The sequence below is a fragment of the Rattus norvegicus genome, chromosome 19 (genome assembly GCF_021556685.1).
Source record: "Rattus norvegicus strain SHRSP/BbbUtx chromosome 19, alternate assembly SHRSP_T2T, whole genome shotgun sequence".
NCBI classification, from domain to species: domain Eukaryota; kingdom Metazoa; phylum Chordata; class Mammalia; order Rodentia; family Muridae; genus Rattus; species Rattus norvegicus.
The window spans coordinates 18,899,418-19,016,118 of NC_141552.1; the positions used below are offsets into that span (position 1 = coordinate 18,899,418).

Consider the following 116,701-nt stretch of genomic DNA (forward strand, 5'->3'; position numbering starts at 1 on the left):
CTATGGGAGATGAGGTTTAGAACAAGGTCGTTTGTTTGGAGCAATGCACACCTCTTGCTCATGGATCCACCTGTCACATAAAGGAGGCGATCTGTCAGCTCATTTCTCTCCTTGGTAGTTAGCTCCAGTTCTCTATTCAGCCTCTCCTCTTCCTCGTTGACCTGCACCTTGTTTAGGACATTTTCAGGGGATGACGTCTGTCTGCAGGCCTCTGTAGGTAGAAGAACACAAGTGAACCCGCATGGGGCGAATGCATAGAGCATACACAGAACACAGAGAGGTCCAAACAGGAGAACATGCTTGGAAGCCAGTGTCACTGCAAGGAGTTTGGTCTGTGTAAGAGGCATCCTAAGTGGATCACAGTTCCCCCACTACTATATAGAGACCAAGAGATGTAAGCAGCCAGGTGTTCCCTATACCCGCCCACACAGGCTTACAAGTACCAGAGAGATGACTTCTCCAGGATTATTATCAGGTACGCAGGCTACAACCTGGTTTCAGGACCCTCACCCCTCTGGTTTCAGAAGTCAGATCATCAATTCAGCATCCACAATGACTTGATTGATCAGGGATACTCAGATATCCTACACTGTTACTCTATCCAATAACTTTGCATTAAAAAGACATGTCGGGGGAGGACATGGTCAACAGACTTATTAATTACCCCTACTGAAATGACAAATGCCCCAGAAGTGCCAGTAGGTTACAGGCTCTTTCTCTACCTGCCCCATATAGTTTGGCTACTGTAGAAAAATATCTGCCACACAGAACCTCTAATGTATGAAGGTAAGATTGGCCCCGTCAGCCAGAGGTAGTCAGAGGAGTACTAAGAATATAAGGTCATGGCCAGGAGCACAATTCTCTCCCTCTTACTACTGTCAGATAGTCACTGAATTTACAGAAGCAATGAAAGTGAAGTACATTGATGCCCTGTTTAATTCAGAAAAGTTATACCCTCCATGACTACTTATGGTGTTATTATATCAATTTAACATACCGAATGCACTGTAAAAGTAAAGACTAGAAGTTCCCCCAATAATAGCATAGGCATTGCCATATCCTCCATGTGGTTATGGAGAAACTAATGATGTGAAAACCTTGACTTTCAGGAATTGTTTTAATCATGGAATTCAATATCTGTGGAGATGTTCCAGTGGTTGTGGCCCATTACTAAAAAGGCCAGCGGAAGACCTCCACACACACCCCTGACAGGAAGCTCAACATACACTGCCCAGAACTTACTCCACATTCCCCATGTCCTGTGTCCATCATTACCTTTAGGTTTCGTTTGCTTCACTCTAGACTCTTCTCTATCAACATCAACTCTCCCAAAGCGCCTACAAAGACGGGCAAACATGTCTGTGGTTATATCCTTTGGACACTAAGAGAAAAAGTAGGGAATTGGTTGTCACAACGATACTGGTGACATCACAGGGATTCCAAGGTCTCTCTAGGAGACAATAGAATGTCCAGGAAGGGACTGCTGATGTCATGGATAACAGACTTTGCCTCCCTGCTAATGTTCTCCCTGTACTGAGCAAAAGCTGATGGACCCTTTTCAGGGGACTTCCCTGTGGCATAGCCACTGAGCACCACATGCTTCCAAAGTCAAATTTGGCTCTAGGCTTGATTGGAAAAACCTAAATCATTGCTATGTATCTAAATGTGTGCTTCCTCTCCAATCCCTGCACAGAAATGTTTCATCCTACCTCAAATTCTCCTCAGTCAGCAATATTACCCATTAAAGATTACTGAGAAATCACACCAGTTCCTATAAGTAGCCAAAGAGGTCTCCTGTCTCATCATGTGCAGGTGCATGAAATCACACCCAGAAATAGCCTGTAGGGTAGGTTGCAATGTGGGTGTGTGTTATAGGTACAACCTGAAGCTTTGTGCTTAACATTTGACAGTTGCCACCAGATTCCTTAGGAGAAAGAATTGCATTCATTATGGTCCTGGCAACAAAGTGGTGATCTGTTAGCAGAGGAAACTGAAATATTGGTCCACCAGTGAATGCACCCTCAGGCTGAGTGTGGGGCTCTCCTCTTTGCACTTAAGTTACCAAAGCAGGATTGCTTACAGGCCTCTCTAAGCTATAACGTGTGATTTCATCTGAAAAATAAAATAGTCAGCAGATGTGGGGGGGGGGGATGCAGCCAAAGGAGTAGGACAAGCCTAGAGACATAACTCAGTGGACAGAGTAAGAAACAAGCATCTTCACTCCTGTTTCATGGATCACCCCACAAAACACAAAAGCATCTATCGTACTAAAAATAAACCAGTTATTTTATTGAATGCATACACTAATACTGTTTACAGTATTAGTGGCAAAGCTCAGATTTTGGGGGCAGATCCATGACTTGAACTATCTTCCTGACAACATATAAAGCAATAAATAAATAAATAAATAAATAAATAAATAAGAAAAAAAACACAAAAATAAAAAACACAAAAAGCACAAGCCTCTCATGTGAAGTTACAGAAGAGTGGTCCAGTGGTCACTTCTGACCAAGCCATTTTAGCTATGACAGTGCATAGTGACCCTTAATTTGATGGGTCCTATATAAAGCTTTGTGCAATATTGTCATTTTAACAAACCTCTTCCAGAACATACATAACGACACAGGATATGATTGCCATGTCCTTGCTGTGTATCAAGTTATTTTTCTGTGTCCTTGATTGTCAGGCATATTACACCAACAATCTGAGATGGCTGGTAGACTTGGAAGAAAGTGGATATGAAAGATCCCCGTTTGATATCAGTACTGCCATTTCTTAAGCATGAGAATCTTTTAAGCTGGCCCTCGCTTAGCCCCTAGACGTTAGACAATAGACCAGAAAGTACAGAAAGCACATTCCCACCCACTCTCTAGGAAGCTGCCCGACCATAAGAACAGAGGGTATAGAACATATTTACTGCAGGGCAATTACAAGACAGGAAACATCTCTGGGAAGCTGACTGACCACTATAGAAATGAGATGTCCTGGGTAGTGAATGCAGCTGTGCTATAGGCTGACATCGCTATAGCCTTGTCCTGAGAACTCCAGAAGAGAAACACCTGCCAAGACAGATATCCTTGGTCCTTGTCCTGGGAACTCCAGGATAAGAAAACATATATCAAGTCAGACGTCCTTGGTACTGAAATAGCTGCATTGATGTGGTTATGGCCTTATCCCAGGAATCCAGGCCGAGAAACATCTGCCTAGTTATCCTTGGCACCGAAATAGCTGAGCTAATTAAACTGTGTGATCGTAAATGACTGTTTAAGCTGTACATTTCTGTTGTTCGAGGCTCCTCACATCCCTCCTGCGTGTGGACCATGTCGAGCCCCAGTGCATTGGTGTCCCAAAGTAAACCTCTTGTTTTTACATCAAGACTGAGTCCTGTGTGTTCATGGGGTGGTGATTGTCCTCAGGACTGGAGCGAGAGTCTCCTCTGTCTGAGGGTCTTTCAGATAAAGCTATAGTTGTGGGTTACACACCTCAATTCTCATTGGCTAATGCTGTCCTCACAGTCCTTGGAGGCTCCTTTGTAAGACTACCTGTTGGAAAGTAGAAGCAGCTTTATTTGAGCTCAAAGTGAACCTGACAAGCAACGTAGAGAACAAGATGGGGTAAGTGAGAACCTGTCTAAAACCAGCACAAAAACCCACCCTTCATTCAAAGCATCATCTACCAATTCTTGAATTTTTACCATTCTCTGCCATCCAGTCTTTCATTCAGGAAAGGTAGAAAAAAACTGGAAATGATCTTTGTATTCTAAGGACCTTGATCTGTCTTTCCTTAGGTTCACGTTAAGAACAAATGAAATGGGTATCACCATCTGAACAACTTAGTATCACCTACTCAGCATTTCTAGCCTAATACTGTGCCTATGGCAATCTCAAGCTTCCCTGAGTGTTGCTGCACCGGCAAGAAGAATGCAGAACTGAGGTCAAACCCCAGTGAACCTTTCAAGGGGTTAGAAGAAAGCCATCAGAGATACTGCACTTCTTTGTCCTTAGATTAAATCAAGATGATACAACGTGAATCTATTGGGCTATTCAACCATACATCTTCCTCACAACCCCACCTATCTGAGTTCATTGCTTGGCAGAATTCATGCCCCACCATCCTAGATATTTCTTGATTCATTGCTGCCAAGGGCCAGGTTTCCTGAGTTTTTTTTTTTTTTTTTTGGTTCTATTTTTCGGAGCTGGGGATCGAACCCAGGGCCTTGCGCATCCTAGGTAGCGCTCTACCACTGAGCTAAATCCCCAACCCCGTGTTTTGTTTTTTATAGAATTGGGTGTAGTCAATCATAGTTGCCCTCTGTAAGAAATGACAAATATCTATAATAACTGACCACACTGTACTTGTGTATACAAGTACAGTAGTGGAAAATTCAGCATAACTGAGGAGTGGGAAATCACCACTGTGTCCTGGCCTTTCTCTGCCCATATCACAGCTCACAGGCGGCTGGGTCAAACCTTGAGTTCTTCTGTAGAAACAGAGTGATGTTGAATGGACACTGAGCAGGCAGAGCAACACAGCTGAGGCAACTCAATTCCAGCAAGAAATGCATTATGTGTTTCCCATCTTAACAGCTCCTTTTGAGGACTTGTCCCCACACCTAGCTTAAACACAGCAATTTTCATACATGCCAGCCTGCTATTTCATATTGTTGCTGTAATACGCCTCCACATCATAGATTTCAAAAAAGAAAGAAAATAAACCTGACACTGAGAAGGGTGATGCTTGTCAACATCTAGTGCGTTGGCGGCCCAGGTAAGGTCACAAATAACCACTACACAGGGGATGCAGAGCAAAGGCAGATGCAACTGCATGCAGCTGCAAGCTTATTAACCCTTATATAGGCATGAATATGCATTACCTCACTTTCCCTTTCGGCAAGATATAATAAGATCGTTATTCCCATGATACCAGGAACGACTGAGGCAAGACTAGGCAAAGAAGTGAGAGTAAGCAAAGGCTTCTCCTTAAAATATCTGTATAGCAAATCACCCCTCTTCCTAGTATCACAATATACTTGTCATAACCCAGAGAGCATGAGAGCCGCTTCCACAAAAAATGGACACAGTACAGCATAGTGTAAGGTAAAGTGAGAAAAACATTTTCTACTCAAGGGCAGCATTGCAGCCCCTGCTTGCATCCCTCAGCCGTCTTTCCTTGATCCTGTCTGGGAAGTGTCTCTCAGTGACTCCTCAATTTCTCTCTTTGTCCTTTTGTTTTAAAAGTAACACTTTCTATAACATAGCTAAATGTCCTTGAAGGGGTTTAATCATGCAAAAAGAAAGCAATATAATATATAATGTATGCAACCTTTAATGAGTGTATCTATTTTCTTAGGGGTATTATTCAGATACCTTCCCAGATCTGGATTTAACTTTGGTAATTGTTATCTGTCTACAAAATCAACAATATCGAATGAATATTCCAGTTTTCTGGCATAAAGTCCTCGGGAGTAAGAACTAATGATTTTGGAATTTGCTCGGTGTCTATTGTTATGTCCCTCATTTCATTTCTGATTTGTAATTCATTACTGTCTCTCTTGTGCATTGTTAGTTTGAGGAAGGGTTGTCTCTCTTGTGGATCTTCTCAAAAAAAAAAAAAAAGAGGAAGAAAAGACAGCTCTTGCTTTCCTTGACTTTGTGTTTTTCTCTTTGTTTCTAAAGGCTTGATTTCAACCCTGAGTTTATTGCCCTTCATCAGATCCTACTAGACTCTCTATGGGATGAGGCTTTGCCTCACTTGGTAACAGCAGCATGGAATAAACGAAGCTTCTGCTGATCTCTGTTGTGGTGTTGCACATCACAATCTCACCGAAAACCATGCATAGCCTGGTTTTAGACTCTATTAAAGCAGCCCAGTATTTCAGTGTTACCTGCAAGGTGCCATGGAACAGTAGTAACATAATTCTGCATGCACATCGACAGGTTTCTCCACGGTCTTCTGGGTCATTTGATAATAATTTATAGTGAGTTCATGGATGAACACACACACACACACACACACACACACACACACTTTACTGACATGGTGCATATTCTTTGCACACCAAAAATAAAGTGAGCATTACTGAAAATGCACCAATAATGGAATCGATGGAGGGAGGTGTAGGGAAGCTGGGGATTAGAGTTACTTAAAAGACCGGATGCAGATTCTCCTTCTATTGGAGGAGAAACTTGATAGACAATGTGGTTCTGTATTGTCTTTCTCTAGAGCACACAGGACTAGGGTGGCAGCTAGGGCTTTGAGCATGTTTGGCAAGTACTGTAGCACTGAATTAAATCCTAGGGCTGGAACCCTATTAATCATCTACAACAATTACAGGGCAGGCTGGATGACGACACTCAGCTGACAATGTGGACATCTCAAGACAGTCACTGGACAATGGCTGACACACTTGTCTGAAGACTGGAAATGTTTCTCTATCTTGGAGAGGAAAGAAGTACCCTCCAACTACATTGTCCTCTAAGGAAGTTTATTCAGGTGAGGGATGACAGGGACTGTTTTGTCTCACGTCACACATGTCAGTAGTAAATATCCTAGGTATTGGATGGCGCTGCTAGCATTTACAGAACAAAGCACATAGTGTTGGGAAGGATAATAAATTATGAGTAGGATTAGAAAACCCCAAGCCTCTTCCAGGTTCTAGGAGAGCAAAAAAAAAAAAAAAATTACCACGAAATACAGCATTAATGTGATAGTTTGGTTAAATCTAGTTACTAGTTTCTATTGTGATACCTATTGTCAGTGCCTGTGCCGACAGTGTGTGAATATCAGGTGTAGGTTTGTGGGGTTGAAAGAAAACATGTACACGGGTCACCCCTTTTTAGCGAGTGCCACCAAGGCTTTACTGAGATCTCCTTATATACCAGAGGCAAAAGCAGTGGAAAAACAACAAGGCAGGTGAAAATCCCCAACCAGGAAAATAGGACAAGTCTGTGTGGTGAAAGTTCCAGCCCAATCAGGGGCATAAACAGCTTCTTCAAAACAAGAAGCAGGAAAGCTCAGTGGGGAGGAAGGGTGCCATGGAAAATCCCAGCCCCAAATCAGGGGCTAAGAGCAGCTGGCAAAGGTGTAAACAATTTCTTGCTATAGCAGGCTGAAAGGCTCAGCGAGGGGGGAGGGAAACACCAAGGTAGGGCCCAACAGGAGCCTTCACTGGTGGCTCTAATGTTTCACTTTCCTCTGCCAACTGGCCTCCACACTGTTTCTAGCACCATAATGATTTCAAGTCTTCCTCCTAAGGAATTTTGTGGCAACCCTTGAATGCTAAGCACAAGGCTTCATGAGTGTTCCCCTAACACACACCCACATTGCAACCTTCCATGCAGGCTATTTCTTGATGTGATTTCAAGCACCTGTACATAATAAGACAGGAGAACATTTTGACTGCATATTCAAACTGGTATTATTTCTCAGGAATTTTTAATGGCTAATATTGGTGAAGGAGGATAATTTGAGTTAGGATGAGACATTTTTCGGCAGGATTTGGAAGGAAACATTCATTTAGATGCATAGGAATTACTAAGGTTTTTATAATCAAGCCTTGAGGAATATTTGGTTTTGGAAGCAGGAGGTGCTCAGTGGCTCTGCCCTGGGAAAGTCTCCTGGAAAGGACACCTCAGCTTATGCTCAGTACAGGGAGAACATTAGCAGGGAGGCAAAGTCTGCTCCCCATGACATCTGCTGTCCCTTCTTGGACATTGTACTGTCTCCTAGAGAGTTCTTGGCGTCCTCTGCTATGTCACCAGTGTTGTAGTGACAACCAGTGCCCTAGTTTCTCTCAGTCCGAGTCTGGCAGATACATCCTAAGACATGTTTTCCAGTCTTAGAAGTGTTTTGGGAGGGGGGATGTCGATTGTGGAGAGACTAGGGTGAAGGAGTCTGACCTTTCGTCTCAAAGAAATGATTGACCAAGAAAGTGGTTCTGGGGAATGTGGAGTAAGTTCTGGGCAGTGTCTTTTGAGCTTTCTGTGGAGGCGGGGGGGGGGATGGTGGGGGTCCCGCAAGCTTAAGCTGACCTTTCTGGACAACTGACAACTGACAACTGGAGCATCTGCAAAGGAATTGAATTTCCATGAATATCACAGTTCCTGAAGGTCATGGATTTCAGAACATTAATTTTCCCATCCCCAAAGAAAGGATATGGTAAGGCCAATGCTACTATTCTGTGAACTTCTGGCCTTTACTTTTAAAGTTTATTTGTGGCTTGTTTTTTCTTTGTTTATTTATTTATTTAGTGGGTAATATTATTTATTGCCAAAGTCAAACATCTGGGTTACATCCTGGGACCCACATGACAGAAGGAGAGAAATGGCTCCTGAAAGTTGTTTGGTCATGTGCTGCACACACACACACACACACACACACACACACACACACACACACACACACACACACAGAGACACTCATACTCATACTCTCACTCATACACACACAAACTTTAAAGCAATAGTAATTTTTCTTAGAGTCTGATATAATTGGTTCTAATACAAAGACAGCCTGAGTGTAGTTACTATATAATTAAATAGTACTCATGCTCTCAGGCAAAGAGTTTAAAGTTTATAGGTACCTAATAAACTCGCACTGGGACATATAAAGAACATTTAAATGTTCAGCAGAAATACAAAGAACAACTAATTTAATTTGTTAAAAGTGAAAGCTTATACAATTCTGAAGGTTTTTATGCTGGTTTTATTATACATGTAATTATGAAAAGAAAACATACATACTTGATCAATGAAATGAGGAAGAGTGATTTAATGAACAGAAAAATGGATGGTACTTCAAAACTTCCATGATTACATATTATCTATTTAATTCCCTCCACAATAGCAAGAAACGGACATTATTATTTATGCGACATTACAGATACATAAACCGAGAAAATATTGTTTGGCCTGATTTTCTGAGCTTTTTAAAGGTTTAGTTAATTGACAGAGCTGTGGTTTAAAATTAGGGCCCATATTCTTCTGTTTTAAATGTGTGACACTTTTCTCTTTTTTTCTCCATCTTTATTAAATTGGGTATTTCTTATTTACTTTTCAATTGTTATTACCTTTCCAGGTTTCCAGGCAAACATCCCCCTAGCCCCTCCCCCTCCCCTTCTCTATGGTTGTTCCCCTCCCCATCCTCCTCCCATTACCACCCTCCCCCCAACAAGCCCCTTCACTGGTGTTCATTCTTGGCAGGACCAAGGGCTTCCCTTTTATTTCTAGTGGGTGCTGCTCTCCCTGCTCCATGGGAAGTGGATGGGGGGAAGGCCCGGGCCTGAGGTGAGTTGGAACTGGGGTAGAAAGGAATAGGGCCTCCTAGGTGAGAATGCCAAACCACCACTGCTGCTGCAGCCACCATGGAGAAGCCCTTGTTCCTGCCGCAGGGAGGAGAGTCTTGTGCCCACAAGATGGCTGAAGGGGAGCTGAGAGTGGACAGCTTCATCACCCGCCTGCTGGAGGTATGAGGATATCGTCCGGGAAAATTTGTGCAGATGACTGAAGCAGAAGTCCGAGTGCTGTGTATCACGTCTCGTGAAATCTTTCTTAGCCAGCCAACAGCTGTGAACACAGGTTTCTTTTGGAGAGCAGGCCTGTGCAGGCCCAGAACCTAGGTGGGACAGTTCAAGCTACCCTTTTTCCATGGCCAATCTCAGATCATATTCAGAAAGTATTTCTTGGGCTAAAGAGATGGCTTAGTGGTTAAGAGCACTGACAGCTCTTCCAGAGGTCCTGAGTTCAAATCCCAGCAACCACATGGTAGCTCACAACCATCTGTAATGAGATATGATGCCCTCTTCTGGTGTGTCTGACGACAGTCACGGTGTACTTGTATATAATAAATAAATAAATAAATCTTTAAAAAAAAAGAGTATTTCTTCCAGGTGATGGATTTCCAATTTATGGAATTGAACTAACTTAGTGATGGTGGAAGTGACACAGAGAGTTAAAGTACAGAAGGAATAATCCAGAATATCCACCAACAGTTGCTGTCACACCAGGACTTTTAAAAGCTCAGCTGCTACAGAAACAATGTAGTCTTTGGTTATTCTCAAGCTTAGGTCTTCTAGTCATTATAAGCTGACCATGACACAAAAAGAGTCATCTATATCAAAATAGAGAATAGTAACTAGATTCACACCACACTATCACATCACTACCGTATTTGAGGTTCTCAGTTAATATCTAAGAACCTGGAAGAGGCCTGCGTCTTGCTACACAAACTCATAATTTATGTCCCCATTGTCAGCTGAGATTCTTCATGCAGCCTGGGGTCAAGGAGGTCATCCCACAAAGCACAGAACACCCATCTCAGATAAACATGTATGGTTTATTGAATCCAAAACATCCATGAATTTCAGGACACAATTAAATGTTGAAACCTAAGGATAATAGATATAGAAGAGAATTAAGATTTCTAGTTCATAGATCCAGTAAACACCTTCAACAAATCATAGCAGCAAACTTCCATAAGGTAAAGAAAGAAAAGGCCATAAAGGTACAACAAGCCTACAGAACATCAAACTAATTGTACCAGAAAAATTCCTTCATTCACATAATAATTAAAACGCTAAATGCACAGATCAAGAAAGAACATTAAAAGGGGTAAGGTATAAATATCTAGTAACAAATAAATTCAGACGTATCTGAATTACACCAGACTTCTCAACAGAGATTCTAAAAGTCAGAAAATCTTGGGCAGACACAGGCTCCTATATCCAGCAAAATCCTCAATCACCATAAAAGGAGGAACCAGGATATTTCATGACAAAACCAAATTTAAACAATTCTTTTCTGTAAGAAAGCACAACAGAGGCTAATTGGAGGAAAACTCCAAGATAATGAACTAAACTATACCCAAGAAAAACCAAGAAATTAATCTTCTCTCAATAATTTAAAAAAAGAGAAGCACACAAACATAATTTCACCTATAACCAGAAAAAGAAGAGAATGCAGCAATCATTGGCTTTCATATCTGACCAGATCCTCTTTCCCTAATCCCCAAGCTCCCAGGGGCCAAACTGCCAGCCAAAGTGTATGCAAGGATGCTCTATGGTTCAAGGTGAGGTCTGTAGCCCCACCAAAGGGAGATCCTAGAGGTGTGAGATGGGGATGGATATGTGTGGGTGCAGGAGCACTGTCACATAGGCAAAGCTGAGCAGAAATGGGATGTAAATTTGATGAGGGGAGTCTGGAAAGCAGGACAACAGTTGAAATGTAAATAAATAAAATAACCGATTAATAAAAAATAGCCAAAAATAAAATAACAAGTAAAAAGGTAAATGAAAATTAAACCAAATAAACCAACCAAACAAACAAAAACCCCTGTGGTGGATTGGCCTAATGCTGCTTGTATTTTAATGCTAATTTGTAGAACTCAAGACTGGTTAACCCCAAATAACTGACCCTGCTCCCAGTTAACTGTGATTATAAAGAAGCCAACAGCCAACAGCTGCACAGCAGAGAAATGGGGGAGGTGAACATTCAGGGCTTTGCTAGAGAGGATCATGAGGAGGGAAGAAGGAGGAAGAAGCTGCCAGAGAATAAAGGAAGAACGTGTGTGATGGAGAGGAGAGAGGAAGAGGACAGCAGCCATGGTTAAGGGAGAGGAGAGCCTGGTCCTGAGGGCTGTCCAAGGGGAACAAAGAGCAGCCAAGATGCTACACAGCCTGTAAGAGTTAGCATTATTGTTTGGAATGTAGATCTGGTACCATGGAGGGCAGGCAGCTGCACAGCTACAGTGCTGACTAATGCACACTAAAAATAAATTTAACAAAATATGTATAACCAGTAAGACTGCTCTGTAGAGGATCCTAAAAGGAATACTTTAGTTTGAAGGGAAGGACAAAATACCAGAGAACACAGGGGATAAATTAATAAAACTAGGAAAGTTAATCAAAGAAGACTGTGAAAACCACAAAAATTAAGAAAATGACAAAATTTAATACATAGGTTTAAATAATAATTACATATCACTAAACTCAATATCTAGGGTGGTGGGGCATGAATTCTGCCATGGTCTGAACTCAGAAAGGTGGGGTTGGGAGAAACATGTCTGGTTAAATAGTCCACCCACATTGTGTCAATGTGATTTAATCTAAGGACAAAGAAGTGGAGCATCTCTCATGGCTTTCTTCTAACCCCTTGAAAGGATCACTGGGGTGTGTCCTCAGTACTTCATACTTCTTGCTAGGTCAGCGAAACTCAGGGAAGCTTGAGATTGTCATAGCACAGTATTAGGCTAGATATACTGAGTAGATGATACTAAGTTGTTCAGATGGTGATACCCATTTGCATGTGTTCTTAATGTGGACCTAAGGAAAGAGAGATCAAGGTCCTTAGAATAGAAGGAACATTCCCAGTCCTTTTCTACCATTCCAGACTGAAAGGCTGGTAGGGAGAAAGTGGTAAATAATAAAGAATTAATAGATGATGCTTTGAATGAAGGGTTGGTTTTTGTGCTGGTTTTAGACAGGGTCTCACGTATCCATGTTGCCCTCTCCCTGGCTGGCCCGGTTCACTTTGAAGTCAGTGCTTCCATTTCCAATAGACAGTCTTACAAGAGGGGCCTCCGAGGTCTCTAGGACAGCATTAGCCATTGACAGTTGAGGTGTGCAACCCACAACTATAGTTTTAGCCACTTTGTTCCATGTCTACCAGCTATTTCAGATTGTTGCTGTCTATGCCTGACAATCAAGGACACAGAAAAATAACCTGATAGAGAGCAAGGACATGGTGATCACATCCTTGCCTCTGCTGTATGTTCTGGATGAGGTTTGTTAAAATTCCAATATTGCAAAAAGCTTTATATAGGGCCCATCACATTAAGGGTCACTGTGCACTGTTTCATCTAAAATGGCCTAATCAGAACTGACCGCCAGACAACACTTCCTGCGAAGTTCCTATGAGAAGCTTAAGTTTTTTGTGTTTTTTTCTTCTTCCTTCCTTCCTTCCTTCCTTCCTTCCTTCCTTCCTTTCTTTCTTTCTTTCCTTCTTTCTTTCTTTCCTTCTTTCTTTCTTTCTTTCTTTCTTTCTTTCTTTCTTTCTTTCTTTCTTTCTTTCTTTCTTTCTTTATAGGTTTAGAGGAATGTATTTTGGGCCACGGATCTGCCCCTAGTATCTTAGCTATGGATGTGATCAATCAGTGTTAGTGTGTGCATTCAATAAAATGTCCATTTTTGACTAAGGTAGATGCTTCTGTGTTTTGTGGGGTGACCCATTGTCAATGTCTAGTGAGTTGGGGCCCTGGGTATGGTCGCATACCCCAGGACACAGGGGGTGCAGAGCAAAGGCAAAAGAAACTGTACGCAGTTGCAAGCTTTATTAATCTTTATTAAGCTAAGAATATGCATTACTACAATTTTCATTGTGTCAAGATACCATAAGATCATTATTCCCAGGATACCAGGAACAATGAGGGAAGATTAAACAAAGAAAGACTAATAAACAAAAGCTTCTTCTAAAAATATTCATATAACAAATCACCTCTCTTATTATAATCAAAATATACTCACCATTACCAAGAGAGCGTTAGAACCACTTCCACAAAACGGGACACAGCAGAACATAATTTAAGGCCAAGTGAGAAAAACATTTTCTTCTCCAGGGCGGCATTCCAGCCCCTACTTGAATCTGTCACCAGGCCTTTCTTGACCCTGCCTGGGACCTGCATCTCTATGTCTTAACAATTCCTTCTTTTTTCTTTTGTTTTAAAGTAACACTTTACATAACATAGCTAAAGGTCCTTGTAGGGGTTTAGTCATGTAAAAATAAAGCAACATAATACATAATGTACATAAGATTATGGCAAAACTAGCTCCTCCCATGCTATGGAAAATCCTTTGAAGCCAAGCCTTGGGATCTAATCCTGTCAATTGATCAGCCAATAATTTAGCTATTTCCATAGGGGTAGTATCTTCTAGCTGTTTACCAAAAGACATTCGAACATCATATTTCAAGGCATTAATTACTTTTGAAGCACTTTCATTGCCCTCTAAATAGGCTTGAATTAACCCCAGTCATGTTCTGTGTCATTATCCATATATTTACTAACAGAAAAGTAGTAGGATTTCATCATGATAAGCAATATAAGCCCAACAACTGGCATTGGCTGCAGCAGAAGAAACCATGAGTAAAACACACATTGCTAAGAATAAGTGCTCAGTAGTAAAGGACTTTCCTGAAGGGGACAAAATTATTCCTTTCAGTGCTTAATTGCTTCACCTGACCCCACATAGGTAATAGGGTTGTCACTACACGGATCCTTATCCATTGTTGTTTGTGGACACTAAGAGAAGCCAGGGCCTCAGTAATGGAGGACACCTCCTCATCTCCTGAGAACATCCATCAGGAGAAAATGTAGCTGGTTTAACTGGATTCCTTTGAGGGTAGGGAGCAGTTCTTATTATTCTGTGCTTGGATCCATCTCCCGGATAACCAGAATAGTCTCCCATCCTGTAATGAGACAAAACCCTCTCCCCTATATACAATGATGTCCCTTCCTGCCATTCAGCATCCCGGGCAATTTTTATCCATACTGTCTGTTCCATGCCTTCTGGGGGGAAGTTCAACAAAGTGTCTATCTGCTCTTGATATAACTTCACCTTGTGGTAAATTAAGAAAATTAATAACGTATAATGCTTGTGCCATATAGCTCTGGGACTGGTCTGCAAACTGCATTCAGGTTGCATGAGGCCATCTCTTTTCCCCCTTTTTAATTTTATAATTTGTCATTTCAGGGTATGGTGAATTCTTTCAACAAAAGCTTGTCCTTGTGTATTGTGTTCTGTACCAGTAATATGTACAATATGATATCGTTGACAAAATTGTTTATATTGATAAGAAATATATGTTGGTCCATTATCAATTTTAATTTTAGAAGGCAGTCCCATAACAGCAAAAGTTTCCAATAGATGCTGTATAACATGAGCAGTGCGTACTCCTGGCAATGGTGTAGCCCACACAAATTTTGAAAAATTATCTATGCTTACATCTATATGTGAAAGGCGACCAAACTCAGAAATATGGGTTATATCGATCTGACACGATGTATTAAGTTGCATCCTTCTGGGATTAATTTGAGATGGAACACATTTTATACGTGAAGACTGACACATAGGACAATTAGCAATAATTTGTTTGGCTTGAGAATAGGGAAGCTTATATTTAATATGTAAATATCCTGTATTGGCATGATTATGACTGTGTTCTTCTGGGGTAGCAAATGCCACTAATTGATCTACCATAGGATTGCCAAGTGTTAAAGATTCTGGAAATTTTGAATGTGATCTAGTATGTGTAATGAATATTCTAGAGTTTCATAATAACAATAGTCCTTTAATATGTGAGAATAACATTTAATATAGGCTTAGATGTAGAAACAACAGCAGTCACAATATTCTGTACTACTCCTACAACATAAGCGGACTCAGCTATAATATTTTTACATCATGAGTAAAATCCTGGAATACATTAATTACCGCTAATAATTCATTTTGTTGTACTGACCCAAAAGAAGATTCTTGTCCCCAAAATTAATCTTCGGTCCAATAAGCCATCTTGGTGTTAGAGCCATCTGTAAACACAGTAAAGGCTGATGGTAATGGATCAACAGAAATTAGTGTATTGATCAAATTTTTTTTTTGTTTTTTAAAGCAATCCCACAATTTACTATGGGGAGGATGAAATTCAATATTTCCAGTGTAAGAAATCATGGCTAATTGAAAAACCTCAGACATCTGCATTAAATATTCCACTTTATCTTTGCTTAATGGGAAAACAATAGCAGCACAATCATATCCCCACAGAGTAACAGGTCTTTGTATGCCTTGCTGAATAATTAAAGTAATTTGTTCCTCATAATTTGTTAATGTTTGGTTAAAGTTTTATTTAATATATATCCATTCTAAAGGCAACTCATCCTGAGTGAAAGTGCCTGTAGGATATTCAAGAGTATTTAAACATATAATTTAATAACTCTATCTGGATCAATACATGAAATATGCATCTTTCCATTTTCAGAAAAGATACCCTTGCATGCCTTCATATAAGCATTAATATCCCCAGGCTCCTTTATAGGTAATAATACTCTCCTGTACTCTTCATTAGCATTTTCAAAAGCAAGCATTTGCAGCAGTTGTCCTCCAGCTTCCTCTCCTACCATTGTTCTTTCCAATGTTAATTTTAATATACATAAAAACTTAATACATGGTTCATAGAAAGCTACTATCTTTTTCAACCAACCAGTATCATCCTTTATAATAAGTCGGTTGGGCCACACCTTGAATCGATGCTGGCCTAATTATAGGAAAAGAAAAAGCAGGTGAATTTGTCATCATCATCGTGTGAATCTAATGGTCAACATGCCATCCTCGGGAAACGACTTAGAAAAACCTGCTTCAGGCAGTGGTGCAGAGGGCAAAACTTTTACTTTCGTTTTGTCTTAATGAAGCTCTAGCTTCTTGTTCTGTATTCGTTATTACCCTGTCTGCATTCATGGCCTTGAACACAGTAAAAATTACAGCCCAAAGAGACCAGAAATTGGAATCTTTTTGCCCTGCCTAACAGCCTTTTTCACCTTAACTTTCACTTTGACCCAGATATCAGAATCCCTGGAACCCTCGTCAGGGCACCATGGAGTTTACTCTTGCCGTCTCTAAACACTTTTCTAAACCAGACTGATAGACATGAATTCCCTGCACTCTTAAAGATGCTTAAGCATAGCGAGATGAAGAGAAGATTTATCTTGTCCCATTTCCTTGTAATAAAATGTACTTATCTTATCTGACTGTCCAGACTTACCTTCAGGGACCCTGTTCCAGTGCCATAGGTCGACGTCTAGGGTGTTGGGAACCCTGTGTCCGGTCGCATTCCTTTCTGTGTTTCCCGATGCTCAGTGGCCATGCCACTCCAGCATGCTTTGAAATGAACCAGTCCGCAACCACCACCACCACCACCACCACCACCACCACCACCAGCACCACCACCACCACCACCACCACCACCACCACCACCACCACCAGCACCACCACCAATTTGGTTTTGTAAATAAAGTTTTATTGACATCGCCATCCTCAGCATTTACATCCTGTTCAGTGCTGCTTCTGGCTGCAGCTGCAGGGCTTAGGAGCCACAGAGCCCTTTAGGCTCCCAGCGCTGAGAGCATTGACCTTTTGCCTTGTTTGTGAAAGAGGTGACTGACCCCTGTGCTCGAGGTGGCCTTTCCGTACCCCTTAACCCATAGCATAGGTCTCTGTGCCATCCTCTCCCTTTGCTGTGGTGTGCACTTCCTGGTACATTTCCGTTAGCTGTTGACATTTCCAGAGCATTGGGTCTTGCAAATTGAATTTGCATGGCACCAGGAATAGACCTGATAGCAGGGTGTGGGACACTCCCTATGGGGACCCTGCCCAGGGGCATAAGCTTACTTTTCCATTCAACTCCCTGAACAGTGAGCCTTTGTGGGACAAGGTACTTCACGACATGACTTGACCTCTCTGCAGTGCACCCAATCCCTGCTTGGCTCAGATGTCCCCCAGAGAGGTTGTGTGAGTGTCCCCAGTAGAGGCAGCACTCTGTGTGGTGGCATTGACATGGCATCCAGGAAAGTCAAAACCAGAGAGACATGTCGGGCAGTTGGAAGCAGATGTCTGTGTCCATGGGGAGAAGGATGGACTAGACATTCCTGCAGGGGGTGAGCTGAGAAGCACTTCCTTGGCTTTTTCACAACCATACATCCTGCATGCCATGCTGTGTACCCATGCTGAGCTGAAGCCCCAGGCTTTGAGTCTCCCACAGCTACTGTGTCCTGGGGCCAGAGTAGGATTAAGCAGACTTCAGCAGGAGAAAGGTGAAAACCCTGGTTGCGGGGTGGGGATGGCACAGTCATAACACACCTGCACATGAGGCCCCTGACTTAGAGCCGTATAGCACCTGTGACAAGCCAGCTCTGGTGACACTCATCTGCAATCTCAGCCCATGGGGGGTAGAGGCAGTAGGATCAGTTGTTTAATTATCCTTGGCTACACGGCAAGTTCGAGGCCAGCCTGGGCAACTATGTCTATGAAAATAAGACAAAATGAGGTCTTGACTCTGAGCATCACAGTCTGTACCTGGCACAGTTGCCCCACCCCAGGTAAGAAACCCCTCTGTCCAGAGGCCATAACTGCAGGAGACCCCTGGCCAAGTGTCTATACAGCGCCCTGTTTGACTGGATTGTGCTGAGGACCAACCACGATCTCCTCAACAGGAAGGACATGGGAGAGGCTGTTTCTGTGAGGTCCCGGGCCCTGAGACGGCCAAGAATAAACCCTGTCCTTGGGAAAGCCATGGAGACTAGGAACCCAGGGGATCTCTGCAAACACCAGGGCTGGCAGAGGACTCTGATCCTCTACAGCAGCTGCTCTCAATCTGTGGGTTCTACATCAGCGCTCCTGCACACCAGACATTTACAGTACAGTTACTCACAGTAACAAAGTGACACTTATGAAGTAGCTCTCCAATAAGTTTATGTTGGGATGACAACGACATGAGGAACTGAAATAAAGAGTCACAATTTTAGGAACGGTAAGAACCGCCATTATATAGGAACCCAGGCATCTGCACTCATTGCTGGAAGTGTGATAGGCTAGGCTTCACCCTCAGCGATGCCAGCATGTGGGCACCAAGCCTAGGTTCCACCCCAATGCTTCCTGGATATGTGCAGGCCTGGTTCCATCAAGAAGTAATAAAGGAACCCTTGGCAAAGAACACTGGGTACCAAACAGGTCAGGAAAACACACCCCCTCTGCTGCAACTCCTCTCAGGAGGGCTAGTCTTCCCAGGAGACCCCGGCTATAACCACACCTTGTCTCCCAGTGCTTGCCCATTGGTGCCTTGGCCATATTCAGATTTGAGGACTTTGAACAGAATAGCTTCCAGCAGATTTGCATCAATGAATCCAACAAGTAGTTGCAGTTCTACTTCATCCAGAGCACCTTCAAGCTGGAGCAGGTGAGAGTGGACACCTATTCCCCAGCCCAGCCCAGCCATCACCCTGAATGTCAGCGGTGTCCCTCAGTATCAGCAGGATGGGGCCTGGGCACCGTAGGTTCCCCAGGACCTAAAGCTATGTCCTTGAACTCAGTGCCATGCTCAGCCCTTCCAGCCTCTTTCAACCCTTCTGGATGCTCAACTGCTCCTGCAGCAAGGCAGCAGTGTGCACATTCTGTCACGTCATTTGTGTGTGTCTACAGGAGGTCAGAGCCTGTCCCCTCTGGTCCTTTCTTTTGGTGTATTTGCCTTTCTGAGGAGGCAGGACCCACAGGTATGGGAGGAGCCACATGCATATTCTGCAGCCATGTCTGACTCCTCTGAGCCTCAGTCCCACTTACATACCTACCCTCCAACCTCCCCACTCCATGTCACCCCTGGGGCTCTGTAAACCTTCCTGCTTTCTGTGTTTATATATTTGGTGACACTCCAGCCCTCAGTGGTGTCATACAGTGTTAGTTTGTCTTTGCACTGCCTGGAGGTCTGACTTAGGAGAATGGCTACCATTCTCATTCCTGTTCAAGGGTCAGAATCTGAATCCTATGTAAGGCTGAATAATACTCCAGCACATGGCTGTGCCATGTTGAATTTACACAGTCACCTATGGATCTTATTTTTTGGCTTATAAACACACACATATAAGACTCAAGTGACACCCAATTGGAGAATTGCTGGAGTCCTCCATGGCTTTCTGAACTGTCTGAGAGACCATCCTGTCCACAGTGTATAGGGCAACGTCTACTCATAGCTCACACAGCATGAGAAGATTAGGGAGGGTTAACCTGGCTTCTCTGTCTCCTACTTTCTCCCACACTAGCCCTAGCATCTTTCTGTATTGCAGTGAATGTTTAGAACCCAGGAGGATGGCAGCTTCCTTGCTCAAATATAGCAAGTTCCTCCTTGCCTGCTTTGAGACTGAGTCTCATGCAGCCCAGGCTGGCTTTGATCTCACCATTAGTTAAGATGGCCATGAACTCCTGGTTCTCATGCCTCAGACGTCTCTGAGTGCTGGGTGACAGGTATGCACCACTCTTAAGTCCTGCCACTGGGACAAGAGTGAGCAGAGCCAGCTCGGAAGCACACACTTTGCTGGTGTCAGTGATGACTGACTTATGATCCTGTCTTCCTTGCCCATGGCCCTTCTCCTTGGTGCATGCCATCCTTCCTCCCTGTGACTCATGGGGGACACCAAGCCTGAGGATGTCAGGAAGAAGTTTACTTACTTCACTGGGTTGGAGGCTGTTAGGTTCCTGCGTCAGTAGGTGAGATTCAAGCTAGAAGGTTTGTGGCATGAGAAACTGGAACAGAACTTGAATGGCAGGAACAATTGTCGCCTGGCTCTGAGAAGACCAGGTGGGCAGAAACTCATCGTTGGGCAGGTAGTGAGCTCAAGACCAGGCTGGGCATTGCTCAGCACATGTGAACAGGTGTGCTTACATGGACATGTGTTTCCCCCACATGGTCACCACTTATCCAGGCACGGTGAATACTCCAAGGAGCTTTTTATGTTTTAACATTGTGTGTGTTTGTGTGTCCATACATACATATACACACATACATTCATACATATACACGAATACACGTACCTGAAAACACATGCATATACATGACTATACACATTCATGCTCACACACACATATATACACACCTACATGCATACACACATGCACACACACATACACACACATACAATACATATACACACATACAAATACACCTATACACACATATAGACAGACATATACACACATATACATATAAACGTATACACATACATGCATACACACATTCATATCCACACGTACATACAGACATATACATATATACTCAAATACATGTAAGCACATGAGTGGAAGCTAGAGGACAGCTTGGCCCTTGTTTCTCTCCTTTTTACCACGTGGGTCCTGGGGATTGAGTCAAGCTCATCAGACTTGACAGCAAGCCCCTTTAACTGTAGAGCCCTCTCATTGGCTGCCAGTTGCCTCTTTCCACAAATTCTATCCATGATGGGATGTTTAGAGTTGTTATTCTCATGATTCCTTCAGCAATAGCACAGACATCATTTACACTGCATTAGGAGTTATAATTCATGTAGATGTCAGGAGAGCTGGAGGCGTGGATCAAGAAGAGAGCCCACTTTCAATGTCATTATGAGGTATTGCCTTAGGCCCTTTTATACACTTCCCTGGCTTTGTCTGAGTATATGCTTGAGGTCTCTCTATGACTGTGCAAAGATGTAAGAGATAGGGCTGGGCCACAAAATAGGAAAGTACTTGTTCATCCAAAAACAAAATCAAAAACAAACAAACAAACAAACAAAAATAGCTCTAGGGTTAAATATTGGTGCTAGTACTGAACTACACAGCCAGAAGGTATTTTTCTAAGTAAATAACACAATATTGGGGATGACAATATGATCAAATATCCTACAACATAAGTTTGCAATGTTACCTACATTTTATAAATCAAGTCTGACCACCGTTTTGGTTGTTTCCAATCATGTCTGAGTGCATCATCACGGGAATCCCAAGGAAAATCAGAAATGGGTTCTTGAAGCTGTTGCACAGGGCCAGTATAGACCTAAATACCACAGAGGAAACCTTGATTCTTATCACAAGGGATCATTCACCATCCCTCTTGTCACATAACTTATGACAAGACGTCACCTTTCCTAAACTTAGCCTTTTTCCCAAGTGCTGCAGAAGGGAATACCTGGTGTCAAGGGGTCTGGATTCAAACCACAGGACACTGAATTCATTTAAATAGGTGTAGTTTATTAATGCACACACCAATACAGTTCAACCAGAGCAACAGCTCACAACTGTGTACTGGACATTGCTAGGCCCTGCTCATTGCAAAATCCACATGGGCTCATGCACAAGTGCTGGAAATGCTTCGGGCTATGGGCCCTGACTCAGGCCATTTTACACATAATTGTTCCAATTTTCCTTGAATCTATTGGGTCCTATGTGAAGAATACACTTGGGGAACTTGTTAAGATTAACAAACCTCATAACATACAGAACATAACAGGGTATGTGACCAGCACCACACAGTTCAACGTCAGAGTTTTTTGTTCTTTGTTAGTGTTTTTCTTGGCATCCATGATGTGGAGGCGTATTACAGAACAATAGGAAAGAGCTGGCTGCTGTGTAACAAATTCTCTGCTATTAAGGTAGGTACGGGGGCAAGACCTCAGCAGTAGCCCTTAAGATGGGAAGGAGATGATGTGTTTGATAACTGAAAGGAGCTGCCTCAGCTGTGTTTCTCTGCCTGCTCAGTGCCCATTCACCATCACTCTGTCCCTGAAGAGGAACTCAAGGTCTGCCCCCTGCTGCCTGTGAGCCAGGAAGAGGCACAGAAAGGCAAGGCCACAGCACTGGTTTCCAAACCCTCAGTAATGCTGGATTTCCAATAATGTACTTGTATACACAAATACAGTGTGGTAAGTTGCAATAGATACTAATCATTTCTCACATAGGGCAGCAGTTGATTGACTACAACTAATTCTATTAAAAAAAAAGGAACCTGGCTCTTGTAGAAATATACAAAGAAATATCTAGGATGGTGGGGGATGAATTCTGCCATGGACTGAACTCGTGGAAGTGGGGTTGGGAGAAAGATGCATGGTTAAATAGCCCACCAGGTTCACATTGTGTCAACTTGATTTAATCTAAGGACAAAGAAGTGGAGTATCTCTGATCGCTTTCTTTTAGTACCTTTAAAGCATCACTGGGGTTTGAACTCAGAACTTCACACTTCTTGATGGGGCAACTACACTCAAGGAAGCTTAAGATTTTCATAGGCACAGTATTATGCTATATATACAGAGTAGATAATACTAAGATGTTCAGATGGTAATGTCCATTTGTATGCACTCTTAATGTGGACCTAAAAAAAGAGAGATCAAGGTCCTTAAAATAGAAAGATCAGTTCCAGTTGTTTTCTACCATTCCAAACAGAACGACTGGTAGGGAGAGAATGGTAAATAATCGAGAATTCGTAGATGATGCTTTGAATGAAGTGTGGATTTCTGTGCTGGTTTAAAACAGGGTCTCAAGTATCACATGTTGCCCTCTACCTGGCTGGCCAGGATCACTTTGAGCTCAGATAAACCTCCTTTCACTTTGCAATAAATAGGCTTATAAGAGTGGCCTCCAAGGACTGTGCAGACAGCATTAGCCTTTCACACTTGAGGTGTGTAACCCACAACTATAGTTTTAGCCATGTTTTTCCATGTCTATCAGCTATTTCAGATTGTTGCTGTTATATGCCTGACAATCAAGGATGCAGAAAAATAACCTGATACAGAGTAAGGACATGGTGATCACATGTTGATCATATGGTGCCTCTTCCGTACGTTCTGGATGAGGTTTGTTAAAATTCCAATATTGCAAAAAGCTTTATATAGGGCCCATCACATTACGGGTCACTATGCACTGGTCTATCTAAAATGGCCTAATCAGAACTGACTCCCATATAACACTTCCTGCAATCCTCATATGAGAAGCTTGAGCTTTTAGTTTTGACTTTTTCTTTTCTCGTTCTTTCTTATTTTTTGCTATATAAGTTGAGACAAAGATAGTTAAGGCCATGAATTTGCCCCCAAAATTTGAACTACGGATGTGATCAATCAGTGTTAGTGGGTGCATTCTATAAAGTATTCATTTTTTACTATGATAAATGTGTTTTACTATGATAAATGTGTTACTAATTTTGGGTTTGGTGGGGTGGCCATTTCCCAGTGTACAGGTGCAAGGGACCTTGCTCTATCCACTTAATGATGTTTATAGCCTCATTTTAGACGTTTCTGTGCACCCTGTATATCTCTTGTGTATTTTATTTTCTGATAGAAGCTCATGGTACATCTTACTCACGCCTGTGAGCAGTGCTCCTTTAGCAACATTGGTGCAGAGAGCAGAACCCCACAAGCAGCATGAGGTTCCCTTCACTGGTGGCTCTAATATTGCATTTTCCTCTGCCAAGTGGTCTCCACACTTTTCCTAGCACCTTAAAGACTTGAACTCTTTCTCCTAAGGAATTTTCTGGCAATTGTTGATTGCTAAGCACATGACTTCATGAGTGTTCCCCTAATACACACGCATGTTGTAACCTACCATGCAGACTATTTCTTGATGTGATATAAAGCACCTGTACATAATGAGACAGGAGAACTTTTGACTGCATATTCAAGCTGGTGTGAAATCTCAGGACGTTTTAATGGCTAACATTGGTGAATGAGGACAATTTGAGTTAGTGAGACATTTTTTGGGAAAGATTTGAAAGGAAACATTCATTTAGATGCATAGGAATTACTAAGGTTTTTTATAATCAAGCCTTGAGGAAAATTTGGCTTTGGAAGCAGGAGATGCTCAGTGACTCTGCCCCAGGAAAGTCTCCTGGAAAGGGCACCTCAGCTTATGCTCAGTACAGGGAGAACATTAGCAGGGAGGCAAAGTCTGCTCCCCATGACATCTGCTGTCCCTTCTTGGACATTCTATTGTCTCCTAGAGAGTTCTGGCATCCTCTGTGATGTCACCAGTGTTGTAGTGACAACCAGTGCCCTAGTTTCTCTCAGTCTGAGTCTGGCGGTTACAAGCTAAGACATGTTTTCCCATCTTCGCAAGCGTTTTGGGAGGGGGAATGTCGATTCTGGAGAGACTAAAGTGAAGGAGTCTGGCCTTTCGTCTCAAAGTAATGATGGACAAAGACAGCACTTCTGGGGAATGTGGAGTAAGTTCTGGGCAGTATATTTTGAGCTTCCTGTCAGTGGTCTGCAGGCTTAAGCTGACCTTTCTAGCAATGGGCCACAACAACTGGAGCATCTGAAAAGGAATTGAATTTCCACGAATATCACAATTCCTTAAAGTCAAGGATTTCAGAACTTTAGTTTCCCCATCCCCACTGGGAGGATATGGTAAGGCCAATGCTATTATACTGTGAACTTCTGGTCTTTACTTTTCAGTTCATTTGTTCTGTTACATTGATATAATAACACCATCAGTAGTCATGGAGGGTCCACCTTTTCTGAGTTTAGACAGGGCAGCAATGTATTTCACTATCATTGCTTCTTTAAATACAGTGGGTATCTGACAGTAGGAACAGGGAGAGATTGTGCTCCAGGCAATAACCTTATGTTCTTAGACTTTCTCTGATTTCTTCTAACTGGCAGGGTCATTGTTTGCTTTATATATTAGAGGTTGTATGTTACAAAAATTTTCTACAATACCAAAACTATTTGGAACGTGTAGACCAAGATTCAGCCTGTAACCTATTCGCACTTCTGGGGCATTTGGTATTTCACATAGGGACACTGATAAGTCTGTTGAACATATCCTCCCTGGAAATGCGTTTTAAATCCAAAGTTGTTTACTTAGAGTATCAGGGTAGGACATCTGAATGTCTCCAATCACTCAAGTTTTGTGGATGGTGAATTTATCATCTGAGTTCTGAAGCCACAGGAGTGAGGGTCCTGAAACCAAGCTGTACCCTGTTCAGCTGATAATAATCCTGGAGAAGCCATCTCTGTGGTACATGTAAGCACGTGACGTCCGGCATAGGGAACACCTGGCTGCTTACGTCTCTTGGTCTCTATAGAGTAGTGGTAGAACTGAAATCCCCTGAGGAGGTCTCTTAAGCATAGACCAAACGCCTAGCAGTGACACTGGGTTCCTGGCTTGTTCTCCTGTTTAGGCCTCACTGAGGTCTATGAACACTCTATGCATTCTCCCCATGCAGGTTCACTTGTGTTCTTCTACCTACAGACGCTGGGAGAGAAACATCATCCCCTGGCACTGACCTAAGCAAGAATCAGGCCATGAAGGAAAAGGAGAGGCTGATTAAAGAGCTGCAGCTCATTACCGAGGAGAGAAATGACCTGAGAGATCGCCTGAGGTTTCTGACAGAGAGATCCATGAAGAACAGGTATGAATTGCTCCAAATGCTCTTGTTTCATTCCTGGGTCTGCAAGGTCACCTTCTCCTTTTTCCTATTAAGGTTTTGGGTTCTAGAAAGCTGTGCCTCCCTCACCACCCTGTGCTAAACCTCACCTCCCATATAGTGGAGATTCAGAACCTGACCCTTCCTGAGGAGTGAGATTGAAAATGGACTCATCTGCTTCCACTTATTGAAAAGCAGAACTTGTGGTCTGAATGAAGATTTCAGGGATAAAGTCAGGGAGAGTGAGTTCCCAGTGTGCATTTGCAAATCCCTTGACAGCTGGTGGCTTTGCAAGATTGTAATTGCAGTGAGTTTCTGGTGAGTCTCTGTACTTGCTAGGCAGGGGACTGAGTGCTGGAAGATCCAGGCAGCAGCCTGGCGTAATGTAGGACCCACCCTGAGTTCATATATTCCTAAATGCCGATGTTAATTGTATTCTATCATTTGGGACCAGGCCACACTTCAGGCCAAATCCATATTATGAAGACCTGGAGAGAATGGAGGAGGCGGTCATGTCAATTCTGCACAACTTAGAGATGGAGAACACTGAATTCCATGAGAACAACCATAAGCTGAAGAAGGAGATTACCTTCTCTAGGTAAGTCCTGGTCAGAAAGGCTATCACTTGTGGAATGGCCATTTCTGACTTTCTTTGTTCTGGATTGGACAGTCTTCAGCTATGATTCTATCTCTTGTGCTGTTTACACATCAGTGTTCCAGGGTCATTAGGACTCAGTTTTCAGTTCCATAAAAGACTGTTCCTCATCCCAGGATTGTCTAGGCATCTTCAGAAGGCTCTAGATAGAACAGTACTGATTGAAGTCAGCAGAAGGTTATTAGGCTGCCCTGGACCTATGGTGTCACACCAGGTTTTACAAAATTCAGTGCGTGGACCACATGGTTAGCATGACCTTCTCTTGGTTCTACTCACCTCCTTTGAGGGTGTTGGCCCACTACTAATTGATGTTGGCCCCATGCATTGGGCTTTCATGGGTAGTTGTAGATCCATGTTCTTTCTCAGAGGTGTGGACACTAATTGGTGTCAGGCCAAGCAAACAATTTATTCTTCCCCGATTAACTCTTAATTGTTTGTGCAGCAGCCTTATATGTATCAAGATGCATTTTATTAAGTCTTCATGGGTATCTGGGACCTGGTAGAGTTAGTGGGACTTGGGAGTAGGAATGGGAGAAAGGAGCAGCATGATCTTACTATGCAGACTGTATTTCCAGAAACCTGCTCAGCCAGCTCCTGATGGAGAACACATGTAGGAAGAAGTTGGTCCCACTGAAGCAGGAGAGCAAGGAGGTACATCTTGACTGTGCACTGAACCAGAAATATTTGGTTGACTTCAACAAGAAAGATAAAGACCATCAATGGCCAGAACCAGCATTATCAGGTAGGGACGAGCAGATGTGTTAGCTTAACAATATCTGATAAAATTTGCCAATTTGATACATCTTTGCTTCTCTTACCACCTTTCTAATTTACACTCACAACCAGCCAAGCACCTCATGTAATGGAATTGTTCATTGCTCTGCCTATGCACAAGTATTCTGGGAAGTTAACCACTTTTCAGAAACTGAATTATTGTGCAAGCATATTTTGCTGCTCTTTTTGAAGCTGCAGTCTAGAAATGGTGACAGATGAATAACATACCTCATTATTGCATATCCATGTGATACATTGGATCCTATGTAGAGTTTTGAACAATTTCTTGGTTCTTTGACAAATGACACTCTGTGGTCATGTGACCTCTTGTGTAGGAAGCACCTTTGGGATAAGAACCAAGTGCAAATGCCAAATTAGCACTTGTCATTGGCTTTATCCTTGGTGACACATGGACATCTCCTTTCTTCCTGCAACCCGATGAGGTCTCTTGCCATTGCCCTGTTCTTGGTTTGCACTGGTATAAGACTGGGTCCAATATTGGCAGCCCACATTACTGTGAGGTTCTCTGGAGATTTTGCCCTGCCCACAGAGTTAGCAATAATGATATCACTTAAAATGTCCATGTTGACTGTCCAATAGAACTGAGGTGGTAGAAGGCAGCATTCTGACAGCTGGCTTGCATTTCCCCACCAAATCAGTGTCTGAAAAACTGCCTTCCTCTCCCAGGTCTCAGAAAGTGCAAGAGAGCTGGAATTGGACACACCCCAGTAAGAGAGCTTCCTGAAGAATAAGTTGCTTTCTCAGGAGTCCCTGATGACAAACATCCTGAATGGTAACAACATTTTTTGGATGAGTATTCATCCTCAGAGTTAATTTGTCATTTCTTAGAGACCCTAAGTTTATATACCACTAAGCCAGCCTGACTGATTGAGGTCTTACTTTCTTCTCAGAAAACAGCACTTGAGAGACAACTTGGGGGACCGCCTTTCATTATGTGTGCTAGAGGAGAAACAGCAATACGTCTGTGCTTCTAAATGTTCGTTAAGAATATGCTTTTAGAAATATTTTTGTTATGATTTTAATTGAAGTTTTCTTTTTGTTGTTTCATATTTATATGTTCTTGTTACTATTTTTACTTTCAAATATTTTTAAATATTTTTATTCATTTTAATCCTGTTTTGTTGTAAAAATGTATTTGTTATGAATAAAAATTGAATTCTATCTCTTGACTCTTAAGACCATCATTCTTACTCAAGTGTCTGTCCCTTCCTGTGGACCTTGAACTGACAGCTAGAGATGGATCTCTGCCTGTTCCATGGAGACTGGGCTAATAAGTGAATTCAAAGTCACCAAGGGGTACCCAGTGTGACAGTGTCTTTTGTGTGGATAATGTGGCTGTTTCTCCGACACACACTTTATGATGTAATCACTGACATGCTTTACCCAATTGTTAGGGTCCATGTGGTTCTTCTGAGAGAGCAGCAGATGCTCTACCCTGTGAGTCATCACCACAGCTCCTGCAGGTGGCTTTTGTTATTCCACATGAGGTGCTGTATTAGGTGGACTGGATCTCCTCCAATTAAATAGAGAGATCTCAGGAGATGTGTACTCACAGGTAACTTACTGAGCTGTGCGTGCTCAACGTGTTAGGTTGTCAGGCATCCCTACAGGGCTCTGGTGTCCCCACTGCTCATTGTGGGTCAGGATCATCCTCCAGCATCACTTAGTTTCCATATTAGAGCAGAACTTTCACCTATTATCAGTGATGACCATTTGTATTCTGCACATCTGATAAAATACAGAATAGAAACTAGCTTCTTGTAGGCCAGATTGGCATAATCAGTTTTTTGATTGTTAGCAAGAAAATTATTTTAATCTAAGCAGTTTAGGGAGGAACCTCAAAAGCATCCATAGTGAATGTAGCCTGCAGCTGTGAACACAGGTTTCTTTTAGAGAGCAGGCCTGTGCAGGCCCAGAACCTAGGTGGGACAGTTCAAGCTACCCTTTTTCCATGGCCAATCTGGGATCGTATTGAGAATGTATTTTTTCCAGGTGACTGATTTCCAATTTGTGGAATTGATCTAACTTGCTGAGAGTGGAGGTGACTCAGAGAATTAAAGTACAGAAGAACCAATCCAGAATGTCCACAAAAGCTTGCTGTCACCCCAGGGCTTTTAAAAGCTCAGCAGCTAGAGAAGCAATGTAGTATTTGGTTACTCTCATGCTTAGGTCTAGTCATTCATTATAAGCTGACCATGACACAAAAAGAGTCATCTGTGTCAAAATAGAAGCTAGTTGTAACTAGATTCACCCCAAACTATCACATCACTACCATATTTGAGGTTCTCAGTTACTATCTAAGACCCTGGAAGAGGCCTGGGTCTTGCTACACAAACTCATAATTTATGTCTTCATGACACTGTGTGCTTTGTTCTGTTGATGCTACCATTGGCATACAATACCTTGGATACTTTGTGCTGACATCTGTGACATGAGACAATAGTTCATGTCATCCTATCCTGAATAAAATGTCCTTAGAGTACAGTGTAGTGGGAGGGGCCTTCTTTTCCTGTGACATAGAAAAACATTTCCAGTCTTCAGTCAAGTCTGACAGCCATTGTCCAGTACCTGTCTTGAGATGTCCACCTTTTCAGCTGAGAGTCTTCATCCAGGCTGCTCTATAATTCTGTAGAAGATTAATAGGGTTCCTGTCCTAGGATTTAATTCTGCATGACTGTACTTGCCAAACATGCTCAAAGCCCTGTGATCCACCCTAGCCCTCTGTGCTTTAGAGAAAGAAAATAAAGAACCACATTGCACTTGAACTTTCTCCTCCAACAAAAGGGAGCCTGTATAGGGCCTTTAAGTAACTCTAAACCCCAGCTTCCCCACAGCTCCCTCCATCAATTCCATGATTGGTGTGTTTTCACTACTACTCACTTTCTTCTCTGTGCAAAGAATGTGCACCATGTCAGTAAAGTGTGTGTGTGTGTGTGTGTGTGTGTATGTGTGTGTGTGTGTGTAGTCCCTAGTGAAATGTGTCGAGGTGCATGCAGACTCATGCTACTACTGTCCCATGGTACCTTGCAGGGAACCCTGAAATGGTGGCTACTTTAATACAGTCTAACCTGGGTGTGCATGGTTTCTGTAAGATGACGTCATCACCACTACAGAGAGCAGGAAAAGCTTCAGTAGTCACATGGATGTGATCAATCAGTGTTAGCCATGCCCTTCCAGCATGGTAGATTGCAGGTTGTCTGTCCCCATCACTTTGCTCTCTTGTGCCCAAACAATGCTAAGGTCGGGGCCGTTGAGCCGTGAGGCAGAGGCTCACCACCCTCAGTGCTGCCTAAGCCCCCTAAGACTGTCTCTTTCGGGTGTGTGCGTGCTGGACACTCATGGATCCTGAGATCTCCGCAGCTGAGGTGAAACAGTACCGGAGCCATTGCAATGTGGGCACACATTTGGTTGTGGAGCTGGGCCACTCTTTGACTTTTGGTGAGTGGAGAGACAACTGTTGGCTGAGCCTTTGGTGAACCGGATGGCCCCTGGCCATGTCAGCAGTCAGCAGTATCAAAGCTGAGCAACCAGTGTTTTATGTTCCATTTTGTCATCGCTGGTCAGTGTTCTGATGCCACAGCACATGGCTGGTCTCACTATCGCCATGTGGCCACAATCCCTAATTGATATGGCCTCCACTTCCCAAGTGCCACTGGGATTTCTGTAGAACCCCTAAGGCGGCAGCAAGGAGGAGCTCCTGGCTATTCCCTCCCTGCTCTCTGGATCTGCAAGTCGTTCTGTGTACATATGGCTATGTCCTCATATACTCTTGATGCCATGATACCTTAATAAACACTTGAATCATGCCCTGATGGCCAGTTTTCAACTGCTACCTGACACCATCTATAATCACCTGGGAAATGAGGGACAGTCTGGATCAGACTGGCCTTTGAGCATGACTATGCGTGGCTGTCTTCGTTGCTGTGGGAGATGCCAGACAGCCTCTTTTCTGATCCTAGAGTCCCTATACCCAGCCACTTGTCCCCTCTACAGCCAGACCCTACTTCTGCTCCTAGGCACTGTCTTGGACTTCCTTCCCTCAGGTGGCTTCTCTCCTTTGGTTGCTACAGAAACCTGTTATGAGGACAGGAACAGGGAGTTAAGAGTTCAAAGCCATCTTCCCAGTGATGTTCTTTCTCAGAGGTGAGTGGGACACTTAAAGAGTTTTGTGTATACATTTTATTAAGCAAGGGACAATCATGCATCAGACACAGGAGACTAACAGCACATCTACCGGACCTCCTTCAACACCTGGGCATCTCTTCTGGCCTGTGCTTCTGTGTGCTGAAACCTGGGGACCAACTTCCTGTGGTGTTCCCAGGATGACTATGCACATTACTACACTGGCGTAAATCCTCAAAACTCACAAACAGCAACGGGACCGCCACAGGAACGGTTCTCCATCAACAGATACCACAGACCAGCAAGCAGAAGCATGGGAGGGTGGTGCTGTGGTTCACACACTTCTCTTTCATCACTAGGGCAGGTGACCCGCTGAAGAAAACAAGGAGGCAGCAGGATGGAAGAGGAAAACTACAACCCAGTTCTTGCATTAAACACCCAAGCACATTCAGACTAGAAGAGAGAAGTTTGCCAAGAATGAGGGCCACTTTGGGCATCCATCATCAATAGCCCTGGCTGTCTAGGCCAGCATCAGATCCAGCCGTCTCCAGGCAGGTGTCAGCCAGGCCCTCAAGGGCACTAAGAGCATTAACCATGAAGAATAGAACAAGATCTCTGCCTCTTGCCTGCCTGACAGCCAAGCATGTGTATGCCCTGGCTATGCTCATGCTGGGACCCCTGCGAGATATTAAGATATAGAGACCTGATAGTTGATTAAGACCCTGTTCGAAAAGGAAGACACCGGATATTTCCCTCTGGCCTCCATATGTGCATGCATGGTTGTACAAGCTGGTAGAATCTCTCTCTCTCTCTCTCTCTCTCTCTCTCTCTCTCTCTCTCTCTCTCTCACACACACACACACACATACACACACACACACACACACACACACACACACACACACACACACACACATATATTCAAAGTTTTGAAGCACAGCAGAAGAATCTCTGGGACTCTAAGCCTGACCAGCCTCATCTGTGAGCCACAGCTTCTGTGTGAGAGCTCCTTTGTGTGAGATGCATAGGGTGACTGAGGAAGGTTGCTGGTGTCCATTCCTGGCCTGCATGTGCATGCATACAGAGACATGGACACATGCACATGCTGAGTACCCCTCATCCAATCCTGAAATCTGAAAACACTGAATTTCAAATCCAGGCGTTCTCCTAACCTACACCTTCCCTCAGGAATTGGAGATGAGGCCTTGCAAGAATCCTCAACCAGTGAGACTGGCCCAGACCTTCTGAGATCCATTCTGCCCCAGGAGAACACAGCAGGTGGTATCAGGACAACACAGAAACTCAAAACTCCAGCCTGATGCAGGGACCGCCTGCTGGGTTAGGAGAAGACTCAGCATCAGGTTCCTGAAGGAAAACATCACGTGTGAACACACGGGGTCGCTGTGCCTATGCCTTCAAGGCATCTTCAGCAGCAGCTTAAATGGACTAGGGATGACTATGGGAATCTGCCTGCAGGGTGGTGTGAGAATCCTTTTGCTAAGGCTTGATCGCTAGATGTTGCCACAGAAACCCTTGAACTCTTCTTGGAGTACAGTCCAGGCAGAGGCTGAACACAAAACATTCTGATTATGAACTGAGTTTAACAGATAATCCGGAACCTGAAGGCCACAGGCCCAAAGGTCTGCACTGCAGGGGTGAGGCATCACTGCAGGGATGACCACACAGTGCAGGGGTGAGGTGTCACTGCAGGGATGACCACACACTGCAGGGGTGAGGTGTCACTGCAGGGATGACCAGGAAGTTGATTGAGCTCCTCAGGGCACTCCCTGTCCTGAATGTGCTTCCCTTCTAGGTGAGCACTGCAGCTTTCAGGGAGCTGGAGGCCTGTGTGGGCAGCAGTAGAAATTGCTAGCCTTGTTATTCACAGCTGAAATTATCACACAGGGCATTCCAGAAGTGAACACCACCAAAGTGGGGCCTTTCACAGCATTCTGGGTAGGATGGCACAAAGCCCCATGACAATTTCGCCTGTGATCCATACCAAATGTCTGCTGTCAGTGTCTGTCTCTTAGGAGCCACCTGGATGATTCAGGGGATGGTCCTGAAGAAAAGGCTTGGCAAAATTGAGGTCTCCAAAGCCAGAGGAGCAGTGAGGAGGTGCAGGGGCCATAGACCATGGAGACTGATATATGCTGATGTTAGATACCCAGACTCATCCCTGTGTCCAAGTCTGGATGTCACAGAGGCACCTGGCAAAGGTCCCAACAGTGTCCTTCAGGATTCAGCTGTCTCCCTACCTGCCCTCCACCTCACCCACTTCCTGTGGTTCTGGGAGTCAAGGACTTCATCACCTTTTTCGTTTTCTTGTCATATTGCAGGTACTGTGACTCGACCACTCTTCCTCCTGCAGGAGACACATCGTTTGTCACAGAACAGGACTGCTGCACCAGGAAGACCCATAGCATAACCAGGACCCTGCAGTGAAAAGCAGGACTGGCCCTTCATGCTGAATGACAGGAAAAGCACCCGGCCTTCTCTTTGTTGCAGACTGGATTCCTCAGCCTTCCTGTTATATACAGGGCACTAGTACCCTTCACAGGATACTTACTGTTTATAAGACATTTATAGAATTCATCTTGTATATAGGCCATTGGGCTAGGAGCCAGCATCAAGGCATCAAGTAGGAGGAAATACAGAAACATTCTAGGAAGGGAAAGCCAGGGGCCAGTGGGATGGCTCAGTGATTGAGGACCAGAGTTCAGTTTCCAGCACATGGATGTTCACAGTCATCTGCAGAATCAGATCTAGGGGGTCCCATGACCTTCCCAGCTCCCAAGCAGCTACATGTGTGCGTCTTAGACACTTCTCACTCACCATGAAACAACCTAAGCCACAAAACATCCCACACCTTCTTGGATGGGCCCATCCCTGGGGGAGTCTTGTGTGTTCTGGGCTTCAACTCTAGGAAAGCTTGGCCTTGTTTTATAGGATGTCTTATTACTTGTATCAGCAGAGAGAGAAAAAAAAAAGATCCAGTCCTGGAACCCTAGAGGACACTGCCATGATGTCACTGCTGTGCTGGCATAGGCTTAGAGATATCTCCATGATCCATCCGAGTCACCTAGAGCTCAGGGAATGATGGAAAAGTCCATGTGAGTTCGCCCAGCGCTTGCAACCATGAGAAAGCTTGGAAAACACAGGGCACATGTGGTGTTTGATCCTGGGTCAATTCAACCCTCTTGAGCCTGCAGCTAAGACAAACAGTTACACTGGCCTGAGTGCACAGGCCAGATTTCAGAACCTGTTTGCCAACCATGGAACACTCTGGATTCTTCCTCTCAGCTGGACCTTGATCTGCTACACCTCATCCACCCAAGCTTCTCAAGAAATGAAGCTACCAGGTTAATACAACAACAAACTAAAGGCAACAAGAGCCTTCAGCTGCCCTGTGGCAGTAAGGTCAGTCCATAGGTCTCCTGTCCCTGCACCCTCAGTACCTGTGAGAGCCATGGCCACCTATTCCCTTCCAAGGTGAGAACAATTATACCCACAACCTTGCTTTCAACAAATCCTGCCTTGGCCATTGGTGGGACCCTCATGAGACTCAATCTGATGCAGGCCTCCTCAGACACTTTGGCTTCCTTTCTGGTTGCTGGAGCTTCGGCCCTCTGGCCTGGCCTAATGTAGGATCAGCAACATCCAACTCTGTAGGGCCTCAGGCATCCCACATTGGGGGCCCTGCTTCACTCCTAGGTGCATTCTTTTCCCACATCTCTTCAGTCTCTCCCTCATCCCTAATTCCCCTCGCCTCTCAGGCCCAGCCCTTCAGTCTCTGATGGAGACTGTCCTGGAAGGACAGGAGCCCCTCCCCTGAGATACTCTCCCACCCCATGCTGCTGGGCTCTGACAACTCTGCCCTTGGGCTGACTCATCTCTACAGGCACAGCCTGCTGCTCCCCTGCCCCTGCAACCCACTTCCTAGCTCTGCTTCACACAAACACTCTGAGATCTCTATACTGGCTTCCCATTCTATTTTGCTCCCTCTCTGTCCTCCAGAAGTTCTGCTGCTCTCTCTCACCACAGCAGGACCCACCAAGACACTGCTCCTGACCCCAGCAGCCACCAGCAGCCCAGGTCATGGGGCTACTAACAGCTTTGGCCCAGGACTCAGGGCTCCTTCCTTCTTCAGTATCGAGTCCAGGCTGAGACCATCTGGCCTGCTGCTGGGTCCTTGAAACCCTCAGTCTCACAGCCTCTGGGCACTCTGAGCCCTAGTCCTTATGGCTAACAAGTAGCTGCCCAGTCAAGCAACATGGGCCTCACTGGCTTCCTGGTGTGCCATGATGCTTTCCCTGCATGGCCGGGGATGACTGCATGCTAGGATTATGTCTGGAACTAGACCTGCAGGTAACACCTGATGGGTTGGCCAGGCTGTCCCCCTACTCCTTTTTTTTTTTTTTCTTTTTTTCGGAGCTGGGGACCGAACTCAGGGCCTTGCGCTTGCTAGGCAAACGCTCTACCACTGAGCTAAATCCCCAACCTCCCTCCTACTCCTGTTCTCAGGAGATTCTCCTGACTAAGCCTCCCAAGTGCTGGGATGAGAAGTATGTGCCACCATGCCAGCTAGGGGTCTTCAAGTGTGATGAAAGACTGGGATCTGTGGTCCTGGTTACTTCCAACAGAGGGGACACCAGTGTTCTGAGCATTCTGTCATCTAGGACTTATATTCCATGTACTTCACACGAACACTGTGAGACTTCTACATTGGTTACCTGTTCTCTTTGAAACCTGTCTTCAGGTATCTGACAGTGGGAGTCTCCATGAAGTTTTTGTCACCCTGAGGATGTGGCTATATTAATAAGCTCAGGCAGCATGCAAACACAGCAGAGGTTACAAACAAGACTACCAGGCTGGGGCCACTAAGTCATAGAGTGCTCCTTTAGCATGGTGAGGGCCCAAGTTCTCTTGCAACCAACATCTGCTGGGGATGTAGTTCAGTGATTAGGCACTTGCCTAGCGTATGTGAGGTCCTGGGCTCCATCCCTAGGACTAAACCCTCATCCCCTACCCTGAACTCACCAGGTCCAGGCATCACTGTCAATCCTGAGGGCTTGAGTTTGATCCTTAGGCCCTCTCTGATACAAAAAGAGAAAAAACTCCCTTGATTTGTGTTTGACCCCTACATATGTCATGCCCACCCCACTTCGAGTGTACAATTAAGGAAAGCATGAGTAAGTGGTTGAGAGGCACTCACTGCCCTTGCAGGAGACCCCAGTTTGCTTCTCAGCACAAACTGCATGTGACTCAGCAGGTCTCAGGGTAGAACTGGATATGTGACCCTGTGCTAAAGCACTGTCCTGAGTGGGGACTGCAGCTTCTGAAGAGGAATGCAGGCCTGGCCTCCAGACCTCCACCTTCAAGTCCTGTCTTGATGCCCTGGCAAAAGAAACTCCTTCTCTCCAGAGGAGCACTGCACTGAAATGACACCTCAGTGATGAAAACTATCTGTCCCCAAAGGCATGCCACTGAGCAGTGATAGCTTCCGTCATGCACCTCTGCCCATCCCCAGTTCCTCATGTCAATAACTCAACCTTTCATGAACTAGATGGCAATGCATGAGGTAGGATGATCAGTAGTTTACTGGCCAGTCTGGGCTCTATGAGATGCTCTCCCTGAAATCAGAGCCAGCAAGAAACTCAGCATGAAAGCTCTTTGTAAAGAAGCTCAATGACCCAGAGCAGAGCCTGGGACCCCGCACGGTACGATAAAGTGACTCCCATGGATTTTCCTCCACCTTCAACACTCATGCTTTGGCATGCACACCCCTACAAGGAGATCAATACACATGGAATAAAAAATTAAACAGAAACATTAATGAAGACAATGCATACAATGTATTAAAGGATCCCAGGAACACTCACTTAGCACTTTCCTTTCCTTTGTCTTGGGAACAGCAGAGACTGGAGACTTCCTGCAAGAGAGAGAGGAGAGTTGCACTGTTCATTCAGCTGGAGAGCTGTGCAAAGACCAGAGCCACCCTCCTTTTTCTGACAGTGGGAGCTGGTCCCAAGTGTGGACTGCTCCTACTAGAGGAACCACAGGAAGAGGACCACCTTCCTCAAACCTTCCTGGAAGTCAGAGCACGGGCTATGGACGTCCCTCAATCCTCAGAGGACTCTCTTTCAGCGATGGCTCAGAGCCTCTTAGGACAGAGAGGGACCAGAGCTTCCCCCCAAAGCAAGATCCCTGTCTTATCTGACAGGTATGAGGGCTTAGGGATGGGACAGAGGATGTGACAAGGTCACATGTAGCACAGGGCTAGGTTAGTAAGGAAATCAAAGAGGAAAGAAACCTGAAACATTCCTCATCTGTTCTTTTTGCTCTATTCGTAGGGATGAGGGGCAGTGTGGGGTAGAGGACTAGGACACAGCACAGCCTTCTCTGCACATGGTTAGCTTTCTAGGCTGCCTGGTCACAGTGACCAGCATCTATTCAACTGTGCCACTCTACTACCAAGGCTGACACAACTGGTGTACCATGTAGCAATTGGACTTTACTGACTTAGCAACATTTGGAATCACACAATGATCATGTGCCACAGAAGAGTTTTTTTTTTTTTTAAGAAAAGGATTTTAAAAAACTATTTATTTTGTCCATCTGAGTACGCTGTCCCTGTTTTCAGACACAACAGTAAAGGGTAGTATATGAGAGTAGAAATGGTTATGAGACACAATGTGTGGTTGCTGGGGATTGAACTCAGATCCCCTGGAAGAGCAGTCAGTGGTCTTAACCACTGAGCCATCCCTCCAGCCCCAGTATATTGTATTTTCAATGTTGTTTGTTTTTATTTCCTTTTTCACCTATGTCTGTATGGCGTTTCTGTGAGTGCAGGTGTGTGTGTGCCTGTGTAAAGGCCAGGGACAACCTGAGCACAAGTCCTCACCTTCTACCTCTCATCCATGGCTGTGTATGCTAGGCTAGCCCTTCCCCCTAATCCTAGAGACTGTCCACTTTAGGCTCCTATCTCCCTGTGGGAAGTGCTGGATGACAGACACTACTGCATCCAGGTTTATGTGGCTTCTAGGGACCTAAACTGTTGTTGGGCTTGTTCAGCATGAAAATAAACACCATTTCACAGCCCTGGCTGGGCCAGGCAGCGCACAGGTCTTTGCTGTTCTTTCAGAAGACTTGAGTTCAGTCTCCAGCACCCGGGTCAGTTGGCTCACAACCACCTGAGACTCCAGGTCCAGGGACTTCCAAGCTCTTTCTGGATAAACCTACATGGCAAAAGCAGGGCTGGGAGCTGGAAGACTCTGGTGTTGGCTTCTCCCTGTAGCAGGGGGCAAAACGTGGGCATGTGAGGTAGCATGGAACCCTGTTATTCTACAAAGTGTAGAAGCTCCTGATGTCCCTCATGGTGCCCCAGAGCCTGTCCACCACTCATGGAGGCTTCAGGAACATGGCCTTTTCCTGACCTGTGTGCACTCTGCATCCTCACTCTCTACCCCCTGCTTTTCTGGGTTGGAAGTCTCAGGTGTAGGAGGCGGCAACCATAGGCCTCTTCCCTTAGCATTTCAGCATTTTACCCACTTGACCTTCACCAGGCATCCTTTGCTCTACACAGTTACCTCAGTCTGTGACCCTCATCCTCCAGACTCTAATGAAGCAAACACCCACGTGTGTGGAGCTCTCATAGTTAGCCAGGGCCAAAGGGGAAGGCAGCAAATCCTTCATGAACTCTAGACTCCTGAGGCCTAGGAAAATGTCTATACCGGTGCTAAACTCATGCTGACCTGTAAGACTACATTTTTCCTTTAAACAGAAGGATGTGTGGTGGTGGTGGCACAGGCCTTTGATCCTAACACTTGGGAGGCAGAGGCAGACAGATTTCTGAATTCTAGGCCAGCTTCCTCTACAGAGCTAATTCCAGGTCAGCTACACAAAAAACAACACTGTCTCCAAGAGTAAAACAAAAAGAGAAAGAAAGAAAGAAAGAAAGAAAGAAAGAAAGAAAGAAAGAAAGAAAGAAGTAAAAGAAAGAAAGGAAGGAAGGAAGAAGTGAAAGAAAGAAAGGAAGGAAGGAAGGAAGGATTCATATTTTGTATACAATGAGATGCCTGCCTGTCTATACCTGAACCACCATGTTAACTATAACTCTTGTCACATCTGTATTAATTCAAATACTGAAGGCCAAATGGTTAAATCTTAATGACTATACAATTGGGGGGGTGGTGCTGAAGAGATGGTTGGTTTAGTGGCTAAGAGCAGAAGACCAAGGTTCAGTTCCCAGTGGCCACATGGTGGCTCCTATTAACCTGTAATTGCAATTCTAGGGAATCAGTCTGGACTTCACGGGCACCACACATACCACATGGTGCACAAGCATTTATTAGGTTAAACACTCAGGCACATAAAATAAGTAAATCAAATATATGGTTAACAGACACTGTGATTCAGGAAGTTCTTAGTGACTTTGGTTATCATTTCTCTCTCCCAGAGACCTGTCTTCCTCATGGCTCAGCCTCCCTGGCTTCTAGGACATTCCCTAACTCTGTGGAGCATGAAGTACTCAACACCATAAGCCAAGCATTGCAAAGCAAACTGCACCTTTACTACTACACCTTCACCATGGCTGTGTCTAAAGGGAGAGACTTGGAATCCCACAGAGGCAAGGCCAAACCTGTTGGGCTATGTGAGCCCAGCCACTCAATAGTCAGATCTATTCCTGTCCTTGGCTATGGCATGAGGTTCTTAAGACAAATTAATCTGAAGGATATCAACAGCTATGCTGTTAGACCTCTCATTGCTCTGCCCGACCTCCAAGCTTCGTTTTACTGGCTCAAATTCACACCCGAACTCCTCTCCTGCCTCAGCCACCATCAGCTCTTCTACTCCTCTCCACCTGTGCTCTGAATAATCCACACTAAGGTGGACGTTAACCTCTCCATGGACCTCCAGACGTATGCTTGTGATTACTCTTCATTGGCTATTTTGTATGGGTAGGTGGGTTCTTCTAGTCTCATGCAGAACACTGCTCACACATTTTGGATCTTACAACACCCTCTTGATTGAGAATCCTGACTAATGACTGACTGAGCCTTCCATCCCTGAAGCCACCCTCTGTCTACCAGTCCAAGATGAGAATCCCCACCCTAACCCCAGGGTGTCCAGTTTCATCTCAGAAGCTAGACTCTGAACTGCCCAATATCTTTTGGATCTCTGCCTCTAATTCTCTGACAAATCGTTCCTTTTTTTTTTTTTTTTTTCAGGAGCTGGGGACCGAACCCAGGGCCTTGTGCTTCCTAGGCAAGCGCTCTACCACTGAGCTAAATTCCCCCCCCCCCCCCCGTCCTCTTTTCTTTAAAAAAAAAAACACATTTTGTTGTTTATTTTTTGAGACAGGGTTTCTCTGTTCGTCCCTGGCAGTTCTGATATGCTCTCCGTAGACCAACTTGTCAGGAAACCAGATATCTCCCTGCCTTGGCCTCTTAAGCACTGGGATTACTGGATTTTGCCCGAAAGTTTAATTAAAAATTATTTAGTGGCAGTGCATGTTGGCACATGCCTTTAATTCAATCCATTGGGAGGTAGAGGCATTATGGGTTCCAGGACAGCCAGGGCTATATATTAACACCTTGTCTCAAAGAAAACAAGCCAAAAATGAAACAAAAATGTTGCAATATGGTCTTAGGTATGTAACTGAGTCTGTTCTTGAACTCTGAATCCTCCCACTTTCACTCAGGTGCTAATCAGCAGGCTTCTGTCTTGACTTTCACTGCGCACTCAGGGCTGCCAGGACTGTTACCTCTCCCAGTGTTAACTCCTGATTCTCTCATCAGCATCATCACAAAACTCCTGCTAAGAATTAAGGAAACCTGAATTCTAAGGAACTCTGGTATTTCCAAAGCTCACTCTAACACAGATGGATCCTATGCTGAAGTAAAATGGTGACAGCTGGAGGTCTTAATTCCAGGACTTGGGACAGAGGGGTTGGAGGATCTTGAATTCAGGGTTGCTTTTACCTTACAGTGTTGGTTAAAGCAGGTTTGTGCTGCTACAAGATACCCTGTCTAAAACTATACCAAACACACCTAAAATGAGACAGAAGAGTTTGAGTGGGCACAGATGGGAAAGCTGGGCACTTTGTGGCTAAGCCACCTGCTGCCAGCACCAAAGTCCATGCACAGCCCCGATTCTGAGCTGGGTCTGGGATCCTGCTCAGGAGAATGCACCAAAGTAGCTCAGATCCAGGGCTTTTGGTCTAAGAGGAATTCAGGCAGTCACACTTTGGATGCCAGTTCTCCAGCTCAACTGCCTGTCAGCCCAGGATCTGGTCTTAGTCATGGCTTGGCATCCCTAAATTCCTCCCAGCTGTGCTCTGAACTCACCCTGTGCCCTGTTCTGATGAATCTGCCATTCTCCATGGGAGTAGCCTCAAGAAGTCCCTCTCATTTGAAGCTCCACTCAGAGTGCAGTAAACACTGCTGAGGAGGGGCGTGGCCAGCAGAGCACCCACCCCTTTTAGCTGTAGAACATTTAGCTCTAAAGTGAGCACTGCTGTGCATTGTGGAACTTAAGCAGTATCCCAGTTTTGGCCTGGGAAGAGCCATTGACACCCACACTTTCTGGGGCAACATTGTCTCCTGAGGATAGAGTCAGGCCAGGAGCAGCAACTGATGTTCACGAGAGACAAACTTTCTTCACCTCCTGCCCATGCTGACCCTAGGATCTGGGCTTTTTGGGTGACATGAGTGCTGAGCCTCCCAGGTAGATGGGTTTTCAGGGGTCAGGTGGTGATTGTCACCAAAGATATCCATAAGGATAAGTCATACTGTACTAATTCCCATATTAGATCCCTTCTCACAGGTCACAGAGGCCATAGTGGGTCCTAAATGTGGAGTCAGGTTCCTGTGCACTTTTGAGGAGACTGGTCAGACGTTTAGGCTTCGTGATATTTTGTTGGCATTATTTTGGGGGGATTTTATTTTTACTGTTGGGGCCAAACCTGGGGCTGCCATGTGGAGGGAAAAGGCTTTGCCATAGCTGTAGATCATCCCTAATTATAAACTCCTGAATTCTCCCAATCCTGGAACTATCTAGGTCCCTCACATGATGCAACCTTTGGGGGATTCCTCACATAGAATCATGGGGTGGACTGCATCCCAAAGAGAGACAGTGGGAAATGTTCCCCAGTGTCTCCCTGTGGCTGTGACAATGGGAGTGCTGACCAGTGGATGGCAGGCCCCATGTGAAAGCCTTTTGGTTTCTACTTGAGTGGAATCTTCACCATGCCTTTTTTTTTTTTCTTGAAACACAGGTTGCCCTGGAACTTACAGTCTTCCATCACCCTGACTCAGTTTCCCATGACTGGGATCATAGGCTTAAATTACTATGCCCATTTTTCTTTTTTGTATTTATAAATCTGCTAAAAAGCCAAAGGATCCAGAATGTAAAATGGTGCGGTCCAAGGCATTTCCAACAGGGGATTCTTGACCTAGGAGTATCCAGACCAGTGTTTATTGTGTGGCTACTTCATTCCCATAACAGCTTATATTTGACAAAGAATTCCAAGTTGTGATATCACTGGGCAGCAGGCGATATCCCACACAGCAGGACTGACTCAGGTTGTAATTAAGGCTGGAGAAACTTACTAGGACCCTGGTAATCCTACCACCCTGGGGCCTTTATATAGCCTTAATCTGATCTTCCCCCCTGTGCTATGAATCAATTGCTCTTGAAGGTAGATTTGAATTTACAGTCACTGTGAGGCAGGAGAATTAGGCCCCTAAGGTCACTCTGGGCTCCATAGGAAGAGCCTGTTTCAATAGTAAAAGAGGTCACCTGTGAGTTCTTACTGTCTTCCCTGAGGCCTTACTGCTGGAGTTAGACTAGCTGTCTCACCAATTGAAGTAGAGGGCAGAATGCTGGTGCCTTCTATAGTGAGGACTAGTGACAGATGGTCTATGGAAATTCTAGAAAGGTCTACAAGTATTTATGTCCTGTGCATGGGAACTGCTGGCTTCCCTGTGTCCTTTGCCTTTATTTTGCAGTCCATGGGGCACCTGGAAATGTCCCCAAACCAGGCTGTACACAGGGCCTGTCCCGTGACTCTCACTTGCACTCAGAGCCTGCCTGATAGTCATAGGTCTGACAGAGCCCTGACACCTGCAGACACCACTATAAGGGACCCTGCAATCCCCATACTGCCCATCAGTGAGTATAATGTCCCTATATGACACTGAGACGGTCTAAGCTCCTTCCCATCTTTATGCTGCATCAGAATCTGACCATTGCTACATTTGCTCCTCTCTCACCCACACTAGAAGCCCTGTACCCACACTAGTCCCAGCTGGCCTGTTGCCTACTGACATCTCATGGACTCTGCCCCAATATTCCCTCTTTGCCTGGGTCCCTGCAACTGTGTCCAGTTCTGGCTGCTTCCCTGCCTCCCCTCTTCCATTTTCCAAATGGCCACATTGACACATGGGTTTCTGGGTCTCCCACTCCTCGGATGCTGGGAACAGGTTCCTTCTTTGCGGTTTGAATGGTTGTCCTAACACTGGAGGACCTTGCTTCAAGTAGTGGCAGTCAAACCTGGTGCTGATCGTGTCAGATCTGTCCAGGCTGTCTGTGTGACTGTGGCAATGTGCCTCTGTTTTGGCTGAGTGTTATTTACCTCCCTCATGGCCATGTGATAACCAGACCATGAGCATGTTCATTGTTTGGAAAGAAGGGTGTGGAGGACATATGCTCCTCATCCTAGCATTAGTGGAAAAAAGACATAGGTAGATGATGCATTCTAGACCATCCTGGGCTATAGAAACTCTGACTCGAAGAATGCAGGTGGAGCAGGGCTGGGGTTCAGTCGGTTGCCTAGCAGCCTACCACATTGAGCAGGCACTGCTCAACCACCTGTACATACACATATCCTGAGATCTCTCTCCTAAATGGGAGGTGATCGTGTCCACCTAGTACAGCACATGCCCTGGAAGGACAAAAGCTACCTACAGGAGCTATGGTGATGACTCCCAGGTTAGAGCATCTGCTGCTCTCTCAGAAGAACCACATGGTCCCTAACAATCATCTACAATGGGGAATGCTATTCCCTCTTTTGGATCATGAGGGAAATGCAGTCAGGAGTGGCCCAGACATACATTTGAAAAAAAAAAAAAGATCCATTGAGTTAAATGATAAAAATAAATATAATCAGCAACAATAAAAAACACAGCATATGAATGATCAAGTGAAACAGCACCTATAAAAACCTATTTCCCAAAATGACGTTGATGGTCATTATCTTTGTGGTTTAATAATAATGCTGTATTGTAAGAAAAACTGAGGCACATGGTTCTCGATTAGGATTATTCTATATTCCTTTGTGAAAGTTGTCATTTTTTTGCAGCTCTACAGGCATGAGTGTGTGTTACTCAATATCTGGTGCACACAGTCAATAAGGAATGTGTGTTGTAGACTGATATAGACTAGGATGAGCAGAACACATGACAGCATGGATACAGTATGTCAGTGATTACATCATAAAGTGTGTGTCCATAAAATAAGTCACATTATCCACACAAAAGACACTATCACCCTGTGTACCCCTTGGTGGCATTGAATTCACTGGATCATGCAAAGATCCATATCCAGCTGTCAGTTCTAAGTCTACAGGAGGGGAAGGACCCTTGAATAAGATGGTCTTAAGAGTCAAGAGTTACAAATCAATTTTTATTCATAAGGAATACAATTTACAAAAAACAGGCATAAAATGAACAACTAAAATGGTATAAAAAATGAAAAACAGTAACCAGAATATATAACTATGAAATAACAAAAAGAAAACTTCAATGAAAATCATAACGAAAAACATTTCTTAACAGCATTTTCTTAATGAACATTTAGAAACACAGTTGTAGTGCTGTTTCTCCTCTAGGACAAGACGTCAAGGCAGTCCCCTCAGTTGTCTCTCAAATGGTGTTGTCGGTATGAGAAAGGAGAAATACCTCAATGAGACAGGCTGGCATACGGATACATAAATTTAGGGTCTCTATACATTGAGGAAATTATCTGAGAAGAAGAATATTCCCCCAAAAAGTCTTTGACTGTGAGGATTGTCGTCACAGGGAACTCCTGAGAGACAAACTCATTCCTCATGGGGCTATCTTCCTGGGATCCGTCCTATGCCATGTCTCCTGCAGTTCCTGAGACCTGGGAGGAGAAGCAGCTATTAAGACACTGATTTGGTGGGGACATGCACACCAGCTGTCAAGTTGCTGCCTTCTGTCCCCTCAGCTGCATTGGACACACAGCACTGATCTTTTCACTGAAATCATTGCTGATATCTCTGCAGGCTGGGAACATCACCAGCAACCCTCACAGTACTGTGAGAGAACAAGCTGCTCCTCAGACTCTACCAGTGCAAACCAAGAATGGGGAAATGGGGAGAGACCTCATTGGGGTGCAGGAAGAAAGGAGAAGGCCACATGATACCCAGATCAAAGCCAATGACCAGGACTCATTTGCCATTTGCACTTGGTTCTTATCCCTACAAGGTGCCTCCAACCATCACATGACCCCTGTATGACCTTTGTCACACGACCAAGAACTCGTTCAAAACTCTTCATAGCATCCAATATGTGATAGGGAGATGCAGTCATGTGATATGTTATTCCTCTGTCACCATTTCTGGACTGCAGTTACAAAAAGGGCAGAGAAGTGTACTTGCCCATAATTCAGTTTCTGAAGAGTGGTTAACATCCCAGAATACTTGTGCATAGACAGAGCAATGAATAACTATCACATGAGGTGGGTGACTGACTGGGTGTGGGGAGATTAGAAAGATGATAGGGGAAGCAAAGATGTATCCAATAGGCAAATGGTATCAGACATTGTTAATCTGACTCAGCTGCTTGTTCCTACCACATTTTGCTGGGTCTGGAGGTTGCTGGTCTTCTCCTGTTTGTCTTCATCTTTCCGGTTCAACTCAAACAAATATCGCTGTACCTCCTTGCTCTCCTGCTTCAATGTGACCAACTTCTTCTTCATACATGCCTGGTCCATCAGGAGCCGGCTGTGCAGGTTGCTGGAAACACACTCTGCATAGTAAGATCCTGAAGCCTCTTCCTCCCATTCCAACTGCCAAATACCACAAACTCCACCAGGACCCAGATACCCATAAAGACTTCATACAATACATCTCCATACATGTAAGGCTGCTGCACAAACAGCAAACGGCCAATCCAGGGAAGAATAAATTGTTCCTGTGACCCAAGCACCAATAAGAGTCCATGTCTCTCCAAAAGAACAAGGGATCTACAACTACCCATGAGAGCCCAATGCATCGGGACAGCATCAATTAGTAGGCAGTAAACAACCACAAGAGGACAGTAGAACCAAGGGAGGTCATGCTAACCATATGGTCCACACATTGAGCTTTGTTAAACCTGGTATGACCCCAGAGCCGCAGGTTGGCCTAATAACACTCTGATGCCTGAATCAGTGTAGTTCTATCCAGAGCCTTCTAAAGATGCATAGACACTGTGGTGATAACTGACAGTCTCTTATGGAACTGAAACTGAGTCCAAAAGACCCACGGCACAGTGATATTTAAACAGCAGAAGAGATGGGCCCAGAGCTACAGGCTCTCCAGTCCAGAACAAAGAGAGGCAGCAATGGATATTCCACAAGTGATGGGCCCTTCTGACCAGTACTTACCAATACAAGTTAATCTCCTTCTTGAGCTCCTGAAATTTCTCACGATGTTCAATGTTCTTTGTGTCTAAGTTGTGCAGTAATGACATGACCTCTTTCTCCTTTATCTTCAAGTTTTCATAAAATGGATTTGGCCTGAAGTAGGGGCTGGCCCCAGGAAGATAGAACCCAATGAACATCGAGGTTTAGGATTATATGAACTCAGGCTGTGTCCTGTACTACCCCAGCCCTGGAAGGACACTTTCTGAATTCTACATATTTGGATCTTCTTCAGATTCAGAAACTTGTAATTGTGTGCCCAGGACAACAGAAGCTAAGCACCCAGATAAAGGGTTCCCTGGCTCGCTTTTTTCAATCAGGAGGTCTGGATCTGCATTCAAACCTGTTATGCTGTCAAAAGCCTAGGCCACAGAGCTTACCCAACCCCCCCCCCCCCCCCCCCACACACACACACACACACACACACATCCAGAAACCTCTGATTTCATTTTTCCTGTTTTGACAAGTGGAATGCTACAAGCCGAATAACTAATATTCTAGAGGCAGACAGTACACATAATTCTGGAGATGAGACCAGATATTGCCACAAACTTATAATCTGCCCAAGGCATACAAATGTATAGACAAATGTGACCACACAGGCAAAGAACTGTGCTGTTGAAAGTGGGGCTTCCAAAATAAAGTACTTACACCTCCATGAAACTATTATACAGGTATATCCTGAGGTCAAAAACCAGACCCCTAAATTCCAAGGGTGGAGGGACACAGAAACATATAAAAGTTGTGCATATGCATGCAGACCTGTGCACACACAGACACACAAACTGGGACACACCCACAAGAAAAGCAAAGTAAACAGACTCAGAGAATGAGAAAGAGAGACAAATATGGAAAGAGCACAATGAGAATCAGTAGAAATGTATGCACCATTACTGTCTCAGAGTTTAAGGCACACAGACAAGAAGGAACAGGCCTGACCCTCAGGCCTTCTAGTTAAGCATTGATATGAAGAATGTGGGACCTGTCACCTACGGCTGCTGCCATGAGATGATAGCATTCAGTCACCTTCCTAGCAAGTACAAACACTCTCCACAAACTCACAGCACCTAGAACCTTGCAAAGCTACCACCTGTCAAGGGCTTTCCAATTGTACACTGGGAACTCATGCTCCAGTGACTTTATCCCTGAATTCTTCACTCAGATCACAAGTTCAGATTTTCAACAGGAGGAATCAGAGAGTCCATTTCCAAACTCACTCCTCAGTAAGGGTCAGGTTCTGAATCTCCTCTCTATGGGAGATGAGGTTTAGAACAAGGTCGTTTGTTTGGAGCAATGCATACCTCTTGCTCATGGATCCACCTGTCACATAAAGGAGGCGATCTGTCAGCTCATTTCTCTCCTTGGTAGTTAGCTCCAGTTCTCTATTCAGCCTCTCCTCTTCCTCGTTGGCCTGCACCTTGTTTAGGACATTTTCAGGGGATGACGTCTGTCTGCAGGCCTCTGTAGGTAGAAGAACACAAGTGAACCCACATGGGGCGAATGCATAGAGCATACACAGACCACAGTGAGGTCCAAACAGGAGAACATGCTTGGAAGCCAGTGTCACTGCAAGGAGTTTGGTCTGTGTAAGAGGCATCCTAAGTGGATCACAGTTCCCCCACTACTATATAGAGACCAAGAGATGTAAGCAGCCAGGTGTTCCCTATGCCCGCCCACACAGGCTTACAAGTACCAGAGAGATGCCTTCTCTAGGATTATTATCAGGTACGCAGGCTACAACCTGGTTTCAGGACCCTCACCCCTCTGGTTTCAGAAGTCAGATCATCAATTCAGCATCGACAATGACTTGATTGATCAGGGATACTCAGATATCCTACACTGTTACTCTAGTCCAATAACTTTGCATTAAAAAGTCATGTAGGGGGAGGACATGGTCAACAGACTTATTAATTCCCCCTACTGAAATGACAAATGCCCCAGAAGTGCCAGTAGGTTACAGGCTCTTTCTCTACCTGCCCCAAATAGTTTGGCTACTGTAGAAAAATATCTGCCACACAGAACCTCTAATGTATGAAGGTAAGATTGGCCCCGTCAGCCAGAGGTAGTCAGAGGAGTTCTAAGAATATAAGGTCATGGCCAGGAGCACAATTCTCTCTTACTACTGTCAGATAGTCACTGAATTTAAAGAAGCAATGAAAGTGAAGTACAGTGATGCCCTGTTTAATTCAGAAAAGTTATACCCTCCATGACTCCTGATGGTGTTATTATATCAATTTAACATACCAAATGCACTGTAAAAGTAAAGACTAGAAGTTCACCCAATAATAGCATAGGCATTGCCATATCCTCCATGTGGTTATGGAGAAACTAATGATGTGAAAACCTTGACTTTCAGGAATTGTGATAATCATGGAATTCAATATCTGTGGAGATGTTCCAGTGGTTGTGGCCCATTACTAAAAAGGCCAGCGGAAGACCTCCACACACACCCCTGACAGGAAGCTCAACATACACTGCCCAGAACTTACTCCACATTCCCCATGTCCTGTGTCCATCATTACCTTTAGGTTTCCTTTGCTTCACTCTAGACTCTTCTCTATTAACATCAACTCTCCCAAAGCGCCTACAAAGACGTGCAAATATGTCTGTGGATATATCCTTTGGACACTAAGAGAAAAAGTAGGGAATTGGTTGTCACAACGATACTGGTGACATCACAGGGATTCCAAGGTCTCTCTAGGAGACAATAGAATGTCCACGAAGGGACGGCTGATGTCACGGAGAACAGACTTTGCCTCCCTGCTAATGTTCTCCCTGTACTGAGCAAAAACTGATGTGCCCTTTTCAGGAGACTTCCCTGTGGCATAGCCACTGAGCACCACATGCTTCCAAAGCCAAATTTGGCTCTAGGCTTGATTGGAAAAACCTAAGTCATTGCTATGTATCTAAATGAGTGCTTCCTCCCCAATCCCTGCACAGAAATGTTTCATCCTACCTCAAATTCTCCTCAGTCAGCAATATTACCCATTAAAGATTACTGAGAAATCACACCAGTTCCTATAAGTAGCCAAAGAGGTCTCCTGTCTCATCATGTGCAGGTGCATGAAATCACACCCAGAAATAGCCTGTAGGGTAGGTTGCAATGTGGGTGTGTGTTATAAGTACAACCTGAAGCTTTGTGCTTAACATTTGACAGTTGCCACCAGATTCCTTAGGAGAAAGAATTGCATTCATTATGGTCCTGGCAACAATGTGGTGATCTGTTAGCAGAGGAAACTGAAATATTGGATCCACCAGTGAATTCACCCTCAGGCTGAGTGTGGGGCTCTCCTCTTTGCACTTAAGTTACCAAAGTAGGATTGCTTACAGGCCTCTCTAAGCTATAACGTGTGATTTCATCTGAAAAATAAAATAGTCAGCAGATGTGGGGGGGGGATGCAGCCAAAGGAGTAGGACAAGCCTAGAGACATAACTCAGTGGACAGAGTAAGAAACAAGCATATTCACTCCTGTTTCATGGATCACCCCACAAAACACAAAAGCATCTATCGTACAAAAAAAAAAACAGTTATTTTATTGAATGCATACACTAATACTGTTTACAGTATTAGTAGCAAAGCTAAGATTTTGGGGGCAGATCCATGACTTGAACTATCTTCCTGACAACATATAATGCAATAAATAAATAAATAAATAAATAAATAAATAAGAAAAAAAACACAAAACTAAAAAACACAAAAAGCACAAGCCTCTCATGTGAAGTGACAGAAGAGTGATCCAGTGGTCACTTCTGACCAGGCCATTTTAGCTATGACAGTGCATAGTGACCCTTAATTTGATGGGTCCTATATAAAGCTTTGTGCAATATTGTCATTTTAACAAACCTCATCCAGAACATACATAACGACACAGGATATGATTGCCATGTCCTTGCTGTGTATCAAGTTATTTTTCTGTGTCCTTGATTGTCAGGCACATTACAGCAACAATCTGAGATGGCTGGTAGACTTGGAAGAAAGTGGATATGAAAGATCCCCGTTTGATATCAGTACTGCCATTTCTTAAGCATGAGAATCTTTTAAGCTGGCTCTCGCTTAGCCCCTAGACGTTAGACAATAGACCAGAAAGTACAGAAAGCACATTCCCACCCACTCTCTAGGAAGCTGCCCGACCATAAGAACAGAGGGTATAGAACATATTTACTGCAGGGCAATTACAAGACAGGAAACATCTCTGGGAAGCTGACTGACCACTATAGAAGTGAGATGTCCTTGGTACTGAATGCAGCTGTGCTATAGGCTGACATCGCTATAGCCTTGTCCTGGGAACTCCAGAAGAGAAACACCTGCCAAGACAGATATCCTTGATCCTTGTCCTGGGAACCCCAGGATAAGAAAACATATATCAAGTCAGACGTCCTTGGTACTGAAATAGCTGCATTGATGTGGTTATGGCCTTATCCCAGGAATTCCAGGACGAGAAACATCTGCTTAGTTATCCTTGGCACCAACATAGCTGAGCTAATGAAACTGTGTGATCGTAAATGACTGTTTAAGCTGTACATTTCTGTTGTTCGAGGCTCCTCACATCCCTCCTGCGTGAGGACCGTGTCGAGCCCCAGTGCATTGGTATCCCAAAGTAAACCTCTTGTTTTACATCAAGACTGAGTCCTGTGTATTCATGGGGTGGTGATTGTCCTCAGGACTGGAGCGAGAGTCTCCTCTGTCTGAGGGTCTTTCAGATAAAGCTATAGTTGTGGGTTACACACCTCAATTCTCATTGGCTAATGCTGTCCTCACAGTCCTTGGAGGCCCCTTTGTAAGACTACCTGTTGGAAAGTGGAAGCAGCTTTATTTGAGCTCAAAGTGAACCTGACGAGCAACGTAGAGAACAAGATGGGGTAATTGAGACCCTGTCTAAAACCAGCACAGAAACCCACCCTCCATTCAAAGCATCATCTACCAATTCTTGAATTTTTACCATTCTCTGCCAACCAGTCTTTCATTCAGGAAAGGTAGAAAAAAACTGGAAGTGATCTTTGTATTCCAAGGACCTTGATCTGTCTTTCCTTAGGTTCACGTTAAGAACAAATGAAATGGGTATGACCATCTGAACAACTTAGTATCACCTACTCAGCATTTCTAGCCTAATACTGTGCCTATGGCAATCTCAAGCTTCCCTGAGTGTTGCTGCCCCAGCAAGAAGAATGAAGAACTGAGGTCAAACCCCAGTGAACCTTTCAAGGGGTTAGAAGAAAGCCATCAGAGATACTGCACTTCTTTGTCCTTAGATTAAATCAAGATGATACAACGTGAATCTATTGGGCTATTCAACCATACATCTTCCTCACAACCCCACCTATCTGAGTTCATTGCTTGGCAGAATTCATGCCCCACCATCCTAGATATTTCTTGATTCATTGCTGCCAAGGGCCAGGTTTCCTGAGTTTTGTTTTTTATAGAATTGGGTGTAGTCAATCATAGTTGCCCTCTGTAAGAAATGACAAATATCTATAATAACTGACCACACTGGACTTGTGTATACAAGTTCAGTAGTGGAAAATTCAGCATAACTGAGGAATGGGAAATCACCACTGTGTCCTGGCCTTTCTCTGCCCATATCACAGCTCACAGGCGGCTGGGGCAAACCTTGAGTTCCTCTGTAGAAACAGAATGATGTTGAATGGACACTGAGCAGGCAGAGCAACACAGCTGAGTCAACTCAATTCCAGCAACAAATGCATTATTTGTTTCCCATCTTAACAGCTCCTTTTGAGGACTTGTCCCCACACCTAGCTTAAACACAGCAATTTTCATACATGCCTGCCTGCTATTTCATATTGTTGCTGTAATACGCCTCCACATCATAGATTTCAAAAAAGAACGAAAATAAACCTGACAGTGAGAAGGGTGATGCTTGTCAACATCTAGTGTGTTGGGGGCCCAGGTATGGTCACAAATAACCAGGACACAGGGGATGCAGAGCAAAGGCAGATGCAACTGCATGCAGCTGCAAGCTTATTAACCCTTATATAGTCATGAGTATGCATTACCTCACTTTCCCTTTTGGCAAGATATAATAAGATCGTTATTCCCATGATACCAGGAACAACTGAGGCAAGACTAGGCAAAGAAGTGAGACTAAGCAAAGGCTTCTCCTTAAAATATCTGTATAGCAAATCACCCCTCTTCCTAGTATCACAATATGCTTGTCATAACCCAGAGAGCATGAGAGCTGCTTCCACAAAAATAGGACATAGTACAACATAGTGTAAGGTAAAGTGAGAAAAACATTTCCTTCTCAAGGGCGGCATTCCAGCCCCTGCTTGCATCTCTCAGCCGTCTTTCCTTGATCCTGTCTGGGAAGTGTAACTCAATGACTCCACAATTTCTTTCTCTGTTCTTTTGTTTTAAAAGTAACACTGTCTATAACACAGCTAAATGTCCTTGAAGGGGTTTAATCATGCAAAAAGAAAGCAATACAATATATAATATAGGCAAACTTTAATGAGTGTATCTATTTTCTTAGGGGTATTTTTTAGATATCTTCCCATATCTGGATTTAACTTTGGTAATTGTTATCTGTCTAGAAAATCAACAATATCAAATAAATATTTCAGTTTTCTGGCGTAAAGTCCTCGGGAGTAAGAACTAATGATTTTGGAATTTGCTCGGTGTCTGTTGTTATGTTCCTCATTCCATTTCTGATTTTTAATTCATGTATTGTCTCTCTTGTGCATTGGTAGTTTGAGGAAGGGGTTGTCTCTCTTGTGGATGTTCTCAAAAAAAAAAAAAGAGGAAGAAAAGACAGCTCTTGCTTTCCTTGACTTTGTATTTTTCTCTTTGTTTCTAAAGGCTTGATTTCAACCCTGAGTTTATGCCCTTCATAAGATCCTGCCAGACTCTCTATGGGATGAGGCTTTGCCTCACCTTGGTAACAGCAGCATGGAATAAATGAAGCTTCTGCGGATCTCTGTTGTGGTGTTGCACATCACAATCTCACCGAAAACCATGCATAGCCTGGTTTTAGGCTCTGTTATAGCCGCCAACTATTTCAGTGTTCCCTGCAAGGTGCCATGGAACGGTAGTAACATAATTCTGCATGCACATCGACAGGTTTCTCCACGGTCTTCTGGGTCATTTGATAATAATTTATAGTGAGTTCATGGATGAACACACACACACACACACACACACACACACACACACACTTTACTGACATGGTGCATATTCTTTGCACACCAAAAATAAAGTGAGCGTTACTGAAAATGCACCAATAATGGAATCGAAGGAGGGAGCTGTGGGGAAGCTGGGGCTTAGAGTTACTTAAAAGACTGGATGCAGATTCTCCTTCTATTGGAGGAGAAACTTGATAGACAATGTGGTTCTTTATTTTCTTTCTCTAGAGCACACAGGACTAGGGTGGCAGCTAGGGCTTTGAGCATGTTTGGCAGGTACTGTAGCACTGAATTAAATCCTAGGGCTGGAACCCTATTAATCATCGACAACAATTACAGGGCAGGCTGGATGATGACACTCAGCTGACAATGCGCACATCTCAGGACAGTCACTGGACAATGGCTGACACACTTGTCTGAAGACTGGAAATGTTTCTCGATCTTGGAGAGGAAAGAAGGACCCTCCAACTACACTGTCCTCTAAGGAAGTTTATTCAGGTGAGGGATGACAGGGACTGTTTTGTCTCATGTCACACATGTCAGTAGAAAATATCCTAGGTATTGGATGGCGCTGTTAGCATTAACAGAACAAAGCCCATAGTGTTGGGAAGGATAATAAATTATGAGTAGGATGGAAAACCCCAAGCCTCTTCCAGTTTCTAGGCGAGCAAAAAAAAAAAAAAAAAAAAAAAATACCACGAAATGCAGCATTAATGTGATAGTTTGGTTAAATCTAGTTACTAGTTTCTATTGTGATACCTATTGTCAGTGCCTGCGCCAACAGTGTGTGAATATCCGGTGTAGGTTTGTGGGGTTGAAAGAAAACACGTACACGGGTCACCCCTTTTTAGCGAGTGCCACCAAGGCTTTACTGAGATCTCCTTATATACCAGAGGCAAAAGCCGTGGAAAAACAACAAGGCAGGTGAAAATCCCCAACCAAGAAAATAGGACAAGTCTGTGTGTTGAAAGTTCCAGCCCAATCAGGGGCATAAACAGCTTCTTAAAAACAAGAAGCAGGAAAGTTCAGTGGGGAGGAAGGGTGCCATGGAAAATCCCAGCCCCAAATCAGGGGCTAAGAGCAGCTGGCAAAGGTGTAAACAATTTCTTGCTATAGCAGGCTGAAAGGCTCAGCGAGGGGGGAGGGAAACACCAAGGTAGGGCCCAACAGGAGCCTTCACTGGTGGCTCTAATGTTTCACTTTCCTCTGCCAACTGGCCTCCACACTGTTTCTAGCACCATAATGATTTCAAGTCTTCCTCCTAAGGAATTTTGTGGCAACCATTGAATGCTAAGCACAAGGCTTCATGGGTGTTCCCCTAACACACACCCATGTTGCAATCTTCCATGCAGGCTATTTCTTGATATGATTTCAAGCACCTGTACATAATAAGACAGGAGAACATTTTGACTGCATATTCAAACTGGTATTATTTCTCAGGAATTTTTAATGGCTAATATTGGTGAAGGAGGATAATTTGAGTTAGGATGAGACATTTTTGGGCAGGATTTGGAAGGAAACATTCATTTAGATGCATAGGAATTACTAAGGTTTTTATAATCAACCCTTGAGGAAAATTTGGCTTCGGAAGCAGGAGGTGCTCAGTGGCTCTGCTCCGGGAAAGTCTCCTGGAAAGGACACCTCAGCTTATGCTCAGTACAGGGAGAACATTAGCAGGGAGGAAAAGTCTGTTCCCCATGACATCAGCTGTCCCTTCTTGGACATTCTATTGTCTCCTAGAGAGTTCTTGGCGTCCTCTGCTATGTCACCAATGTTGTAGTGACAACCAGTGCCCTAGATTGTCTCAGTCCGAGTCTGGCAGATACATCCTAAGACATGTTTTCCAGTCTTAGAAGTGTTTTGGGAGGGGGGATGTCGATTGTGGAGAGACTAGGGTGAAGGAGTCTGACCTTTCGTCTCAAAGAAATGTTGGACATAGAAAGTGGTTCTGGGGAATGTGGAGTAAGTTCTGGGCAGTGTCTTTTGAGCATCTGTGGAGGCGGGGGGAGGGATGGTTGGGGTCCTGCAAGCTTAAGCTGACCTTTCTAGCAATTGGCCATAACAACTGGAGCATCTGCAAAGGAATTGAATTTCCATGAATATCACAATTCCTGAAAGTCATGGATTTCAGAACATTAATTTTCCCATCCCCAAAGAAAGGATATGGTAAGGCCAATGCTACTATTCTGTGAACTTCTGGCCTTTATTTTAAAGTGGATTGGTGGCTTGTTTTTTGTTTGTTTATTTATTTATTTAGTGGGTAATATTATTTATTGCCAAAGTCAAACATCTGGGTTACATCCTGGGACCCACATGACAGAAGGAGAGAAATGGCTCCTGAAAGTTGTTTGGTCATGTGCTGCACACACACACACACACACACACACACAGACACACACACACACACACTCACACACACACACTCACACACACACAGACACTCACACTCATACACACACAAACTTTTACGCAATAGTAATTTTTCTTAGAGTCTGATATAATTGGTTCTAATACAAAGACAGCCTGAGTGTAGTTACTATATAATTAAATAGTACTCATGCTCTCAGGCAAAGAGTTTAAAGTTTATAGGTACCTAATAAACTCGCATTGGGACATATAAAGAACATTTAAATGTTCAGCAGAAATACAAAGAACAACTAATTTAATTTGTTAAAAGTGAAAGCTTATACAATTCTGAAGGTTTTTATGCTGTTTTTATTATACATGTAATTATGAAAAGAAAACATACATACTTGATCAATGAAATGAGGAAGATTGATTTAATGAACAGAAAAATGGATGGTACTTCAAAATTTCCATGATTACATATTAACTATTTAATTCCCTCCACAATAGCAAGAAACGGACATTATTATTTATGCGACATTACAGATACATAAACCGAGAAAATATTGTTTGGCCTGATTTTCTGAGTTTTTTAAAGGTTTAGTTAATTGACAGAGCTGTGCTTTAAAATTAGGGTCCATATTCTTCTGTTTTAAATGTGTGACACTTTTCTCTTTTTTTCTCCATCTTTATTAAATGGGTATTTCTTATTTACATTTCAATTGTTATTACCTTTCTGGGTTTCCAGGCAAACATCCCCCTAACCCCCCCTCCCCTTCTCTATTGGTGTTCCCTCCCCATCCTCCTCCCATTACCGTCCTCCCCCCAACAATCCCTTTCACTGGGGGTTCACTCTTGGCAAGACCAAGGGCTTCCCTTTTATTTCTAGTGGGTGCTGCTCTCCCTGCTCCGTGGGAAGTGGATGGGGGGAAGGCCCGGGCCTGAGGTGAGTTGGAACTGGGGTAGAAAGGCATAGGGCCTCCTAGGTGAGAATGCCAAACCACCACTGCTGCTGCAGCCACCATGGAGAAGCCCTTGTTCCTGCTGCAGGGAGGAGAGTCTGGTGGCCACAAGATGGCTGAAGGGGAGCTGAGAGTGGACAGTTTCATCACCCGCCTGCTGGAGGTATGAGGATATCGTCCGGGAAAATTTGTGCAGATGACTGAAGCAGAAGTCCGAGTGCTGTGTATCACGTCTCGTGAAATCTTTCTTAGCCAGCCAACAGCTGTGAACACAGGTTTCTTTTGGAGAGCAGGCCTGTGCAGGCCCAGAACCTAGGTGGGACAGTTCAAGCTACCCTTTTTCCATGGCCAATCTCAGATCATATTCAGAAAGTATTTCTTGGGCTAAAGAGATGGCTTAGTGGTTAAGAGCACTGACAGCTCTTCCAGAGGTCCTGACTTCAAATCCCAGCAACCACATGGTGGCTCACAACCATCTGTAATGAGATCTGATGCCCTCGTCTGGTGTGTCTGAAGACAGTCACGGTGTACTTGTATATAATAAATGAATAAATAAATCTTTAAAAAAAAAGAGTATTTCTTCCAGGTTTTGGATTTCCAATTTATGGAATTGAACTAACTTAGTGATGGTGGAAGTGACACAGAGAGTTAAAGTACAGAAGGAATAATCCAGAATGTCCACCAACAGTTGCTGTCACACCAGGGCTTTTAAAAGCTCAGCTGCTAGAGAAGCAATTTAGTCTTTGGTTATTCTCAAGCTTAGGTCTTCTAGTCATTATAAGCTGACCATGACACAAAAAGAGTCATCTATATCAAAATAGAGAATAGTAAATAGATTCACACCACACTATCACATTACTACTGTATTTGAGGTTCTCATTTAATATCTAAGAACCCGGAAGAGGCCTGGGTCTTGCTACACATACTTATAATTTATGTCCCCACTGTCAGCTGAGATTCTTCATGCAGCCTGGGGTCAAGGAGGTCATCCCACAAAGCACAAAACACCCATCTCAGATAAACATGTATGGTTTATTGAATCCAAAACATCCATGAATTTCAGGACACAATTAAATGTTGAAACCTAAGGATAATAGATAGAGAAGAGAATTAAGATTTCTAGTTCATAGATCCAGTAAACATCTTCAACAAATCATAGCAGCAAACTTTCATAAGGTAAAGAAAGAAAAGGCCATAAAGGTACAACAAGCCTACAGAACATCAAACTAATTGTACCAGAAAAATTCCTCCATTCACATAATAATTAAAACGCTAAAAGCACAGATCAAGAAAGAACATTAAAAGGGGTAAGGTATAAATATCTAGTAACAAATAAATTCAGACGTATCTGAATTACAACAGACTTCTCAACAGAGATTCTAAAAGTCAGAAAATCTTGGGCAGATGTAATGCAGACACAGGCCCCTATATCCAGCATAATCCTCCATCACCATAAAAGGAAGAACCAGGATATTTCATGAGAAAACCAAATTTAAACAATTCTTTTCTGTAAGAAAGCACAACAGAGGCTAATAGGAGGAAAACTCCAAGACAATGAACTAAACTATAACCAAGAAAAACCAAGACATTAATCTTCTCTCAATAATTTATAAAAAGATAAGCACACAAACATAATTTCACCTATAACCAGAAAAAGAAGAGAAAGCAGCAATCGTTGGATTTAATATCTGACCAGATCTTCTTTCCCTAATCCCAAAGCTCCCAGGGGCCAAACTGCCAGCCAAAGTGTATGCAAGGATGCTCTATGGTTCAAGGTGAGGCCTATTGCCCCACCAAATGCAGATCCTAGAGGTGTGAGGTGGGGATGGATATGTGTGGGTGCAGGAGCACTGTCACATAGGCAAAGCTGAGCAGAAACGGGATGTAAGGTTTGATGAGGGGAGTGTGGAAAGCAGGACAACAGTTGAAACGTAAATAAATAAAATAACCGATTAATAAAAAATAGCGAAAAATAAAATTTCAAGTAAAAAGGTAAATGAAAATTAAACCAAACCAACCAACCAAACAAACAAAAACCCCTGTAGTGTATTGGCCTAATGCTGCTTGTATTTTAATGCTAATTTGTTGAACTCAACACTGGTTAACCCTGAAAAACTGACCCTGCTCCCAGTTAACTGTGATTATAAAGAAGCCAACAGCCAACAGCTGCACAGCAGAGAGATGGGGGAGGGGAGCTTTGAGGGCTTTGCTAGAGAGGATCATGAGGAGGGAAGAAGGAGGAAGAAGCTGCCAGAGAATAAAGGAAGAACATGTGTGATGGAGAGGAGAGTGGAAGAGGACAGCAGCCATGGTTAACGGAGAGGAGCGCCTGGTCCTGAGGGCTGTCCAAGGGGAACAAAGAGCAGCCAAGATGCTACACAGTCAGTAAGAGCAGCTCTCAGGCGAGCAGAGATCAGCAGAGACCCCAGACCAACAAGCTACGCAAGCATAACTCCATCCAAACTCCCTCTCAATATCCCGTGTCCTCCATGGGCCTGGCCTCAGCTTGTGTCCTGCGTCAGCACATGTGTCTGTCTCAGCTGACATCACTCTGTCCATCAGCACGAGTCCAAGGAAACAGTGAGAAACTACACAGCCCACCAGAAGGGTTTTTGCTGTGGTTCTATGAAGTCCCAACAAATGCAGCTCAACTACAGAATGCAAGGCAGACCAATGCATGTGTGTCCTTAGTGCAGAACCCTTCATCACGTGTCCCTTCACATGCGTGCTTTAGCAGAACATCCTTTTACCTGTGTCTGCTTCAGTGAAACGTTCCTTCACACATCTGCCTTAGCCTTTCACCTGTGTCCACTTCAGAGAACCACTCCTTCAGGTCTAGAATTTCTCTAGATTAGCAAACCGCATACAGAACATTCAGAACAAAACAAGGTGTGTGGTCAGCATGTCCTTGAGCCAAGTCCCTTCTCCTCGTCAGTGACAGCAGGCGTGTTACAGCAACAATATGAAATGGCTGGCAGGCATGGAACAAAATGGCAAAGGTATTCTGGGGGATGTCACACCGTACCAGCCAGCAGCTCAACTGAATTTTTAAGTTTTGATGGTACAAGTGAATATACTTGACCTTCAAACGCTGAGAGAGCCCATCATAATATGAACTATATAATCTGGGCCAAGACCGCCTCTAGGGCAAAGGCCCTCAGCCTGGGGGTCGTGACCCACACAGGGTCTCCTATCAAATAGTTTACACTACAATAAAGATTCATTACAGTAGCAAATTTACAGTTGTGAAGTAGCGACAAAATAATTTGTAGTTGGGGTCACCACAGCTTGAGGAACTGTTCTAAAGGGTTGAGGCCATAGGAAGGTTGAGAAACACTGCTCTAGGAATTTATGTTTTCTTTCTCTTTCATATTTTTCAGACAGAATCTCAAACTGTAGCTGAGATTGGCTTGGCTTGGAACACGTGTGTAGTTCATGCTGGCATCAGACTTATGGCAATTCTCCTGCTTCAGCCTCCTACTCAGGAGCCTACCAGGGTGAGATCACAACCACGTAATGGGATTGCTGTTCTTGGTTGTCAACTTGAGTGTACCTGGAATTAACTAATGCCAAATGGCTTGACGCCCTGTGAGGGGGATCTCTCTCTCTCTCTCTCTCTCTCTCTCTCTCTCTCTCTCTCTCTCTCTCTCTCTCCCCCCCCCCTCTCTCTCTCTCCTTCCTTCTTTCTGTTTTCCTCTCTTCAACCCCCTCCTCTTGGTCCTCCTCCTCTTCTTTGTTTTTTTTGAGACAGGGTTTCCCTGTGTAGCTCTGGCTGTCCTAGAATTCATATTGTAGACCAGGCTGGCCTTGAACTCAGAGATCCACCTGCCTCTACCTCCTGGATGCTGAGGCTAAAGGCATTAGCACCATTGGATTTTTTTTTTCTTAATTAAATTTTCTGAAGCAAGAAGACCTACTTGTAATCCAAATCTTGGAGATCAGAAGATAAATCTTTAATTCAGATCTTTTGAGATGGAAAGGCCCACCTCTAATCTGGACCACACCTTCTTTTTTCTTTTTATTTTTTTTTCATCTTTATTAACTTGAGTATTTCTTATTTACATTTCGATTGTTATTCCCCTTCCCGATTTCCAGGCCAACATCCCTCAACCCTTTCCCCTCCCCTTCTATTTGGGTGATCCCCTCCTCATCCTTCCCCGATAAGCGCCCTCCCCCCAACAATCATGATCACTGGGGGTTCAGTCTTGGCAGGACCAAGGGTTTCCCTTTCCGCTGGTGTTCTTACTAGGCTATTCATTGCTATGTATGCAGTTGGAGTCCACCGTCAGTCCATGTATACTCTTTGGGTAGTGGCTTAGTCCCTGGAAGCTCTGGTTGGTTGGAATTGTTGTTCATATGGGGTCTTAACCCCCTTCAAGCTCTTCCAGTCCTTTCTCTGATTACTTCAACGGGGGCTCCGTTCTCAGTTCAGTGGTTTAATGATGGCATTCGGCTACGTATTTGCTGTATTCTGGCTGTGTCTCTCAGGAGAGATCTACATCCAGTTCCTGTCGGCTTGCACTTCTTTGCTTCATCCATCTTACCTAATATCTGTATAGGTATGGGCCACATGTGGGGCAGGCTCTGAATGGGTGTTCCTTCTGCCTCTGTTCTAAACTTTGCCTCCCTATTCCCTGCCAAGGGTATTCTTGTTCCCCTTTTAAAGAAGGAGTGAAGCATCTGCATTTTGGTCATCCTTCTTGATTTTCATGTGTTCTGTGCATCTAGGGTAATTCGAGCATTTGGGCTAATATCCACTTATCAATGAGTGCATACCATGTGTGTTTTCCTGTGATTGGGTTACCTCACACAGGATGATATTTTCTAGTTCCATCCATTTGCCTATGAATTTCATAAAGTCATTGTTTTTGATAGCTGATTAATATACATTGTGTAGACGTACCACATTTTCTGTATCCATTCCTCTCTTTAAGGGCATCTGGGTTCTTTCCAGCTTCTGGCTATTATAAATAAGGCTGCTATGAACATAGTGGAGCATGTGTCTTTGTTATATGTTGGGGCATCTTTTGGGTATATGCCCAAGAGAGGTATAGCTGGATCCTCAGGTAGTTCAATGTCCAATTTTCTGAGGAATCTCCAGACTGATTTCCAGAATGGTTGTACCAGTCTGCAATCCCACCAACAATGGAGGAGTGTTCCTCTTTCTCTACATCCTCTCCAGCATTTGCTGTCACCTGAGTTTTTGATCTTAGCCATTCTGACTGGTGTGAGGTGAAATCTAAGGGTTGTTTTGATTTGCATTTCCCTTGTGACTAAAGATGTTGAGCATTTCTTTTGGTGTTTCTCAGCCATTCGGCATTCCTCAGCTGTGAATTCTTTGTTTAGCTCTGAGCCCCATTTTTTAAATAGGGTTATTTGTCTCCCTGCGGTCTAACTTCTTGAGTTCTGTGTATATTTTGGATATAAGCCCTCTATCTGTTGTAGGATTGATAAAGACCTTTACCCAATCCGTTGGTTGTTGTTTAGACCACACCTTCTGCTGGCAGCTCATATCAAGGACATGGAAGAAGGAAGTTTGCTTTATTAATTTGCCTACTTCTTCAGGATTCCTGCATGTACTGAAGAGCAGCTGAAATATCCAGCCTTATGGACAAAACCGTTGGGGTCCAGGAGTTGCCCCATAAACCACACAAACTCTGACCTCACTTAGAGAGGGATGGTTTTTTGAATGCCCACCCTAAGACTGATCATCAGAGACGTAGCTGAGAATTTGTCAGGCTAGGACCCTGGACATTTTTCTATGTCAGTTTATAAAGCCTAAAACTGTGAGCTCATAGGCAGGTGCTGGAAGGGCTGTCTGTTTGTCAGCCCTGACTCAAGCCATTTTAGACAACAAAGGTTCATACTGACTTTTTATCTGTTTAAAGATTTATTTATTTATATATAAGTACACTGTAGCTGTCTGCAGACACACCAGAAGAGGGCATCAGGTCTCATTACAGATGGTTGTGAGCCACCACGTGGTTGCTGGGATTTGAACTCAGGACCTCTGGAAGAGCAGTCAGTGCTCTTAACCATGGAGCCATCTCTGCAGCCCTCATATTGACCTTTAATTTTTTGGTCCTACATGAAGCTTATAATTATGAAATTTAAGATTAAGAAACCTGACAACATAAAGTATTTCCTTCCAGTATTTCGGGAATGGGTGGGTGGGGGAGCACCCTCGAGGAGGCTGGGGAAGGGGGTGGAATGCAGGGTTATTGTAGGGGAAACTGGAAAGGGGTTAACATTTGAAATCCAAATAAACAAAATAACCGATAAAAAAAAAACATACACAAGTTATGTGATCATTCCTGACCCTGCTGTGTTAAATTATTTTCAGACAACAATGATATGTGACATATTACAGCAAGAATATGAAGTATCTAGCCGGCATGGAACAAAATGGCTACAGCTATGCTAGGGGGATTGGCTTCAACAGGGGTAACTACTGCGTTTTAGACCTTCCATTCCTTGTTGAATTAGCTGTACCACAGCCTATAAGCCATTCTAATAAATTTTCTTTCTCTATATACAGAATCATTCTAGGAGGGATGATTGGTTATGCATTGTTAAATGCAATGCTGATCACGAAACCCCATCACTTCCACAGCAATATGCAAGTGTATGTAAGTTACTGAACAATTGAACAGAAATTAAAATTTACTGCATTTATTGCGTGTGTCAGCAGGCATAGGGAACACCTGGCTGCTTACATCTCTTGGTCTCTATAGAGTAGAGGGAGAACTGAAACCCACTGAGGAGGTCTCTTAAGCGAAGACCAAACTCCTTGCAGTGACACTGGATTCCAGGCTTGTTGTCCTCTTTAGGCCTCACTGTGGTCTATGTACACTCTATGCATTCTCCGCATGCAGGTTCACATGGACTGAATTCAGAAAGGTGGGGTTGGCAGAAAGATGCATGGTTAAATAGCCCACCAGGTTCACATTGTATCAGCTTGATTTAATCTAAGGACAAAGAAGTGGAGTTTCTCTGATGGCTTTCTTCTAAACCCTTGAAAGGATCACTGGGGTTTGACCTCAGTACTTCATACTTCTTGCTGGGTCAGCAACACTCAGGGAAGCTTGAGATTGCCATAGGCACAGTATTATGCTGGATATACTGAGTAGATGATACTAAGATGTTCAGATGGTCATACCCATTTGCATGAGTTCTTAATGTGCACCTAAGGAAAGAGAGATCAAGGTCTTCAGAATAGGAAGATCATTTCCAGTTCTTTTCTACAATTCCAGTCTGAAAGACTGGTAGGGAGAGAATGGTAGATAATCAAGAATTCATAGATGATGCTTTGAAGGAAGTGTGGGTTTCTGTGCTGGTTTTAGACAGAGTCTCAAGTATCCCATGTTGCCCTCTTCCTAGCTGGCCAGGTTCACTTTGAGCTCAGATAAACCTGCTTCTACTTTCCAGTAGACAGTCTTACAAGAGGGGCCTCCAGGGACTGTGAGGACAGCATTAGCCTTTGACAGTTGAGGTGTGCAACCCACAACTATAGTTTTAGCCACTTTGTTCCATGTCTACCAGCTATTTCAGATTGTTGCTGTCTATGGCTGACAATCACGGACACAGAAAAATAACCTGATAGAGAGCAAGGACATGGTGATCACATCCTTTCCTGTTCTGTATGTTCTGGATGAGGCTTGTTAAAATTCCAATATTGCAGAAAGCTTTATATAGGACCCATCACCTTAAGCATCACTGTGCACTGTTCTATCTAAAATGGCCTAATCAGAACTGACCACCAGATCAAACTTCCTGCAATCCTCATATGAGAAGCTTGAGCTTTTTGTTTTGACTCTTTTCTTTCTTTCTTATTTTTTGCTGTATAGGTTGAGAGGAAGATATTTGGGGCCATGGATCTGCCCCCAAAATCTGGGGTATGGATCTGATCAATCAGTGTTAGTGTGTGCACTCAATACAGTATCCATTTTTTACTGTGACAGATGCTTTTGTGTTTGTGGGGAAGCCCATGACCCAGAGCACAAGTGCTGGGTCCTTGCTCTATCCACGTAGTGATATGTATAGCCTCGTCCTACACCTTTATCTGCACCCCCTATATCTCTTGACTATTTTATTTTTCTGATAGAAGCTCAGCTTCTGATAGAAGGCCTGTCAGCAGTGCTCCTTTGGTGACATTGGCGCAGAGATGAGAACCCCACAAGCAGCATGAGGTTCCCTTCATTGGTGGGTCCAATATTGCACTTTCGTCTGCCAACAGGTCTCCACACTATTCCTAGCACCATAAAGACTTCAACTCTTTCAACTAAGGAATTTTCTGGCAATTGTCAATTGCTAAGCACATGACTTCATGAGTGTTCCCCTAACACACACCCATGTTGTAACCTACCATGCAGACTATTTCTTGATGTGATATAAAGCACCCGTACAGAATGAGACAAGAGAACTTTTGACTGCATATTCAATCTGGTGTGAAATCTCAGGAAGGTTTAATGGCTAACATTGGTGAATGAGGACAATTTGAGTTAGGATGAGACATTTTGGGGCAAGATATGGAAGGAACCATTCATTTAGATGCATAAGAATTACTAAGGTTTTTATAATCAAGCCTTGAGGAAAATTTGGCTTTGGAAGCAGGAGATGCTCAGTGACTCTGCCCCAGGAAAGTCTCCTGGAAAGGGCACCTCTGCTTATGCTCATTACAGGGAATACATTAGCAGGGAGGCAAAGTCTGCTCTCCATGACATCTGCTGTCCCTTCTTGGACATTCTATTGTCTCCTAGAGAGTTCTGGCATCCTCTTTGATGTCACCAGTGTTGTAGTGACAACCAGTGCCCTAGTTTCTCTCAGTCTGAGTCTGGCGGTTACAAGCTAAGACATGTTTTCCCGTCTTCGCAAGCATTTTGGGAGGGGGAACGTCGATTCTGGAGAGACTAAAGTGAAGGAGTCTAGCCTTTCGTCTCAAAGTAATGATGGACAAAGACAGCACTTCTGGGGAATGTTGAGTAAGTTCTGGGTAGTGTATTTTGAGCTTCCTGCCAGGGGGGCTGCAGGCTTAAGCTGACCTTTCTAGCAATGGGCCACAACAACTGGAGCATCTGAAAAGAAATTGAATTTCCATGAATATCACAATTCCTGAAAGTCAGGATTTCAGAACTTTAGTTTCCCCATCCCCACTGGGAGGATATGGTAAGGCCAATGCTATTATTCTGTGAACTTCTGGTCTTTACTTTTACAGTGCATTTGTTATGTTACATTGTATAATAACACCATCAGGAGTCATGGAGGGTCCACCTTTTCTGAGTTTAGACAGGGCAGCAATGTACTTCACTATCATTGCTTCTTTAAATTCAGTGGATATCTGACAGTAGGAACAGGGGGAGAATTGTGCTCCAGGCAATAACCTTATGTTCTTCGACCTCCTCTGATTTCTTCTAACTGGCAGGGTCATCGTTAGCTTTATATATTAGAGGTTGTGTGTTACAAACATGTTTCTAAAATACCAAAAGTATTTGGAACATGTGGACCAAGATTCATCCTGTAACCTATTGGAACTTCTCGGGCATTTGGTATTTCAAATAGGGGAACTGATAAGTCTGTTGAACATGTCCTCCATGGAAATGTGTTTTTAATCCAAAGTTGTTGGCCTAGAGTATCAGGGTAGGACATCTGAGTGTCTCCAATCACTCAAGTCTTGTGGATGGTGAATTTATCATCTGAGTTCGAACCCACAGGGGTGAGGGTCCTGAAACCAAGCTGTACCCTGTTCAGCTGATGATAATCCTGGAGAAGCCATCTCCGTGGTCCATGTAAGCACCTGATGTCCGGAATAGGGAACACCTGGATGCTTACATCTCTTGGTCTCTATAGAGTAGTGGGAGAACTGAGATCCACTGAGGAGGCCTCTTAAGCATAGACCAATCGCCTAGCAGTGACACTGGGTTCCAGGCTTGTTCTCCTGTTTAGGCCTAACTGTGGTCTATGTACACTCTATGCATTCTCCCCATGCAGGTTCACTTGTGTTCTTCTACCTACAGACGCTGGGAGAGAAACATCATCCCCTGGCACTGAACTAAGCGAGAATCAGGCCAAGAAGGAAAAGGAGAAGCTGATTAAAGAGCTGCAGCTCATTACCGAGGAGAGAAATGACCTGAGAGATCGCCTGAGGTTTCTGACAGAGAGATCCATGAAGAACAGGTATGAATCGCTCCAAATGGTCTTGTTTCATTCCTGGGTCTGCAAGGTCACCTTCTTCTTATCCCATTAAGGTTTTGGGTTCTAGAAAGCTGTGCCTCCCTAACCACCCTGTGCTAAACCTCACCTCCCATATAGAGGAGATTCAGAACCTTGACCCTTCCTGAGGAGCAAGATAGAAAATGGACTCATCTGCTTAATTTATTGAAAAGCAGATCTTGTGGTCTGAATGAAGAATTCGGGGATAAAGTCAGGGAGAGTGAGTGTCTAGTGTGCATTTGCAAAGCCCTTGACAGATGGTGGCTTTGCAAGATTGTAATTGCAGTGAGTTTATGGTGAGTCTCTGTACTTGCTAGGCAGGGGACTGAGTGCTGGAAGAACCAGGCAGCAGCCCGAGGGGCCTGTTCCCAAACTGTTCATCTCAATGCTTGACTAGAAGGTCTCAGGCTCAGGCCTGTTTGTTATTGTCTGTGTGTCTTGCACTCTGAGACAGCAATGGTGCATGCATTTCTCCTGGTTCTCACAGTACTCTCTGTTTCCATATTTGTTTTTCTCTTTCTCTGATTCTGTTAACTTTTCTCTTTTTTTTGTGGGTGTGTCTCAGTCTGTGAGTCTGTGTGTGCATACATCCAAATGCATATGCACAACTTTTATATGTTTATATTTCCCTCCACACATGGAATATAGGGGTCTATGTCTTGGCCTGAGTATTTACCTGTAACACTTTCATGGTCATGTGAATGCTTTGTTCTGGGAGCCCCACTGTCAACAGTACAGTTCTTTGCCTATGTGGCCACGTTTGTCTGTATATTTGTATTCCTTGTGCAGATTATAATTTTGTGTTGATATATGGTCTGTTATCAAAACAGGAGAAAAGTAATCACCGGTTTCTGGGTGTGTTGGGTGGGGGAGCATGGAGAGGTGTGGCCGAGGCTCTTGATAGCTTAACTGGCTTGACTGCAGATTTCCTCTTGATTGAACAAAGGGAGCCAGGGAAGCCTCCATCTGGATGCCGAGATTCTGGTGTCCTGGACGCAGAAAAACACGTTTCTGAAGCTGAAGAAGATCCAATATGTAGAATTCAGAAGGTGTCCTTCCAGGACTGGTGTAGTACAGGACCCACCCTGAGCTCATATATTCCTAAATGCTGATGTTCATTGTATTCTATCATTTGGGGCCAGGCCACACTTCAGGCCAAATCCATATTATGAAGACCTGGAGAGAATGGAGGAGGCGGTCATGTCAATTCTGCACAACTTAGAGATGGAGAACACTGAGATCCATGAGAACAGCCATAAGCTGAAGAAGGAGATTACCTTCTCTAGGTAAGTCCTGGTCAGAAAGCCTATCACCTGTGGAATGGCCATTTCTGACTTTCTTTGTTCTGGATTGGACGGTCTTCAGCTCTGGTTCTATCTCTTGTGCTGTTTACACATCAGTGTGCCAGGGTCATTAGGACTCAGTTTTCAGTTCCACAAAAGACTGTTCCTCATCCCAGGATTGTCTAGGCATCTGCAGAACGCTCTAGATAGAACAGCACTGATTGAAGTCAGCAGGTTATTAGGCTGACCTGGACCTATGGTGTCATACCAGGTTTTACAAAACTCAGTGTGTGGACCACATGGTTAGCATGACCTTCTCTTGGTTCTACTGACCTCCTTTGAGGGTGTTTGCCCACTACTAATTGATGTTGCCCCCATGCATTGGGCTTTCATGGATAGTTGTAGATCCATGTTCTTTTTGAGAGATGTGGACACTAATTGGTGCTCGGGCCAAACAAACAATTTATTCTTCCCGGAATTTACTCTTTGTGGTTTGTGCAGCAGCCTTATATGTATCGAAATGAATTCTGTTAAGTCTTCATGGGTATCTGGGTCCTGGTGGAGTTAGTGGCACTCGGGAGTGGGAATGGGAGAAAGGGGCAGCATGATCTTACTATGCAGACTGTATTTCCAGAAACCTGCTCAGCCAGCTCCTGATGGAGAACACATGTATGAAGAAGTTGGTCCCACTGAAGCAGGAGAGCAAGGAGGTACATCTTGATTGTGCACTGAACCAGAAAAATTTGGTTGACTTCAACAAGAAAGATAAAGACCAGCAACGTCCAGACCCAGCATCATCTGGTAGGGTTGAGCAGCTGTGTTAGCTTAAAAATATCTGATAAAGTTTGCCAATTTGATACATCTTTGCTCTCTCCTACCACCTTTCTAATTTACACTCACAACCAGCCAACCACCTCATGTAATGGAATTGTTCATTGCTCTGCCTATGCACAAGTATTCTGGGAAGCCAACCACTTTTCAGAAACTGAATTATTTTGCAAGTATATTTGTCTGCTCTTTTTGAAGCTGCAGTATAGAAATGGTGACAGATTAATAACATACCTCATTATTGCATATCCACGTGATAGATTGGATGCTCTGTAGAGTTTTGAACAAGTTCTTGGTTCTTTGACAAATGACACTCTGTGGTCATGTGACTTCTTGTGTGGGAAGCACCTTTGCGGGATAAGAACAAAGTGCAAATGTCAAATTAGAACTTGTCATTGGTTTTAACCTTGGTGACATATGGACATCTACTTTCTTCCTGCAACCCAATGAGGTTCCTTCCATTGCCCTGTTCTTGGTTTGCACTGGTATAAGTCTGGGTCCCATATTGGCAGCCCACATTACTTTGAGGCTCTCTGGAGATTTTGCCCTGCCCACAGAGTTAGCAACAATGATATCAGTTAAAAGGTCCATGTTGACTGTCCAATAGAACTGAGATGGTAGAAGGCAGCCTTCCGACAGCTGCCTTGCATTTCACCACCAAATCAGTGTCTGAAAAACTGCCTTCCTCTCCCAGGTCTCAGAAAGTACAAGAGAGCTGGAATTGGACACACACCAGTAAGAGAGCTTCCTGAGGAATAAGTTGCTTTCTCAGGAGTCCCTGATGACAAACATCCTGAATGGTAACAAATTTTTTGGATGAGTATTCTTCCTCAGAGTTAATTTGTCATTGCTTAGAGACCCTAAATTTATATAACACTAAGCCAGCCAAACTGATTGAGGTCTTACTTTCTTCTCAGAAAACAGCACTTGAGAGACAACTTGGGGGACCGCCCTTCATTATGTGTGCAAGAGGAGAAACAGCAATACATCTGTGCTTCCAAATGTTCGTTAAGATTGTGGTGTTTAGAAATATTTTTGTTATGATTTTAATTGAAATTTTCTTTTTGTTGTTTCATATTTATATGTTCTTGTTACTGTTTTTATCTTTTCAAATATTTTTAAATATTTTAATTTATTTGTTTTAATCCTGTTTTGTTGTAAAAATGAATTCCTTATGAATAAAAATTGAATTCTATCTCTTGACTCTTAAGACCATCATTCTTATTCAAGGGTTCTGTCCCCTCCTGTGGACTTAGAACTGACAGGTGGAGATGGATCTCTGCATGTTCCATGGATCCTGGGCTAATAAGTGAATTCAAAGTCACCAAGGGGTACCCAGTGTGACAGTGTCTTTTGTGTGGAAAATGTGGCTGTTTCTCGGACACACACTTTATGAAGTAATCACTGACATGCTTTACCCAATTGTTAGGGTCCATGTGGTTCTTCTGAGAGAGTAGCAGATGCTCTATCCTGTGAGTCATCACCACAGCTCCTGCAGGTGCTTTTGTCCTTCCACATCATGTACTGTATTAGGTGGACAGGATCACCTCCAATCAAATAGAGAGATCTCAGTAGATGTGTATTCACAGGAAATTTACTGAGCTGTGCATGTTCAATGTGTTAGCTTGCCAGCCATCCCTACAGGGCTCTGGTGTCACCACTCCTCATTGTGGGTCAGGATCATCCTCCAGCACCACTTAGTGTCCATATTAGAGCAGATCTTTCACCTACTATCAATGATGACCATATGTATTCTGCACATCTGACAAAATACAGAATAGAAATTAGCTTCCTGTTGGCCAGATTGGCATAATGAGTTTTTTGATTGTTAGCATGAAAATTATTTTAATCTAAGCAGTTTAGGGAAGAACCTCAAGGACACCCATAGTGAATGCAGCCTGCAGCTGTGAACACAGGTTTCTGTTGGAGAGCAGGCCTGTGCAGGCCCAGAACCTAGGTGGGACAGTTCAAGCTACCCTTTTTCCATGGCCAATCTGGGATCATATTGAGAATGTATTTTTTCCAGGTGACTGATTTCCAATTTATGGAATTGAACTAACTTACTGAGAGTGGAGGTGACTCAGAGAGTTAAAGTACACAAGGACCAATCCAGTATGTCCACAAAAGCTTGCTGTAACCCTGGGCTTTTAAAAGCTCAGCAGCTAGAGAAGCAATGTAGTATTTGGTTATTCTCATGCTTAGGTCTAGTCATTCATTATAAGCTGACCATGACACAAAAAGAGTCATCTGTGTCACAATAGAAGCTAGTTGTAACTAGATTCACCCCCACACTATCACATCACTACCGTATTTGAGGTTCTCAGTTACTATCTAAGAACCTGGAAGAGGCCTGGGTCTTGCTACACAAACTCATAATTTATGTCTTCATGACACTGTGTGCTTTGTCCTGTTGATGCTACCATTGGCATACAATACCTTGGATACTTTGTGCTGACATCTGTCACATGAGACAATAGTTCATGCCATGCCTAACCTGCATAAACTGTCCTTAGAGTACGGTGTAGTCAGAGGGTCCTTTTTTTTCTCTCTGAATTTTCAAAATATTTCCAGTCTTCAGACAAGTCTTCAGCCATTGTCCAGTGCCTGTCTTGAGATGTCCACCTTTTCAGCTGAGTGTCTTCATCCAGGCTGCTCTGTAATTCTGTAGAAGATTAATAGGGTTCCAGCCCTAGGATTTAATTCAGTGTGATTGTACTTTCCAAACATGCTCAAAGCCCTACATTCCACCATAGCCTGTGTGCTTTAGAGATAGAAAATAAAGAACCACATTGCACTTGAAATTTCTCCTCCAACAAAAGGAGAGCCTGCATAGGGCCTTTAAGTAACTCTAAGTCCCAGCTTCTGCATAACTCCCTTCATCGACTCCATTATTGGTGTATTTTCATTACTGCTCACTTTATTTTTGGTGTGCAAAGAATGTGTACCATGTCAGTAAAGTGTGTGTGTGTGTGTGTGTGTGAGAGAGAGAGAGAGAGTGAGAGAGAGAGAGAGAGAGAGAGAGAGAGAGAGAGAGAGAGAGTTTGTGTTTGTTTGTGTTTCTGTGCAGGTGTTTGTGTATGTTCATCCATGAACTCACTATCAATTTTCATAAAATGACTTAGAAGACTGTAATGAAAACTGTCGAGGTGCATGCAGACGTGTGTTACTAGTGTCCCACGGCACCTGGCAGGTAACACTGAAATGGTGGTCTACTATAATACAGCCTAAAAACAGGCTGTGGATGGTTTACACAGAGATTGTGACGTCATCACCACTAGAGAGAGCAGCAAAAGCTTCATTTATCACATGCTGCTGTTACCAAGATGAGGCAAAGCCTTATCCTACAGAGAGTCTGGTATGATTTGATGGCAGGAAATAAACTTAGTACTAAAATCATTCAATTACAAACAAAGAGGATAATACAAAGAGTCATAAGATTATTCTCATAAGAAAATAGATAGTATTTAGACGATGCCACTACAAAAATTAAAAAATATATATGAGGGCCACTAGGCTTTAATGCAGCCTTTCTACCAGACGTTTAATGACGACCTAATAACAATAGTGCTTCAATTATTCCTCTGATTTGAAAGAGAAGGAACATTGCCAAACCCCTTCTCTGAGTTTCTCTTTTTACCTAGAATTCCTGAGTCTGTTGCTTCTTCCATTGTCACCCCATCAATAGAGCTGCAGGGCGAGTCTGTCCCGCCCCAGAGCATATCTGCCAGCTGGAACCTCAAGAGCATCCATAGTGAATGCAGCCTGCAGCTGTGAACACACGTTTCTTTTGGAGAGCAGGCCTGTGCAAGCCCAGGACCTAGGTGGGACAGTTCAAGCTGCCCTTTTTCCATGGCCAATCTGTGTTTGTATTGAGAAAGTATTTTTTTTCCAGTTGACTGATTTCCAACTTATGGAATGGAACTGACTTACTCAGAGTGGGGTTGACTTAGAGAGTTAAAGTACAGAAGGAATAATCCAGATGTCCACAAAAGCTTGCTGTCACACCAGGGCTTTTAAAAGCTCAGCAGCTAGAGAAGCAATGTAGTATTTGGTTATTCTCATGCTTATGTCTAGTCATTTATTATAAGCTGACCATGACACAAAAAGAGTCATCTGTGTCACAATAGAAACTAGTTGTAACTAGACTTATACCACATTATCACATTATTACTATATTTGAGGTTCTCAGGTATGATCTTAGAAACTAGAAGAGGCCTGGTTCTTGCTACATATAGTCATATTCTATATCTTCACAGCACTGTGTGATTTGTTCTGTTAATGCTACCATTGGCATACAATACCTAGGATATTTTGTGCTCACATCTGTGACATGAGACAACAGTTCATGTCATCCCTTACCTGAATAAACTGTCCTTAGAGTACAGTGTAGTCGGAGGGGCCTTCTTTTCCTCTGAGATAGCCAAACATTTCCAGTCTTCATACAAGTCTGTCAGCCATTGTCCAGTGCCTGTCTTGAGATGTCCACATTGTCAGCTGAGAGTCTTCATCCAGCCTGCCCTGTAATTCTGTAGAACATTAATAGGGTTCCAGCCCTAGGAATTAATTCAGTGTTCTAGTACTTGCCAAATATGCTCAAAAACTAGTTTCCACCCTAGCTCTGTGTGCTATACAGAAAGAAAATAAAGAACCCCATTGCACTTGAAGTTTAGCCTCCAACAGAAGGAGAGCCTGCACAGGGCCTTTAAATAACTCTAAGCCCCAGCTTCCCCACAACCCCGTCCATCGATTCCTTTATTGGTGTGTTTTCATTAATACTCACTTTCTTCTTTGTGTGGAAAGAATGTGCACCATGCCAGTAAAGTGTGTGTGTGCGTTTGTGTTTGTGCATGTTCATCCATGAACTCACTATAAATTTTCATAAAATCACTTAGAAGTCCCTAGTGAAAACTGTCGAGGTGCAGGCAGACTCATGTTACTACTGTCTCATGGCACCTTGCAGGGAGCACTGAAATCGTGGGCTACTTTAATACAGTCTAAAACGAGGCTGTGCATGGTTTTCAGTGAAATTGTGACGTCGTCCCCACTACAGAGAGCAGCAAAAGCTTCATGTATCACATGCTGCTGTTACCAAGGTGAGGCAAAGCCTCATCCCATAGAGAGTCTGGTAGGATTTGATGGCAGGAAATAAACTCAGAACTAAAATCAATCAATTACAAACAAAGAGAATGATACAAAGAGCCAAGCAAAGCAAGAGCTGGCTTTTTTTTTTTTTTTTTTGAGAAGATCCACAAGACAGACAAACCACAGAGCCTATATCTAAAGTACCAAATCAGAAATGAAAAGGGGGATATAACAAAGGACACTGAGTGAATTCAACAATCATTAGGGCTTACTTCAGAGGCCTTTACTACAGAAAAGTGAAAAATCTATTTGATACTGGTGATTTTTCTAACAGATAACAAATACCAAGTTAAATACAGATCTGGGAAGGTAATGAATAATTCCCATAAGAAAATAGATACAGTCATTAAAGGCTGCCACTCCAAAAATTAAAAATAATAATAATCAGGGCCACATGGCTTTAATGCATCCTTTCTACCAGACTTTTAATGAAGACCCAATAACAATAGTGCTTCAATTATTCCACTGAATTGAAAGAGAAGGAACATTGCCAAACTCCTTCCCTGAGTTTCTACCTTTACCTAGAATTCCTGAGTCTGTTGCTTCTTCCATTGTCACCCCATCAATAGAACCATTTAAAATGGGATGTAATCGATGTCTGGAGCCTCATTCTTTCCCTTGACCTCCATGCGGTGTCCAGAAGGCATGCCTGTTCTCATGGACATGGACTCATCTCTTTTTGCTGCAGCAAGAAGAAAGCCAGCAGAGAGGGCAGGAGCTTACAAAGAATCAGTAGGATTTCTAGAAAAGAAGCCATCCAGATGTCCATTCTCAGAAAACCCCTGGCTTGCTCTCATGTGACTGGGTCCTCAGACACCAGCAGCCTTAGATGAGACCAAGGAAAGCTGTGCAGAGTCCTGGGTCCCCAGGTTCTTGACCTCCTGAGTGACAGCTGTAGACACGTCCTCCAGGGAATCCTTACAGCTGGTGACATCTGGACAAGGTGAACCAGATGCCAAAATGAGACATGGGAGAGAAATCCTAGGCTGTTTGGAAGGAATCAGTCTCTGCTATTGCTTCTGTCTCTGTGTGCCCTGCTGCTATGATGTTCATGAGGAGCTCTCATGCCAGTGGGTCTCCTCCTAATGTGTTTGTTGTTGCAGATGTCCTGGATGTTCTGGACCCCATCAGAACTCAGCCCGTGCTTAGTCACGGAGGTCAGCACCTTCCTGTCCATCAGGTCATGAGACCTGAGACAGTTGAGGTAACGGCAGTTGGCCTGGGTGAAGTGCTCACAGACTTGGACTCTCTTGCATGGCTGTGGCTTCAAGCAGATCTGTTTGTGGCTGTCTCCTTTGTAGTAACTTTTGCAGGAGAAAAGCATCCCCCTGTACCAGGAAGAAGGCCGGCTCCTCTTGGTTAAGCCCAGAAAGCTCATGATTCTTCAGGACCTGGAAGCTCTGTTCCTAAAAACTTGGTGTGGATATTTGCAGAGGTTTCTCTGGGATTTTGCATAATGACTCTGTCCCAGAAGTTTGAGCTTGCAGAGGCTTGGGCAATCTGTAGCATGGTCCCTGGATGCACTTGAGATTGAAGCCACAGGCTTCAGTAGTAGCCGCCACCTACAGCGTGATCCCTGCCTGATCTCCAGTCTCCAATAGGAATAAGCAGTCTTGCCCAGCAGCTCATAGAGCTCTGCCTCTGGAGCCTGCTCCTACTCTGCAGTTCCTTTAAGGTCATGCAGCCCCTGTGGGTCCACAGGATCTTGGTGATGAAACAGTCTGCCCCAGGATCCCCCATGGTGCACTATGGCTGCAGCTGCTCAGGCTTGTGAGCTGGACTCTGCTTCGTGGAGAAAGGAAACTGGAAAAGGGGATAACACATGAAATGGAAATTAAGAAAATAACCAGTAAAAATTAAAAGAATTAAAGTCATCATCTCAGGAGAATGAGTGGGAAGCCAGGTCCTTAAGCAGGCAGGTTCTCCACAACAATGCATGCTGGGTTCAAGACTGGACATGAGGTGCCCTGAGCTTGGGACTGCCAGGCTCCTACTGGGAAGAGAGCTTTCTTCTTCATTTCAGTAAGTCTCTCTAGTTTTCTTTTAAGGCTTTCATCTCATCATTGACTTTCCCAATGACCTTTTATGACAAGCCATTATGGTTAACAAGAATTAAGTAAGGGCTCATTGAGCTGTTGGTAGTTGGAGGTCTGGGGGAAGCCCTGGACAGAGAGATCTTGCCTGCCAGGGGTGGGATGTGCATGGTGGGAGGGACTAGTGGAGTGTCATTGGCCTCAGTATGCACAGGCTTGGGGCTGGTGCCTGGCTGCCTGGTGCGCCTCTGTGGCTACTTGGCCTGGGTCCCACCGCAGATGCCCATGGTGGTTGCTGGCCAGTTGTGCTTGCTCTCCCTGTCCTCGGGGCTTCTGGCGGGGCTGACCACAGCCTTGAACATGGACAACCATGGACAAAGTGGGCCGGAAATCGGAGGATCATGGGAGCATCTTCAACTTCCCCCTCCCCAAGCACTGGCAGTTGCAGCTGGAGGACAAGCCACTGTGAGTTTCCCCACATCCAGGCAGGTGTTCTGCACCACCAGGAGAGCAAGGGCAAGCACTGCTGCCACCAGTCCCACATGCCCAAGGCCTATTTGCTGACTGGCAGGGCTTCACTTTGCTCTGCCTGGCTCTGCTTTGCCTTGCTCTGCCCTGTGGGCTCTCACTTCTTTGGCCAAAGACTGTTGAGATCCCGGCTTGCCTCACCTTTCAATAGGCACCTCTGTGAAGTGAGGAGAACCAAAGGGACAGAAGGCTGGCCTGGCCCTGGAGACTTGTGTCTCCCCCTCCACCAAAGTGCTTTCCTCAGTTCTCCACTGTGGTTTTAATTTGCAGGGATCCCAGCAGGTGGCAGGCTTTGCTGAGCCTCCCCTGTGAGAAGGGGACAGTGGTGGGACTTATGGTTGTGGGAAGTCTTTTAGGGAGATGCAGGCTTTCTCAAACTCTCCGACCATCCATCCAGTGCCCTCCCTGGTTCCCATTCCCTGTGTTTGTTGCGAAGTCACTTTTCGCTGTCCTGTGTGACTTTCCCTGCAGACTGGGCTCTCCTGCAGGAGATACTCTCACATGCTTCTTTAAAAGCCCCTGTTCCTCAGATCTAGATCAGCTGTGAAAACAGGCTTCTCCATGCCAGGGTGAGAGCTACCCCTCCCAGCTCAGAGCTGCAACACCATAGGATCCTCAGGCCCCAGTGCTGGGTGGGTCCCATGGAAGAGTTAGAGGAAAGCTTCCCTTCTGAGAAATGACTTAACACAGAAGGTTCACAAGTGACAGTCAACCCCCAAGTATTTCTTCCAGGAGAAAGCACTCAGCTCTCCCCTTTAAACAGTTTAGGCTCCCACATGGCCCAGTTTTGTGATTGGGGAAGATTTTCTGGAGCTTAGTTGGCCAGTCAGAGTGGGGCTACATTCTTTTTTTTTTTTTTCTTTATTAACTTGAGTATTTCTTATTTACATTTTGATTGTATGCTCTTTCCCGGTTTCCGGGCCAACATCCTCCTAACCCCTCCTCTTCTATATGGCTGTTCCCCTCCCCATCCTCCCTCCATTACCACCCTCCCCCTAACAATCACGTTCACTGGGGGTTCAGTCTTGGCAGGACCAAGGGCTTCCCCTTCCACTGGTGCTCTGACTAGGCTATTCATTGCTACATATGCAGTTGGAGCCCAGGGTCAGTCTTTGGGTAGTGGCTTAGTCCCTGGAAGCTCTGGTTGGTTGGAATTGTTTTTCATATGCGGTCTTAACCCCCTTGAGCTCTTTCAGTCCTTTCTAAGATTCCTTCAATGGGGGTCCTATTCTCAGTTCAGTGGTTTGCTGCTGGCATTCGCCTCTGTATTTGCTGTATTCTGGCTGTGTCTCTCAGGAGCAATCTACATCCGGCTCCTGTCAGCCTGCACTTCTTTGCTTCATCCATCTTATCTAATTGGGTGGCTGTATATGTATGGGGCACCTGTGGGGCAGGCTCTGAATGGGTGTTCCTTCTGCCTCTGTTTTAATCTTTGCCTCTCTATTCCCTGCCAAGGGTATTCTTGTTCCTCTTTTAAAGAAGGAGTGAAGCATCTGCATTTTGGTCATCCTTCTTGAGTTTCATGTGTTCTGTGCATCTAGGGTATTTCAAGCATTTGGGCTAATAGCCACTTATCAATGAATGCATACCATGTGTGTTTTTCTGTGATTGGGTTACCTCACTCTGGATGATATTTTCCAGTTCCATCCATTTGCCTATGAATTTCATAAAATCATTGTTTTTGATAGCCGAGTAATATTCCATTGTGTAGATGTACCACATTTTCTGTATCCATTCCTCTGTTGGGTTCTTTCCAGCTTCTGGCTATTATAAGTAAGGCTGCTATGAACATAGTGGAGCACGTGTCTTTTTTATATGTTGGGGCATCTTTTGGGTATATGCCCAAGAGAGGTATAGCTCAGTCCTCAGGTAGTTCAATATCCAATTTTCTGAGAAACCTCCAACTAATTTCCAGAATGGTTGTACCAGTCTGCCTCCCACCAACATTGGAGGAGTGTTCCTCTTTCTCCACATCCTGGCCAGCATTTGCTGTCACCTGAGTTCTTGATCTTAGCCATTCTCACTGGTGTGAGGTGAAATATCAGGGTTGTTTTAATTTGCATTTCCCTTATGACTAAAGATGTTGAACATTTCTTTCGGTGTTTCTCAGCCATTCGGCATTCCTCAGCTGTGAATTCTTTGTTTACCTCTGAACTCCATTTTTTAATAGGGTTATTTGACTCCCTGCGGTCTAACTTCTTGAGTTCTTTGTATATTTTGGATATAAGCCCTCTATCTGTTGTAGAATTGGTAAAGATCTTTTCCCAATCTGTTGGTGGGGCTACATTCTTAATCCATACTCATTCACACAACAGAACATCTTCCTCCCCACCCACGAGGCCTTGACTTGAACCCAGGTCCTTCCAGGATCAACAGACCTGAGAGAACAGATTGCAGCACAAGAGAGAAAAGAAGCCAGAATAGTTTAAACTGGAGAAAACCCCCATATAGGCCGTTTATCAACTTTAGGGGTTTGCATATTGTGGACTTCAGAATCTTACGGTCAGATTTTTCTGATTACACCTTATAGGTGAAGCTGAAGTCTACTGAGGGTGGGATCATCCCAGGCAGGGAGGGGATCTGACTCTGCAGACCTGGCCACCCTCTGCATTCTCCCAAAAATAATTTTTAGTCAGCTGTAAATCTGAAGTGAAATTTGTTTTTTGTCAACTCAAACGGTTGACATTTCAAGTCTCACACACCATGTGAGAGACACACATTTATCCACAGGGGATTTGAACTTACTTCTATAGAAATGACTGTGGGCCAACAGAGGGAAAGCATTCTTGCCTTTAGCATTCTGTCTGTATCAGAGACTACATGGACTGGCTTCCTGGACAGACATGTCCAAGCAGACAGACATTGTAATGAGGGAAAACTTAGGCAAGAAATGACCTGGGGACAGTGATTTCAGATTGTGCCTTTAGCCAGGAATCTCTGTTGTCATTAAGGCAAGCAGTCTTGGGCCTGCCAAAACTTGTCAGTATTTCAGGGCTCTTACAACTGCTCCAGGTACTTCTGAGGTGAAAGCCTTTCATTAAAAAAAAAAAAAGTTTATAGAGCAATATTTCTCCACCTGTGGGTGGCAACTGCTTCACAGAGATTGCATATCAGATACCTTGTACATTATGACTCATAAGAGTAGCAATATTATTTATGAAGTAGCAATGAAATAATTTTATGGAGGGGATCATCACAGTATGAAGAGCTGTATTAAAGGGTTGCAGCAGTAGGACTGTTGAGAACCACTGCCATAGAAGCTGACACATGGGAGCAGACTCCTCAGCTGAGTAGAGACCCACGACAAGGGATACTGTGTCCCACCCTAGAACCCAGAGGCAGAATCTACCCCAGGAGTCTGTGGGTCACCTTGTCTTAAATTCTCCCAGGGTCAAGAATAGCATTGATCATCTCAGCAGAGTCAGCTTGCACAGCCCACATCAGGACCATGGCTTCCCTTTACAGAGAAGGATGTGGGTCTGAGTGACAGACAGTGAGACTGAGGGGACTCTGATACTCATTTCCTTTGAGCTGTGGTTTCTTCACCTGTAAAATGGGGGTGTTTCTGCTGAATTGGGTTGTTGTGGAGATTAACAGAACATACAACCTGCTCAGTGTCTGCCTGGCATGGACCCTGCTGGTTAAATGGAAGCTGTCGATGATGACGAGATTAAAAGTAGAATTTCTAGCCAGATAGTTTTAGTTGTGGGGCGCCATACAAGTGTTCTAAGCATTTTCTGATTCTAAGACCGCCTCACCTTACAACCTAAGGCTCTTGATTTAAATTTTAAAAAAAGAATAAATATAAAATACCAATATGAAAAAATCATAATGAGAAATGAGCTAATTCCTGTGAAGTCATTTAGCTTTACATTTTCTGCTTCTATTTCCAAGGCATCTAGAGTAGCACTATCCGAGATCCTAAAGCCTTCTCTTATGGTGCTACCCATTCATTCCTCTCTCCTTGAGGACTTCTCAGGTGACTTACCAGAATCAGATGGCTTTTAAGATTGTTCCCATCAGATGTGACCTCTTTGTCCATGGGCCTTCCCAAAAGCTGCAGGGCCAACCTGTTGTTTTACAATCCAAAATTCCAGACATTAATTTTACCAATGAAGTTTCAGGAGTCAGATGCTGAAGTCAAGTAAAGCTCCCAACTGTCTTTCCTGATTCACTGACCTCCCAGAAGAAGAGCAGTCCTGTTCCCTCTGAACACTTTCTTAAAAATCCTTTAACTCAAAAACTTTCCATTGGTTTAGTTATCTAGATTTCCTTTCACGTTGTGTCTTGATCTGCTGGACCTAAGTGCACTTTTTACCTTTGCCATAAATGTGTGTGGTAGGTGAGCCATACCGTAATTAAGTCCATGTTTACATGAATAAACAACTCTTGCTTTAAATGTCTGTGCCATGGCCCTGCTATACCACACACTAGTTTTTCAGTAAATAATACATTCTTGGAGATCACAGTGTGATCAAATATTTTGTAACATGATTTAGTAACGTTCCCTCGATTTTATAAATCAATTTCTTTGACGAGGATTCTGGGTGTTGTCTGTCAGGTCTGAGTGCATCATCTTGGGAATCCCAAGGAACATCAAACTTGGACTTTTGAAACTGTTGCATATGGCCAACCTGGAGCAAAAACCACCCAGGAATCTACTGATACTTGACACACATTAATTCACCTGCCTTTTTCATATAGTTTATGGCAAGAGGTCACCATTCTTGACCTTGTTCATTATAAAACGTGGTGCTAAATGTAAGAGTTGGGGTCAAGGAGATCACCTCACAAATCACAAAATACCCATCTCAGATAACCATGTATGGTTTATTGAATACAAAACATCCATGAATTTCAGGACAGAATTAAAAGTCCAAACCTAAGGATAATAGAATAGAAGAGAATTTAGATTTCCAGTTCACAGGTCCAGTAAGCATATTCAGTAAATCATAGCAGAAAACATCCATAAGGTAAAGGAAGAAAAGGCCATGAGGGTACAACAAGCCTACAGAACGTCAATTTAATCATACCAGAAACAATTCCTCCATTAACATAATAATTAAAACACTGAATGCACAGATCAAAGAAAGATCATTAGAAGGGGTAAGGTATAAATAACCAGTAACAAATAAGTTCAGACCTATCTGAATTACACCAGACTTCTCAACAGAGACTCCAAAAGCCAGAAAATCTTGGGCAGATGTAATGCGGACCAAGGATCCTATACCCAGCATAATTCTCAATCACCATAAATGGAGAAACCAAAATATTTCATGACAAAACCAAATTTAAACAATATTTTTCTCTAAGAAAGCACAACAGAGGATTGTAGTAGGGAAACTCCAAGACAATGAGCTAAACTATACCCAAGAAAAACCAAGAAATAAATCATCTCTCAATAATTTCATAAAATGAAGCACACAATCACCATTTCACCCATAACCAGAAAAAGAAGAGAAAGCAGCAACTATTGGTCTTTAATATCTAACCAGACCCTCTGTCACCAATCCCCCAGCTCCTAGGGAATAAACTGCCAGCCAAAGTATATACAGGGTCTATGGTTCTAGGTAACTGTGTAGAAGGGGACTGATTTAAGTGGCACCCATGTGGCGGGAGGCCATTGTCTACGCTGAGGCCTGTTGCCCACCAAAAGCAGATGCTGGAGTTGTGAGGTGGGAATGGATATGTGTAGGTGGGGGAACACTGTCATATAGGCAAAGCTGAGCAGAAATGGGATGTAAGATATGATGAGGGGAGTGTGGAAAGCAGGACAACAGTTGAAATGTAAATAAATAAAATAACCAATTAATAAAAAAATAGCCAAAAATAAAATAAAAAGTGAAAAGGTAAAAGAAAACTTACACCAAAACAAAACAAAAGAAATACTTGTAGTGGATTGGCCTAATTCTGCTTGTATTTTAATGCTAATATGTAGAACTCAAGACTGGTTAACCTCCAAAAACTGACCCTGCTCCCAGTTAACTGTGATTATAAAGAAGCCAACAGCCAACAGCTGCACAGCAGAGAGATGGGGGAGGTGAGCTTTGAGGGCTTTGCTAGAGAGGATCATGAGGAGGGAAGAAGGAGGAAGAAGCTGCCAGAGAATAAAGGAAGAACATGTGTGATGGAGAGGAGAGAGGAAGAGGACAGCAGCCATGGTTAAGGGAGAGGAGAGCCTGTTCCTGAGGGGTGTCCAAGTGCAACAAAGAGCAGCCAAGATGCTACACAGTCAGTAAGAGTTGAGCGTTATTGTTTGGAAAGTAGATCTGATACCATGGAGGGCAGGCAGCTGCCCAGCTACTGTGCTGATTAAGGCATATGATGAACAAATTTACAAAATATGTATAACCAGTAAGGAGCTCTATAGAGGATCCTAAAAGGAATACTTTAGTTTGAAGAAAAGGATAAAATACCAGAGCAAACAGGAAATAATTAAACAAAACTAGAACAGTCAATCAAAAGAAGCCAATAAAACCCACAAAAATTAACAAAATTAAATACATAGGTTTAAATAATATTTGCATGTCACTAAACTCAATTCCCCAGTGAACAGACATTATTTAGCCAGAAACAGGATCACCATCATGAGAGATGTAGAGGATATACTAGGGAAACAGACCTAAGACACAGGTCCCTATAGCAATTCTATGCAGTTTCTCTATCCAGCTGACAGAATAGATTTCAAACCAATCCTGTCCAGAAGATATAAGGACATTCATTTCATACTTTGCAATTACCAAAAGATACTACAATCTAAATATATACATATTAAACACAGCAGTCACAAATTTAAATATATAATTATCAGATAGATCTGAAATTACCCATTAGCTATAATAGTGGTTGTGATTGTTTTTAATAGTCTATTCTGACCACTTGGCAGATCACATGCAAATAAACAAAAGAGGAGGAGCAGAATTCAGTGACATCATCAGTCAAATGGACCTAACAAACTACACTGAACTATACATATATTTTCTATCAGCCTGTGGATCTGTCTCCAAAATTGACCACGGATTAGGACACAGAACAGCCCTCAGGAAAGATAAGAAAGCTGAAGTAGTGTCATGCATTCTATCGAAGCACAAAGGAATCAAACTGGTATCACACAATAGAAAGTGCAGTCAGTACACACTCTCGTGGAAGGTCAGCAACACAAACAACACACTACTGAAAGGGCCAAGGGAGAAACACATAAGGAAAAATTAAAATCCTAGAAATGAGTGACAATGAAAACACAACCACCACAGATCTATGCGATACAACATAGTTTTAGGAATTATGTTGCAGTCAGCAAAGCCAGAGCAGTGGACCCATCTAATCCCTTTGTCATGCATCAGAAGTAGAGAATGTGGAGTGTGTCCTGTTGGGTTAATGCCTTGAACTGGCTCACCACATCCCCAACTTCCCTTTGCAATGATAACATATTTTTGGCATTACACATTGGATGTATGGAATTTGCCTTTTGATTTCATAGGGGAATAATTAAGGGACTTCCTGGAGGGTCGAAAAGCACTGTGGATAAACTGTGTAGAGACCGAAAGACTACAGGGGTTTTGGAAGCTGAGCTAATGTATTTTTATTATGATATGTTTAAGAATCTATGGGGAATTGGGAGTGGAATATGGTGATTTGAATGATAATGGCCCCCATAAACTCACATATATGAATGTTTGTTGCTGGTTAGTGGAAATATTCGGGAAGAATTATAAGATACGGATTTGTTGGAGGAGTGTATGGGATTGGGCTTTGAGGTTTCCAAATTCAACACCATCTATAGTTAACACTTTCTCTGTCTCCGACTTGCACATAAGATGTAAGCTCTCAGCCAGTTCTCTAGAAACATGGTGTCCTACCTGCTGCCGTGTACCCCAGCATAATATTCATAGACTCTTGATCCTTGAAACTGTAAGCTGAAATAAACTCTTTCTTCTACAAGTTCCCTTGCTCATGGTGTCTCTTCACAGCATAGAAAAGAAACTAAGATTGGAAGGAACAGTTAAGTGAAAAATTTCTCAATAATATCCTGGAAAATAAAATTCAGACATTTACCAAAAGTGTCAGGTACCGTGATCAAGCTGGCTTGACTGCAGAGGTGCAAGAATGTTTCCACAAATACAAATGAATAAACAATTCACCACAGAAAACCAAGAACAGGAAACACATGATCACTGCAGTAGAGGCAGACAATCTCTTTGGCAAAATCCCACAGTGATTAATGCAAAAGTCCTGGAGAATCTGGGATATGGAGAAGACATACCTTAACATTCTGAAGGCGATATGCAAGGCCAACAGCATCCTAACTGGAGGAAATCATAATGGATTTCCACTAAAATCAGGAATAAGTCACAGATGTTCATTCTTTTCATCTAATTCAACTAGTATGTGTAGTCTTATCCAAACAATATGACAAGAGAGAGATGGAAAGGCATGTCAATATGAAAGAAAGCAGTCAGAGCATTCTCATTTGCAGGCGATATGATCCATATATAAAGACGACTACGAAACCACTAGCAAACTCCTATGGCTCATGGACACATTCACTAAAATCACAGTAAAATCAATAGAACTCCTGTATACCAACAATAAATATGACGAAAGAAGCCAAGAAAACAAACCCATTCAGAATAAAAATCTTGTAATATCTAAGGAATTAAAGACTTGTTAAAATGAAATCATTAGGAAAAATAAAAAAAAAAACTGAAGAAACCAGAAAATGAAGAGGCCTCTCATTTTCATGTATCAGTATGATTTATATTATTATATCGAATCCTACCAGAGTCATCTACAGGTTTAAATCCATCCCATTATAATCCCAATACAGATCTTCATGGGAATGAAAAAAAAAATCTCAGAACTCACATGAAAGCACAACTGAGCAGGGCAGTCAGACACTGCTAACTAATAAGACAGTAAAGCACTGCGGGAGGCATCACCTTTAATGATTTCACCTTCATTTTGGGGAATAGTAAAAAAGAAAAACCAGCATGTTAATATCATGAGAGCAGACACAGTGCCTAATGGAATAAAATTGAAGAGCCTGATATTGGCCTATGTTCTTATCAGCATTTGGGTTTTGAGAAAAAGGAAAACAAACAAACAAAACAAAAAACTCACAACCCCCCCTCCCACCACCACACACAAGTGCAGTTTTCAACCTGTGGGTTGCAAGCCCTTCAGGGAACAATCACATATGAGACATACTTTATACATTCTATTTACATTACAATTCAAAACAGTAGCCACCTTACATTTATGACTTAGCAACGAAATAATTTGGTAGTTGGGGTTGGTTACCACAATGTGAAGAACTGTATTCCTTGAGTTGTTCTTGGTCATAGTATTTTTCTGCAGTAACAGAAATGTGACTGATATATAAACTGGTACCGAAGTGAGTGGAGATGTTTGTGAGGAATCTCTTGATTTTTTGGAGGAGGGTGGGAGACTTTGGATTGGGAAAACTGTTGAATTATTTAAGGAGATCTTAACAGTTCTTTTAGTTTTTCCACATGGGAGACATAAGTATTGTGAGTCTGTGCAAAATAGAGCCTCTCTGATGAGACTTCAAAGGATGGCAGGAACTCTATTGGTGACTGGCTTAGAAGCAATTGATATAATTTGGCAAACAATCTGTCTCTTTTCTGCCTGTTTACTAAGAAGTGACCTGAAGATAAATAAAAAGCTAATTGACTAATTGTTTTGAGCAAACTTCAAGGGGTAGATATCCGGTGACCTTCCTCATATGGTAGGAATGTGTGTTTGTATTTTTCATTGTTAATGTAGCCGGGACTTCAGTTAATCCCTCCACATTCAGGGTCTGGAGGCATAGGAAACTGCAAGATCTCCCAGGATTTGGAAAATGTCCCAATTGTTGTAAGGTCCCCAAAACATGTTGTCACCCCACACACATTGGGAAGCAACTTAAAGGAACATGACCCCCTCATTCTCAGGAGGAAGGGTGGGTGGGTGGTTATTTGTCTGCTGTGGGCTGTAGATGATTATTGTCAGTTAGGGGGTTGGTTGCAAGTTCTTACTGGCCATGGTGAGGGAGGAAACAGTAAAGCAGATTCGAATCAGGGATGTCTTTCTTCCTTTCTCTTTCTCTCCTCAATTCTCTGTCTAATGTTGTGGGAAATCAGGAGAAGGGACTAAAATGACAAAATCATAGATCACTGTATCTCTATTTATACTAGAAAGCAATACCAAGTCTCAAATATTTTAGGATGGCATGGATTTTTGAATGATGATAGAATTTAAAATTGTACTTGCATAAATGATTCAATTCATTTTTAAGATATAAGTATATGCAACTTATTCAAAATGTGGTGTAAAATTCTAATTTTATAAAATTACTACTGCACACTGCCGTGGATAATTAAGGAATTCAAGCTATTACTTTCCAACTATAAACAATCAGTCTTCCAGTCATGTTAGGTACTGCTTTAGTTAGGTACAGAAATAAGCTTTATTTAACTTCCTGTGTATGTTTTTAAAGTTAAGTAGGAAGTAAATCCCTTGGGAAAAAAAGCCACATTTGTGCACTGAGATAGACATTACATACAAAGGTGGTTCTCAAATCCTTTAGAGATCTGAAAAATCTGCCATTTCAGATGTCCTAATAGTTAAAGGCTTTTCACAGTGGGAGAGACCTCAACTCCTGGTAGTGTCCCCAGTCTATTCTGAAAAAGATGATGGGCTCTAAAGAACCATTGGGTGAAATACTACCTACTTACCTCTACTGCTGCCAGAAAGCTGTCCAGACTGTGCAGAAGTTGATCATGGGGAAGTCTGTGTCCCAGTTTTTGGAAAAAAAAATAGGATAGTCCTTCAAGTGACCTGCATCAAAGGATTGTTGTCAGAGCTCCTGGCCCAGTGAGTTGAAGGTGGATGCCACAGTGACACAGGAATATTTGCTGACTGACTCCCAGGGTAGCCAACAATTTCTGTCATTTCTTTAGATTTGGAAGCTGTTTGCTCTGAATTTCCTTTTATTCAGGCAACATTTCTCCTCCTCAGATCTTGGATGGGGTTGAAGATTAGATAGTTTAGTCTTAACCTTTTCTTGTTATGAGAATCAGAAAAACAAACTTGTTTACCATCGTGCAGAAATGTGACAGCCAGGAACCTGGACAGGAAAAGGGTGGGCATGGGAGGCTCAGAAAGCAGGGCTCTATGGACACTCCACAGCAGTATCAAAACTCCTGCGATAAACCGCTCTGGCACTATAAGTCCTGAGAGAGGATGGGGATGCCAGGAGAGTGTGCGTGGTCTGCCCACTGCCTGGGACTTTTAAAAGCTTGTACCACCCCCGAGCACATAGAAGAGCTTGAGCAGAAAGAGGCCGATGCCCAGAAGCCGCTGCTGTGGTAGGAGGCAGTTATGGCGGTTGGAGGTGGGGGTAGAGGTGGAGGAGGGATGGGAGAAGACCGAGGTGTTTCCCCAAAAGACAAGAACAGACATCATCCTTACTACTCCAGAACCCACGCCAATCCCACCCCACCCCTAAAATGCCCAGTCCACTGCCAAACGTCCCCATGCCAAGCATTCACTGCTTTATCCCCACTGTGCTCATTTCTTATTTTTTTTTAACTTCTTATTTATTCTCTGTGAACCTCACATCCTGCAGCTCAACTCCATTCATCTGCCCTACCCTCAGGTCTGCACTCCACCCTTGCATCCTGCTCTAAATCAGAGCAAAAATAATCTTCGTGTGGAAGCTGAATAAAGAAAAAGAAAAAGAAAATTTGTACGCAAAAAATGTGTCAAATTTTAAGGATGAAAGACATAAACGCTTAAATTGTTTGGAATTAATGAAAGTACATTTGGTCTCAGAAGACTTATTATGGTTAATAAATGCAAGTTATGATAGATAAGGGATACAAAGCTTAAAAAGTGATAGAAAATGATTTAGGTACAAAATTTTAGACTAGTATAATTTAGATAATGAAGTACCTTCTCCAATTTTGCAAAATACGAATGGACAGAATATTGTGACAGTAATTCTTACCTGATGCATCTCATAAGTTTTCTTATTTTATCTAGCTTATTAATGTTAAATTAAAGGTATTTCTTGGAGTAAAAGCGGAAATGCTGAGGTGACCTCTCTTTGTACTAAGGTGTGTCAACTTTCAATTGTTAGTTCTGTACTGGCAGTGAGCTAAGTGCTGGCAGGATTTCTCTTGTCATTTCTATGTCCCATCATCAGCTTTGCTATTTTGTGGATGTTTGTCCTTCTCACCAGCTCAACACAAGCTAAGAGATGTATCAGGTGTTGTCTCGCTGCCGATTGGATGTAATAAAGATCTGATGGCCAAGAGCTGCTTTAGGAAGTATGTGGGTAGAACTTCCGGGCATAGAGAGGGACATAGGCAGAGGCAAGCTGAAGCAGGAGATTCAGAGTAGACATGGACAGGAAGAGATATGGAACAGACCACGGCAGAGGGGTAAAGAGCTAAGCAGCAGGTGGGTCTCAATGGTAGAAGAATGGGGTTAATTTTTAGAGAAGATGAGGGACTGCCCAGTGAAAGGCCTAAGATTCAAACTTTGTTCGAATTCTCCATGTCCCATTTACACCTCAGGCAGCTCTGTGAAAATAGTACCCAATACAGTATTAACATGGCTTTGAGCCTGTGGTGTGGTTACTTTTGGTCACTGTTCCTCAAGACTGCAGGAGAAGGAACAACACACAGGGCAAATACATGAAAACCATGTGCAGCTTAGAGTGGAAAAGATCACTAAGAAGTTTAATGTCACAGCAAAGTCATGTGCTGAAGAGGAGGGTGACATAGTTAAGGAGATGAATGTTATTAACGATAACCCTCCTGCCTCTGTACTGTAGAGATGTGGAAGGTGTCCTCAAGGCAAGACTCTTACCAATTAAAGTTCCAACTTGGAAAAGGGAGCTCAATAGATTTCGTGCTCCTACAAAGCAAGTGCATAGGGAAGCTGCTGCAGTTGTCATCCAAGCAGGCAGCTGACAGGTCAGTGCACCTCATGTGGCACTGAATTTGGAGGAAAAAAGATTTTAAGATTCAGGATGACATGAACAGGACCAGGCGACTCTCGCATTTATGTTTTTATTATTTGAGGCTTGAATTAGAATGATACTCATAGTCTGATGTTTTTTAGTTTTCTTTCATTATTTTATCTACATTTCCAATTTATCTCCCACTCCATGTTCCTCTACATGAGTCTCTCTTCTGTCCCCCACACCCTCTCCCTATGAGATTGCTCCTCCACCCACCAATTCACTCCCGCCTCAGAGGCCTAAGTTCCAATATCATGGTTCATGAAGCTTCCTCAGAAACAAGGTTCTCCCATCCCAGTGATCCCAGATAAGCTAGTCCTCTGCTACATATCTACCTGGAGCCATGGGCACACCCTGATTCTTTTATTAGTTACCTTAGTTAAGGTGTCTCTTCACCTTAATTCAGGCTTAAATTCACTTTGCATCCCAATTGCTGTCCTTTCTCTTGTTACTTCTCTCCCACAGTTCCTCCCCAATGTCCTCACACCATCTCCTCTGAGAGAGTAGAGGAATATCCCTCAGAGTGTGCCTCCACCAAGACACATCAAGTTTTTGTAGGGCTGGTGGACCTTCTCCCACTGAGGCCAGGGAAGACACCTGAGTTAGGGTATCAGATTTCACAGACAGGCAAACCTTTGGGGATAGCCTCGGCTCCAGTTACTTACAACAGGGTATGTAATACTGTATTAAACTTATTAAGGTTTATTTACCTTCACCTGGCAACTCATCCTGAGAAACAGTGCTCTGGCCTGATGCTTTTGTGTTCAGCCCTATCTTCCTCTTTCTTCTGTGCTTACCACTGTAACACAGGAGAAGCTTCTAATATTCATGTTGCCAGATCTTTCCGGTCTTGGGGGATAATTCTATTCTGAGTTGTATATGGATGTAATATCTTCTTTACGTATGATGAATATATACTTCAGGAAAGGACTGCTTCCTTGTTTCTATTAAGATCTAATATGACGAAAGGATTCTGATTAATATTCCAGAATCGTAGGCCACCAGGTTGGTATGTCATCACTCACTGAAGTGAGGTGAATTTTATAACACCTTTTGGCCACCCACTTTCAATGTCATTATGTGGTATTGCCTTAGGTTCTTTTCTACATTCCCCTGCCTTTGGCTGAGTATATGTTTGAGGTCTCTCTGTGACTGTGCAAAGAAGTAAGAGCTAGGGCTGGGCCACAAAATAAGAAAGTACTTGTTCATCCAAAAACAAAAACAAAAAACAAACAACCAAAAAAAGCTCTAGGGTAAAATATCGGTGCTAGTGCTGAACTGAACTGCCAGAGGTAATTTTTTTAAAGTAAATAACACTATCTTGGGGCTGATAATATGAATCAAATATCCTGCAACATAAGTTTGCAATGTTGCCTGCATTTTACAAATCAAGTCTGACCACCGTTTTGGTTCTTTCCAATCATGTCTGAGTGCATCATCACGGGAACCCCAAAGAAAATCAGAAATGGGTCCTTGAAGCTGATGCACAGGGCCAGTATAGACCTGAATATTACAGAGGACACCTTGATTCTTAACACAAGGGATCATTTCTCCATCCCTCTTGTCACATAATTTATGACAAGATGTCACCTTTCCTAACCTTAGCTTCTTTTCCTAAGTGCTGCTGAAGGGAACATTTGGTGTCAAGAGGTCTGGACTCAGACCACAGGAACACTGAATTCATTTAAATAGGTGTAGTTTATTGAATGCACACACCAATACAGTTCAACCAGAGCAACAGCTCACAACTGTGTACTGGACATTGCTAGGCCCAGCTCATTGCAAAATCCACATGGGCTAAAGCACAAGTGCTGGAAATGCTGCTGTCTATGGGCCCTGACTCGGGTCATTTTACACATAATTGTTCCTATTTTCCTTGAATCTAATGGGTCCTATGTGAAGCTCATAGTTGGGGAACTTGTTAAGATTAACAAACCTCGTAACATACAGAATATAACAGGGTATGTGACCTGCACCACACAGTTCAATGTCAGGTTTTTTTGTTTTTTGTTAGTTTGTTTGTTGGCATCCATGATGTAGAGGCGTATTACAGAACAATAGGAAAGAGCTGGCTGCTGTGTAACAAATTTGCTGCTATTAAGGTAGGTATGGGGGCAAGACCTCAGTAACAGCCCTTAAGATGGGAAGGAGATGATGTGTTTGATATCTGAAAGGAGCTGCCTCAGCTGTGTTTTTCTGCCTGCTCAGTGCCCATTCACCATCACTCTGTCCCTGAAGAGGACCTCAAGGTCTGCCCCCTGCTGCCTGTGAGCCAGGACTAGGCACAGAAAGGCAAGGCCACAGCACTGGTTTCCAATTCCTCAGTAATGCTGGATTTCCAATAATGTACTTGTATACACAAATACAGTGTGGTAAGTTACAATATATACTAATCATTTCTTACATAGGGCAACAGTTGATTGACTACAACTAATTCTATTTTAAAAAAAGAAAAGAAACCTGGCTCTGTGGAAATATACAAAGAAATATCTACGATGTTGGGCAATGAATTCTGCCATGGACTGAACTCAGAAAAGAGGGGTTGTGAGAAAGATGCATGGTCAAATAGCCCACCAGGTTCACATTGTGTCAACTTGATTTAATCTAATGACAAAGAAGTGGAGTATCTCTGATGGCTTCCTTCTAATCCCTTGAAAGGATCCCTAGGGATTGGCCTCAGTACATCACACTTCTTGATGGGGCAACAACACTCAAGGAAGCTTGAGATTGTCATAGGCACAGTATTATGCTACATATACAGAGTAGATAATACTACGATGTTCAGATGATGATATCCATTTGTATGCACTCTTAAGGTGAACCTAAGGAAAGAGAGATCAAGGTCCTTAGAATGGAAAGATCAGTCCCAGTTTTTTTTTTCTACCATTCCAAACTGAACGACTGGTAGGGAGAGAATGGTAGATAATCGAGAATTGGTGGATGATGCTTTGAATGCCGGTGGGTTTCTGTGCTGGTTTTAGACATGGTCTCAAGTATCCCATGTTGCCCTCTCCCTGGCTGGCCAGGTTCACTTTGAGCTCAGATAAACCTCCTTCCACTTTCCAATAGATAGGCTTACAAGAGTGGCTTCCAAGGACTGTGAGGACAGCATTAGCCTTTGACAGTTGAGGTGTGCAACCCACAACTATAGTTTTAGCCATGTTTTCCCATGTCTACCAGCTATTTCAGAGTGTTGCTGTTCTATGCCTGACAATCGGGGACACAGAAAAATAACCTGATAGAGAGCAAGGACATGGTGATCACATCCTTACCTCTTCTGTACGTTCTGGATGAGGTTTGTTAAAATTCCAATATTGCAAAAAGCTTTATATAGGGCCCATCACATCAAGGGTCACTATGTACTGTTCTATCTAAAATGTCTAATCAGAACTGATTACCATATAACACTTCCTGCAGTCCTCATATGAGAAACTTGGGATTTTGTTTTGACTTTTTCTTTTCTCTGTCTCTCTTATTTTTTGGTATATAAGTTGAGAGAAAGATAGTTAGGGCCATGAATTTGCCCCCAAAATTTGAACTACGGATGTGATCAATCAGTGTTAGTGGGTGCATTCTGTAAAGTATTCATTTTTCACTATGATAGATGCTTTTGTGTTTGGTGTGGTGGCCATTTCCCAGTGTACAGGTGCTGGGACCTTGCTCTATCCACTTAATGATGTTTATAGCCTCATTTTAGACCTTTCTGTGCACCCCCTATATCTCTTGACTATTTTATTTTTCTGATAGAAGCTCATGGTATATCTTACTCAGGCCTGTGAGCAGTGCTCCTTTGGCGACATTGGTGCAGAGAGGAGAACCCCACCACCAGCATGAGGTTCCCTTCACTGCTGGCTCCAATATTGCATTTTCCTCTGCCAACTGGTCTCCACACTTTTCCTAGCACCATAAAGAATTCAACTCTTTCTCCTAAGGAATTTTCTGGCAATTGTCGATTGCTAAGCACATGACTTCATGAGTGTTCCCCTAATACACACGCATGTTGTAACCTACCATGCAGACTATTTCTTGATGTGATATAAAGCACATGTACATAATGAGACAGGAGAACTTTTGACTGCATATTCAAGCTGGTGTGAAATCTCAGGAAGTTTTAATGGCTAACATTGGTGAATGAGGACAATTTGAGTTAGTGAGACATTTTGGGGCAAGATATGGAAGGAAACATTCATTTAGATGCATAGGAATTACTAAGGTTTTTTTATAATCAAGCCTTGAGGAAAATTTGGCTTTGGAAGCAGGAGATGCTCAGTGGCTCTGCCCCAGGAAATTCTCCTGGAAAGGGCACCTCAGCTTATGCTCAGTACAGGGAGAACATTAGCAGGGAGGGAAAGTCTGCTCCCCATGACATCAGCTGTCCCTTCTTGGACATTCTATTGTCTCCTAGAGAGTTCTGGCATCCTCTGTGATGTCACCAGTGTTGTAGTGACAACCAGTGCCCTAGTTTCTCTCAGTCTGAATCTGGCGGTTACACCCTAAGACATGTTTTCCCGTCTTCGCAAGCGTTTTGGGAGGGGGAACGTCGATTGTGGACAGACTAGAGTGAAGGAATCTGGCCTTTCGTCTCAAAGTAATGATGGACAGAGACAGCACTTCTGGGGAATGTTTAGTAAGTTCTGGGCAGTATATTTGGAGCTCCCTGTCAGGGGGGCTGCAGGCTTAGGCTGACCTTTCTAGCAATGGGCCACAGCAACTGGAGCATCTGAAAAGGAATTGAATTTCCATGAACATCACAATTCCTGAAAGTCAGGATTTCAGAACTTTAGTTTCCCCAACCCCACAGGGAGTATATGGTAAGGCCAATGCTATTATACTGTGAATTTCTGGCCTTTACTTTTACAGTGCATTTGTTAGGTTACATTGATATAATAACACGATCAGGAGTCATGGAGGGTCCACCTTTTCTGAGTTTAGACAGGGCAGCAATGTATTTCACTATCATTGCTTCTTTAAATACAGTGGACACCTGACAGTAAGAACAGGGAGAGATTGTGCTCCAGGCAATAACCTTATGTTCTTAGACCTTCTCTGATTTCTTCTAACTGGCAGGGTCATCATTAGCTTTATATATTAGAGGTTGTGTGTTACACACATGTTTCTAAAATACCAAAAATGTTTGGAACATGTGGACCAAGATTCAGCCTGTAACCTATTGGAACTTCTGGGGCATTTGTTATTTCATATAGGGGAATTGATAAGTCTGTTGAACATGACCTCCCTGGAAATGTGTTTTAAATCCAAAGTTGTTAGCCTAGAGTATCAGGGTAGGACATCTGAGTGTCTCCAATCACTCAAGTTTTGTGAATGGTGAATTTATCATCTGAGTTCTGAAACCACAGGGGTGAGGGTCCTGAAACCAAGCTGTACCCTGGTCAGTTGATGTTAATCCTGGAGAAGCCATCTCCATGGTACATGTAAGCACGTGATGTCCGGCATAGGGCACACCTGGCTGCTTACATCTCTTGGTCTCTATAGAGTAGTGGGAGAACTGAGATCCACTGAGGAGGCCTCTTAAGCATAGACCAATCGCCTAGCAGTGACACTGGGTTCCAGGCTTGTTCTCCTGTTTAGGCCTCACTGAGGTCTATGTACACTCTATGAATTCTCCCCATGCAGGTTCACTTGTGTTCTTCTACCTACAGACGCTGGGAGAGAAACATCATCCCCTGGCACTGCCCTAAGCGAGAAGCAGGCCAAGAAGGAAAAGGAGAGGCTGATTAAAGAGCTGCAGCTCATTACCGAGGAGAGAAATGACCTGAGAGATCGCCTGAGGTTTCTGACAGAGAGATCCATGAAGAACATGTATGAATCGCTCCAAATGCTCTTGTTTCATTCCTGGGTCTGCAAGGTCACCTTCATCTTATCCTATTAAGGTTTTGGGTTCTAGAAAGCTGTGCCTCCCTAACCACCCTGTGCTAAACCTCACCTCCCATATAGAGGAGATTCAGAACCTGACCCTTCCTGAGGAGAGAGATGGACAGTGGACTCGTCTGCTTCCATTTATTGAAAAGCAGAATTTGTGGTCTGAATGAAGAATTCAGGGATAAAGTCAGGGAGAATGAGTTCCCAGTGTGCATTTGCAAAGCCCTTGACATCAGGTGGCTTTGCAAGATTGTAATTGCAGTGAGTTTATGGTGAGTCTCTGTACGTGCTAGGCAGGGGACTGAGTGCTGGAAGATACAGGCAGCAGCCTGAGGGGCCTGGTCCCAAACTGTTCATCTCAATGCTTGAATAGAAGTTGTCAGGCTCAGGCCTGTTTGTTATTGTCTGTGTGTCTGTGGGAGCCCCTCGGACACAGCAATGGTGCATGCATTTCTCCTGGTTCTCACAGTGCTCTCTGTTTCCATATTTGCTTTTCTCTTTCTCTAACTCTGTTTACATTTCTCTTTTTTTGTGGGTGTGTCTCAGTCTGTGAGTCTGTGTGTGCATACATCCAAATGCATATGCACAACTGTTATATGTTTATATTTCACTCCACACTTGGAATATAGGAGTCTATTTCTTAGCCTGAGTATTTACCTGTAACACATTCATGGTGAAGTGAATGCTTTGTTCTGGGAGCCCCACTGTCAACAGCACATTTCTTTGCCTATGTGGCCACGATTGTCTGTTTATTTGTATTCCTTGTGCAGATTATAATTTTGTGTTGATATATGGTCTGTTATCGGGACAGGAGAAAAGAAATCACCGGTTTCTGGCTGTGTTGGGTGGGGGAGCATGGAGAGGTGTGGCCTAGGCTCTTGATAGCTCAACTGGCTTGACTGCAGATTGCCTCTTGATTGAACAAAGGGAGTCAGGGAAGCCTCCATCTGGATGCTGAGATTCTGGTGTCCTGGACGCAGAAAAACACGTTTCTGAAGCTGAAGAAGATCCAATATGTAGAATTCAGAAGGTGTCCTTCCAGGACTGGTGTAGTACAGGACCCACCCTGAGCTCATATATTCCTAAATGCTGATGTTCATTGGATTCTATCATTTGGGGCCAGGCCACACTTCAGGCCAAATCCATATTATGAAGACCTGGAGAGAATGGAGGAGGCGGTCATGTCAATTCTGCACAACTTAGAGATGGAGAACACTGTGATCCATGAGAACAGCCATAAGCTGAAGAAGGAGATTACCTTCTCTAGGTAAGTCCTGGTCAGAAAGCCTATCACCTGTGGAATGGCCATTTCTGACTTTCTTTGTTCTGGACTGGACGGTCTTCAGCTATGATTCTATCTCTTGTGCTGTTTACACATCAGTGTGCCAGGGTCATTAGGACTCAGCTTTCAGTTCCATAAAAGACTGTTCCTCATCCCAGGATTGTCTAGGCATCTGCAGAAGGCTCTAGATAGAACAGCACTGATTGAAGTCAGCAGAAGATTATTAGGCTGACCTGGACCTCTCGTGTCATGCCAGGTTTTACAAAACTCAGTGCATGGACCACATGGTTAGCATGACCTTCCCTTGGTTCTACTGACCTCTTTTGCGGGTGTTTGCCAACTACTAATTGATGTTGCCCTCATGCATTGGGCTTTCATGGATAGATGAAGATCCATGTTCTTTTTGAGAGATGTGGACTCTAATTGGTGCTCCGGCCAAACAAACAATTTATTCTTCCCCGAATTAACTCTTTGTGGTTTGTGCAGCAGCCTTATATGTATCAAGATGTATTTTATTAAGTCTTCATGGGTACCTGGGACCTGGTAGACTTAGTGGGACTTGGGAATAGGAATGGGAGAAAGGGGCAGCATGATCTTACTATGCAGACTGTATTTCCAGAAACCTGCTCAGCCAGCTCCTGATGGAAAACACATGTAGGAAGAAGTTGGTCCCACTGAAGCAGGAGAGCAAGGAGAGACATCTTGAGTGTGCACTGAACCAGAAATATTTGGTTGACTTCAGCAAGAAAGATAAAGACCAGCAACGTCCAGACCCAGCATCATCTGGTAGGGACGAGTAGCTGTGTTAGCTTAACAATATCTGATAAAATTTGCCAATTTGATACATCTGTGCTTTTTCCTACCACCTTACTAATTTACACTCACAACCAGCCAACCACCTCATGTATGGAATTGTTCATTGCTCTGCCTATGCACAAGTATTCTGGGAAGCCAACCACTTTTCAGAAACTGAATTATTTTGCAAGTATATTTTGCTGCTCTTTTTGAAGCTGCATTATAGAAATGGTGACAGATCAATAACATATCACATTATTGCACATGCACGTGATAGATTGGATGCTATGTAGAGTTTTGAACATGTTCTTGGTTCTTGACAAATGACAAGTGGTCATGTGACTTCTTGTGTAGGAAGCACCTTTCTGGGATAAGAACTAAGTGCAAATGTCAAATTAGTACTTGTCATTGGCTTTAACCTTGGTGACATATGGACATCTCCTTTCTTCCTGCAACCCGATGAGGTCTTTTCCCATTGCCCTGTTCTTGGTTTGCACTGGTATAAGTCTGGGTCCCATATTGGCAGCCCACATTACTGTGAGGCTTGCTGGAGATTTTGCCCTGCCCACAGAGTTAGCAACAATGATATCAGTTAAAAGGTCCATGTTAATTGTCCAATAGAACTGAGGTGGTAGAAGGCAGCATTCTGACAGCTGGCTTGCGTTTCAACACCAAATCAGTGTCTGAAAAACTGCCTTCCTCTCCCAGGTCTCAGAAAGTGCAAGAGAGCTGGAATTGGAGACACCCCAGTAAGAGAGCTTCCTGAAGAATAAGTTGCTTTCTCAGGAGTCCCTGATGACAAACATCGTGAACGGTAACAACATTTTTTGGATGAGTATTCTTCCTCAGAGTTAATTTGTCATTTCTTAGAGACACCAAATTTATATAACACTAAGCCAGCCTGACTGATTGAGGTCTTACTCACTTTCTTCTTCAGAAAACAGCACTTGAGAAACAACTTGGGGGACCACCTTTCATTATGTGTGCTAGAGGAGAAACAGCAATACATCTGTGCTTCTAAATGTTCGTTAAGAATATGCTTTTAGAAATTTTTTTGTTATGATTTTAATTGAAGTTTTCTTTTTGTTGTTTCATATTTATATGTTCTTGTTACTATTTTTACTTTCAAACATTTTTAAATATTTTTATTCATTTTAATCCTGTTTTGTTGTAAAAATGTATTTGTTATGAATAAAAATTGAATTCTATCTCTTGACTCTTAAGACCATCATTCTTACTCAAGGGTTCTGTCCCTTCCTGTGGACCTAGAACTGACAGCTACAGATGGATCTCTGCATGTTCCATGGAGCCTGAGCTAATAAGAGAATTCAAAGTCACCAAGGGATACCCAGTGTGATAGTGTCTTTTGTGTGGAGAAAGTGGCTGTGTCTTGGACACACACATTGTGATGTAATCAATGACACACTTTACCCAATTGTTAGGGTCCATGTGGTTCCTCTGAGAGAGCAGCAGTTTCTTTACCCTGTGAGTCATCACCACAGCTCCTGCAGGTGGCTTTTGTTATTCCACATGAGGTGCTGTATTAGGTGGACAGGATCACCTCCAATTAAATAGAGAGATCTCAGGAGATGTGTGTTCACAGGGAACTTACTGAGCTGTGCATGCTCAACGTGTTAGGTTGTCAGGCATCCCTACAGGGCTCTGGTGTCCCCACTGCTCAGTGTGGGTCAGGATCATCCTCCAGCATCACTTAGTTTCCTTATTAGAGCAGATCTTTCACCTGTTATCTATGATGACCACATGTATTCTGCACATCTGATAAAATACAGAACTGAAACTAGCTTCATGTAGGCCAGCTTGGCATAATCAGTTTTTTGATTGTTCACAAGAAAATTATTTTAATCTGAGCCATTTAGGGAGGATCCTCCAGAGCATCCATAGTGAATGTAGCCTGCAGCTATGAACACAGGTTTCTTTTGGAGAGGAGGCCTGTGCAAGCCCAGAACCTAGGTGGGACAGTTCAAGCTACCCTTTTTCCATGGCCAATCTGGGATCGTATTGGGAATGTATTTTTTCCAGGTGATTGATTTCCAATATGGAATTGAACTAACTTACTGAGAGTGGAGGTGACTCAGAGAGTTAAAGTACACAAGCACCAATCCAGAATGTCCACAAAAGCTTGCTGTCACCCCAGGGCTTTTAAAAGCTCAGCAGCTAGAGAAGAAATGTAGTATTTGGTTATTCTCATGCTTGGGTCTAGTCATTCATTATAAGCTGACCATGACACAAAAAGAGTCATCTGTGTCACAATAGAAGCTAGTTGTAACTAGATTCACACCACACTATCACATTACTACCGTATTTGAGGTTCTCCATTACTATCTAAGACCCTGGAAGAGGCCTGGGTCTTGCTACACAAACTCATGATTTATGTCTTCATGACACTGTGTGCTTTGTTCTGTTAATGCTACCATTGGCATACAATACCTTGGATACTTTGTGCTGACATCTGTGACATGAGACAATAGTTCATGTCATCCTAACCTGAATAAACTGTCCTTAGAGTACAGTGTAGTGGGAGGGGCCTTCTTTTCCTGTGAGATAGCAAAACATTACCACTCTTCAGTCAAGTCTGTCAGCCATTGTCCAGTGCCTGTCTTGAGATGTCCACCTTTTCAGCTGAGAGTCTTCATCCAGGCTGCTCTGTAATTCTGTAGAAGATTAATAGGGTTCCAGCCCTAGGATTTAATTCAGTGTGACTGCACTTGCCGAACATGCTCAAAGCCCTGTGTTCCTCCCTAGCCCTCTGTGCTTTAGAGAAAGAAAATAAAGAACCACATTGCACTTGAAGTTTCTCCTCCAACAAAAGGAGAGCCTGCACAGGGCCTTTAAATAACTCTAAGCCCCAGCTTTCCCACAGCTCCCTCCATCAATTCCATTATTGGTGTGTTTTCATTACTTCTCACTTTCTTCTGTATGTGCAAAGAATGTGCACCATGTCAGTAAAGTGTGTGTGTGTGTGTGTGTGTGTGTGTGTGTGTGTGTGTGTGTGTGTGTAGTCCCTAATGAAAACTGTCGAGGTGCATGCAGACTCATGCTACTGCTGTCCCATGGCACCTTGCAGGGAACACTGAATTGGTGGGCTACTTTAATACAGCCTAAACCAGGCTATGCATGGTTTTCAGTAAGATTTGACATCATTACCACTACAGAGAGCAGAAACAGCTCAGAAGTTACATGTTGCTGTTAACAAGATGAGGCCAAACCTCATCCCATAGAATGTCAGGTACGATTTGATGGCAGGAAATTAATTCAGGGCTCAAATCAAATCAGTCAATTACAAATAAAGTGAAAAATACAAAGAGTCAAGAGAATCAAGTACTCTGTGTTGGGTTTTTTGTTTGTTTTATTTTTTTTTTGTTTCTTTTTTTGTATTTTTGTTGAGAAGATCAACCAGAGAGGCAACCCCTTCCTCAAACAAACTGCACACCAGAGACAATACCTAAATTGACACAATTAGAAATGAAAGGGGGATCTAACAATAGACAATGAACAAATTCAACAACCATTAGGTCTTACCTCAGAGGCCTTTACTCCAGAAAACTGAAAATCTATTTGATATTGGTATTTTCTAGACAGATAACAATTACCAACATAAACACAGATCTGGGAAGGTACATGGATAATTCTCAGAAGAAAATAGATACAGTCAGTATAGTTTGCCCCTCCAAAAATTAAAAAGCGAAATCTCAGGCCATATGGCTTTAATGCAGAATCCTATCAGACTTTTAATGAAGACCTAATAACAGTAGTGCTTCAATTATTCCACTATATTGAAAGAGAAGGAACAATGTCAAACTCCTTCTCTGAGGCCATAATCAACCTGGTGTCTAAACCAGACAAGGAGCTCCCTACAGAGAGTGTAAGCCAGCCAGGGTGCCAGGGTGAGTGCTCATGGTGGGAGAGACTAGGAGAGGTGCTGTGGCCTTGGTGTGTACAGGCTTAGGGCTGGGGCAGGGTGCCTGGTGAGTGTCTGTGGCCACTTGAGCTGGGTCCCAGTGGGTGCCCAGGGAGGTCACAGGCCAGTTGTGCATCTTCTACCTGTCTGCGGGGCTTCTGGCCCAGCCAAGCACAGCCTTCATCCTGGACATCCACAAGGACAATGAAATCAGGAAATGGGGGGATCCCCTGAGACTCTCTGGCTTCTTTCGCCCTCCACTTGCAGTTGCAGCCAGAGGAAAAGCAGCTGTGAGTTCCCCAACTCTTCCCTACCACTCAGGTCTCCATGCTTTCCCACTCCAGAGAGAAGGAGGGCAGGGCGAGCTCTGCTGCTGCCTGTTCCATGCACCCAAAGCCTATCTTGTGGCTGGAGGTCACTGCTTGCCCCTGACCCTGCCCCTGACCATGAACTTGCCCCTCCCCCTACTCCTGACCCTGCCCCTGCCCTAGGCACCTAGGGGAAGTGAGGAGAGCCTGAGGGACAGACCCCAGGTCAGGACCCCCAGAGGCTTGTGTCTCCCTTTTCCTAGAAGTGTTATCCTCAATTCTCCACACTGGGTTTCATTTGCCAGGAACTGGTAGCTGGAGGGCTTTGCTGAGCCTGGGGTAGTGGTGGTACTTATGATTGAGGGAAGTCTTTCAGGGAGATGGAGGCCTTTCTCAAACTCTCTGAAATCAGTTACCCTCCCTGGTTTGAGAGCCCTGGTAAAGTTGGGAAGCCACTTTTCCCTGTCTTGTGTGACTTTACCTGCAGGGTGGGCTCTCCTGCAGGAGACACTTTCACAGGCTTCTTTAAAAGCACCTTTTCCTCAGATCCAGATCAGCTGTGAAAACAGGCTTCTCCATGTCAGGGTGAGAGCTCCCCCTCCCAGCTCAGAGCTACAACTCCTTAGGATCCTCCAGTCACAATGCTGGGTGGGTCCCATGGAGGAGTTAGAGCAAAGTGCCCCTTCTGAGAGTTGACTTCTGAGAAGAACAGACCTGAGAGAACAAAGTGCATCCCAGGGGAGAAAAGAGGCCTGAATGATTTTAAATTGGAGAAAAACCCCATATCCACCATCTAACAACCTTAGGGTTTGTGCATGTGTGGACTTCAGAACCTTAAGGTCAGATTTTCTGATAACAGCTGCTAGGTGAAGCTGAAGTCTACTGTGGGTGGGATTGTCCCAGGCAGGGAGGGGATCTGACTCTGCAGGCCTGGCCAGCTTCTTCATTCTCCTGAAACTAAGTGTTGGTCAGCTGTAAATCTGAAGTGAGAGTTGGTTTTTGTCAACTCAAATGGATGACATTTCAAGTCTCACACATTATGGGAGAGAGACACATATACCCACGGGTGATTTGAACTTACTTCTGTAGAAGTGACTGGGAGCCAACAGAGGGAAAACATTCTCACCTTTAGGATTCTGTCTGTATCAGAGACTACAGGGACTGGCTTCCTGGACAGACATGGCCAAGCAGACACACCGTGTAATGGGGAAAAACTGAGGTAAGAAATGTCCTGGGGACAGTGATTTCAGATTGTGCCTTTACCCAGGAATCTCTGTTGCCATTAAGGCAAGCGGCCTTGGGCCTGCTAACTTGTCACTATGTCAGGGTGTCTCTGCTCTTACACCTGCATCAGGACCGTCTTAGATGAAGGCTTCTCTTTAAAAAAAAATGTATATAATGCAATGTTTCTCAAACTCTGGGCTACGACCACTCACAAAGAATGTATATCAGATACCTTGCACATTATGACTTATAAGAGTAGCAATATTAGTTATGAAGTAGTACTGAAATAATTTTATGGTGGGAGTCATCACAGCATGAAGCACTGTATTACAGGTGTGCAGCACTAGGAGTGTTGAGAAGCACGGCCATAGAATCTGACAGATGGGAGCAGACCAGAAAATATTCCTCCATTCACATAACAATTAAAACCCTAAATGCTCAGATCAAGAAAGAATATTAAAAGGGGTAAGGTATAAATATGCAGTAACAAATGAATTCAGACCTATCTGAATTACACCAGACTTCTCTCTTTTTTTTTTTTTTTTTTTTTTTTATTAACTTGAGTATTTCTTATATACATTTCGAGTGTTATTCCCTTTCCCGGTTTCCGGGCAAACATCCTCCTCCCTCCTCCCATTCTTTATGGGTGTTCCCCTCCCCATCTTCCTCCCCTTGCCGCCCTCCCCCCAACAATCTAGTTCACTGGGGGTTCAGTCTTAGCAGGACCCAGGGCTACCCCTTCCACTGGTGCTCTTACTAGGATATTCATTGCTACCTATGAAGTCAGAGTCCAGGGTCAGTCCTTGTATACTCTTTAGGTAGTGGCTTAGTCCCTGGAAGCTCTGGTTGCTTGGCATTCTTGTTCATAAGGGGTCTCGAGCCCCTTCAAGCTCTTCCAGTTCTTTCTCTGATTCCTTCAACGGGGGTCCTATTCTCAATTCAGTGGTTGCTGCTGGCATCCGCCTCTGTGTTTGCTGTATTCTGGCTGTGTCTCTCGGGAAAGATCTACATCCCGCTCCTGTCGGCCTGCACTTCTTTGCTTCATCCATCTTGTCTAATTGGATGGCTGTATATGTATGGGCCACATGTGGGGCAGGCTCTGAATGGGTGTTCCTTCTGTCTCTGTTTTAATCTTTGCCTCTCTATTCCCTGCCAAGGGTATTCTTGTTCCCCTTTTAAAGAAGGAGTGAAGCATTCACATTTTGATCATCTGTCTTGAGTTTCATTTGCTCTAGGCATCTAGGGTAATTCAAGCATTTGGGCTAATAGCCACTTATCAATGAGTGCATACCATGTATGTCTTTCTGTGATTGGGTTAGCTTACTCAGGATGATATTTTCCAGTTCCAACCATTTGCCTACGAATTTCATAAAGCCGTTGTTTTTGATAGCTGAGTAATATTCCATTGTGTAGATGTACCACATTTTCTGTATCCATTCCTCTGTTGAAGGGCATCTGGGTTCTTTCCAGCTTCTGGCTATTATAAATAAGGCTGCGATGAACATAGTGGAGCACGTGTCTTTTTTATATGTTGGGGCGTCTTTTGGGTGTATGCCCAAGAGAGGTATAGCTGGATCCTCAGGTAGTTCAATGTCCAATTTTCTGAGAAACCTCCAACTGATTTCCAGAATGGTTGTACCAGTCTGCCTCCCACCAACAATGGAGGAGTGTTCCTCTTTCTCTGCATCCTCGCCAGCATCTGCTGTCACCTGAGTTTTTGATCTTACCCATTCTCACTGGTGTGAGGTGAAATCTCAGGGTTGTTTTGATTTGCATTTCCCTTATGACTAAAGATGTTGAACATTTCTTTAGGTTTTTCTCAGCCATTCAGTATTCCTCAGCTGTGAATTCTTTGTTTAGCTCTGAACCCCATTTTTTAATAGGGTTATTTGTCTCCCTGCGGTCTAACTTCTTGAGTTCTTTGTATATTTTGGATATAAGGCCTCTATCTGTTGTAGGATTGGTAAAGATCTTTTCCCAATCTGTTAGTTGCCGTTTTGTCCTAACCACAGTGTCCTTTGTCTTACAGAAGCTTTGCAGTTTTATGAGATCCCATTTATTGATTATTGATCTTAGAGCATAAGCCATTGGTGTTTTGTTCAGGAAATTTTTTCCAGTGCCCATGTGTTCCAGATGTTTCCCTAGTTTTTCTTCTATTAGTTTCAGTGTATCTGGTTTGAGGTGGAGGTCCTTGATCCACTTGGACTTAAGCTTTGTACAGGGTGATAAGCATGGATCGATCTGCATTCTTCTACATGTTGACCTCCAGTTGAACCACCACCATTTGCTAAAAATGCTATCTTTTTTCCATTTGATGGTTTTGGCTCCTTTGTCAAAAATCAAAGTGCCCATAAGTGTGTGGTTCATTTCTGGGTCTTCAATTCTGTTCCATTGTTCTATCTGTCTGTCTCTGTAACAATACCATGCAGTTTTTATCACTATTGCTCTGTAATACTGCTTGAGTTCAGGGATAGTGATTCCCCCTGAAGTCCTTTTATTGTTGAGGATAGTTTTAGCTATCCTGGGTATTTGCTATTCCAGATGAATTTGCAAATTGTTCTGTCTAACTCTTTGAAGAATTGGATTGGTATTTTGATGGGGATTGCATTGAATCTGTAGATCGCTTTTGGTAAAATGGCCATTTTTACTATATTAATCCTGCCAATCCATGTGCATGGGAGATCTTTCCATCTTCTGAGGATTTCTTCAATTTCTTTCTTCAGAGTCTTGAAGTTCTTATTGTACAAATCTTTTACTTGCTTGGTTAAAGTCACACCGAGGTACTTTATATTATTTTGGTCTATTATGAAGGGTGTCGTTTCCCTAATTTCTTTCTCGGCTTGTTTCTCTTTTGTGTAGAGGAAGGCTACTGATTTATTTGAGTTAATTTTATACCCAGCCACTTTGCTGAAGTTGTTTATCAGCTTTAGTAGTTCTCTGGTGGAACTTTTGGGATTACATAAATATACTATCATATCATCTGCAAATAGTGATATTTTGACTTCTTCTTTTCCGATCCGTATCCCCTTGACCTCCTTTTGTTGTCTGATTGCTCTGGCTAAAACTTCAAGAACTATATTGAATAAGTAGGGAGAGAGTGGGCAGCCTTGTCTAGTCCCTGATTTTAGTGGGATTGCTTCAAGTTTCTCTCCATTTAGTTTAATGTTAACAACTGGTTTGCTGTATATGGCTTTTACTATGTTTAGGTATGGGCCTTGAATTCCTATTCTTTCCAGGACTTTTATCATGAAGGGGTGTTGAATTTTGTCAAATGCTTTCTCAGCATCTAATGAAATGATCATGTGGTTTTGTTCTTTCAGTTTGTTTATATAATGGATCATGTTGATGGTTTTCCGTATATTAAACCATCCCTGCATGCCTGGGATGAAGCCTACTTGATCATGGTGGATGATTGTTTTGATGTGCTCTTGGATTCAGTTTGCCAGAATTTTATTGAGTATTTTTGCGTCGATATTCATAAGGGAAATTGGTCTGAAGTTCTCTTTCTTTGTTGTGTCTTTGTGTGGTTTAGGTATAAGAGTAATTGTGGCTTCGTAGAAGGTATTCGGAAGTGATCCATCTGTTTCAATTTTGTGGAATAGTTTGGATAATATTGGTATGAGGTCTTCTATGAAGGTTTGATAGAATTCTGCACTAAACCCGTCTGGACCTGGGATCTTTTTGGTTGGGAGAACTTTAATGACTGCTTCTATTTCCTTAGGAGTTATGGGGTTGTTTAACTGGTTTATCTGTTCCTGATTTAACTTCGGTACCTGGTATCTGTCTAGGAAATTGTCCATTTCCTGTAGATTTTCAAGTTTTATTGAATATAGGTTTTTATAGTAAGATCTGATGATTTTTTGAATTTCCTCTGAATCTGTTGTTATGTCTCCCTTTTCATTTCTGATTTTGTTAATTTGGATGCATTCTCTGTGTCCTCTCGTTAGTCTGGCTAAGGGTTTATCTATCTTTTTGATTTTCTCAAAGAACCAACTTTTGGTTCTGTTGATTCTTTCTATGGTCCTTTTTGTTTCTACTTGGCTGATTTCTGCTCTGAGTTTGATTATTTCCTGCCTTCTACTCCTCCTGGGTGTATTTGCTTCTTTTTGTTCTAGAGCTTTTAGGTGTGCTGTCAAGCTGCTGACATATGCTCTTTCCTGTTTCTTTCTGCAGGCACCCAGCGCTATGAGTTTTCCTCTTAGCACAGCTTTCATATTTCCCATAAGTTTGGGTATGTTGTACCTTCATTTACACTAAATTCTAAAAAAGTTTTTAATTTCTTTCTTTATTTCTTCCTTGACCAGGTTATCATTGAGTAGAGCATTGTTCAATTTCCACGTATATGTGGGCATTCTTCCTTGATTGTTATTGAAGAACAGTTTTAGGCCGTGGTGGTCCGATAGCACGCATGGGATTATTTCTATCTTTCTGTACCTGTTGAGGCCCGTTTTTTGACCAATTATATGGTCAATTTTGGAGAAAGTACCATGAGGAGCTGAGAAGAAGGTATATCCTTTTGCTTTAGGATAGAATGTTCTATAAATATCCGTTAAGTACATTTGGCTCATGACTTCTCTTAGTCTGTCTACATCTCTGTTTAATTTCTGTTTCCATGATCTGTCCATTGATGAGAGTGGGGTGTTGAAATCTCCCACTATTATTGTGTGAGGTGCAATGTGTGTTTTGAGCTTTAGTAAGGTTTGTTTTACATATGTAGGTGCCCTTGTATTTGGGGCATAGATATTTAGGATTGAGAGTTCATCTTGGTGGATTTTTCCTTTGATGAATATGAAGTGTCCTTCCTTATATTTTTTGATGACTTTTAATTGAAAATTGATTTTATTTGATATTAGAATGGCTACTCCAGCTTGCTTCTTCTGACCATTTGCTTGGAAAATTGTTTTCCAGCCTTTCACTCTGAGGTAATGTCTGTCTTTGTCTCTGAGGTGTGTTTCCTGTAGGCAGCAGAATGCAGGGTCCTCGTTGCGTATCCAGTTTGTTAATCTATGTCTTTTTATTGGGGAGTTGAGGCCATTGATGTTGAGAGATATTAAGGAATAGTGATTATTGCTTCCCGTTATATTCATATTTGGATGTGAGGTTATGTTTGTGTGCTTTCATTCTCTTTGTTTGTTGCCAAGACAATTAGTTTCTTGCTTATTCTAGGGTATAGCTTGCCTCCTTATGTTGGGCTTTACCATTTATTATCCTTTGTAGTGCTGGATTTGTAGAAAGATATTGTGTAAATTCGGTTTTGTCATGGAATATCTTGGTTTCTACATCTATGTTAATTGAGAGTTTTGCAGGATACAGTAACCTGGGCTGGCATTTGTGTTCTCTTAGGGTCTGTATGACATCAGTCCAGGATCTTCTGGCCTTCATAGTTTCTGGCGAGAAGTCTGGTGTGATTCTCATAGGTCTGCCTTTATATGTTACTTGACCTTTTTCCCTTACTGCTTTTAATATTCTTTCTTTATTTTGTGCATTTGGTGTTTTGACTATTATGTGACGGGAGGTGTTTCTTTTCTGGTCCAATCTATTTGGAGTTCTGTAGGCTTCTTGTATCCCTATGGGTGTCTCTTTTTTTAGGTTAGGGAAGTTTTCTTCTATGATTTTGTTGAAGATATTTACTGGTCCTTTGAGCTGGAAGTATTCACTCTCTTCTATACCTATTATCCTTAGGTTTGATCTTCTCATTGAGTCCTGGATTTCCTGTATGTTTTGGACCAGTAGCTTTTTCCGCTTTACATTATCTTTGACAGTTGAGTCAATTATTTCTAAAAATATGGAACGCTTCACGAATTTGCGTGTCATCCTTGCGCAGGGGCCATGCTAATCTTCTCTGTATCGTTCCAATTTTATTATATGTGCTGCCGAAGCGAGCACCAGGATAGACATTCTTTATCAGCAGGTCTCAGGGTAGAACTGGATATGTGACCCTGTTCTACAGCACTGTCCAGAGTGGTAAATGCAGCTTCTGAAGAGGAATGCAGGCCTGGCCTCTAGACCTCCACCTTCCAGGCCTGTCTGGAGAGCCTGATGCCCTGGCAAAAGAGACTCCTTCTCTCCAGAGGAGCACTGCAGTCAAATGACATATCAGTGATGAAAACTATCAGTCCCCAAAGGCATGCCACTGAGCAGAGATAGCCTCAGTCATGCACCTCTGCCCATCCCCAGTTCCTCGTGTCAATAACTCAACCCTTTCATGAACTAGATGGCAATACTTGAGGCAGGATGATCAGTAGTTTACTGGCCAATCTGGGCTCTATGAGACGCTCTCCCTGAAATCAGAGCCAGCAGGAAATTCAGTATGAAAGATCGTTGTAGCCAAGCTCAACAACCCGGTTCAGAGCCTGGGACCCCACACGGTAGGATAAAGTGACTCCCATGCTTTTTCCTCTACCTTCAACACTCATGCTTTGGAATGCACACCCCTACAATGAGATCAATACACATGGAATAAAAATTAAACAGAAAAATTAATGAAGACAATGCAGACAATGTTTTAAAGGATCCTGGGAGTCCTCACTCTGCACTTCCCTTTCCTTTGCCTTGGGAACATCACCTGCACCAGAGGCTGAGACTTCCTGAAAGAGAGAGAGGAGAGATGCACTGTTCATTCCGCTGGAGCTGTGCAAAGACCAGAGCCACCTGTCTTTTCCTGATAGTGGGAGCTGGGCCCAAGTGTGGGCTGCTCCTACTAGAGGAACCACAAGAAGAGGACCACCTTCCTCAAACCTTCCTGGAAGTCAGAGTACGGGCTATGGACTTCCCTCAATCCTCAGAGGACTCTCTTTCAGCGATGGCTCAGAGCCTCTTAGGACAGAGAGGGACCAGAGCTTCCCCCCAAAGCAAGATTCCGGTCTTATCTGACAGGTATGAGGGCTTAGGGATGGGACAGTGGATGTGACAAGTTTACATGTAGCACAGGGGCTAGGTTAATAAAGAAATCAAAGAGGAAAGAAACCTGGAAGATTCCTCATCTGTTCTTTTTTGCTCTATTCGTAGGGATGAGGTGGCAGTGTGGGGTAGAGGACTAGGACACAGCACAGCCTTCTCTGCTCATGGTGAACTTTCTAGGCTGCCTGGTCACTGTGACCAGCATCTTTTCAACTGTGCCATTCTACTACCAAGGCTGACACAACTGGTGCACCATGTAGCAATAGGACTGTACTGACTTAGGCACATTTGGAATCACACAATGATCATGTGTCACAGATGGGTTTCTTTTTTTAGAAAAGGATTAAAACAAAAACTATTTATTTTGTCCATATGAGTGAGTACACTGTCCCTGTTTTCAGACACAACAGTAGAGGGTAGAAGATGAGATTAGAAATGGTTATATGACACAGTGTGGTTGCTGGGAATTGAACTCAGATCCTCTGGAAGAGCAGTCAGTGGTCTTAACCACTGAGCCATCCCTCCAGCCCCAGTATATTGTATTTTCAATGTTGTTTGTTTTATATCTTTACTCACGTATGTCTGTATGGCGTTCTGTGAGTACAGGTACTCATGTGCTTGTGTAAAGGTCAGGGACAACCTGAGCACAGATCCTCACCTTCTACCTCTCGTCCATGGCTGTGTATGCTAGGCTAGCCCTTCCCTCTAATCCTAGAGACTGTCCACTTTAGGCTCCTATCTCCCTGTGGGAAGGGCTGGATGACAGACTCTACTGCATCCAGGTTTATGTGGCTTCTAGGGACCTAAACTGTTGTTGGGCTTGTTCAGATGAAAATAAACACCATTTCACAGCCCTGGCTGGGCCAGGCAGCGCACGGGTCTTTGCTGCTCTTGCAGAAGACTTGAGTTCAGTCTCCAGCACCCGGGTCAGGTGGCTCACAACCACCTGAGACTCCAGGTCCAGGGACTTCCAAGCTCTTCTGGATAAACCTACATGGCAAAAGCAGGGCTGGGAGCTGGAGGCTTCTGGTGTTGGCTTCTCCATGCAGTAGGGGGCAAATCATGGGCATGTGAGGTAACATGGAACCCTGTAATTCTACAAAGTCCAGAAGCTCCTGATTTCCCTCATGGTGCCCTAGAGCCTGTCCACCACACATGGAGGCTTCAGGAACATGGCCTTTTCCTGACCTGTGTGGACTCTGCATCCTCACTCTCTACCCCCTGCTTTTCGGGGTTGGAAGTCTCAGGTGTAGGAGGCGCCTACCATAGGCCTCTTCTCTCAGCATTTCAGCATTTTACCCACTTGACCTTCACCGAGCATCCTTTGCTCTACACAGTTACCTCAGCCTGTGACCCTCATCCTCCAGACTCTTGTGAAGCAAACACCCATGGGTGTGCAGCTCTCATAGTTAGCCAGGCTAAAGGGTAAGGCAGCAAATCCTTCATGAACTCTACAGCTCCTGAGGCCTAGGAAAATGTCTATACCGGGGCTAAATTCATGCTGCCCTGTAAGACTACATTTTTCCTTTAAACAGAAGGATGTGTGGTGGTGGTGGCACAGGCCTTTGATCCTAACACTTGGGAGGCAGAGGCAGACAGATTTCTGAATTCAAGGCAGCTTCCTCTACAGAGCTAATTCCAGGTCAGCTACACAAAAAACAACACTGTCTCCAAGAGTAAAACAAAAAGAGAAAGAGAGAAAGAAAGAAAGAAGGAAAGAAAGAAAGAAAGAAAGAAAGAAAGAAAGAAAGAAAGAAAGAAGTGAAAGAAAGAAAGGAAGGAAGGATTCATGTTTTGTATACAATGAGATGCCTGCCTGTCTATACCTGAACCACCATGTTAACTATAACTCTTGTCACATCTGTATTAATTCAAATACTGAAGGCCAAATGGTTAAATCTTAATGACTATACAATTGGGGGGTGGTGCTGAAGAGATGGTTGGTTTAGTGGCTAAGAGCATAAGACCAAGGTTCAGTTCCCAGTGTCCACATGGTGGCTCCTATTAACCTGTAATTGCAATTCTAGGGAATCAGTCTGTACTTCACGGGCACCACACATACCACATGGTGCACAAGCATTTATTAGGTGAAACACTCAGGCCCATAAAAATAAGTAAATAAAATATATGGTTAACAGACACTGTGATTCAGGAAGTTCTTAGTGACTTTGGTTATCATTTCTCTCTCCCAGAGACCTGTCTTCCTCATGCTCAGCCTCCCTGGCTTCTAGGACATTTCCTAGCTCTATGGAGCATGAAGTACTCAACACCATAAGCCAAGCATTGCAAAGCCATCTGCACCTTCACTGCTACACCTTCTCCATGGCTGTGTCTAAAGGGAGAGACTTGGAATCTCACAGATGCAAGGCCAAACCTGTTGGGCTATGTGAGCCCAGCCACCCAATAGTCAGATCTACTCCTGTCCTTGGCTATGGCATGAGGCTCTTAAGACAAATTAATCTGAAGGATCTCAACAGCTATGCTGTTAGACCTCTCATTGCTCTGCCCGACCTACAAGCTCCTTTACTGGCTCAAATTCACACCTGAACTCCTCTCCTGCCTCAGCCACCATCAGCTCTTCTACTCCTCTCCACCTGTGCTCTGTATAATCCACACTAAGGTGGACGTTAACCTCTTGTGGACCTCCAGATGTATGCTTGTGATTACTCTTCATTGGCTGTTTTGTATAGGTAGGCAGGTTCTTCTAGTCTCATGCAGAACACTGCTCACACATTTTGGATCTTACAACACCCTCTTGATTGAGAATCCTGACTAATGACTGACTGAGCCTTCCATCCCTGAAGCCACCCTCTGTGTCCCAGTACCAGATGAGAATCCCCACCCTAACCCCTGGTGTCCACTTTCATCTCAGAAGCTAGACTCTGCACTGCCCATTACCTTTTGGTTCTCTGCCTCTAATTCTGTTAAATAGTTCCTCTCTTCTTTAAAACAAATTCATTTTGTTGTTTATTTTTTGAGACAGGGTTTCTCTGTTTGGCCCTGGCTATTCTGACAGGCTCTCTGTAGATCAGACTTGTCAGGAAACCAGATATCTGCCTGCCTCGGCCTCTTAAGCACTGGGATTACTGGATTGTGCCAGCATGTTTAATTAAAAATTAATTAGTGGCAGTGCATGTTGGCGCATGCCTTTAATTCCATCCGTTGGGAGGTAGAGGCATTGTGAGTTCCAGGACAGCCAGGGCTATAAATTAACACCTTGTCTCAAAGAAAACAAGCCAAAAATGAAACAAAAATGTTGCAATATGGTCTTAGGTATGTAACTGAGTCTGTTCTTGAACTCTGAATCCTCCCACTTTCACTCAGGTGCTAATCAGCAGGCTTCTGTCTTGACTTTCACTGAGCACTCAGGCCTGCCAGGACAGTTACCTCTCCCAGTGTAACTCCTGACTCTCTCATCAGCATCATCACAAAACTCCTGCTAAGAATTAAGGAAACCTGAATTCTAAGGAACAGTCGGAGCTCCAGTATTTCCAAAGCTCACTCTAATACAGATGGATCCTATGCTGCAGTAAAATGGTCACAGCTGGAGGTCTTAATTCCAGGACTTGGGACAGAGGGGTCGGAGGATCTTGAATTCAAGGTTATTTTTATGTTACAGTGTTGCTCAAAGCGAGTTGGGCTGCTACAAGATACCCTGTCTCAAAATTATACCAAACACAGCTAAAATGAAACAGAGGAGTTTGAGTGGGCACAGATGGGAAAGCTCAGCACTTTATGGCTAAGCCACCTGCTGCCAGCACCAAAGTCCATGCACAGCCCCAATTCTGAGCTGTGTCTGGGACCCCACTTAGGAGCACGCACCAAAGTAGCTCAGATCCAGGGCTTTTGGTCTAAGAGGAATTCAGGCAGTCACACTTTGGTTGCCAGTTCTCCAGCTCAACTGCCTGTCAGCCCAGGATCTGGTCTTAGTCATGGCTTGGCATCCCTAAATTCCTCCCAGCTGTGCTCTGAACTCACCCTGTGCCCCGTTCTGATGAATCTGCCATTCTCCATGGGAGTAGCCTCAAGAAGTCCCTCACATCTGAAGCACCACTCTGAGTACACTAAATACTGCAGGGAAGGGGCGTGGTCAGCAGAGCACCCACCCCTTTCAGCTGTAGAACATTTAGCTCTAGAGTGAGCACTGCTGTGCATTGTGGAACTTAAGCAGTATTCCAGCCTTGGCCTGGGAAGAGCCGTTGACACCCACACTTTCTGGGGTGACATTGTCTCCTGAGGATAGAGTCAAGTCAGGAGTGGCAACTGATGTTCACGAGAGACAAACTTTCTTCACCACCTGCCCATGCTGGCCCTAGGATCTGGGCTTTTTAGGTGACATGAGTGCTGAGCCCCCCAGGTAGATGGGTTTTCAGGGGTCAGGTGGTTATTGTCACCAAAGGTATCCACAAGGATAAGTCATACTGTACTAATTCCCATATTAGATCCCTTCTCATGGGTCACAGAGGTCGTGCTGGGTCCTAAATGTGGACCCAGGTTCCTGGCACTTTTGAAGAGACTGGTCAGGGCGCAGGCTTCAGGACATTTTGTTTGAATTATTTTGGGGGATTTTATTTTTACTGTTGGGGGCAAACCTAGGGCTGCCATGTGGTGGGAAAAGGCTTTGCCACAGCTGTAGATCATCCTTAATTATAAACTCCTAAATTCTCCCAATCCTGGAACTTTCTAGGTCCCTCACATGATGCAACCTTTGGGGGATTCCTCACATAGAATCATGGGGTGGATTGCATCCCAAAGAGAGACAGTGGGAAATGTTCCCCAGTGTCTGCCTGTGGCTGTGGTGATGAGAGTGGATGTAGTGACCAGTGGATGGCAGGGCCCATGTGAAACCCTTTTGGTTTCCACTTGAGTGGAATCTTCACCATGCCTTTTTTTTTTCTTGAAACACAGGTGGGCCTGGAACTTACAGTCTTCCATCACTCTGACTCAGTTTCCCATGACTGGGATCACAGGCTTAAATTACTATGCCCATCTTTCTTTTTTTGTATTTATAAATCTTCTAAAACCCAGAAGGATCTAGAATTTAAAATTTTGCGATCCAAGGCATTTCCAACAGGGGATTCTTGACCTAGGAGTGTCCAGACCAATGTTTATTGTGTGGCTACTTCATTCCTATAACAGCTTATTTTTGAAAAAGAGTTCCAAGGTGTGATGTCACTGGGCATCAGGCAGTGTCCCAAATAGCAGCACTGACTCAGGTTGTAATTTAGGCTGGAGAAACTTACTAGGACCCTTGTAATCCTAGCACCCTGGGGCCTCACATGTCCTTAGTCTGATCTAGTGATGAATCAACTGCTCTTGAGGGTGGATTGGAATTCTAGTCACTGTGAGGCAGGAGCATTAGTATCCTACAGCCACTCTGGGCTCCATAGGAAGACCCTGTTTCAATGGTAAAAGGGGTCACCTGCGAGTTCTTACTGTCTTCCCTGAGGCCTTCCTGCTGGAGTTAGAATAGCTGTCTCACCAAGTTGAAGTAGAGGGCAGAATGTTGGTGCCTTCTATAATGAGGACTAGTAACAGATAGTCTATGGAAATTCTAGAAAGTTCTACAGGTATTTATGTCCTGTGCATGGGAATTGCTGGCTTCCCTGTGTCCTTTGCCTTTAATTTGCAGTCCATGGGGCACCT

The 116,701-nt window shown here is 43.5% G+C and overlaps 5 protein-coding genes and 1 non-coding gene across 10 annotated transcripts in view; 3 read left to right on the plus strand and 3 right to left on the minus strand.

Annotated features, from left to right (window-relative positions):
* Positions 1-1,379, minus strand: part of LOC147998983 (disks large homolog 5-like) — a 4,717-nt gene extending 3,338 nt beyond the window's left edge. The window contains exons 1-2 of one of the 2 annotated variants that reach the window (XM_087595698.1): positions 1,276-1,379; positions 52-211 (exon numbers count right to left, since the gene is read on the minus strand). In XM_087595698.1, coding sequence (XP_087451824.1) covers positions 52-211; positions 1,276-1,357 — 242 coding nt within the window. In that variant the 5' untranslated portion in view covers positions 1,358-1,379. The remainder of the gene's footprint in view (positions 1-51; positions 212-1,275) is intronic. The other variant, XM_087595699.1, reaches the window with a different exon arrangement.
* Positions 1,380-24,597: 23,218 nt separating this feature from the next.
* LOC147998984 (disks large homolog 5-like) lies at positions 24,598-28,581 on the plus strand. The gene is made up of 6 exons (XM_087595736.1): positions 24,598-24,764; positions 25,796-25,955; positions 26,425-26,568; positions 27,201-27,367; positions 28,087-28,192; positions 28,311-28,581. Exons 1-5 carry the CDS (start codon positions 24,638-24,640, stop codon positions 28,149-28,151), a joined length of 663 nt encoding a protein of 220 aa, XP_087451862.1. The 5' UTR covers positions 24,598-24,637; the 3' UTR covers positions 28,152-28,192; positions 28,311-28,581.
* Positions 28,582-31,588: 3,007 nt separating this feature from the next.
* On the minus strand, positions 31,589-88,973 carry LOC147998985 (disks large homolog 5-like). Of its 4 annotated transcripts, XM_087596039.1 has the most exons (8): positions 88,454-88,973; positions 74,374-74,486; positions 72,509-72,676; positions 70,249-70,362; positions 48,551-48,710; positions 47,214-47,357; positions 46,419-46,581; positions 45,214-45,707 (listed from the first exon to the last, which is right to left on the minus strand). In XM_087596039.1, the coding sequence occupies exons 5-8, from the start codon at positions 48,559-48,561 to the stop codon at positions 45,678-45,680; spliced, it is 348 nt and encodes a 115-aa protein (XP_087452165.1). In that variant the 5' UTR covers positions 48,562-48,710; positions 70,249-70,362; positions 72,509-72,676; positions 74,374-74,486; positions 88,454-88,973; the 3' UTR covers positions 45,214-45,677. The 4 variants fall into 4 exon arrangements, with proteins under 4 accessions (XP_087452163.1, XP_087452165.1, XP_087452164.1 ...); XM_087596037.1 differs by lacking the exons at positions 45,214-45,707; positions 70,249-70,362; positions 72,509-72,676; positions 74,374-74,486; positions 88,454-88,973 and adding exons at positions 31,589-33,906; positions 37,424-37,473; positions 49,772-49,926; XM_087596040.1 differs by lacking the exons at positions 72,509-72,676; positions 74,374-74,486; positions 88,454-88,973 and adding an exon at positions 71,433-71,508 and having other exon boundaries at positions 45,217-45,707.
* On the plus strand, positions 57,756-71,217 carry LOC147998986 (disks large homolog 5-like). Its single transcript, XM_087595391.1, has 7 exons — positions 57,756-57,857; positions 66,570-66,675; positions 67,600-67,867; positions 69,046-69,189; positions 69,821-69,987; positions 70,709-70,814; positions 70,932-71,217. Exons 1-6 carry the CDS (start codon positions 57,756-57,758, stop codon positions 70,771-70,773), a joined length of 852 nt encoding a protein of 283 aa, XP_087451517.1. The 3' UTR covers positions 70,774-70,814; positions 70,932-71,217.
* Positions 88,974-95,181: 6,208 nt separating the features above from the next.
* Positions 95,182-99,912, plus strand: LOC147998987 (disks large homolog 5-like). The gene is made up of 6 exons (XM_087595727.1): positions 95,182-95,374; positions 96,408-96,567; positions 97,751-97,894; positions 98,529-98,695; positions 99,413-99,518; positions 99,642-99,912. Exons 1-5 carry the CDS (start codon positions 95,248-95,250, stop codon positions 99,475-99,477), a joined length of 663 nt encoding a protein of 220 aa, XP_087451853.1. The 5' UTR covers positions 95,182-95,247; the 3' UTR covers positions 99,478-99,518; positions 99,642-99,912.
* Positions 99,913-109,934: 10,022 nt separating this feature from the next.
* Positions 109,935-110,041, minus strand: LOC147998988 (U6 spliceosomal RNA). The gene has a single exon (XR_015644361.1). It is a non-coding gene; the product is annotated as a U6 spliceosomal RNA (small nuclear RNA).
* Positions 110,042-116,701: the final 6,660 nt, after the last annotated feature.

Excerpts from the sequence above, each read along its gene's own strand:
- LOC147998984 (XM_087595736.1), top strand. The coding sequence starts at position 24,638 with ATGTTTTCCCATCTTCGCAAGCGTTTTGGGAGGGGGAATGTCGATTCT. Across the intron at positions 26,569-27,200 it reads AAGGAGATTACCTTCTCTAG|AAACCTGCTCAGCCAGCTCC; the intron begins GTAAGTCCTGGT and ends CTGTATTTCCAG. Across the intron at positions 27,368-28,086 it reads GCCAGAACCAGCATTATCAG|GTCTCAGAAAGTGCAAGAGA; the intron begins GTAGGGACGAGC and ends TTCCTCTCCCAG.
- LOC147998985 (XM_087596037.1), bottom strand. Across the intron at positions 37,474-46,418 it reads TCCAGACCCAGCAAAATGTG|GAAGTCTCCAGTCTCTGCTG; the intron begins GTAGGAACAAGC and ends TCTCTCTTGCAG. Across the intron at positions 33,907-37,423 it reads AAAGGAAAGGAAAGTGCTAA|GAGGAAGAGTGGTCGAGTCA; the intron begins GTGAGTGTTCCT and ends TGTCTCCTGCAG.
- LOC147998986 (XM_087595391.1), top strand. The coding sequence starts at position 57,756 with ATGGAGAAGCCCTTGTTCCTGCTGCAGGGAGGAGAGTCTGGTGGCCAC. Across the intron at positions 57,858-66,569 it reads TCATCACCCGCCTGCTGGAG|CATTTTGGGAGGGGGAACGT; the intron begins GTATGAGGATAT and ends CGTCTTCGCAAG. Across the intron at positions 69,190-69,820 it reads AAGGAGATTACCTTCTCTAG|AAACCTGCTCAGCCAGCTCC; the intron begins GTAAGTCCTGGT and ends CTGTATTTCCAG.
- LOC147998987 (XM_087595727.1), top strand. The coding sequence starts at position 95,248 with ATGTTTTCCCGTCTTCGCAAGCGTTTTGGGAGGGGGAACGTCGATTGT. Across the intron at positions 95,375-96,407 it reads GCACTTCTGGGGAATGTTTA|ACGCTGGGAGAGAAACATCA; the intron begins GTAAGTTCTGGG and ends TTCTACCTACAG. Across the intron at positions 97,895-98,528 it reads AAGGAGATTACCTTCTCTAG|AAACCTGCTCAGCCAGCTCC; the intron begins GTAAGTCCTGGT and ends CTGTATTTCCAG.